General features: G+C 43.4%; 3 protein-coding genes across 6 annotated transcripts in view; 2 read left to right on the top strand and 1 right to left on the bottom strand.

The window, feature by feature from the left end:
• The first annotated feature begins 3,227 nt into the window (after window positions 1-3,227).
• Window positions 3,228-73,440, top strand: sntb2 (syntrophin, beta 2). Of its 4 annotated transcripts, none has more exons than XM_060837890.1 (7): window positions 3,228-3,770; window positions 17,833-18,037; window positions 22,262-22,457; window positions 30,281-30,420; window positions 34,970-35,166; window positions 57,449-57,642; window positions 68,826-73,440. In XM_060837890.1, exons 1-7 carry the CDS (start codon window positions 3,230-3,232, stop codon window positions 68,916-68,918), a joined length of 1,566 nt encoding a protein of 521 aa, XP_060693873.1. In that variant the 5' UTR covers window positions 3,228-3,229; the 3' UTR covers window positions 68,919-73,440. The 4 variants fall into 4 exon arrangements, with proteins under 4 accessions (XP_060693873.1, XP_060693872.1, XP_060693871.1 ...); XM_060837889.1 differs by having other exon boundaries at window positions 30,278-30,420; window positions 57,452-57,642; XM_060837888.1 differs by having other exon boundaries at window positions 30,278-30,420.
• Window positions 73,441-82,884: 9,444 nt separating this feature from the next.
• Window positions 82,885-113,546, top strand: LOC132823840 (vacuolar protein sorting-associated protein 4A). Its single transcript, XM_060837887.1, has 11 exons — window positions 82,885-83,056; window positions 90,489-90,600; window positions 91,409-91,556; window positions 92,179-92,240; window positions 95,294-95,413; window positions 101,568-101,724; window positions 102,748-102,896; window positions 109,119-109,200; window positions 109,287-109,506; window positions 112,489-112,629; window positions 113,109-113,546. The coding sequence occupies exons 1-11, from the start codon at window positions 83,033-83,035 to the stop codon at window positions 113,208-113,210; spliced, it is 1,317 nt and encodes a 438-aa protein (XP_060693870.1). The 5' UTR covers window positions 82,885-83,032; the 3' UTR covers window positions 113,211-113,546.
• A 7,103-nt stretch (window positions 113,547-120,649) lies between these two features.
• Window positions 120,650-121,896, bottom strand: part of pdf (peptide deformylase, mitochondrial) — a 1,892-nt gene continuing 645 nt past the window's right edge. Inside the window, exons 1-2 of the mRNA XM_060837529.1 lie at window positions 121,878-121,896; window positions 120,650-121,015 (exon numbers count right to left, since the gene is read on the bottom strand). The exon at window positions 121,878-121,896 is cut by the window's right edge and continues 645 nt beyond it. Of these exons, the coding sequence (XP_060693512.1) occupies window positions 120,858-121,015; window positions 121,878-121,896 (177 nt within the window). The 3' untranslated portion in view covers window positions 120,650-120,857. The remainder of the gene's footprint in view (window positions 121,016-121,877) is intronic.

Below are 121,896 nucleotides of genomic sequence, written 5' to 3'. Positions count from 1 at the left end.
AAAACATAGAGGGCCCAGCACCAATCCTTGTGACACTCCACTGGTTACAAGCCTCCAGTCTGAAAAACAACCCTCCACCACCACCCTCTGTCTTCTACCTTTGAGCCAGTTCTGTCCCCAAATGGCTAGTTCTCCTGTATTCCATGAGATCTAACCTTGCTAATCAGTCTCCCATGGGGAACCTTGTCGAACGCCTTATTGAAGTCCATATAGATCACATCTACTGCTCTCCCTCATCAATCTTCTTTATTACTTCTTCGAAAAACTCAAGTTTGTGAGACATGATTTCCCACGCACAAAGCCATGTTGACTATCTCGAATCAACAAGGTAAAAATAATGACTGCAGATGCTGGAAACCAGATTCTGGATCAGTGGTGCTGGAAGAGCACAGCAGTTCAGGCAGCATCCAACGAGCAGCGAAATCGACGTTTCGGGTAAAAGCCCTTCAACCCTAACCCTAACCCTATCCCGAATTAGTCCTGTACAAATACATGTACATCCTGTCCCTCAGGATTCCCTCCAACAACTTGTCCACCACCCAGGTCAGGCTCACCGGTCTATAGTTCCCTGGCTTGTCTTTACTGCCCTCCTTAAACAGTGGCACCACATTGCCAACCTCCAGTCTTCCAGCACCTCACATGTGACTATCAATGATACAAACATCTCAGCAAGAAGCCCAGCAATCACTTCTCTAGCTTCCCACAGAGTTCTCGGGTACATCTGATCAGGTCCTGGGGATTTATCCACCTTTCACCGTTTCAAGACATCCAGCACTTCCTCCTCTGTAATCTGGACATTTTGTATTTAGTATCTCCCCCGTTTTCTGTGGCTCCACACAAAGGCCGCCTTGCTGATCTTTGAGGGGTCCTATTCTCTCCCTAGTTACTCTTTTGTCCTTATTATATTTGTAAAACCCCTTTGGATTCTCCTTAATTCTATTTGCCAAAGCTATCTCATGTCCCCGTTTTGCCCTCCTGTTTTCCCTCTTACGTATTCTCCTACTTTCTTTAAACTCTAAGGATTCCCTCGATCTATCCTGTCTATACCTGATATATGCTTCCTTCTTTTTCTGAACCAAACCCTCAATTTCTTTAGTCACCCAGCATTCCCTATACCTACCAGCCTTCCCCTTCACCCTGACAGGAATATACTTTCTCTGGATTCTCGTTATCTCATTTCTGAAGGCTTCCCATTTTCCAGCCATCCCTTTACCTGTGAAGATCTGCCTCCAATCAGCTTTTGAAAGTTCTTGCCTAATACCATCAAAATTGGTCTTTCTCCAATTTAGAATTTCAACTTTTAGATCTGGTCTATCCTTTTCCATCACTATTTAAAACGAATAGAATTATGGTCACTGGCCCCAAAGTTCCCCTCCCCGACACCTCAGTCACCTGCCCTGCCTTATTTTCCAAGAGTAGGTCAAGTTTTGCACCTTCTCTAGTAGGTACATCCACATACTGAATCAGAAAATTGTCTTGTACACTTAAGAAATTCTTCTCCAACTAAATCTTTAACACTATGGCAGTCCCTGTCTATGTTTGGAAAGTTAAAATCCCCTACCCTATTATTCTTACAGATAGCTGAGATCTCCTTACAAGTTTGTTTCTCAATTTCCCTTTGACTATTAGGGGGTCTATAATACAATCCCAGTGAGGTGATCATCCCTTTCTTATTTCTCAGTTCCACCCAAATAACTTCCCTGGACATATTTCTGGGAATATCCTCCCTCCGCACAGCTGCAATGTTATCCCTTATCAAAAATGCTACTCCCCTCCTCTTTTGCCTCCCTTCTATCCTTCCTGTAGCATTTCAAGAATCCATGAATATAAAAGCAGGCATGTCCTTCTGAGGATCTATAAGCCTCCAGTCAGGCCACACGTAGAATATTGGCTGCAGTTTTGGGCCCCATAAGTCAGGAAGGATGTACTGACCCTGGAGTCATGTCACAGAAATGAACCGCTTAACATATGAGGAATATTTGAGGACTCTGGTCTCTACTCCATGGAGTTTAGAAGGTTGAGGGGGGATCTAACTGAAACTTACAGAATACTGAACGGTGTGGACGAGTGGACGTTGGAAAGATGTTTCCATTGGTAGAAGAGACTAATATCTGAAGGACAGCCTTAGAGTAAAGGGATGACCTTTTAGAACTTCTTCAGCCAGAGAGAGGTGAATCTGTGAAATTCACTAGCAAAGAAGGCTGTGGAGGCCTGGTTAGTGAGTATATTTAAGACGGAGGTAGGTTCTTGACTGTAAAGGGGATCAAGGGTTTTAGAAAGAAAGTGGGAAAATAGGGTTGAGAAACTTATCAGCCATGATTGAATGGTGGAGCAGACTTTTTTTTTTAAATTACTTACAGCGTGGAAAAAGGCCTTTCAGCCCAACAAGTCCACACCGACCTGCAACCCCACCCAGATCCATTCCCCTACATTTACCTCTTCACTAAACACTGCGGACAATTTAGCATGGCCAATTCACCTAACCTGCACATTTTTGGATTGTGGACGAAACCGGAGAACCCAGAGGAAACCCACGCAGACACAGGGAGAATATGCAAACTCCACACAGTCAGTGCTGTGCCACCGTGCCGCCCACTTGATGGGCTGAACGGCCTAATCTCTGCTCCCATGTCTTCTGGTCTCAAATGCGTCGAGATTAATTTAGGATATTTGGTTATCATGGACTACTTGGGTCTGTTTCCGTGTTGCACACCTCTGACTCTGTGTTGTCAGACCTGCCAAGTGTGTCTTGCAATTTCTGATTTCCAGCAGCTGCAGTTCTTTGGTTTGTTTCCCTTTGGCTGTGATGTGGAAGTGTGGGTGTTGGACTGGATTAACAAAGTTAAATATCACGCAACAGCAGGTAGCTGACGAAGGAGCAGTGCTCTGAAAGCAACTACTGTATTGGTGCTGCCACATCAACTTACACTATAACTGGGTCTTGTGCGATTTTTGCCATTGTCTACATTGCACTTCTCCCATTGGCTGGCCAGTGCGCTACTCCCATTGGTTGGTCAGTGCACTATTCCTATTGGCTGGCCAGTGCACTACTCCCATTGGCTGCGCCAGTGTGCTTTTCCCATTGGCTGCGCCAGTGCGCCATTCTCATTGGCTGACCAGTGCAGTACTCCCATTGGTTGGCGAGTGTACTACCCCTATTGGCTGGCCAGTGCACTATTCCCATTGGCCGCCCTGTGCCCTGCTCCTATTGGTTAGTGGGCTGGAGGCGATGGCGGCGGGGCTGTCGGTTCGGTCCGGGCCGCTCGAGCTCTTCGTCCGGGACCGCGGGTGGCTCCGGGTGGCGGCCGAGCTGCGAGCTGATGGCTTGAAGCTGACCAGCGAGGACTCGGAGAATGGGGACTGGGACGGTCTGTCCAACGGTTCCCCGCGGCCACGGAGCTCCAGCCCGGGTCCAGTCCACATGAGCCCGGCGGGGCCTGGACCCGGGAGCTCGGGCCGAGGGGCCGCGGATCTAGTACCTCCGGAGATCGGCAGCTGGAAACCGGGCCCGGGCCTGACCGAGCAGGTCCGTACCGTGAGGGTGGTGAAGCAGGAAGCCGGTGGCCTTGGTATCAGCATCAAGGGCGGCCGCGAAAACCGAATGCCCATCCTCATCTCCAAGATTTTCCGGGGCCTCGCGGCCGAGCGCACCGGCGCCTTATTCGTGGGAGATGCCATCCTGACGGTGAACGGAACTGACCTCCGGGCGGCGACACACGACCAGGCCGTACAGGCCCTGAAGAAGGCTGGCAGGGAGGTGACCCTGGAGGGTAAGCGAGGGATTGGGGTGGGGGCTGAGGCTGAGGGTCCGGATCGTCGTGGATGGGGTGAGAAGGGAGTGTATCCCCGGGAAGAGAGTGGTCTGCAGAGTCCTCTTCCACAAGTAGTAAACGGATCACTCGATTATTTAAATCTTAATTTGAAGGCGGTGCTGTCACTATCTGAGTATAGAGGGATGAAGCGTTGACACGTTCCTGAGCTGGGTCTGGGCAGGTTTACATTGTGCAAGTGCTGATGTGAGCTAGGTGGTTCTCCAGTTTAACTTTACACGTAGGACTTGTGAGCATTGTGTATCTACCTGAAGGACAAGTAAAGTCATAGAGCTTAGAAATAGATCCATTGGTCCAACCAGTTCATACTGAGCATAATCAAAACTAAACCAAGAAGTGATTAGAATAACCTAAGGATCCAACAGGGAAAATGTGCAAAGTTTGTGAAGGTTTGTAGCTCAGGTTGAGGTTTAGGGTGTAGGTTTGCTCGCTGAGCTGTAGGTTTGACATCCAGACGTTTCATTACCTGGCTCGGTAACATCATCAGTGGTGACCTCCAAGTGAAGCGAAGCTGTTGTCTCCTGCTTTCTATTTATATGTTTGCTCTGGATGGGGTTCCTGGGGTTTGTGGTGATGTCATTTCCTGTTCGTTTTCTGAGGGGTTGATAGATGGTGTCTAGATCTATGTGTTTGTTTGTGACGTTGTGGTTGGAGTACCAGGCCTCTAGGAATTCTCTGGCATGTCTTTGCTTAGTCTGTCCCAGGATAGATGTGCTGTCCCAATCGAAATGGTGGGGTTTTTTTCAGACCAGAAGGGACTACATAGAGAAAGCCAATGCACTATTCGCAGACACCAACACCTATCAACGGGTGGAGCTAGACCCGACCCCGCAACTAGGAAACAAAATTACATATCTCCGAAGAAAATTACACAATTCCGGACAATTAAACAAGACAGAATTCCAGAAAATGAAACCCAATGGGACCAAAACCCCACGATTTTACAGACTACCAAAAATCCATAAACCAGGAGCCCCCCTCAGACCCATAGTCTTACTACCCGGAACACCAACTTACAGACTGGCCAAAGAATTACATGCAAGACTGAAGTACCTAGTAGAAGAGTCACAGCACGCCATCCACTCCACCCAGGAATTCCTAAAAATCATCAAAAACACCAAAAGATAGGAAAACGAAGCAATGATCTCATTCGACATAACAGCACTGTTCACCTCCATCAACATCGACCTGGCAAAGGAAACACTTATCACACTTTTAGAAGAGACCATCACACACACACACCAACCACCATCAATCACGTTACCAACGAAAACATCATGAAGCTAGTGGACCTGTACCTCACCACCCACTTCACTTTCAACAACATAGTATACAAACAAACCAACGGCACACCCGTGGGATCTCCGCTATCAGGATTCATAGCAGAAGCGGTAATGCAAAGACTAGAACAAACAGCCCCACCAACTATCAAACCAAAAATCTGGGTCCGCTACGTAGATGACACCTTTGTCATCACAAAACGAAACAAGATAGAAGAGACATGTAACATCATCAACAACACCATCGCAGGCATAAAAGTCACCAAGGAAGAAGAAACTGACAATAAACTTGCATTCCTGGACATCACAGTCGAAAGAAAGGACAATGAAGAACTACAAACCTGTGTATACAGAAAACCGACAAACACTGACCAAATACTTAACTACACCAGCAACCATCCCAACACACAAACAAAGCTGTATCAGAACACTATTCCAACGAGACACCACCCACTGCAGCACAGACGAACTTTGGAAAACAGAGGAGAACCACCTACACAACGTATTCGAGAAGAACGGATACTCAAAAAATACAGTGCGCCGATTCCTCATGAACAAACCACGACAAGCAGACCAAACACAGCCAGAAACCCTAACCACCTTATCATACATCAAAGAAGTTTCTGAAATGACAGCCAGACTACTAAGACCCCTCGGAATCCTAGTAGCACACAAACCCACCAACACTCTCAAACAAAAACTAACAAAAAGACCCAGTACAACCCATGGACAAAACCAACATCATCTACAAAATTCCATGCAAGGACTGCCACAAACACTACGTAGGACAAACAGGAAGAAAGTTAGCCACCAGGATACACGAACACCAGCTAGCCACAAAAAGACACTACCCCCTCTCCCTCATAGCCCTACACATGGATGAAAAAAACCATCATTTTGACTGGGACAACACATCTATCCTGGGACAGGCTAAGCAAAGACATGCCAGAGAATTCCTAGAGGCCTGGCACTCCAACCACAATGCCATAAACAAACACACAGATCTAGATGCCATCTATCACCCCCTCAGATAACGAACAGGAAATGACATCACCACAAACCCCAGGAACCCCATCCAAGAGAAAGATATAAATAGAAAGCAGGAGAAAACAGCTTCGCTTCACTTGGAGGTCGTCACTGATGATGTTACCTAGCCAGGTAATGAAACGTCTGGATATCAAACCTACAGCTCAGCGAGCAAACCTACACCCTAAGGGAAAGATGTATTGCATAAAACAATATACAGCAATCAACCAGGAGATGCTAAAGTTTATACTCCATTTGAGCCGCTGCCTGTCTTTTTTCTATCTAAATCTACCAATATAGTTCTTTATGTACAAATTAGGAACAGGATTAGGCTATTCAACTTCTGGAGTCTGCTCTTCCATTCAATAACATCACAGCTGATCCGATGGTAATCGTCAATCTACATTTTCTCCTGCCCCTGGTAACCTATTAACCCATTGAACAGGAATCTATCAATCTCAGCCTTAAACAATTTCAAGGGCTCTACTTTCAAGGCTCCCAAGCACTGAGGATGTCACCTAGACAGGGGACGAAACGACTGCAACACACATGCCCAGCTTGGCGAACAGAACCACAACAACGAGCACCCGAGCTACAAATCTTCTCACAAACTTTGAACTCTACTTCCTCCATCTTTTCCGGATGAGAGGCCAAAGACTCAACGTTCTATCAGCAAAAAAAAATTGTCTGATTTCTATTTTAAATGGGTGATGGTTTTAAACAGTAACCCTTAGTTTTAGATTCATCATTGGACTCTAAACTTTGCATTTCTGATGTTTTCAAATTCAACTTGAGGAAATTTAATTGTACCAAGATAACAGAACAAAGAAAACTTACAGCTCAGGAACAGGCCCTTCGGCCCTCCAAGCCTGAGCTGATCCAACTGTACTGTCTAAACCTGTCAGTCAATTCCGAAGCTTCCGTATCCCTTTGCTCCCCACCTACTCATGCATCTGTCCAGACGCATCTTAAATGAATCTACTGTGCCTGCCTCTATCACCTCTGCTGGCAACGCGTTCCAAACGCCCACACCCTCTGTGTGAAGTACTTGATGCGTATATCCCCCTTAAACTTTCCACCTCTCACCTTGAAAGCATGACCTCTCGTTGTTGAATCCTTCACCCTGAGAAAAAGCTTGTCTCTATCCACCCTCAAAATTTTGTAAACCTCAATCAGATCCCCCCTCCATCTCCTTTTTTCTAATGGAAATAAACCTAACCTACTCAACCTCTCTTCATAGCTAGCACCTTCCATACCAGAAAACATCCTCGTAAACCTTCTCTGTACTCTCTCCAAAGCGTCCACATCCTTTTGGTAATGTGGCGACCAGAACTGTACACAGTATTCTAAATGCAGCCGAACCAATGTCTTGTACAATTTTAACATGACTTGCCCGCTTTTATACTCAATACCCCGTCCGACGAAGGCAAACATACTGTATGCCGCCTTGACCACTCTATCCACCTGTTCAGCAATCTTCAGGGTACAATGGACCTACACTCCCAGATCTTTCTGCCCATCAGTTTTTCCCAAGGCTCTTCCATTCATTGTATAATTTGCTCTATAATTAGACTTGCCTCAATGCATCGCCTCACATTTGTCTGGATTGAAAGCCATCTGCCACTTTTCCGCCCAACTCTCCAGTCTATATATATATATATATCCTCCTGTGTTCTCTGACATTCCCTTATGCTTTCTGCCACTCCACCAATTGTTCTGTCATCTGTAAACTTGCTGATCATATCAACAATGGGCCAAGTGCTGCAAAGTGGAGCTGATGTAGGTTTAGAGATGCTTTTTTTGTCGGTGCAGGCTTGATGGGTCAAAGGGCCTGTTCTTTACTGTATGATTCTGTAATATCAATTTGACAATGTGGGCTGGGAGTTGCAACTTGCAGATAAAACTGTCCGAGCAGTGGGAGGCATTCACTGAGGAAATACCAAAAGTACAGATCAAACTTGTGACTGTGACGAGAATGAGAATGTGTATTAGATATAAGCAGGCAGCGAGAGTGTTAAGTTCTGAGTTTTGTGAAACAAGAGGTTCAGCTGAACACCACTCAGATCAGATAAGAGATTGCAGTTAACAATTGGGTGCTGAAGGCAAGGGTAATGGGTTAACAAGGTGGAAAAGCATTCATTATGTAGAGCCATTTAACAAGATTCAGTGCGTGACATCAGTTTAACCAGGTGAAAAGTATTCATTATTTGAAGTCACTTATTCATTGATACTTATTATTTGTGTGACCATTGCAATTAATACGTATGTTGCGTTATCTGATGCTCCTCCCTGTAAAATTACTGTATAGTTCATTGAGAAACTGCTGTTCCAGAGAGGACCATGAACTCATGTCCCTGTGCACATGAGCGATCATTCTCTCTCCTTCCAAGGGCCCGAATAAAGATGAGAGGTAAAACTATACTGTGTCTCTGAGCGTTTTGCTTTGACTGAGGGGGGGAAATGGGACAACAATATCGGCATAGTCAGTGGGATCCAAACGGATAGTTACAATCGGATGGTGTCAGCGGCCGCCTGGAACATCGGTGTCACACGACGGACGGGCCCACAAGGTAAGGTTTTAAACATTGGTCCCTGTTGGTATTCCTGTGTGCTAGAGACGTTCCCCTCATTCAATTGCTGTCTATTCTACGGAACGGTAATTGGTTCAGTTGAGTGACAGTTTCACAAGTGTGCTGGCAGACAGAGGTTCAAGTCATCTGTACTGCATTGAAGGGAAGGGGGTTAATTGGGGTTCAAGTCCTCTGCGCGGTACTGCAGTTCAAGCCCCCTGGGGTGGGTTTGGTTGAGGTTAGAGTCCTCTGTGTTGCCTTGTGGTGAAGGGGATGTGATTGAAGTTCGAGGCCTCTGTGTGGTACTGGGGTTCGAGTCTACTGGGTAGGCTGATTTGAGGTTCAAGTACTCTCACTGTGCTGATTTTCAAACTTTGTGTGTAAGTGGGCTTCGAGCTCGCTTTATAAGAAGGATTCGGGTTCTCTGTGTTTAAGTGGGATTCAAGCATCAGTGAAGAGTAAAGTAAGAAAGGGTTAAAGTTCCCTAGTGGTGAAATTTGAGGCTCAGAGTCTTTGTTCTGGAAGAGGTGTGTGGTTTGGATTGTGGCTTCATGTGGTCCATTACAAGGGCTTTCTCTTTTTATAAGTGTAATTTCAATGCGAGGATGCAAAAAAAAGAGAAAACACTGAAATTAAGTTCTGCTAATACTTGGTTTAAAAAAGGAAAGTCTCATTGTAAATTGTGCCATGTTGAGAATGTTTGATGTTTAAAAATTTTGGTTTGTTAAGATCCTGATTCAGGAAAATCCCTTTAAGTGTTTTTCCTTGTTTGAATTAGGATCTCCATTCAGTGTGTTTTGTGGGCTATGTAATGGGGCAGATTTTGTTTTTAAATTGAAATTGTATAACATTATGTCCTTTTTTAAAAATTATCAAACATGTAACTTTAAAACAAATTGAGTGCCTTGAGCCCCTGATTTGTTTGAAATTTTACAATGCCTGTTTAACAAAAACAGTTGGGTCAGAAGTCATGGCTTTAGCCAGATGAGAGTATTGGTTTAAAATAACTTTGCTGTCTTTTTAATACAAAGTGTTCACAAAAAGAAGAGTGTATTTTTTTGTTTGATGTTTTGCTGAGATTTTCTAGAGAATATTAGAACTTGAGGCTGAGCTGTTTCAGTTCTGTTAATTATTGTTAAGACTTCATTGCCCCCTCTTCAAGAATGTTGATCTCTACCAAAATTGCCACAGTAATTTTGGCTGTTTTTATTTGGGAAGTTTCATTTGGAGAACGTATTTTAAAATATTCAGCATTTGTTTCCCATAAATATTTAAGATTTAAATCTGAACTGGAACTGCCTCTTCAATTGCTAAAGCACAGGAAACATTTTATTGTTTTCTTGCTATTCCAGACTTTTGAAATACCTTTCCTGACTGCTTTCACATTAGCCAAATATCAATTTATTAAACGAAAATAATTTTTGAATAACCTGAATGAGGCACCGAAGGGTTTGATTTTAGGACCATTGACTGTTGTTTTATAATTGACTGAATTGTTTAGGCAGTGCAATTTAGAAGTTAATGGATTGCATAGAATTTAATAATATCATATATAGTGAACAGAGTAACAGACGTCAAATATTCAAAGAACTACAATTTAATGTAGTTCTATGTGTGACTGTCTTCCTGCTGAGAACTACCCTCGCAAGGAGGGAATATGAGAGGAAATGCAAGGATACTTTCGCAGCTAACAAAGCCTCTTGAGTTTCTCCATTCACAGGTAAAGCACAGCTTTGGACCATTGCCCACTCCTCCACAACCTGATCCAACCGATTCAGTCAGCTCCTCAGTCATGAGCTTGAAAAGTGAAGAAGCTAACGACAATGAAGAGGAGGTCGGTACACTTTATGTCAGTGGCCTTCCTACGGATATTAAACCACGTGAACTTTGCCTTGTCTTTCAATCATTTAAAGGATATGAAGATTCACTTATCAAGCTAACATCACAACAGCCAGTCGGCTTTGTTACATTTAACAACAGAGTGGGAGCAGAAGCAGCAAAGAATGCTGCATTCTCCTTGCCTGCAGTTGTAGCTGCTGCACTGCATGCTCAGATGCACTGGTATTCTTCATCTGAAGCATCTTTGTAAGGTCAGAAATCTCATCAGTTTTGTGAAGCATTTAACTGCCCTTATCCAAGAAATCAGATTTCTCCGTGGAGTGATGCACAAAGACAGACTGGATTTTGTTTTCAGATTGGACTTTACTAAAGGAAATTTTGGAGAACTGGCATGTTTTCACTTGACTTGGAGGGGATGGAATGGTCACTAAGGACTGTGGATTTAAGAACTTTGCTGGTGGAATTTTTTTCCACATGGGAAAACTTCAAATTCTATTTACTGTAACAGACTAGTAATTTTTGTTATCATCATTGTATGCTGTGTCGATAACTTGCTTAAATATTAGTTGTCAGAGTCTTATGAAAGCTGGTAATGCCATTGGTTCTCATGAAATAATAAAAGGTGGGAATGACAATGTGTACTTGGTATAAGCAGGCAGGGAAAGCATTACGTTCTGAGTTTTGTGAAACAAAAGGTTCTGCTGAGCACAACTCAGATCAGATAAGAACTTGCAGTTAACAATTGGGTGCTGAAGGCATGGGTAATGGGTTAACAAGGTGGAAAAGCATTCATTATGTAGAGGCATTTAACAAGATGAGTTTGTTTGTGAGGTCAGTTTAACAAGTCACCCAATTAATGTGTGTTGCCTTATCTCGATGGTCCTCCCTGTAAAATGACTATATAGTTAATTGAGAAACTGGTATTCCAGCGAATACCATGAACTCATTGCCCTGTGCACATGGGCAATTGTTCTCTCGCCCTCCAGGACCTGGAATAAAAATCGAGGTAAAACCATACTGTGTCTCTGAATGTTTTGCTTTTAGGGAGGAATGGGACCATAGTTCCATCCTTCAAAAAAGAAGAAAAAGTTAGGCAAGGAAATTACAGGTTGGCCAGTCTAATCCCAGTGCTGGGAAGCAATTAGAAAGAATTGAGGCACAAAATATATCTGCAGTTCGCAAGAAACAGGTTATTCGGGGATTGGTGACATGGATGTATTAGCAAAAGCTTGTGTTTGACGAATTTGATTTTAATTTTTTGAAGAGGTAGCCTGGAGTGTTGATGAGTGTAATCATTTGGTATGTCTGCATGATCTTAGCTAGCTTTTGATAAGTTCATGGCAGGTGGTCAGGGAAGAGATCATGAGATCTGAAACAAATGGCATATTGGATCTAAAATTGGCTGGCAGGCTGGAATCTGACTATAATGAGAAAGGGATATTTCTGTGACTAGAAGTCTGTTTCTAGTTGATTGCTCAGGGCTTGGTGCTGTGGACCTAGCTGTTTCTGGTGTATGTTAATGATTTAGACATTAGTTTATGGGTGACATGGAAATTAGATTCCCTACAGTATGGAAGCAGGCCCTTCAGCCCAACAAGTCCACACCGACCCTCTGAAGAGTAACCCACCCAGACCCATTCCCCTACCCTATATTTACCCCTGATTATGGGCAATTTAGCATGGCCAATTCACCTAACCTACACATCTTTGGATTGCGGGAGGAAACCGGAGCACCCAGAGGAAACATGGGGAAGGTGCAAGACTAGAGATTAAACTGAATGGTAAGACTGTGGAACATAGTGAAGTTCAGAGGCTTTGTGCATTTCATAGATCCCTGAAGGTAGTGGAGTAGGTAGAAAAGATGATTAAGAAGGCATGGTGATACTTGCCTTTTGTTTTAGCTGAGACACAATACAAGAACAGACAGATTAAAGAGGAATCTCGATTATTCGAATATCAGATTATCCAAAGGAGATCTTGAAACATTGCATCAAAGATGTGTTTCCAACACTGATTGCGTCTTTTGTTTACACTGATTTAAAAGTGATCTCTAATCACTGAAACGCTGCTGAGAACAGTCCTGGATTGATGGGATTCCAGGCACCGTCTCCAAGTGACTGACCTCCCACCCTCTCTCTGTCCCCACACACTTTCCCTGGAGTTCTACCCAGGTGTGTACCCTAACCCCCTCCCCAGTTAATCTCTCCAACAGTACAGGGCAAAGGTGGAATCTGTCAAAAGGTTGCAGTAAAAAGTTGTGTTTTTGTTTGTGGGTGTGCGCTCGCTCTATTTGGAGACTTATTCCCCAAAAGTCAACAGCGGTTTTGTTGTTGGTGTCCAGTCTGGCTGGAGTGGGCGGGGGCAAGGGGTGGGGATTTTGACGGAGTGGGGTCGGGGGGGGAGGGGTGGGGATTTTGACGGAGTGGGGTCGGGGGGGAGGGCTGGGGGTTTTGACGAAGTGGGGTCGGGGGTGGGGGTTGGTGGTGGTGGTCAGGGTTGAGGGTTCCTAGTTAAAGATTTCCCAGCAAGAAATATCATCTTGGCATACATCCCTCAGAATTTTACATAATCTCTCATTTTCCTAAGCTTCAACAGGCACAACCTATCTTCAAACTTGGAAGGGTTCAGAAAGAATTTACAAGGCTGTTGCTAGGGTTGGGGGTTTGAGCCATAGGGAGAGGCTAAATAGGTTGGGGCTATTTTCCCTGGAGCGTCAGAGGTTGAGGAGTGACCATGTAGAAATTTATAAAATCATGAGGGGCATGGATAGAGTGAATGCTCAAAGACTGTTTCCCGGGGTAGGAGAGTCCAAAACTAGAGGGCATAGGTGTAAAGGTGAGAGGGGATATATTTTTTTAAAAAAAGGGACCTAATAGGCAACATTTTCATACAGAGGGTGGTCTTTGTACGGAATGAGCTGCCAAAGGAAGTGGATCAGTCTGATACAATTACAACATTTGACAAGCAAGGGTTGAGAGAGCTACATTCAAAAGCTGGATCTGATAGAAGTATACAAAAATTGAGATGCAGAGTAGGGTGGTCAGGGATAGTCAGGGAGCCAGGGTGATAATGTCAAATACTATGGGGCATACCTTTATGGTGAGAAGGACAAAAGTGTTTTAGTTGGTACCTGCAGTGGGGTTCCAGGGGAGGTGTTAGATGCAGATATGGCTCAGTGGTTAGCACTGCTACCTCACAGCACCAGGGACCCGGGTTTGATTCCAGCCTTGGGCAAACTGTCTGTGTGGAGTTTGCACGTTCTCCCTGTGTCTGCTTGGGTTTCCTCCCACAGTCCAAAGATGTGCAGGTCAGATGAATTGGTCATGTTAAATTGCCCACAGTGTTAGGTGCATTAGTCATAGGTAAACACAGCATAGGGGAATGGGTCTGGGTGAGTTGCTCTTCGTAGGGTCGAGTTGGACTTGTTGGGCCGAAGGGCCTGTTTCTGTACTGTAGGGGATCTAATCTCATGATAGCAAAGTTTACGAGGCATTTTGATAGACATGTGAACCGGCAGGAAGTAAAGGGATATGGGCCATGTGTAGATAGATCTAATTAGTTGAGAATAGCATCATGGTTGATACAGATACTTTGTTACAAAAGGCCTGTTCCTGTGCTGTACTACTGTGTTCTAGACAGGTTGAGAGGGCACAGTTGTCAAGTGATTTGCAAATAAAGTAAATCTGATATTAGAAGAAACAGCACTGACTGGTGGATACACATTTGTTCAAGATCGTGAGATGATTATTTAAATAGAACGGTACATGGGAAATGCAGCAAAATGCCCTTTCGTCATGTTCAATTGTAGAGCTGGTGAAGACATGATGAGCTGAATAACCTCCTCTGAACCATAATGATTCTGAAATCTGAATTGATCAAAGCTGAGTTATATTTTTGAGGGTTGTGAAAAATAGATGGGAGTGTACAATTGAAGCCGAGAGCAATTCGGCAATGATCTTTTTGAGTGGGGATTGCTGTTATTTCTCAGATCTTATGCAGTCCCCCAGATCTTTCATTTGTCAGGCATATTACTATTTTCAGACAATAGTACTGAGACAGAAAATGTCAACATGAAAATAAGGTTAAATATTGGAATGGGATAGGATATGGAAGCAGGATAAATGATTGAAACTATGTGCTCAAGCAAGGATCAATGCTGATTTTATGTGGTTAGGCTTAATAGAAACATTAAAAATAGGAATAAGAAAAGCCTCATTTATAAAGTCATAGAGATGTACAGCATGGAAACGGACCTTTCGGTCCAACCCGTCCATGCCGACCAGATATCCCAGCCCAATCTAGTCCCACCTGCCAGCACCCAGCCCATATCCCTCCAAACCCTTCCTATTCATATATCCATCCAAATGCCTCCTAAATGTTGTAATTGTACCAGCCTTCACCACATCCTCTGGCAGCTCATTCCATACACATACCGCCCTCTGCGAGAAAAAGTTGCCCCTTAGGTATCTTTTATATTTTTCCCTTTTCACCCTAAACCTATGTCCTCTAGTTCTGGACTCCCTGACTCCAGGGAAAAGACCTTGCCTATTTATCCTATCCATGTCCCTCATAATTTTGTAAACCTCTATAAGGTCACCCCTTAGCATCTGACACTCCGGGGAAAATAGCCCCCGCCTGTTCAGCCTCTCCCTGTAGCTCAGATCTTGCAATCCTGGCTACATCCTTGTAAATCTTTTCTGAACCCTTTCAAGTTTCACAACATCTTTCCGATAGGAAGGAGACCAGAATTGCACACAATATTCCAACAGTGGCCTAACCAATGTCCTGTACAGCCACAACATGACCTCCCAACTCCTGTACTCAATACTCTGACCAATAAAGGAAAGCATACCAAACACCGCCTTCAATAGACAATAGGTGCAGGAGTAGGCCATTCAGCCCTTCGAGCCTGCACCACCATTCAATATGATCATGGCTGATCATCCTTAATCAGTATCCTGTTCCTGCCTTATCTCCATAACCCTTGACTCCACAATCCTTGCGAGCTATATCCAACTCTTTCTTAAATGAATCCAGAGACTGGGCCTCCACTGCCCTCTGGGGCAGAGCATTCCACACAGCCACCACTCTCTGGGTGAAGAAGTTTCTCCTCATCTCTGTCCTAAATGGTCTACCCTGTATTTTTAAGCTGTGTTCTCTGGTTTGGCACTCACCCATCAGCGAAAACATGTTTCCTGCCTCCAGAGTGTTCAATCCTTTAATAATCTTATATGTCTCAATCATATCCCCTCTCAGTCTTCTAAACCCAAGGGTATACAAGCCCAGTCGCTCCAGTCTTTCAGTGTAAGGTAATCCTGCCATTCCAGGAATTGACCTCGTGAACCTACGCTGCACTCCCTCAATTGCCAGAATGTCTTTCCTCAAATTTGGAGATCAGAACTGCACACAGTACTCCAGGTATGGTCTCACCAGGGCCTTGTACAGCTGCAGAAGAACCTCTTTGCTTCTATACTCAATCCCTCTTGTTATGAAGGCCAGCATGCTATTAGCCTTCTTCACTACCTGTTGTACCTGCATGCTTGCCTTCATTGACTGGTGTACAAGAACACCCAGATCTCTTTGTACTGCCCCTTTACCTAAATTCACTATCCTATCTACCTGTGTTTCCACTTTCAAGGAGCTATGAACCTGCACTCCAAGGTCTTTTTGTTCAGCAACACTCCCTAGGACCTTACCATTAAGTGTATAAGTCCTGCTAAGATTTGCTTTCCCAAAATGCAGCACTTTATCTGAATTAACTCCATCTGCCACTTCTCAGCCCATTGGCCCATCTGGTCCAGATCCTATTGTAATCTGAGGTAACCCTCTTCGCTGTCCACTACACCTCCAATTTTGGTGTCATCTGCAAACTTACTAACTGTACCTTTTATCCATTTATGTCAACTCAGCTATTCACTGTAATCATGGCTGATCATCCAACTCTGTATCCTCTCCTGTTCCTGCATTGTCCCTATATTTAATCCCTTTAGTTCTGAGAACTGTATCTAGCTATTTCTTAAACTTTCAATGTTTTGGCCTTAACATTTCATGTTGCAGAGGATTTCACAGGCGGACCTCTCTCTGGCTGGAATGTTGCCTCGTTCTCTGTCCCAAAAGACCTATTCTGTACCCTTAGACTCTGAACAGGCTGTGGCTTATTTGTGTTGTAATTTAATCTTTATCACTTTATTTCTAGCGAGGTAGTGTCTGAAAACTGAGCCAGCATCTATCTGCACCTTCTAAGCTCTTGCATCCGACAGAAAAGTATTCTGATTGAAGACTTTTTGTAAATGCATGTTAGACTGTTTCAGCCTGTAATTAATCACTTCCTGTTGAAGTACATTCCTTAAATGCACATGGTCTTAGTCTTATTAATTGCTGTACAGAGCTCTCTATTCTAATTGGTATTTAATTTGCTAGGATAAATTTGAAAGCAAACTGAGCAGATATTTCCTGTGCTGTCACTGTATGCGTAGTTATTGCTGGTTTATTTTTGTGAATCCTGTAACTTTATATAAAGTACCTTGGCTCCATGCAGCTCCCAAAGGCTGGTCAAGTAGCAACCTGATTCACGGTTCAGAGGTGGCAGTCGCCTCTCTTGCTTTTCATCCTGTTTGATCTGCTGATTGCAATTCTTTGACCTTTACCTTGTTTGTTAGTGATTGAACAAAATGGAGATTGTGGGTCAAGACCATAGTAACTTCATTCACTTGGCATTAAATTTTGCCTGATGTTGTAACAGCCCCCCACTTCATACACAGTCCTCCTTTCATTCGTGGGCACCCCTTCCCCAAACATTTGTAGTCTGTTCCTCCACCTCTTTCTGCAAATGTTGCTTTCCAAGACCCAGCAACATGATGCAGCATTGTGCTGCCTTTCTGATGGTGCAGTGCTGCCTTATTTTATTTTCCATTGTTATTGGTGTGTAGCTGGGATTCAGACATCTGCAGAGCACACTTAAACAAAGATGTGAAGTTTTAAACATTGAAGGTTGAAATAGTGCTGGTGATGGAGAATGCTGTCAGAAGTAGAAAAGATTCAGAAATGGACTTTGCGGTTATATCTGTCTCTTGCTACATCCTGTCCTGATCGAACAATGTTGATAACGTCTAATGTAGCATTTTGTTTGCACTGGGAAAATTTTGTGTATAAATATTTGCTATATTAGCTTCTATAGAAATAGCACCTTGTAAATGTTCACTTGCTCTCACTGTTTTAGTCAGCAGAATTGAGAAAAGAATAATTTAAATTATTGCCTGTGCTTGATCTGTGACCTTTCTCTTGCAGTCACTTATATCCAGGAAGTGATGCCATACTTGAAAAAGCCCTCATTGATAGCAGACCTGGCATGGGATAGTTTACCTCCTCATTCTCCATGTCTAGGAGCTGCTGGTTCCAGTTCTCCAAATCACAGTGCCAAAGACAGCAAGATTTTTCCGCTGAAGATGTGCTACATCACAAGGAGTCTGAGCATGCCCAATCCAGAGAGCAGGTTGAATGCTTAATCACAATAAGTGATCAAAAATGTCAGTTTCAATTAGGCTGATGAAATGTATGAGCTAGATTCCATTCTGTTTTTCATATGATGTATCCCACCCCTGGTTCTGTCAGTGCAGCTACATTGTAACTAATAGAAAATGGAACTACAGGATAAATTTGAAAGCAAACTGAGCAGATGGCAATAATATTAATTGTGCAGAAAATGTTATTAAGCATGTTGTAATACCACACTTAAACATTACTCAATTCCATAAGGCTAGCATGGTTTTATGGAAGAAAACTTCTCCTTTTAAGGATAGAAAATATAACAATATAAGCAGTAGGTAGAAACATAAAGTTGCAAAGAGATATAAAATGAACGATCACAATTGTGTAAATGAATTTCAGTTTGGCAAGTGTGAAGTCGTCCACTTTGGATGTTTACTAATGCATTTAAAAGGTAGAAATATTGGTGGCCCAAATGGTCTTTGGGGTCCAGGTACATGCAACATTAAGTACATGAAGATATACAGAAATATTTTAGAAAATGAATGGAATACTGGCATTTTAATCTAGAGAATGGAGTACAAATTGATAGAAGTCATGCTTTAAAGCTCTGTTAAGATCACACTGGGAGTCACTGACTAGTTCTGGCCACTAAGCCTCTGGAGTGAGATGTTGACCTTGGAGAGAGTAGAATTTGTTTACTAAATAATACTTGGATTCTGGATTAAATTACAAGGAAAGTCCATACAAAATAAGTTGCACTCCCTGAAACTTAGATTGAGATGTTTGTTTTTTTTTATCTTTAAATGTTTAAACCAGTGTAGATGGAGAGAAAAAGAGTCTCGAAATAGGGGTGGTATAGGGAGCACATAGCCTAAAAATTGATGTAGGCCTTTCAAGAGAGATTACACACATGAGGATGGTATCTTTATTCTCCAAGTGGCAGTTGATATCAGATCAGATGTTGTTTTTATCTCTGAGATTAATACACTGTGTTTTGTTATAAGTGATGGATTGGGAACGGGTGAAGAGAAAAGGATCTTGTAGACATTTATGACCCTCTGTGTAGACCAACATGTATTCATGAGTTAGAGGTAGGAAGTAAATGTACTGCAGCCATATTTACAGACAACACAAACAAGTGGAGAGGCAAATTGTCAGAGGCATGTAGTTTAGAGATATTAATAGGTTATGTGAATTGGCAAATGGAGTGTAATATGGGAAAATGTCAGGTTTTTAATTTTAGAAGTGAGAACAAAGAACAGAATTATTTAAATGGAGAAAAGCTGCATCACAAAGGGACTTTGGGCTGCTTGTGCATGAAACACAGAAAGCTAGCACTCAAGAAGGCTAATAGAATGTTGGTCCTTATTTCAAGGGGATTGGAATGGAAGAATAGGGAACTCTTATTGCAACTGTATTAGGTGCTAATGCAACCATATCTATAATGCTGTGAGCTGGTTTTTAAAATTTGTTCATGGGCTGAGAGCACTGCTGGCTAGAACAGCATTAATTGCCAAGAGGGCAGTGCTGTGCGTCTGGAGTCACATGTAGGCCAGACCAGGTAAGGATAGCAGTTTCCTTCCCTAAATGACATTAGTGAACCAGGTGGATTTTAAAAAAAAATTAACAATGGATTTATGATCACCATTGGACTCCTAATTCCAGATTTTTAATGAATTCAAATTCCACGACCTGCTATGAGGTGATTTGAACCAGGGTACGCAGAACATGCGTCTCTGGGTTTGTAGTCCAGTGATTAAGGTCATTACCTCCTCTTGGTCCCCTTACTGATGGGGAGATATCATTTCTTTGGAAGCAGTTCAGACAACATTCACTAGGACGATCCCTATTATGAAGGGAATGTCTTATGAGCAAAGGTTAAACAGGTTGGGACTCTGCCCATTAGAATTTAGAAGAATGGGGTGATCTCATCGAAAGGTATAGGATTCTTAAGGAGCTTGACAGGCTGAATGATGAGAGAATGTTTCCCCTCATGAGAGATTCTTGGACCAAAGGGCATAGTCTCAGAATAAAGGGCTGTCAATTTAAGACAGATGAGGAGGATTTCTTCTGGAGTTTGAAAGTCTTTGGAACTCCATGCCACTATGAGCTGGTGTGGCTGAGTGCTTGCAAATATTTAAAACTGAGGTAGATTCTTGATCAGTAAGGGGTTCAGTGTTTATGGGAAAAGGCAGCAAAGTCGATGTGAGGGTTGTCGGTTGAGCCATGATCTTATTAAGTAATGGAGCAGGCCTCAGGAGCTGAAAAGCCTACTCCTGTGCCTATTTCATATGGTCTAATGGACACTCTGACATCTCGGGGAAGTGCAAGAAAACCTATCCTCGTGCACCAGTCGCTGAATGTATGCATGTAGGTGCAGTAGGCAACGAAGAAGGGAAATACTATGTTGGCCTTCATAGTGAGAGAGTTGGGCTACAGTTTCATGAATGTTTTACTCCAAAAGTCAGGTGTGATGGAATACTCCTCACTTGTCTAGATAAATGCAGCTGTAACAACGGTCAAGAAGCTTGACCCCATCCAGGAAAAAGCAGTCTGCTTAATTGGCACCACATTGATAAGCACCATTCTCTCCACCAACAATGCTTAGTACACACTGCTGCTACTATCTACAAGGTCCCCTACAGCATCTTAGACAGAACCCTCCAAACCTGCAACCACTTTCATCTAAAAGGGCACGAGCAGCAAATTCATGGGAACACCACCATCTGAAAGTTTCCCTCCAACCCAGTCACCATCCTGACATGGAAATATATTGCTGCTCCTTCACAGTCTCTGGATCAAAATTCTGGAATTAAGCCCCATAATGGCAAAGTGGGTCTGCCTTCAACATTTAATTTGGCAGCTCACCACCACCTTGTGATAACTAGAGACTGACAATAAATGCTGGCCCAACCAGCGACTTCTACATCCCACGAATGAATATATAAATAATTATGCAGCCTCTTGGTGATTAACACCTCGAGTCTTGTGTGGAGTTTTATTCTCCTTATCTGAGGTAGATTGTTCAGGCTATGAAGAGAGGTTTACCAGGCTGATTTCTAGATGACAGGTCTGAAGAATTGGGGGAGGGGGCAGCAGTTGGGGGAATCTCTTGGAAACCTATAAAAATCTAATGAGGCTAAATAAGGTAAATGCAGGACAGATGTTTCCAATGGCAGGGGAGTCCAGGATTACGAGTCACAGTCTAAAGATATGGGGTATTCTGTTTAGGACTGAAATGAAAAGTTTCTTCACCCAGAGAGGTGTGGGGGAGGTAAGCTGTGGAATTCTCTACCACAGAAAGTGATTGAGACCAAAACATTTAATGCTTTAAACAAGTGGATGTAGATTGTTCCTTGGGTTAAGGGGATTAAAGGGTATGAAGTGAAAGCAGGAATAGGGTATTGTGATGTACTATCAGCCATGATCATATTGAATGGTGGAGCAGACTTGAACGGCCTATACACATTCCCATTTCTTTGGGTCAACCAAAGTTGTTGTGAGTCACTGTGGTCGTCATGGCCACTTTAGTATCAGAAATGCCCAAACTATTTCTTGACTTGTAACAAGTTGAAAGTGTAGGTATGCAAAGTGACCTTTGTATCCCTGTAGATAAGTCAATGAAGGCTATCATGCAGCAGCAAGCTATTGGAAAGTCTATTGGAATATATGCCTTCGTTGCAGGATGATTAGAGTGTAGAAATAGTGAAATCTTTGGTTCTGTGGGAGCTTGATTGCACCTTGAATACTGAGACGTTTTGGTCTCCTTATCTCAGGAATGATATTATCGCCGTAGAGGGAGTACAATTTAAAATTATGGAGAATGCTATTTGGATCCAGATGAGATTTTGTTTTACTATGGGTGTTTGGAATCCTCTATCTCAGAGGGTTGTAGAGGCCCTGTCTTTGAGTACACTTAAGGAAGAGATTGATAGATTTCTAATTACCAGTTCTGTGGAGGATTAAGGGAATGGAGTGAATAAGACATTGAAGTGTTGAGTCAGCCGTGATTGTACAGAGTAGCAGAACTGGCTTGACTGTTTTATGTTTTTGGATTTCCAAAAGACACTTGATAAGACCATGCTCTGACGTACCCAAGCCCCCATTTCACACTGATCCACATTGTGCCATGCATGAATATTTTATTGTTTGAAGTTCTTTTTATTCAAAAAAACAGGCAACTGTGTTCTGGTTCTGACCCTCTGTTTCCTATTTGTCATTCCCACAGGTTATTTGAACTGCACTCCCCTGATGGCAGACATGTAATCATTCTGCGGAGCAAGGATGCTGTTGCTACACATGCTTGGTTCACAGCCATTCACACGACTATCACGGCGCTGATCCCTCAGGCACTGTTGGACCTGAATGGGCTGCTTAACCCAAGTGGCAGGGCCATACAGCATATTGGCTGGCTGGCTGAGCAGGTAGAGAATTCTCAGGTTGCTACTTATTGGCTTCTAAAGTCAAGATGTGTGTTAGGTTGAAGTTGGATAGTGGGCGGCACAGTGGTTAGCACTGCTGCCTCACAGCGCCAGAGACCCGGTTCAATTCCCACCTCAGGCGACTGACTGTGTGGAGTTTGCAGATTCTCCCCATGTCTGCGTGGGTTTCCTCCGGGTGCTCCAGTTTCCTCCCACAGTCCAAAAATGTGCAGGTTAGGTGAATTGGCCATGGTAAATTGCCAGTAGTGTTAGGTGAAGGGGTAAATGTAGGGGAATGGGTCTGGGTGGGTTGTGCTTTGGCGGGTGGGTGTGGACTTGTTGGGCCGAAGGGCCTGTTTCCACACTAAGTCATCTAATCTAATCTAATCTAATATACTGTTTATACAGTACTGCTTGGGAACTCATTATTCCAGTAACCTAGCAACATGACTGGCTGAATACAGTTGTGTTCTACTATATTCTGACACTGGGTTACCTTGTGTTACATTTCAAATTCACATTGATAAAAGTTTGTGAGAAGAGTAGTTTAAGTATGCCGTCTTTATTAATAGGTTCAGTGTCCTGTTGTCTGTTATGTATGTCCAGCAGGTTGGATATTGTTTCTCTGGCTAGGGTTTTGTCAATAGAAGTGAACAGTGCCGTTACATCAAACGAGACCATGGTTTCTTCCTTGTCTATGTGTATATTTCTGATGGTGTCCAAAAATTCTTGTGTTGACTGTATAGAGTGTCTGGATCCGCTAACCAGGTGTTTCAGTTTCTGTTGTAGCTCTTTAGCCAGTTTGTGTGATGGTGTCCCTGGTAGTGATACTATGGGTCTGAGTGGGATGTCTGGTTTGTGTACTTTAGGTAGTCCATAGAATCTGTTGCTTTCCAGTTTCATTCTTTGTAGGTCAGACCTGGTTATCTGTCCGTTTTTTTTGTAGGTTTCTCAGTGTGTTGTTTATCCTATTGGTGAGCTGTGGAGTGGGGTCAAACTCCCTCTTTTGGTAGATGTTGGTATCTGCAAGTAGTTGTTCCGCTTTGTAGATATAGTCTGACTTCTCCAGTATAACAGTCATTCTGCCTTTGTCTGCTGGTAGTATGATTATGGTCTTATCGTTTCTTAGTGATTTTAGTGCTTCTTTCTCCTTAGTGTTGAGGTTGTGTGTTTGTCTTTTCCTTGTTATCACAGGTACGATACTTTGTCTCACTGTTTGTTGTGTCTCTTCTGTCAGTCCATTGTTCCTGAGTGTGCATTCTAGTGCTGCTAGGAAGTCTGCTGTCTTGGTGTCCCTGTAGTTGTAGTTAAGTCCCTTGGCCAGTATTGTTCTTTCCGTGTCTGTGAGCTCTCTGTGGGAAAGGTTTTTAAACCCAGGTTTGTGTTGTGGTGTCCTTTTCGTTGTGTGTTAGTTTGGCCATTTTTTCTTTAAGTGCAGGTTTTTTGCGATGTGTGGTCCTATTCTGTACTATGGTGATAGCCTGTTCTATGGTCTGGGTCCATTCCTGATTGGTAGTTTTTAAAATTGATAAATGCGCCAGTTTGGAAGCAGGCTGTGACTACTGGTAGGGAATCTGAGGTGATACCAGTGTAGAATGGGAACAGGACACTGGCGTTTATCTGCTCTGTCCCTCTGGTGTCTGGCAGTGGAGATAAACCTGCTTCCTTGCTTTTATCCTCACTCCAGGGAATCTGCTTGCCGGAACACTCTCTTTTTTGTTTTGTTTTCCTGTGGGTTGCTAGTGCAGCAGTGGCCCTTGACAACTGGTTATTTATTTTCCTCTAAAGGGCTCTGCATATGTGACTCCAAAGTTTGAAGCGGTCTGATTTAGTTTCAAGATGGTTGTCAGCAGCATTCCCTCTAAGTTGCTCAGTCCCCTGAATTATTGGGAAGCCCCCAATGGGTCAGTCATCACGCCATTGCATGACTTGTACTTCCATAAGTCACTTCTGACCATAGAGCTGGGAGGTTCAGGCAGGAGCAAGAAAGATTTAAAGGGAATGTTGATTATCAGTGAAAGGAATTTGGGAGATTAGGGACTGAAATAAGAAATAGAACGAGAAGGGAGGGAACAGTAAATCCTTTACGGTGTATGCAAGAACAGGAATAGATGTTATGGCTCTGTTTGCCGAGCTGGGAGTTTTTGTTGCAAACATTTCGTCCCCTTTCGAGGTGAAATCCTCAGTGCTTGGGAGCCTCCTGTGAAGCGCTTCTGTGATGTTTCCTCCGGCATTTATATTGGCTTGTCTCTGCTGCTTCCGGTTGTCAGTTGCTGTCCGCTGCAGTGGCCGATATATTGGGTCCAGGTCGATGTATTTGTTGATAGAATTTGTGGATGAGTGCCATGTCTCTAGGAATTCCCTGGCTGTTCTCTGTTTGGCCTGCCCTATAATAATAGTGTTGTCGCAGTCGAATTCATGTTGTTTGTCATCTGTGTGTGTGGCTACTAAGGATAGCTGGTCATGTCATTTCGTGGGTAGTTGGTGTTCGTGGATGCGAGTTGTTAAATGTCTTCCTGTTTCTCCTATGTAGTGTTTTGTGCAGTCCTTGCATGGGATTTTGTACACTACGTTGGTTTTGCTCATGCTGGGTATCGGGTCCTTTGTCCTGGTGAGTTGTTGTCTGAGAGTGGCTATTGGTTTGTGTGCTGTTGTGAGTCCTAGTGGTCGCAGCAGTCTGACTGTCAGTTCGGAAATGCTCTTGATGTGTGGTAGTGTGGCTGGTCCTTTGGGTTGTGGCATGTCCTCGTTCCGTTGTCTTTCCCTTAACCGGAAGTGGCAGAGACAAGCTGCTATAAATGCCGGAGGAAATATCACAGAAGCACTTCACAGGAGGCTCCCAAGCACTGAGGATGTCACCTAGAAAGGGGACGAAACGTTTGCAACAAAAACTCCCAGCTCGGCGAACGGAACCACAACAACGAGCACCCGAGCTACAAATCTTCTCCCAAACTTTGAACAGGAATAGAAGCTGTTGCAAGTGGTACTTTTATTACAGTTAGGTTGAGAATTTTAAAGGAAGTGAGGATCGATATTGTGGGGGCAATAATATTTCAGTCTTCCTGAACTTGTTAGAAGAGTGCCATAAGACTAGAGAATTAATATTGCATCCTTGTTCAAAAATGGTTGTAAACATAATGCCATCAATTGTAGACCAGTTAGTTTAACTTGGATGGCAGGGAAATTTCTAGAATCAATTCTTCAGGTAGAATTAGTAATGACATGGAAAAAGGTAGGTTGCTTAGGAATAGACAGCATAGATTTCTACTGGGGAAATAGTGTTTAAGTTTCTAGAGTACACGGATTTCCAAGACATTTGACACAAGTGGCATGCACACACAAACGGGGGCCTGCACTAGCTCTCTTATCTTTTGTTAATCTCCAGCCTTTTCCCCACATCTCTGCACACTGTTACTGTCCAAAAGAAATGTTCAGTTCCCTTTTGAATGCCTCAGTTGAACCTGCCTCCACCACATGTCCAGGCAGTACATTCAAGACCTGAACTACTTGCTTTGTGAATTGTTTTTCTCACATCACATTGCACATGGCTTTAAATCTCTGCCCCCTAATTTTCCTTTTTAACGAGAGGAAGTAGCTTCTCCCCATACTCTGTCTAATCCACTCGTGATTTTAGAAAGCTGTACCAAGTTTCCTCTCAACCTTCTCTTCAAGGAGAACAGTTCCAACTTTGATCTTCCCTCATGGCTGAAGTTTCTCATTTCTGGAACCATTCTTGTAAATCACTTCTGCACTCTCTCCAATGCAACCACTTCTTTGTATAATGAGGCGTACACAACTGTGCATAATTTTGGGTTACAATTACATCAGTCATGATAAACTGAAGAAAAATGTCAGTTCAGTCATTTTAGCAGGAAACCTGAAGAAGCTATGAGAGAAGATTGGGTATGTTGAGGCAGCAATGATTGTGTGTGGACCTGAGGAAGTTGGACACGATCATTAGTAGAGGAATCACTTACCGGGGGCATAAATTTAAGCTAAGACAGAGAAGACTAAGAAGATAATTGAAAACATTTTTTTTTAAATGAGGGTGGTGGGTGTCTGGAACTCACCACCTGAGAGGGTGGACTGATACTCATAACTTCTGAGCATTATTTGGATACTCATTGCCATCTGAAAATGGGTTAATGTCGTCAGATCTTTAACACGGGCATGATGGGGCAAGTGGCCTCCTTCTGTGCAATAAACATTTGAGTTTACTCTTCAAACTCTCCAATCTGCCAGAACACTTCCAGAATCTACTGTTTTTGTGATCACTTACTTTTAGTACCTAGGGATGTAGATTATGTCAGCTTTCAGTGGCACTAGTTTCTACAACCCTTGTTTATTAATATTCACCCGCTTCCATTCCTTCTTTGCTTCCCTCATTCCACTGGTCTCTGGATTATCAGTCCAGTGTTATTACCCTTGTTGTTATTTCTCCTGAAAAGGTGAGGGGGTATTCGTTGCAGAAGCCGAGAGAGTAAAGCAAGAAAAAATTAAAGAAACAACGATCAACTTGGCCCTGTATCCAATCCATTGGAGTTTAGAAGAATGAAAGATGGACCTCATTAAGAGCATCAAAATTAGGAGCAGGAAAACACGGTTTGGATCCATGAGCCTGCTCTGCCATTCAACTGGGTCAAGCTGATCCAGCATTCCTCATGTCGACTTTCTTGCCTTTTCCCTGTAACCCTTGATTTCCCCTTGATCAAGAACCTGTCTGTCTTAAATATACACAAGGCCGCTGGCCCCACAGTTACTGTGACAAGGAGTTCCAAAGACTGTCAACCCTCAGAAGAAATTCTGCCTCAACTCAGCTTTAAATTGGTGCCCCATTATTCTGAGACTGTGCCCTCTGGGAGAGTCTGGAACCAATGAGAGAAAACATTTACCCTGTCAAGCCCCTTAAGAATTCTCTAACTTGTGACCAGTGGAGAACCACAAGGATTGGTACTGGGCCCTCTACTTTGTCATTTACATAAATGATTTGAATGCCAGCAAACGAGGTACAGTTAGTAAGTTTGCAGATGACACCAAAATTGGAGGTATAGTGGACAGTGAAGAGGGTTACCTCAGATTACAACAGGATCTGGACGAGATGGGCCAATGGGCTGAGAAGTCGCAGATGGAGTTTAATTCAGATAAATGCGAGGTGCTGCATTTTGGGAAAGCAAATCTTATCAGGACTTGTACACCTTAATGGTAAGGTCCTAGGTAGTGTTGCTGAACAAAGAGACCTTGGAGTGCAGGTTCATAGCTCCTTGAAAGTGGAGTCGCAGGTAGATAGGATAATGAAGAGAGCGTTTGGTATGCATTCCTTTATTGGTCAGAGTATTGAGTACAGGATTTGGTAGGTCATGTTGTGGCTGTACAGGACATTGGTTAGGCCACTGTTGGAATATTGTGTGCAATTCTGGTCTCCTTCCTATCGGAAAGATGTTGTGAAACTTGAAAGGATTCAGAGAAGATTTACAAGGATGTTGCCAGGGTTGGAGGATCTGAGCTACAGGGAGAGGCTGAACAGGCTGGGGCTGTTTTCCCTGGAGCGTCGGAGGCTAAGGAGTGACCTTATAAAACTTTTTCGCGCAGAGGGTGGTACGTGTATGGAATGAGCTGCCAGAGGATGTGGTGGAGGCTGGTACAATTGCAACATTTAAGAGGCGTTTGGATGCTTATATGAATAGGAAGGGTTTGTAAGGATATGGGCCGGGTGCTGGCAGGTGGGACTAGATTGGGTTGGGATATCTGGTCAGCATGGACGGGTTGGACCAAAGGGTCTGCTTCCATGCTGTACATCTCTATGACTCGATGACTCTATCACCCTGATTCTTCTTAACTTCGGTGAGTAGGGTCCCACCTGTTTAACCTTTGCTTGTAAAGCAATCCTTCATCCTCATGAACCTTTTGTGGACTACCTCCAATGAAATTTTATCTTTTTCTTAAATAAGAGGATCAACACTGCTTACAGAACTGCAGATATGGTCTCACTCGCACCTTGTGCAGTTGCAATAGGACTTCCTAACTTCTGTACTCCAACCCCTTAAAGTAAGGACCCACATTCTATTAGCCTTCCTGAATACCTGCTGTCCATGTGTGCTAGCTTTGTATTTCATGCACAAGTCCCTCCAAATCAGCTTGTGTCGCAGCTTTCTGCATTTAAATAACATGGTTAAACTTCACATTTTCCTACATTACACTCTATTTGCTAACGTTTTGCTATTTAGCAAGATCTCTGTAAACTTTGTATCCTTTTACAACTTGCTTTTCCACTTAATTTTCTGCTCCGCAAATTTGGCTACAATACATTCACTTTCCTCCTCCAAGTCATTAATATATATTATAAGCAGCTGAGGTCCCAGCACTGATCCCTGTGGAATCCCACTAGTTAAAGTTCACCAACTTGAAAAAGAGCCCCTTATCTCCACTTGCTGCTCCATGCCAATGAGCCGTTCTCTATCCACTCCAATGTAGTTCTTCCAACATCGTGGGTTCTTTTGACTTAATCTTTTGTGAGGGACCTTATTGAATGCCTTCTGGACGTCCAAATGCAACACATCTACTGATTCCCCTCTATCTACCCTGGTTGTGATTTCCTGTCAAATTGCAATAAATTACTCATGCAATTCTGTTTCATAAAGCCATGCTGACTCTGCTTGATTTGAGATGTATATTGGAATGTATAAAATTCTAAGGAGACTGCATATTTTGGATACCTGAAGGATGTTTCCTCTTGTAAGGGAAACTAAATCTGGGCAACACAATTTAGGAGTAAGAGATCTCCCTTTTTAACATAGAAATGGGATTTTTTTTTCCTCTGCAGATTTATTAATCTCTTTTTTTTTCCCCTTGATTCAGCCTCCATTGCTCTCCAACCAGTTGATTTGAGGGAGAGTTTGATGGATTTTTGATGATTGGGAGGAATTTGAGTGTTATGGGAGAGAGCAAACAGAAAGGTAGAATTGAGACAATAGTGGGGTCAACCATGATCTTATTAAATGGTAAAGCAGGCTTGAAGGACAGAATGGTCTACTCATGCTCTTCATTCCTATATCCATACAAATTCTACACTGTCCTACCCTAAATTAATTCTTCATATCAATTTAATTTTATTTCCTAATTTGGCCTGTTGTGTCTGTGCCAACTGGCTACAGGAGCTGCTCCTCTAATACCCCTCTCTATATAATCTTGCAATTTTGTTCTCATAAGATAATTATCCAAAAACCTTTTCTAAAATTAATTGAATCTGCCTCCGCTATGCCCATAGGCAGAACGCTTGAGATACTAACATAAAAAAAGTCTCTTGTTTTTCTTTTGTCAGTCATTTTAAGTTGGTACCCATTTGCTAATTGTGACAGTTTCTTTCTATTCTCAACCCTCCATCAAGTTTCTTTGCAGCCTTCTCTTTAGGCAGAACAACCCCAGCTTCCCCAATCTATCCATGTAATTGAAGATCCCAGCTCTGGAATGTTCTTAAAATATTTTCTGAATCCTTTCTAAACTCTTATAATTCAGTGTGTGTGTTGCCATCAGAAGTGCTGTCATCTTGGCCCTTGATTCCAAGCTCCACCCATTATAGCTGTGCTTATTTCTGTTTAGACCTATGATTGGGTTGAGAACTGATTGGTGTCTGAGGGTTCAGTCTACCAGTGTTATTGTGTTGAGGAGAGCAGTGCCTTGGTACACAAGTGTTAGGTTTCCCAGTGCCTGACAGTTAGAGAGAGCAGCTCCCAGGCAGTGTGTAGTCCTGTTGTTTGGGTGGTGGGTTAGGTTGCAAAGTCAGGATCTCATGCTTATTCAGCAATGGGGTTTTCTTTGTTTTGCAGCAGAAGGTTGAAGGTGGAAGGCAGCACTGGAAGCCGGTGGTGGTCGTCCTTACTGATAAAGACATGCTGCTTTACGACAGCGTCCCATGGAACAGAGACCTGTGGTCATCGCCCACTCAGAGTCACCCACTGCTAGCAACCAGGTCTGAATAGTGCAATAAATGTGACAGGAGGAATATGCTGATAACTAAGCCCCACTACTGCACTAGTCACCCCATTGGTGTAAACGTTAGTTCAGTACCAAAATGGCAAACTGCTTCCCTTACTATTACTATCAAAAATGAACAAAAACCTCCAGCAGAAGCAGATTACTGTAGAAATCACAGCGGGTCAGGCAACATCTATGGAGAGAGAGCAAGCAAACGTTTCCCCTCAGCTCTGATGAAGTGTTCCTTGTGGTCACGTCTCAGTAATTGGCACAGTATCATATCCATGTATCTCTATTTGTACTGTTAGTTCAGTAATTTTATTCGGGCCGCTATGTGCATTCAGATACAACTACATAGGTAGATGAAGGTGGGGGAGAAAGTCATAGGTCAGATAGGAAGATGCCTCATCTTCCGCCTTGGGACTCTGTAGCCACACAGGATTAATCTGCATTTCACCAGTTTCCTCATTTCTCCTACTCCTACCTAATGCCAGACCCGAGCCTCTAACTTAGCGCTGTCTCTTGATCTGTCCATCGTCCTTCCCCATCTATCCGCTCAATCCTCCCCTCTGACTTATCACCTTCTCCCCCACCTTCATCTACCTATTGCATTCTCAGCTCTTTAGAGGATTGGTGTTGATTTGATGGGTTGAACGGCCTCTTTCAAAATTCCTGTGGGAATTTTACGTTTGTTAATATCCAAGGATACATGTTCTATCAAGAGGATAGGCAGGAGTTTATTCCCAGTAACCCCCATCCCATTCAAGTCTCAGCATGCCCCTGGCCTACAAGCCTCATTCCTGATGAAGGGCTTATGCCCGAAACATTAGTTCTCTTGCCCTTTGGATGCTGCCTGACCTGTTGTACTTTTCCAGCACCACACTCTCGACTCCCCTTGATGAAGCCATGTTGACTCAGCACTAATTTACTATGCACTTCCAAGTACACTGCATTATCATACTTCATAATAGAGTCTAAAACCTTACCAACAGCTGAGGTCAGATCATTTCCCATATTCTGCCTCCCTCCCTTGAACAGAGGTATTATGTTAGACATGTTCCAGTCCTCTGGCACCCTCTATAATTCATCTTTCCTGAAAGATCAACATCAAAGCCTTCCCAGACGTTAGTACCTTTCAGCTTCCCTAGCATCATCTCTTCACCTCTTGCTCCCCTGACTCTCTCGGAGTTCTGGTTTGCTACTGGTGTCTTCCACCATGAAGTTTGATGCAGAGTCTCTGTACAATTCCTCTACCATTTCTTTGTGCAGTGTTGCACTTCTCCAGCCTAATTTTTCCGTGATCCAGTTGTGTCTCTCTTACCTTTTTTTATATATCCATAAAACCACTTGCAATCTTCTTTATGTAACAGGGTAGCTTATTCTCATATTTCATCTTCTCCTCTCTTATTGCTATTTTTAGTTGCCCTCTGGTTTTTAAAGCCTTCCCACTAGTATTCAACACATTGTATGCTTTTTCTTTTTTTATATACTGTCCCTGACTTTCTTTGTCAGCCATCGTTACCTTCTTTCCCTTAGCATGATTCAATACTCCTTGGGATGAATTTCTGCTGTGCCTCCTGAATTATCTCCAGAATCTCTTGCTATTGTGGTTCTGATCGCCGAGCTGGGAATTTGTGTTGCAAACGTTTCGTCCCCTGTCTAGGTGACATCCTCAGTGCTTGGGAGCCTCCTGTGAAGCACTTCTGTGATGTTTCCTCCGGCATTTATATTGGCTTGTCTCTGCCGCTTCTGGTTGTCTGTTCCAGCTGTCCGCTGCAGTGGCCGGTATATTGGGTCCAGGTCGATGTGTTTGTTGATAGAATCTGTGGATGAGTGCCATCAACAAACATATCGACCTGGACCCAACATAACGGCCACTGCAGCGGACAGCTGGAACAGACAACCGGAAGCGGCAGAGACAAGCCAATATAAATGCCAGAGGAAACATCACAGAAGCGCTTCACAGGAGGCTGCTAAGCACTGAGGATGTCGCCTAGACAGGGGACGAAACATTTGCAACACAAATTCCCAGCTTGGCGAACAGAACCACAACAACGAGCACCCGGGCTACAAATCTTCTCCCAGACTTTAAATCTCTTGCTATTGCTGCACCACTGTCTTACCTGCTAGGCTCCCCTTCCAATTAACTCTGACCAGCTTCTCCCTCATGTCTTTATTATCTTTACTCAATTGTAATACCATTACATCTGATTTAAGCTTCTCCCTCGCTAACTGAATTCCATCATAATATGGTCACTGCACCCTTTGGGGTTCCTTTACCTTAAGCTTCCCAATTAAGTCTGCAGCTTTAGATGTCACCAAATCCAGAATTGCCTGTTCCCTCTACCACAAGCTTCTTTTAAAAAAAAATCCCGTAGACTGTTGCTAAACAAAGGGATCTTGGACTGCAGGTTCACAGGTCCTTAAAAGTGGAGTTGCAGGTGGATAGAATAGTGAAGAAGGTGTTTGGTATGCCTTCCTTCATTGGTCAGAGTATTGAGTGCAGGCATTGGGAGGTCATGTTCTGGATGTACAGAACATTGGTTAGGCGTAGAATATTGCATGCAATTCTGGTCTCCTTTCTATTGGAAGGATGTTGTGAAACTTGAAAGAGTTGAAAAAATATTTGCAAGGATGTTAGGTTAAAAACAATGATTCCTGATGAAGGGCTTTTGCCCAAAATGTCGATTTTACTGCTCCTCGGATGCTGCCTGAACTGCTGTGCTCTTCCAGCACCGCTAATCCAGAATTTGCAAGGATGTTGCCAGGGTTGGAGGATTTGAACTATAGGGAGGAGGTTGAATAGGCTAGGGCTTTTTTCCCTGGAGCATTGGAGGCTGAGGGGTGATTTTATACAGTAGAGGTTTATAAAATCATGAGGGGCATGGATAGGATAAATAAACACTCTTTTTCCTGGGGTGGGGGAGTCCAGAACTAGAGGGCATAGGTTTAGAGTGAGAGGGGAAAGATATAAAAGAGACCTAAGGGGCAATTTTTTCCACACACAGGGTGATGCATGTGTGGATTGGCTGCCAGAGGAAGTTGTGGAGGCTGGTACAATTGCAACATTTAATAGGCATTTGAATGGGTATATGAATAGGAAGGGTTTGGAGGGATATGGGCCAGGTGCTGCAGGTGGGACTAGATTGGGTTGGGATATCTGGTCAGCATGGACAGGTTGGACTGAAGGGTCTGTTTTCGTAATGTACATCTGAGCCTACTGCTAGGAGGCCTGTGTACAACTCCCATCCGGGTCTTTTCTCTGTTCCAGTTCTTCAAATGTATCCACACTGTCCTACCCTAAATTAATTCTTCATATCAATTTAATTTTATTTCCTAATAGCAAGCAGCCCCACCACTCCTGCCTATCCTCTTGATAGAACATGTATCTTTGGGTATTAAAAAACGTAAAATTCCCACAGAAATTTTGAAAGAGGCCGTTCAACCCATCAAATCTACACCAATCCTCTTATAAGCATCTCGCCTAACCCAGCCCCTACCCTGTACTGTTAACAACACATTCACCATGGCTAACCCATCTATCCAGCATGTCCCTGAACCACAGTCTGGACAATTTCGATGGCCAAACTACCTAATCTGCACATCTTTGGACTGTGGAAGAAAGCATAGCACTCTGCTGAACCGTGTGCAGACACTGGGAGAATGTGCAAACTCCACAAAAACAGTTGCCCAAGACTAGAGTGAAACCCATGTCCTTGGGGTTGTGAGGCAACTGTGCTAGCTTCTTAGCCACTGTGCTGCCCACTAGTTCTAAGCTGTGATCCCCTTGCAGCTGCATCTCTGTGATGCCCACAACAGCACATGCACCAATTTCAATCTATGGTACAAGCTCGTTTACCTTGTTTCTTCTTCCAGTTTTCCTGTGTCACTCGTTTTATGTTGGGCCCACAATCCTGGACTTGAATTTATCCTGTTTAAAAATGATATTCCAAACTAAGAGCCCAAAAAAAAGCAAGTAAAGTGCATCTCTTCCCCTCTGCACTGAATTTCCATGCTGCCTGTAAAGTCCCTGAGCTATACACTTGGGCTGTGTCTGACACTGGATGTTACCACTTCTTCCTCACCATGCAAAGCCTACGACAAGAAATAGCACCTTCCCTTCACTGAACTCCTACTTTCGCTTAACTGTAAAGGTCTATTCTCTGCAGCTTGGATTATTATACTTACATGGCTTGTCTATTTCAGTTTCTGGTCAATGATAACCCTCAGGATGTTGAACGTGAAGGATTCAGTGATGGTAATCCCAATGAATGTTAAGGGCCAGCGATCAGATTTGTGTTTTTTAGTGATGCCCATTGTCTAGCAATTGTATGGCATGAATGTTACTTCATATGTGCCTCTATATGACCAAGGACTATTTCAGGACCTGATTATGGTGCTGAGTGGTTCATATATTGGCGTACATCCCCATTCTTGACCTTATGTTGGAATATGGGTCATCGATGAACAGCTGAAGATGGTTTGGTCTAGGACACTTAACTTTCTGCTATGTTGATGTCCATTTTTCTTCCCCTGTTTCTCAGGTTGGTTCACTCGGGGTCAGCACGAGGATCCCCAAGCATTAGTTCCGATCTATCATTTGTGACAAGAACTGGGTCACGACAAGGCATTGAAATGCATGTTTTCCGTGTGGAGACTCACCGGGATCTGTCAACATGGACACGGATGCTTGTCCAAGGCTGCCATAGTGCTTCGGAGCTGATTAAAGAGGTGACGTTGGGTATGTGTTCTGAGTGGTGATCACCATGTGTTTCATCAGAATGGGAGGTTTGGGTGTGTTCTGGTATCACCATGGCAACAAGGCTAGTGTGTGGGTTTGGAGAGTGGGTCTTTGTGCATGAGTTCTGAACCTCAGGACATTTGATCTCGGCTATAATTATTCAGTGGAGGTTTTACTTTAATGACAGGCAGTGTTATTTTGTATACTGAAAGCTGTGATAAAAGCAGTTTTCAAAATCTCTGAAGCAGGTTCAAATGATCTTACGGGTCACAGAGAATATCATCTGTTGTACTGTACTGTTGATGTTGTATTCATCTCCAGCAGCAACACTGCTTACCATTACCTCCCTTGCATTTCTTCACCACCTTCACAGCTCTGCTGAAACCCTTGTTCATGCCATTGTTATATTGAGACTTGACTATTTCAATGCTTTCCTGATCAGCCTCCCATCTTTTTCATTGTGTCAAGCTTATCTCATTCAAACTGTGTTGCAGCTGCAGTCCTAATTTGCACCAGGTCCTGCTCACCACTGCTTTGTGATTAATGTTGAGAAGTTGCTAAGCCAGGAGCCATTTTTGAAATTCTTGTCCATCATATCAGTAATTCTGGATTTTTGAGCAGACCCCAATTTTAATAGGGCCATTTTTTTTGGTGATGTATGGTCTCTGCTCTGTAATTCCCTCCCTAAACTCGTCTGCCCTTCTATTTCTATTTCTTCTTATGATGTTCATTTGCCATTAAGCCTATTAGCTTTCACTTACTAACCAATGAATTAGTCAAGCCAGTACGTTGCCTCAATGCCACATTTCAAGTTTGACTTGTATCAAATTCCTCCTCTTCCACTTTCATTTCCAGTGCGAAGGGCACATAATCTCCTTTGTCACTATCTGTTCTGTTCAGATGCTTCTACCCTTTTTTGGTTTGTAAATATATTTATTAGCAAATATTTTTTAACTTTACAAACATATGAACTTATTGAAAAGTACAATCAATAACAAATATCAATATAATAAAAAGAAAAAAACCACAAATTACTCTACAACTACTGTCTGCGAACTATTAACCTACCCTATAATACAAAACAAATCCTAACCTGTGCAAAGCAACACCAATAAATAAGTAAATAACGAATAGATCAAAAAAACCATGGAATACAGAACAGTTATGCTCAGCGCAAAGCTCCAAAACAAAAGAATGGGAGCATTTTTTATATATATATAATACTCGTATTAACTCAGGAGACCCCCCCCCCCCCCCCCCCCTCCAGGGCCCAGGGCTTGACTAATCTAACCATCCTGGTTAAACAAATGCCCTAGTTAAGATAACTGACAAATCTATATCCAAATAACTCAAGTAGGGCTGCCATGTCTTATAAAAATGGTCTGTTGTGTGTTACACCATGTTTGTAAAACAAAGAGAGTCTAAGGGAATGTGCTCCATAATTAATGTATGCCGTCCCAGCAAGCCCGGTGGGTTCTCTGACATCCAATTCATCAGAATATTCTTCCGTGCACAGTATGCAAGAATATTAAATAGTTTCTTCCCATGCCTGCCTAAAGATGGTAAATTCAGTAGACCTAAGAGGAGAGATATCGGGTCTACTTTGACATCAGTCCTCAAAGCCCTCCCTATTTCTCCCGCCACAGCGTCCAATAAACACGGAGCCTGTGGCATGTACAGAAGCAATGGGTAAGAGTACCTTCACTGATTTTAATTTGGGGCACACTGAAGATGCCCACTTTTTTTAAACTTAGCCAGACAATCTGATGCCAGATGAGCCCTGTGCAAAACTTTTAACTGCTTAGCGGATGTTCTATTACAGATTGAGGTCTTTCGAGCATTCTCCCATGTTTCAGAAGAGATCTCCACTCCTAGTTCTTGCTCCCAGACCTCACGTCACCAGTTAATATCCCGCCAGGTCCTGCCACCCAGCAGGCGATAAAGGGCACTAACCGAAAGGGTGCTTGTGGAATGTATCAGGCTTATAGGGCTTAGCGAGAAGCGTAGTTAAATCCTTAACTACTCTGGTTTTTTTAAGGTAAGGATTTTCTATGTCTTTACCAGTGACTGGTTAAAAATTTACTTTTTTTTGTGTGTGTGTGCGTGTGTGTGTCTATTAGGAAAAGACTATAGCAGAGAGGTATCAGAAAGTATTTTAACCCAAACCTGTACAAAGTAACAAAGTAATTAACTAAGCAGAGATGGCTGGGCAGGTGATGTGCTGTAGCTGTATGATGTGGGAGCTGGCTGATCCCATTGTGAATGGCAGTGACCACATCTGCAGCAAGTGTTGGATGTTGGAAGAACTCCGGATCAGAGTTGATGATCTGGGATCTGAGCTTCAAACACTGCGGCACATCCGGGAGGGGGAGAGTTACCTGGACGCTTTGTTTCAGGAGGCAGTCACACCTGGGAGATTAAATAATTCACATTCAGTTAGTGATCAGGGACATCAGAGTGTGGCTGTAAGTGAGGCAGGCAGGGGGAACCTGAGTTCAGGAGTGGAGGAGCCTCAGCCCTTGACCTTGTCCAACAGGTATGAGATTCTTGCTCCCTGTACGGATGAGGAAAAGGGCTCTGGACAGGATGAGCCAGCTGACCACAGCACCATGGTGCAGAAGGCCATTCAAGAGGGGGGAGCAAATAGACAAGTAGTGGTTATAGGGATTCAATAATTAGGGGGACAGATAGTATCCTTTGTAAGCCGGATCAGGGGTCTCGCATGTGTGTTGCCTGCCCGGTGCCAGGGTGCGGGACATCTCCGACCGGCTTGAAAGGATATTGGAGCGGGAGGGGGAGGATCCAGTTGTTGTGGTCCACTTTGGTACTAACAACATAGGCAAGACTAGGGTGGAGGACCTGTTTGGGGTTTGCGAAGCACTAGGAAGGAAATTGAAGTACAGGTCCTTAAGGGTCATAATCTCTGGATTACTGCCCGAGCCACGTGCCAATTGGCATAGGGACAAGAAAATTAGGGAAGTAAACACGTGGCTAAGGGATTGGTGTGGGAAAGAGGGATTTCACTTCATGGGGCATTGGCATCAGTTTTGGAACAGGGGGGATCTGTACCGTTGGGACGGTCTCCACCTGAACCGATCAGGTACCAATGTTCTAGCGAAGAGGATAAATAGGGTGGTCAGTAGGACTTTAAACTTCTGAGTTGGGGGGGAAGGGAAAGTGAAAGCAACGGGGAGTACGGAGTTAAATGGAAAGATAAGCAACAGGATAGCATGTGTCCAGGCGGATCTAAACTCGAGGCAGACTGGGAATGCAGCAAAAAGGAAGGATAACTTAGGACATCTTATGCCTTCCAATATCTCTAATGATAAAGTTAGCATTAAGGCACTTTACCTGAATGCTCGTAGCATTCATAACAAAGCAGATGAACTAATGGCACAGATCAGAGCGAATGATTATGATGTGGTAGGCATCAGAGATGTGGTTACGGGGGGTCAGGACTGGTAGTTAAACCTCCAAGCTTTTTCAACTTATCGAAAAGACAGGGAGGTGGGCAGAGGGGGTGGGGTTGTCTTGTTAGTTAAGAACAAAATTAAATCTATGGCACTGAATGACATAGCGTCGGATGATGTGGAGTCTGTGTGGGTGGAATTGAGGAACCACAATGGGAGTTATGTACAGACCTCCTAACAGTGGTCAGGACCAGGGACGCAACATGTACCGGGAAATAGAGAAGGCATGTCAGAAAGGCAAGGTCACAGTGATCATGGGAGACTTCAATATGCAGGCGGACTGGGTAAATAATGTTGCCAGTGGATCCAAAGAAAGGGAATTCATGGAATGCTTACTGGATGGCTTTTTGAAACAGCTTGTCATGGAGCCCACAAGGGAGCAGGCTATTCTGGACTTAGTGCTTTGTAATGAACCAGACTTTTATAAAAGATCTTAGGAAGCAGCGATCATAATATGGTAGAGTTCAGTCTGCAATTTGAAAGAGAGAAGGCAAAATCGAATGTAATGGTGTTACAGTTAAATAAAGGTAATTATGAGGGCGTGAGAGAGGAACTGACAAAAATAGACTGGAAGTAGAGCCTAGCGGGGAAGACAGTAGAGCAAAAATGGCAGGAGTTTTTGGGTATAATTGAGGACACTGTACTGAGGTTCATCCCCAAGGAAAGAAAGATTATCCGGGGAGGGATTAGACAGCCGTGGCTGACAAAGGAAGTCAGGAAATGTATTAAAGAAAAAGAGGGATCCTACAAAGTGGCCAAGAGCAGTGGGAAATCAGAAGATTGGGAAGGCTACAAAAACAAACAGAGGATAACAAAGAGAGAAATAAGGAAGGAGAGGATCAAATATGAAGGTAGGCTAGCCAGTAATATTAGAAATGATAGTAAAAGTTTCTTTCAATACATAAGAAACAAGCGACAGGCAAAAGTAGACATCGGACCACTTCAAACTGATGCAGGAAGCCTAGTGATGGGAGATAAGGAAATAGCTGGAGAACTTAATAAGTACTTTGCGTCAGTTTTCACAGTGGAAGACATGAGTAATATCCCAACAATTAAAGGGAGTCAGGGGGCTGAGTTGAGTATGGTTGCCGTTACAAAAGAGAAAGTGCTAGAAAAGCTAAAAGGTCTTAAAATTGATAAATCTCCTGGCCCCGATGGGATACATCCTAGAGTTCTGAGAGAGGTGGCTGAGGAAATAGCGGAGGCATTGGTTGAGATCTTTCAAGAGTCACTGGAGTCAGGGAGAGTTCCAGATGATTGGAAGATGGCTGTTGTAACTCCCTTGTTAAAGAAAGGATCAAGACAAAAGATGGAAAATTATAGGCCAATTAGCCTAACCTCGGTTGTTGGTAAAATTCTAGAATCCATCATTAAGGATGAGGTTTCTAAATTCTTGGAAGAGCAGAGTCTGATTAGAACAAGTCAACATGGATTTAGTAAGGGGAGATCATGCCTGACAAACCTGTAGGAATTCTTTGAAGAGGTGACAAGTAGGTTAGACCAGGGAAACCCAGTGGATGTAGATTAGATTACTTACAGTGTGGAAACAGGCCCTTCGGCCCAACAAGTCCACACCGACCCGCCGAAGCGCAACCCACCCATACCCCTACATTTTACCCCTTACCTAACACTACGGGCAATTTAGCATGGCCAATTCACCTGACCCGCACATCTTTGGACTGTGGGAGGAAACCGGAGCACCCGGAGGAAACCCACGCAGACACAGGGAGAACGTGCAAACTCCACACAGTCAGTCGCCTGAGGTGGGAATTGAACCCAGGTCCCTGGCACTGTGAGGCAGCAGTGCTAACCACTGTGCCACCGTGCCACCCTGTAGTCTATCTAGACTTCCAAAAGGCCTTTGATAAGGTGCCACACGGGAGGCTGCTGAGCAAGGTGAGGGCCCATGGTGTTCGAGGTGAGCTACTGGTATGGATTGAGGATTGGCTGTCTGACAGAAGGCAGAGAGTTGGGATAAAAGGTTCTTTTTCGGAATGGCAGCCGGTGACAAGCGGTGTCCTTTTATTGCTTTTGTCATTGACTGTACATCTGTTTTCGCTACTGCTGTTGGGGAGGTTTTGAACTAATGTGGCAGGGGACTGGGATCCAGAAGAGAAAACAAGTAGGCAGCGAGGTGGAGACTGGAGACTGTAAGCATCATGAAGATAGCATTAATCAAGGGAAGAGTAGGCAGAGAGCAGGTGAACACAAAAGAACTGGTGGCCTGAAATGCATCTACTTTAATGCAAGGAGTATAGTGTGTAAGGCAGATGAACTCAGGGCTTGGATTGGTGCCTGGGAGTATGACATTATTGCAATCTCAGAGACTTGGTTGAAGGAAGGGCATGATGATTAACAACTAGATGTTTCAAGATATAGACGCTTCACACAGGACGGAGGGAAGTTAAAAGGGGGGGGTTGGAGTTGCATTGCTGGTCAAGGACGATATCACGGCTGTGCTAAAGGAAGACACTATGGAGGTTTTGGGTAGTGAGGCATTATGGGTGGAGCTGAGAAATAAGGATGCAGTTACATTGTTGGGACTGTTTTACAGGCCTCCTAACAATGAGCGTGAGATAGAAGAACAAATAGGTAGGCAGATTATGGAAAGATGTAGAGGCAATAGGGTAGTGATGATGGGAGATTTTAATTTTCCAAACATTGACTGGGATACACTTAGTGTCAGAGGTCTGGATGGGGTAGAATTTGTAAGAAGCATCCAGGAGAGTTTTCTAGAGCAGTATGTCAATAGTCTGACAAGGGAAGGAGCCATATTGGACCTGGTACTGGGGAACAAGCCAAGGCAGGTGGTGGAGATTGCGGTAGGGGATTTCTTTGGGAACAGTGACCACAATTCTGTAAGTTTTAGAATACTTGTAGATAAAAAAGAGTGGTCCTAAGGGAAGAGTACTAATCTGGGCCAAGGCCAATTATATCAAAATTAGGCAGGAGCTCAGAATGTGGATTGGACACAGCTATTTGAAGGGAAGTCCACATCTGAGATGTGGGAGGCTTTCAAAGATAGTGCAGGATAGGCATGTCCCATTGAAGGCAAAGGATAGGAAGGGCAAGATTCATGAACTGTGGATGACGAGAGAAATGTTACGACTAGCCAAGAGGAAAAGGGAAGCGTATGTACGGTCTAGGCAGCTAAGAACAGAACGGGTCCTGGAGGAATATCGGAAGAGTAGGACACGTCTTAAACGAGGAATCAAGTAGGCTAAAAGGGGTAATGAAATAGCTTTAGTAAGGAGAATCCCAAAGCCTTTTATTCTTATAGAAGAAGCAAGCAGGTAACTAGAGAAAGTTACCTGCTTGCTAGATTGGTCCACTAAAGGATAATGATGGAAGGCTTTGTTTCGAACCTGAGAGAATGGGTGAGATTCTGAATGATTACTTTGCATCAATGTTCACTGAGGAGAGGAACATGATGAATGTTGAGATTAGAGATAGAAGTTTGATTTAAAGTGGATCATGTTGACATAAGTAGGGAAGATGTGTTGGGTAGGCTAGAGGTTATTAAGGTGGACAAATCCCCATGACCAGATGGAATCTATCCCAGTTGCTGAGGGAGGTGAGAGAGGGAATAGCTGGGGCCCTGACAGATATCTTTGTGGCATCCTTAAACACAGGTGAGTTGCCAGAGGACTGGAAGGTTGCTCATGTGCCCCTGTACAAGAAGGGTAGTAGGGATATTCCGGGTAACTACACACCAGTGAGCCTGACTTCGGCGGTGGGAATGTTGTTGGAGAGGGTACTGAGGAATAGGATCTATTTATATTTAGAAAAAAGTTTGCTTATCAGTGATAGGCAACATGGCTTTGAGCGGGGGAGATCGTGCCTTACCTAATTAATAGAGTTCTTTGAGGAAGTGACCAAGTTGATAGATGAAGGAAGGGCTGTTGATGTCATATACATGGACTTCAGTGAGGCGTTTGATAAGGTTCCCCATGATAGACTAATGGAGAAAGTGAAGTCACATGGTGTGCAGGGTGTTCTAGCTAGGTGGATAAAGAACTGGTTGAGCAACAGGAGACAGAGTAGTAGGAGTTGAAGGGAGTTTCTCAAAATGGAGAAAGGTGACCAGTGGTGTTCCACAGGGGTCAGTGCTGGGACCACTGTTGTTTGTGATATACATAAATGATCTCAAAGAGGGCACTGTTGGTATGATGAGCAAGTTTGCAGATGACACAAAGATTTGTGGAGTAGCAGAAAGCATAAGGGACTGTCAGAGAATACAGGAGGATATAGATAGACTGGAGAGTTGGGCAGAAAAGTGGCAGATGGATTTCAATCCGACAAATGTGAGGCGATGCATTTCGGCAAGACTAAATCTCGAGCAAATTATACAATGAATGGAAGAGCCTTGGGAAAAGTTGATGGGCAGAGAGATCTGAGAGTGTAGGTCCATTGTATCCTGAAGGTTGCTGCATGGCTGGATAGAGTGGTCATGAAGGCATATAGTATGCTTGCCTTCATTGGACGGGGTATTGTGTAGAAGAGCTGGCAAGTAATGTTAAAATTGTACAAGACATTGGTTCGGCCGTATTTAGAATACTGTGTACAGTTCTGGTCGCCGCATTACCAAAAGGATGTGGATGCTTTGGAGAGGGTGCAGAGAAGGTTTACGTAGAAGATAGAATATTACAGTGCAGTACAGGCCCTTCGGCCCTCGATGTTGCACCGCCCTGTCATGTTAATCTGAAGCCCATCCCACCTACGCTATTCCATGTACGTCCATATGCCTGTCCAATGACGACTTAAAGCACTTAAACTTGGCGAATCTACTACCGATGCAGGCAAAGCATTCCATATCCTTACTACTGTCTGAGTAAATAAACTACCTCTGACATCTGTCTTATACCTATCTCCCCTCACTTTAAAGTTGTGTCCCCTCGTGTTTGCAATCCCCATACTTGGAAAAAGGCTCTCCCTGTCCACCCTATCTAACCCTCTGATTATCTTGAATGTCTCTATTGTCACCTCTCAACCTTCTTCTCTCTAACGAGAACAGCCTCAAGGCCCTCAGCCTTTCCTCGTAAGACACTCCTTCCATACCAGGCAATATCCTAGTAAATCTCCTCTGCACCCTTTCCAAAGCTTCCACATCCCTCTTATAATGTGGTGACTAGAACTGTACACAATACTCTAAGTGTGGCCGTACCAGAGCTTTGTACAGCTGCAGCATAACCACCTGGTTCCGAAACTCAATCCCTGTATTAATAAAGACCAAAACAATGTATGCCTTCTTAACAACCCTGTCAATCTGAGTGGCAACTTTCAGGGAACTGTGTACATGGACACTGAGGTCTCTCTGCTCACCTGCACTCCCAAGAATCCTATCATTAGCCCAGTACTTTGGCCGGAGTAATCGGAATGCAAAGTGAATCACCTCACATTTGTCCACATTAAACTCCATTTGCCACCTCTCAGCCCAGCTCTGCATCCTATCTATGTCTCTCTGCAACCTACTACATCCTTCGTCACTATCCACAACTCCATCGACCTTGATGTCGTCCGCAAATTTACTAACCCACCCTTCTAAGCCCTCATCCAGATCCTTTTTGAAAATGACGAACAGCAGTGGACCCAACACCGACCCTTGCTGTACGCCGCTAGTAACTGGACACCAAGATGAACATGTTCCATCAACTACAACCCTGTTTTCTTTCATCAAGCCAATTACTGATCCAAACTGCTATGTCTCCCACAATCCCATTCCTCCGCATTTTGTACAATAGCCTACTGTGGGGAACCTTATTGAACACCTTGCTGAAATCCAATTACACCTTATCAACCGGTTTACTCTCATCTACCTGTTTGGTCACTTTGTCACGACCTACCGTGCTGACTGTCCCTGATCAGATTTTTCTTTTCTAGATGGTTATAAATCCTATCTCTTATAATCTTTTCCAATACTTTACCAACAACTGAAGTGAGACTCACTGGCCTGTAATTACCAGGGTTGTCTCTACTACCCTTTTTGAACAAGGGATCTACATTTGCTATCCTCCAGTCCTCAGGCACTATTCCTGTAGACAATGATGATTTGAAGATCAATGCCAAAGGCTCGGCAATCTCTTCCCTTGCTTCCCAGAGGATCCTAGGATAGATCCCATCCGGCCCAGGGGACTTATCTATTTTCACGCACTACAGTATTTCTAATACCTCTTCCTTGTGAACCTCAATCTCTTCTTGCTTAGATGCAAGTATCTCTGTATCCTCCTCGCTAACATTTTCATTTTTTATAGTGAACACTGTCGGAAAATATTTACGAGGATGTTACCTGGTATGGAAGGTGCTAGCTATGAAGAGAGGTTGAGTAGGTTAGGGTTGTTTTCATTAGAAAAAAGGAGATTGAGGGGGGAACCTGATTGAGGTTTACAAAATCATGAAGATATAGACAGGGTGGATAGAGAGAAGCTTTTTCCCAGGGTGGAGGATTCAATAACAAGAGGTCACGCTTTGAAGGTGAGAGGTGAAAAGTTTAAGGGGGAATACACGTGACAAGTACTTCACACAGAGGGTGGTGGGTGTCTGGAACGCATTGCCAGCAGAGGTGGTAGAGGCAGGCACGATAGATCCATTTAAGACGCATCTGGACAGATGCGCAATTAGGTGGGGAGCAGAGGGATACAGAAGTGTAGGAGTTGGGCGACAGGTTTAACCAGTAGATTTGGATGGGCTCAGGCTTGAAGGGCCGAATGGCCTATTCCTGGGCTGTAAATTTTCTTTGTTCTGTACTCTTTTAGATCCTTTGACAAGCAGGAATAGTTTCTCACTGTCCACACCCCTTCAGAGTTTGCATATCTCTGACACTTACTCCTCGACCAAAGGAGCAAGTTCTACTTCTGTCAATCTTCATCATTGACATTCCTCATTCTTTGTGAATCTTCCCTATTTTCTCAAATGCTTTCACATCCATTTTAATGTGTAGTGCCCACACCGGGGCACAACCTCCAGCTGAAATTGAATTAGTTTCTTACGTTATTCAACATAACCATCTTGTCCTTTTACTTTATATCCTAACGTAAAGCATTAAGTGCTTTGTCAACCTGTTCTGTCATCTGTAATCACTTCTGCACATAAAACTCGTGTCCCTCTGCTCTGTGCCCTTTATGTTCCCTATCATCAAAATTAAGTATATTGAATTTCTTCTGCTGCCTATCTGCCCATTCCACCAACTTGTCTATGACATTTTAGAAATTCTGCGCACTCTGGTTCAGTTTCCAAGCAATAAGTTTTGTATTACGTGCAAACCTTGAAAATATATCCTGTTTCTCAAGGTTTGAGAATTAATATGTCAGAAAAAGGAAGGGTCTCATGTTCGGCACGGACTGGTTGGACTGAAGGGTCCATTTCCGTGCTGTATGACTCTGACGATAGATCCAGGACAGATATGGAAACATAAAAGATACAAGTAGGTGTAGGCCGTTCAAGCTCTTGAACCTGCTGTGCCGGTCAACATGACCATGGATGACAATAATGTCACGGGGTAAATTTCTCTACTAATTTAAATCTGACCAAGATGTTCACCTCATGCCGTAATCTGTTAAATTTCAAGAGGCAAAGAACTATCCCAGTTGTAACTATTTAAATTAAAAATTAACAATTTTATTCTTTAAGTCCCACAAAGAACATTAAAACAACAGCTATTTACTACTCCTTTCTCTTAAACCTATCTCTTACCTCCAGTTCTACAATACTGCTCTGATAATTTCCTCCTTAAATTTATGGCAAAAATCAATTCAAACCCAGTTATTATCATCAGATGTAGGACATTCGCTGTAGATTCCCCTAGGTTGACTTCAGTGTTCTGCTGCACAAATTTCTTAAAGACAGTTACCTTTTAGAGAGCTATTTGGCTAGCTGTCTGTTTATTGGTGCTCTTTGCAGTTCTCTCCTAACTGTTCAAAATGTCCACTTTTATACTGCAGAACATCAGATAATTTCATTGGTTTGATGTCACCCCAATTAGTAAAATTCAAATTCAATTGGATTTTGGATCTGAGCCATAATTTAAACTGGCCGAATTTGAATTTGTTTTTGTTCCATGGCAATTCAAACAAATGTTACATTTTTAAACTGTTCAACACACTGTGCTTTCAGTCAATCCTTGCTAGCTTCTTCTCTCTTCCTTAAAGGTACAGTACACACCTACACCTTCATAACACCTCTCCTTAAGAAAAAATGAACCATCATAATGAAAAGATGGCTTGAGATTTTTTCGATTTCTTAACCACATTACCATGATATATGACTTTAATCTAAGTTTATATTAACTTCTTCCAACATACATATAACATTGAATAGATACCAATCTCACCAATACCATATCCGTTAAATCTGTGATAGCACATCTGCGATTACATTCTTATGACCCGCAACATGTACGATTTGTAAATTAAAAGTCGGTAACTTAAGACTCCAAGCTTTGTAAGAATGTAAGAGGGTTGTGATCCATATACACAATCCTCTGACACAGTTCATGAATTACATGTGAAAATGTTGTAAGGCCAATACCAAACTCAATAGTTCTTTTTCGATTGTGGAGTATTTCCTCTAGTAGATGTTGAGTTTCTTTGGAAAGTAACCAACTGGCAGTTCGATTCCATCATGATTTTCCTGTAGGAGTACAGCTCCAACTCCGATGTCACTAGCATCAATGGCAACCTTCCATGACCGATTGTTAAGTCCCAAGAACGTCACCTCTGCTTTTGCAAATTCAGTTTTGTTTAAGTTTATTACAGTTTTGCTTCTCGTTGTTCAGAGTTCTGCCAGCTGTATCATCTGATCTTTCCAGGGCTTACTAAAGATCACTACATCGTCAATAGACTGTACAGTTTGTTAGCCCAGCCACAACTCTTCATGAGTCTTTGGAATGTGGTGAGTGCTTTCTTCATTCCATAGGGCATTACTTTGAATTGATATAGCCCATTTGGGGTTACAAATGCAGAACTTTCTTTTGCTGTCTCTGATAAAGGTACCTGTCAGTAACCACGCAGTAAGTCCAATTTGGTGATGTAACTGGCTTGTCCAACTTTCCCTATGCAGTCTTTCAATTTAGGTATTGGATATGAATCTGATTTTGTAATGTTGTTGACCTTCTAATAATCCACACAAAATCAACGAGTCCCGTCTGGTGTGGGAACTAAGACGATCGGCGAACTCCACTTACTCCGGTTTGGTTGGATAATATCCTTGTCGAGCAAGGCCTCCACCTCCTCCTGGATCTGTCTGGATTTGAAAAGATTAAACCGATAGGGGTGCTATTTAATCAGAATAGCATTCCCTATATCTACCTCATATACAATAGCATTAATCCTCCCCATCTGATTCCTACACATGTCCTCATACTACAATAGCAAACCTTTCAAATGTGTTCTTTGCTCCTGAGAAAGATAGCATACTAACCTGTTCCACTCCTCAAGAACTTCTTCATTTTTAACATATTTTTGAGGTATGTCAAAATCCATAACATCTGGGTTTGATTTCTCACTCTGCCGGGCAGCAGCTAAGGCCTGTTTCTCCAGTTCTTCCTCTCTTCTAGTCCTCTGGAGGGGAGCTACACAATCGATTATAACCTGCACGAAAGATGCTTCAAATGCAGGAATTGGCAACAAAGATGCTGGTTTTATTACCACCTGTGACTTACCTACCACTTGGCATGTATGACATGTACAGCAAAAGCTAACCACATTCCGGGCCAATAAAACTATCAGCCTGAATCTTTTGTACACCTAGGTGACCTCCTACATGTGTTACCCGTAACTCTATCTGTCTGTATGCTACCAGCAAGACCATCTGGTTCACTTCGGCCTATTTCTCCTCTGCACTAACCTGTCGTGGTCTCCATCTTTCAGATAATAACTCTCCGGAGTATCCTCTGCCTCCTTTTTGGAGTATGCGTCCTGACATAGATATCTTTTATCGTCTTGTCTTTGCTGTTGCCAGTCCCTTAGGCTTTCAGGACTAAACACTTCTGTCTGACTGTCTGCCTGTTCAGGTTTTTCCTACACATGACATCAAACAGGGTGTCTGCTAACTGAACATCAACTCCTTCATCTTTCTCTTTAGTTTTTGCTTCGTGCTGTACCTTATGATAGTGGGATCTTATTATACAGTCTGGGAAAATACCCAGATATTTTTCTTCTAACTCCTCAGTTTCTTGGTCTTCCTTGAGCTTCTCCGCAACAAAGGGTGTTACTCCCACCTTGGACCCTGCTAAATCATTCCCAAGAACAAACTGAATTCCTGGAACTGACACTCTGTCAATCACTCCCACTGTTACTTGCCCAGTCTTGAGTTAGCACTCATGTATGTGGGAATGTCACATTTCTGTCCATCTATCCCACAAATTACCACACTCTCGGGTAATAGATCAGAAAGATTGCAAATTCGCTCATCTCCTACTATTAGAGACTGATTAGATCCTATATCTCTCCAAATTATAACTACTTGCCCTTTTCCCCCTATTCTTTGAGTAAAATATACCCACAGAGGCAAATTCTTTATGGAGATCAGGCACTAACTGTATACCCTGCCCCTGCCGAGGCTGTGCACTGCCCTGCAGTTCCTCAGCTACTCTTGGGTTTCCTTTACTGCTTTCACTCACGTCATTGGCTGAGCTTCTTTTACCACATCCTTTCCCACAGTGCCTTTCTTTAACAACCAGCCCTGTGACTTTGTGTCCCACTTTACCACAATGGAAACACCTGAGACCTTTCACCTACTTTTCACCCTCTTAGGCTTCTTTTTTAACCTGGGATAACTCTTACCACATTGTTCTCTAATCTTTGTTTTGTAGTCTAGGATCTCCCCTTCTCCCAACTTCTATCCCTCACAGGATGAAATTCTGACAGGAAGCTTGTCTTACGCACCAACATGTACTCATCTGCTAATTCTGCTGCCCTTCTCACTTTCTGAACTTTCTGTTCCTCCACATGAATTCTTATCATCTGTGGAAGTGAGTTTTTAAACTCTTCCAGCAGAATAATCTCTCTTAGAGCCTCAACATCTTACCTATTTTTAAGGCCCACACCCTTCTATCAAAATGACTATGTTTAAGTTTTTCGAACTCAACATATATCTGATCTGGTTCCTCCTTTATGTTTCTGAACCACTGTCTATACGCTTCTGGTAACAATTCACAAGCATTTAAATAGCCTGTTTGACCTCTTCATAATCTCTTGACCCCTCATCTGACAGTGTGGCAAATACCTGATTAGTTCTGCCTACCAGTTTAGTCTGAACTAGCATTACCCATAAATCCTCGGACCACTCCATCTGCCTAGCCAATTTTTCAAATGAAATAAAGAAGGCTTCAACATCTTTCTCATCAAAATGTGGCAGAGTTTTGACATATTTCTACATGTCATTACCTTCTCTTTGAATCTCCATTGTGTAAACTTGATTTTGCTGACTAAGTCACAACTTGTCAAGTTCAAATTCTCTCTCTTTGCTCAGCTAAGAATCTTCTCTCTCTCCACCCCCTCTTTCTGTTTCTCTCTGCTTCTCCTTCCCCTCTCTCTTTGTTTGTTTTCTAACACAATTTTCCTCAACTGTAATTTTAAGTTTTCTAACTCTGTTGCACTTGTCTGTTTCTCTGACACACCTAAGTGTTTGAGAAATACCCTTAAAATATCAGCTTTACTTCTGTCCTTGGTTAAACCCAAGTCTAACCTCTGTGGTAATTCTAGGGGTATGGTCTTTTCTTTCTGAATTTTCTTGGCAAATTTGGGAATCATCTTCAAACGCCAGAACTTCTTGAGCCATTTTAAGAGCCAAATCTCTCTCTTTTAATTTAATAACCACAAGTAACGGAAATTACACAAATTGTCTCACCTATATGAATAGGAAGAGTTTGGAGGGATATGGGCCGGGTGCTGGCAGGTGGGACTAGATTGGGTTGGGATATCTGGTTGGCATGGACGGGTTGGACCGAACGGTCTGTTTCCATGCTGTACACCTCTATGACTCTGAGTCTACATTTTATTTAGAGATCTAGGACACGAACCGGCCAATGTTTAGATTAGAGTGGTGCTGGAAAAGCACAGCAGATCACGCAGCATCCGATTAACCGGCCAGTGTTTAAATCCACTGGGCTTTTCTTGTACCCCAGATCTATTCAAATCTGTCCAGATCTCAGACTGGATCTGTCTAAATCTGTTCAAATCCTGGACGAGAGTCCCCAAACTGTTGAAATCCTGGGCAAGAGCCTCCAAACTGTTACAACATGGCCCCCCCCCCCCCCCCCCCCCCGGAATTTAAACCAGGCACACAGAAAAGCTCACCTCGCATCAATAATCTGTTCTATTTCAAGAGGCAAAGAACCATCCCAGATGTCACTATTGTTAACTTTTCATTTGAATTTTATTCTTTAACCCCCACAGAGAACATTAAAACAACAGCTTTTTACAATTCCTTTCTCTTAAACTTATCTTTTACCTCCCCCTCTACAATACTGGTCCAATAAATTTCCTCTTAAATTTACAGCAGACATCAGTTCAAACCCGGTTATCATCTTCGGATGTTGAACATTCTCTGTCGGTACCTCTAGTTTGACTTCTGTGTTCTGCTAGGAGAAAGTGAGGTCTGCAGATGTTGGAGATCAGAGCTGAAAATGTGTTGCTGGAAAAGCGCAGCAGGTCAGGCAGCATCCAAGGAACAGGAAATTCGACGTTTCGGGCATAAGCCCTTCATCAGTATTCCTGTTCCTTGGATGCTGCCTAACCAGCTGTGCTTTTCCAGCAACACATTTTCAATTCTGTGTTCTGCTACACGGATTTCTTATTGATACCTTTGAGAGAGCTATTCGGCTAGCTGTCTGTTTGTTGGTGCTCTTTGCTGTTCTCCCCCTAACTGTTGAAGTTGTCTAGTTTTATACCTGAAAACAGCAGATCATTTAATTGGTTTGATGTCATACCAAACAGTAAAATTCAATTTCAATTGGATTTTGGTAACTGGGACATTATTAAACTGGCCGAATTTGAATTTGTTTTTGTTCCGTGGCACTGCAATTCCAACAACTTGTTTCAACCAAATGTTACATTTTTTAAATTGTTCAGCACATTCTGTGCTTTCGGTCAGTCCTTGCTAGCTTCCCCTGTCTCTTAAAGGTACAGTACACACCTACGCCTTCATAACAATGGCCATCAAGCTAAATACCCACATCCCACCTTCATCCCCATTTTCCTTGATCCTTTTAGCAAGAAGTGGCTACATCTTCCTCCTTGAAAATGCATAATGTTTTGGCCTCAAACACTTTCTGTGGTAGAGAATTCCACAGGCTTGCCACTCTCTGGGTGAAGAAATTTCCCCTTTTCTCAGTCCTAAATAGTCTACCTTTTATCCTTAAGCTATGACCCCGATTCTGGACTTGTTCACAATCAGGAATATCCTCCTCCATCTAACCTGTCTGTCCTGTTAGAATTTTATAGATTCTGAGATCCCCCCTCAGTCTTCGAAGTTCCAGTGGGTATAATCCGAATTGATTCAATCTCTCCTTTAGATCCTGTTAGTCCTGCATGCGCAGGAATCAATTTGGTATATCTTTGCTGCACTCCCTCCAAAGCCAGAATATCCTTAGTCAGATAAGGAGCCCAAACCTGCGCACAGTATTTCAGATGTGGCCTCACTAATGCTCAGTTTAATAGCAGAAAGACATCCTGGTTCCAGAATTCTAATCCTCTCACGTTTTGCTGCCTTTACTACCAGCTGCACCTGCACATTTACTTGCATTGACTCATGCACAAGGGCACCCAGGTCTCTTGAAACATTTCTCTTCTCAATTTACAGCTGTTTAAATAATGTCTGCCTTTCTAGTTTGGCACCCAAATTAGATAACCTCACATTTATCCACATTGTACTGCATTTGTGCACTCACTGAGCCTACTCAAATCACTCTGCAATATCTCTGCATCCTCCTCACAGCTCACCCTCCCACCCAACTTTGTGTCATCTGCAGATTTTGAGGGATTACACTTAGTTTCCTCATCTAAATCATTAACTTATATTGTGAATAGCTGTCTCCTAATCATTTTCTATTCATTTCAATGCAGTACCCTCAATCCCAAACACTTTAACTTTATATACTATTATGTAGGACTTTGTCAAGCTTTCAGAAAATCCAAAAAGCCATGTACACTGGTTTCCCCTGATCGACTCAACTTGCTAAATCCTTGAAGAATTCTGTTAGATTTGTCAAGTGCGATTCTCCCTTTTGTAAATCCATACTGTGTGTGATTCCACAAGTGTGCTGCTATAAAGTCCTTGGTAATGGACTCTAGCATTTTCTCCACTGTCAATGGTCAGACTCATTGGTCTGTAATTCCATGCTCCTCTTTTTAAATTTGGGTAATTTAAGTTATTTGGATAAGCTAATACCAGGCATCACAAATAATCAGAAACTTGTTCTGACCTGTGTGCTTTATCTGTCTGTTATCAACTGTTCCTCACGCTGTGTATTACTACTTTATAAACCATATAAACTGTCATGAAAATGTCAAGCATTTTCAGTTTACAATTTACAAAATTACATAATTGTTTTAAAATATTAAATGTCATGGTAAACAAATGCACCACAGGAGGCATGCCTTCATCTTATGTAACCATGACGGCAGCTGACAATGAGGCCTGGCTTTTGTCCTGGTGTGGGACTTGCCATTAGCGTGAGCTCTCAAAGTCCTCACTGTAGACGACAAACTAGGCAAACTCATTGCCATGCTACTAGCACTGATCGTAACATGCTAGTCTTCAGCTAATTCAAATCATTTCACGTGATATCAAGAAATGGCTGAAGACCTGGATACTGCAAATACTTTGGGCTCTGACAATTTTTCAGCTTTAGTACTGAAGACATGCTTCAGAACTAGCCTTGCCACTAGCCAGCCTGTTCTAGTAGAGCTACAAAATTGCCAGAGATATCTGGTCCACAGAAAGAACAGATTCCACTCCTTACTGCCCCATCAGTTCACTCTTTATTATTAGTAACGTGATGGAAGGAGTCATTCCTGTTTTGAAAACATTGTCAGTGACCTGCTATTTGCCACTTAGTTTGACTTCTGCCAGGACCACTTTCTCCTGACCTCATTACAGCTGTGGCCAGCCATGGACAAAAAGCTGTATTCCTGAGGTGATGTGAGAATAACTCCCCTTGACATCATGGCAGCATTTAACCCCATGGGGCATCAAGGAACCATAACAAAACTGAGGCCATTTTGAATTGAGGTGAAAGCTCTCCCCTGGATGAAGTTGTTCCTGATACAAAGGAAGATGGTCATGACTGTTTGAGGTTATTCATCTCAGCTTCAAGACATCTCTGCAGGAATTCTTCAGGATCTTGGCTGAACCATTTTCAGCTGCTTCATCAATTACTTTCCCTTCATAAGACCAACAGTAGTGAATTCACAATGTACAGCATCATCCTCAACTCCTCAGATACGAAAGCAGCTTAGGTCCAAATGCAGAAAGACCTGGACAATATTCAAGCTCAGGCTGATCTTTAAATAGCAAGTAATATTCACATCACACAAGACCAGGTAATGAACAACTCCAATAAGAGAGAATCTAACCCTTACTCCTTTATATTCGGAGACATTTCCATTGCTGAATTCTCTGCTAATAACCTCTTGGGAGTTACTGTTAACCGCAAACTGAATTGGAACAGCCATATATACACAGTCACTACAAGAGCAGGTCAGAGGCTAAGGATTCTGCAGTGAGTAACTTGCCTCCTATCTCTCTATTATCTGTCCAAGGCACAAGTCAAATATGTTGAACAACCTCCCAACCCACTTGCCTGGATGATGCAGCTCCAACAACACTCTAAGCTCAACACCATACAGGGCAAAGCAACCCACTTGATTGGCATCCCATATAACACCATCAACATTCATCCCCACTGACTCATGGTGACAACAGTACGTACCGTCAACAAAATGCACTGCAGCAAACCATGTTACTTCTGCCATCTAGAAGGACAAGGGCAGCAGATAGATTGGAGCATAACCACCTGCAAATTCCCATCCAAGCCACACATTGTTCTGACTTGGAATTACATTGCAGTTCCTTCACTTGTCACTGGGTTAAAGTCCTAGATTTTTCTAACCGCACTAGATGTGGATGGGATTTATTCTAGGATTCTCTGGTAAGCCAGGAGATTGCCGAGCCTTTCGCATTGATCTTTATGTCATCATTGTTCTACAGGAATAGCACCAGAAGACTGGAGGATAGCAAATGTGGTTCTCTTGTTCAAGAAGGGGAGTAGAGACGACCTTGGAAATTATGGACCTGTGAGCCTGGTTTTGGTTGTGGGTAAAGTGTTGAAAAGATTATAAGAGGATTTATAATCATCTAGAAAGGAATAAGTTGATTAGGGATATTCAGCACAGTTTTGTGAAGGGTAGGTCGTGCCTCACACACCTTATTGAGTTCTTTGAGAATGTGACCAAACAGGTGGATATGATGTATATGGATTTCAGTAAGGTGTTTCATAAGGTTCCTCACAATAGGCTATTGCACAAGATACGGAGGCATTGGATTGAGGATGATTTAGTGGTTTGGACCGGAAATTAGCCAGCTGAAAGAAGACAGATGGTGGTGGTTGATGGGGGAATGTTCACCGTGAAGTTGAGTTATTAGTGGCATACCGCAAGAGTCTGTTTTGTGTCCTCTGCTGTTTGTCATTTTTATAAACAACTTGGATCGAGAGTGTAGAAGGATAGATTAGTAAATTTGCAGATGACACTAAGGTCAGTGGAGTTGTGGATAGTGCTGAAGGATGTTGTAGGTTACAGAGAGACATAGATAAACTGCAGAGCTGGGCTGACACATGGCAAATGGAGTTCAATGCAGAAAGGTGTGAGGTTATTCACTTTGGAAGGAGTAACAGGAATGCAGAGTACTGGGCGAATGGTCAGATTCTTGGTCGTGTAGATGAGCAGAGAGATGTTGGTGTCCATATACATAGATCCCTGAAAGTTGCTACCCAGCTTGATAGGGCTGTTAAGAAGGTGTACAGTGTGTTAACTTTTATTATTAGAGGGATTGAGTTTTGGAACCATGAAGTACAAGACTCTGGTGCGGCTGCACTTGGAGTATTGTGTGCAGTTCTGGTCACTGCATTATGAGAAGGGTGTAGAAGCTTGGAAAAGGGTTCATAGGAGATTTACTAGGATGTTGCCTGGTATGGAGGGAAAGTCTTGCAAGGAAAAGTTGAGGGACTTGACGCTGTTTTCATTAGAAAGAAGGAGGTTGAGAGGTGACTTAATTGAGATATATCCGATAATCAGGGTAAGGTCGGGTAGACAGTGAGAGCCTTTTTCCTAGGATAGTGATGGCTAGCATGAGGGGGGACATAGCTTAAAATTGAGGGGTGATAGATATAGAACAAGTGTCAGAAGCAGTTTCTTTTCTCAGAGTAGTAGGGGCGTGAAACGCACTGCCAGCAACAGCTGTAGATTTGTCAACTTTATGGACATTTAAATGGTCATTGGATAGGCATATGGACGACAACGGTATAGTGTAGGGTCAATGGGCTTCTGATTGGTTTCACAGGATGGTGCAACATTGAGGGGCGAAGGGCCTGTACTGCATTGTAATGTTCTACATTCTGTATGAATATAGGAGGTACGGTTAGTAAATTTACAGATGATGCCAAAATTGGTGGTGTTGTGCACAGTGAAGAAGATTATATCAGGATACAATAGGACTTTGATCAGACGGGCCAGTGGGTTGAGGAATGGCAGATGGAGTTAAATTACAATAAATGTGAGGTGTTGCATTTCGTTAAGACAAACCCGGGCAACACTTAAACAGTTAATGTTTGGGTCTTGGGGATTATTGCCGAATGAAGAGACTTTGGGATGAAGGTAGATAGGATAGTGAAGAAGGCATTTGGTGTTCTTGCCCTCATTGGTCATAACATTGAGCATAGGGGTTGGGAGGTTATGTTGCAGCTGTACAGGATACTTTTGAGATCACTTTTGGAATAGTGCTCAGTTCTGGTTGCTCTTCTGTAGGAAGGATGTTGTTAAACTTGAGAGTGTGCAGAAAAGATTTACAAGGATATTGCTGGGACTGGAAGGTTTGAGTTATAGGGAGAGGCTGAATAAGCTGGCACTTTTCTGGAGCGTTAGAGACTGAGGAGTGACCTTATAGAGGTTTATAAAATTATGAAGGGCAAGGATAGGGTAAATCGAAGTTTATCCCTGGGGTGGGGGAGTCCAGAACGAGAATGCATATGTTTAGGGTGAGAGGGGAAAGATATAAAAGGGAGTTAACGGTCAATTTTTTCACACAGAGGGTGGTACATGTATGGAATGAGCTGCCAGAGAAAGAACATTGGTACCATCGCAATGTTTAAAATGCCTCTGGATGAGTACATGAAGAGGAAGGATTCCAAGGGATATGGGCCAAATGTTCACAAATGGGACTAGGTCAGATTAGAATGCCTGGTTGACCTGAGCAAGTTGGACCATACTAGAGAGTTTTGAGAAGATTTGTCGTTCAGGTTGAGGTTCTGGATGTAGATCTGCTTGCTGAGCTGGAAGGTTCAGCAAGGTTGGATCATGCTGTATGACTATATAACTCTATTTGAATAGCTGTTCATGTAAGATAATTCCATCCCTTTGTTTTTTTGGTAACTAACTTAAGTTTTACCATCCAGTAAGTTTAATAATTTAGGAGTCAATGTAATTATCCCTGTTTAGCTATTGAATCCACGCAGTCCACCCCAGGAACTGATCAAGATGTCTGATCATTGGCACTGTCAAAAACAAGATCTGCAGTGATCATTTTATATATTTTTTAAGCAGGGTGTACTTGGAATGGACAGGACGTAAAACTGGTCATTCATTATGAAAGTGGTTTTGTGATGTCCCACAACAACTCGGCTGGAGGCTCATCCAGCCCCCTTTTCCAGTATCCATTTGAAAGATTGAAAATGTCGGCTGATGATGGGATCAGGATGCTTTATTTGGACTTTGGGGGGCCAGAAGGAGAGCTGGTGAGTATAGTTTTGTAAAATCTGATTTTTGACTTTAATTCCTCCATATGAGACCGGCGGTTCCATGTTTCATGCTTCGTGCTGCCCTCTCCCCTAGACTTTTTCCAAGTAATTTGAAAGCTAAAATAACTGTTGATCTTTCAAAGGCAGAGATGAAATAAATAAGAAAATTGCAGAGAAATTGAATTGATTTGTATATGCTTTGCCAGCAAGACGCACATTTTCACACAAGTTAATATTGGGGCTAAAAAGAGTCAGGAAAGTGCCAGGTAATGACAGTCTCATGAAGAGACGGTCACTTCTTCACATTCAATGGCATTGCCATCATTGAATACGCCTATCAACATGCTTTGCCACTGAACTGGGACAGCCCTGTGAATATTGTCACTGTGAAGAGCAGGGCAGGAACTGGGAAGTCTGTGGTGAGTAACTCACTTTGTGTGTCTCCAGTGTCTGTCATCCATTTATAAGGCGCAAGAAGCTCCATGCCGTCCAGGATAAAATCTGTTTGTTTGGCATCCCATTCCACCATCTTCCACAGTCATTGTTTCTGACGTAGACATTCAATGCAGCAATATACACCATCTGTAAGATGCACTGCAGCAACCCATCAAGGTTCATTCACAGCACCTTCCAAAAGTTCTTTGAGAACATGACCAAACAAGTAGATGAGAGAAATCCATATGTGGTGTATATGGATTTCAGCAAGGCGTTCGATAAGGTTTGCCACAGTAGGATATTGTACAAAATACAGACGAATGGGATTGTGGGAGGTATAGCAGTTTGGATCAGTAATTGGCTTGCTGAAAGAAGACAGAGGGTGGTGGTTGATGGGAAATGTTCATCCTGGAGTCCAGTTACCAGTGGTGTACCACAAGAGTCGGTGTTGGGTCCACTGCTGTTCGTCATTTTTATAAACGACCTGGATGAGGGCGTAGAAGGGTGGGTTAATAAATTTGCAGATGACACTAAGGTCGGTGGAGTTGTGGATAGTGATGAAGGATGTTGTAGGTTACAGAGAGATGTAGATAAGCTGCAGAGCTGGGCTGAGAAGTGGCAAATGGAGTTTAATGCGGACAAGTGTGAGGTGATTCACTTTGGCCGGAGTAACCGGAATGCCAAGTACTGGGCTAATGGTAAGATTCTTGGTAGTGCAAATGTGCAGAGAGATCTCGGTGTCCATGTATACAGATCCTTGAAAGTTGCCACCTAGATTGACAGGGTTGTTAAGACGGCATACAGTGTTTTAGCTTTTATTAATAGAGAGATTGAGTTCTGGAACATGAGGTTATGCTCTGGTGCAGCCACACTTGGAGTATTGTGTACAGTTCTGGCCACTGCATTATAAGAAGGATGTGGAAGCTTTGGAAAGGGTGCAGAGGAGATTTACTAGGATGTTGCCTGATATAAAGGGAATGTCTTATGAGGAAAGGCTGAGGGACTGGAGGCTGTTTTCGTTAGAGAGAAGAAGGTTGAGAGGTGACTTAATAGAGACATAAGATAATCAGAGGATTAGGTGGGGTGAACAGGGAGAGCCTTTTTCCAAGTATGGTGACGGCGAGCACGGGGGGGCATAGCTTTAAATTGAGGGGTGATAGGTGTCAGAGGTAGTCTCTTTACTCAGAGTAATAAGGGTATGGAATGCTTTGCCTGCAACGGTAGTAGATTCACCACCTTTAAGTACATTTAAGTTGTCATTGGACAAGCATATAGAGACAATCGACAATAGGTGCAGGAGTAGGCCATTCTGCCCTTCGAGCCTGCACCACCGTTCAACATGATCATGGCTGATCATCCTTAATCAGTATCCTGTCCCTGCCTTATCTCCATAACCCTTGATTCCACTATCTTTGAGAGCTCTATCCAACTCTTTCTTAAATGAATCCAGAGACTGGGCCTCCACTGCCCTCTGGGGCAGAGCATTCCACACAGCCACCACTCTCTGGGTGAAGAAGTTTCTCCTCATCTCTGTCCTAAATGGTCTACCCCGTATTTTTAAGCTGTGTCCTCTGGTTCGGCACTCACCCATCAGCGGAAACATGTTTCCTGTCTCCAGACTGTCCAATCCTTTAATGATCTTATGTCTCAATCATATCCCCTCTCAGTCTTCTAAACTCAAGGGTATACAAGCCCAGTTGCTCCAGTCTTTCAGCCATTTCAGGAATTGACCTTGTGAACCCACGCTGCACTCCCTCAATTGCCAGAATGTCTTTCCTCAAATTTGGAGACCAGAACTGCACACAGTACTCCAGGTGTGGTCTCACCAGGGCCCTGTACAGCTGCAGAAGAACCTCTTTGCTTCTATACTCAATCCCTCTTGTTATAAAGGCCAGAGTGCTATTAGCCTTCTTCACTACCTGCTGTACCTGCATGCTTACCTTCATTGACTGGTGTACAAGAATACCTAGATCTCGTTGTACTGCCCTTTTACCTAACTTGACTCCATTTAGGTAGTAATCTGCCTTTCTGTTCTTGCCACCAAAGTGGATAACCATACATTTATCCACATTAAACTGCATCTGCTATGCATCTGACCACCCACCTAACTTTCCAGGTCGCCCTGTAATCTCCTAATATCCTCCTCACATTTCACCCTGTCACCAAGTTTAGTATCATCAGCAAATTTGCTAATGTTATTGCTGATACCATCTTCTATATCATTAATATATATTGTAAAAAGCTGCGGTCCCAGTACTGATCCCTGCGGTACCCCACTGGTCACTGCCTGCCATTCCGAAATGGAGCCGTTTATCACTACTCTTTGTTTCCTATCAGCCAACCCATTTTCAGTCCAAGTTAGTACTTTGGCCCCAATACCATGCGCCCTAATTTTGCTCACTAACCTCCTATGTGGGACTTTATCAAAAGCTTTCTGAAAGTCCAGGTACACTACATCTACTGGATCTCCCTCGTCCATCTTCAGAGTTACATCCTCAAAAAATTCCAGAAAATCAGTCAAGCATGATTTCCCCTTCATAAATCCATGCTGACTCTGACCTATCCTGTTACTACTATCCAGATGTGTCTTAATTTCATTCTTTATAATAGACTCCAGCATCTTTCCACCACTGAGGTCAGACTGACTGGTCTATAATTTCCTGCTTTCTCTCTCCCACCTTTCTTAAAAAGTAGTATAATATTAGCCACCCTCCAATCCACAGGAACTGATCCCGAATCTATCGAACTCTAGAAAATAATCACCAACGTTTCCACAATTTCTTGAGCCACCTCCTTCAGTACCCTGGGATGTAGACCATCAGGCCCCGGATGTACATGGAATAGTGTAGCTTAGATGGGCTTCAGATTGGTATATCAGGTCGGCACAATATCGAGGGCCGAATGGCCTGTACTGCGCTGTTATGTTCTATGTTCAAAGAACAAGGGCAACAGATACATGAGGAAAGCAACACCTGCAAGTTTTGCTCAAGCCATTCACCATCCTGACTTGGAAATATACTGGTGTTCTTTAACTGTCACTGGGTCAAAATCCTGCAATTATCTCCCCTCAAAGGCATTGTGTCTGTACCTGCACCTCAAGCACAGCATTGGTTCAAGAACACAGATGACCAGCATTTTCCTTCACTGCATTCAAGGGAGAGCAGTAACTGCTGCCCTAGCCAGGAAAGGACATATCCTATGGGTGAGTTTTTTCCAAAAGGAAAGGTCATTTATGGAAAACTTTTATTGGCCAAAATCTCTGATTAGCAGGACCCTGATGCCTGCTGTGTGCAGATTCTTGGAGCAGCTGATTGAAGCCATGCAGCTTTGTGGCAGTAATATGGCAGATTTGTGCTGCAAAACTTGAAACACTCTTCATAAAGCTGTTCCAGGACAGCTACAACCCTGGCATCTACCTAACAATATGGCAAGTTGCCCTGGTTTGTCCTGTGAGGCAAAGCCATGGCAAATCCAAACCAAACAATTACTGTCCTATCAGTCAAGTCTTGGAAGAGGGTCAAGCCATCAAACCTAGCAGTAAATTAACTACTGAGGATCAGTTTGGTTTCTGCCAGGGCCACTCTGCTCTTGCAGCCTTGATTCAAACAAAAGAGCTGAATTTCAGAGGTGAGGTGAGACATCAAGGCTGAATTTGTCTGACTGTGGCATCGATCAGCCTGAGCAAATCTGAAGCCAGTGAAGTTGGGGTAAGCTTTCTTTAGGTTGGATCTTGCCTGCACAAAGGAAATGGTTGTTGTGCTGGAGGCCATTCATCTCAAATTCAATACATCTCTGCAGGCATTTCTCAGGGATGTCCTAGGCCCAACTATCTTAGCTGCTTCATCAGTGACTTTCCCTCTGTCATCAGGTCAGAGGTTGGGATGGTCACTGATTGCATAATGTTCACTATTTGTGAGTCTTCAGATATTGAACAGTTAATATCCAAATGCAGTGAGACCTGAACAATAGTCAGCTTTGGGCTGACAAATGGCAAGTAACATTCATTCCCCAAGTGCAGCAGTGACCATCTTCAGTAAGAAGCAATCTAATCCTAACATTCAAGGGCTTTCCCAAAACCGAATCTCCTTGTATTAACATTCTACAAGTCACAGTTGATCAGAAACAGGACTGTCTGTATAAACACAATGGGTACTCGAGCAGGTCAGAGGCCTGGAATCCTGGAGACACAGTGATTTACTCACCATAAAATTCCCAGTTTCTGCCCTGCTCTTCAGTGACAATATTCACAGGGCTGTCCCAGTTCAGTGGCAAAGCATGTTGATAGGTGTATTCAATGATGGCAATGCTATTGAATGTGAAGAAGTGACAGTCTCTTCATGAGATTGTTATTATCTGGCACTTTCCTGACTCTCTTTAGCCCCAGTATTAACTTGTGTGAAAATGTGCGTCTTGCTGGTAAAGCACATACAAAACAATTCAATTTCTCTGCAATTTTCTGGACTCTGCAAAACCTTTCCGTCAACCATAAAAAAAGTCAGGAAAGTGTTGGAATACTTCCCACTTCCCTGGATGGGTTCTGCTCAGTGTTCTCAAGCTTGACACCATTCAAGACAAAGCAGCCTATTTGATTAATATCACATCCACACACATTTACTCCCTCCACCAACGTCATGCAGTGGCAATAGTGTTCCATCTACAGCATTAGAAACGAACAGCAGCTGTTAGCTATTCAATATTACTGCATTCACCCAGAACCCCTTGATTCATTTTAAAATCTAAAAGTGTATTAATCTCTTTTTCAAATACTCTATGACCTGGCCTTCACAATCTTCCATGGGAAAGAATTCCAAACGTTGACCACCCTTTGAGTGAAGAAGTTTTTCCTCATTTCCGTGCTGAATGCCCTCTGTATCCTGAGACTGTGATCCTTGACTATGGACTCCCCAACCAGAGAAAATATCCTCCTTGCATCTAACCTGTTCAGACTAGTTCGAAGTTTGTTTCAATCCGACTCCCTCTCATTTTTCTAAACTCTAATACAAGCCCTGTTGAACCAATCTCTCCTCACGGGACAGTCGTGACACCCACAATGTCAGCCTCCACTGGACTCCTTCTATGACAAAATATCCTTTCTTAGGTAGAGACTACAAAACACTGCTCTAGGTGTGGTCTGACCAAGGCCCTGCATAACTGCAGAAAGACATCCCTTCCTCTGAACTCTCATCCTCTTGCAAAGAACAACAATATACCATTTGCCTTCCTATTACTTGCTGCACCTGACTGTATTTAATTTCATTGACTAGTGACCAACGGCATCCAGATGTAATGGTGCATTTACATTTCCCAGTATATCGCCAATTAAATAAGCTGCCGTTTTGTTTTTCACATCAATGTGTATACATTTAATCACATTGTATTGCATCTGCCATGTGTTTGTCCACATACAAGATGTGCTGTAGAAAGTTCACTAAGGCTTCCGAGCACCAACCAATCCTGCAATCGCTACCATCTTGAAGCTCAAAGAACGCAGACAGATGGGAACACCAGTGTCTGCAAGATTCTCTCCAAGCCAAACACTATCCTGACTTGAAAATATATTGCTATTCCTTCCAAAAGTTGGAAATTTTCCCTAACAGCATTGGGGATATCCTATACAAGTAGAACTGCAATGGTTCTAAAGGGTAGCTCCCCACCACCTTCTCAAGATTGAGTAAGGATGGGCAAGTAATGCTGGCATGAGCCAGTGACTCATGCACTAAAGATGGGAACTCTCGTGAAAGGTCAGTGGGTGTACGATATGGCCTAACCGGCTTGGAGGAACAATTGCCAATATAAACGGCCAGTGAAATTTGCCAGCTTGTGCACAGTTCTGAGGAGTTTCTGAAAATCTGTAGAGTTCAGTATGAGGGTTGATATTATCTTGGGTACAGTGATGAATTCTTATAAGGAACACTTGCTCATTGAGCTCAAGCAAACAGGTCATTATTAAATCATTATCATTGGAACAGATAAGTGGTGGAGCACTTTAGAGACTAAATGCAAATTGGCACCATGAACATAAGGTGGAATGTAAGGTGTGGTTTATCATGGAAAGAAAGATTGACCCACATGTCCCTCAGGCAACCGTAAAAGATCCAACTTCTCCTAGTGTATCTGTGCCATTACATCAGCAATCCCTGTGCTAATCGTTGTCATACTCTGGGTAAAGATGTTCCTCTGAATTCTTGAATGGATTGATTTATGTTTAATTTATGTTGATTGGGTGACACAGTAGTTCAAATTGCTACCAAATAGCACCAGATGACCCAGGATTGATTCCAACTTTGGGTTGCTATCTGTGTTGTGTTTTCAAATTCTCCCCGTGTCAGCATGGATTTCCTCCCACAGTCCAAAGACGTGCAGGTTCGGTGGATTAGCTATGGACATGATGGGATTATGGATATAGAGAGTGGGGGTGGGTCTGGGTTGGTGCTCTTTGGAGGGTTGATGGAGTGTCAATGGGCTAAATGGCCTCTTTCTGCACTGAAGGGATTCTGTGGCTTGCTGGTTCAGATCTGCTTCACATATGGAAGCTTGTTGTCTGTATTGACCTTACCAAGCTTTCTCATTGTTTTAAAGACTTGGATGTAGGTTTGCTTGCTGAGCTGGAAGGTTTGTTTTCAGATATTTCATCACCATACTAGGTAATATCTTCAGTGAGCCTCAGGATGAAGCACTGGCGGTGTAGCCCGCTTTCTATTTGTGTGTTTGGGCTTCCTTGGGTTGGTGATGTCATTTCCATCATTTTTATGGACATCTGCGGGAAGTGCACCCAACTTCAGCTCCTCAAAAAACAAGTTAGGGAACTGGAGCTGGATGAACTGCAGATCAGCAAGGAGGCTGAGGGAGAAATTGAGAGGATGTACAGGGAGGTGGTCACTCCTCAGACACGGGCTAAATAGATAGAGTAGGGATCCCTGTGGACGTCCCCCTCAGCAATAAGTATACTATTTTGGATACTGTTGGTGGGGATGGCCTACCAGGGGAAAGCCACAGTTGTCAGGTCTCTGGCACTGAGGCTCAGAAGTGAAGGAGGGAGAATAGAAAAGCGCTAGTGGTAGGGGACTCAATAGTTAGACAGATTGACAGGAGATTTGTGGTCAGGAACGGAATTCCCAGAAGGTATGTTGCCTCCCCCGTACCAGGATCCGGGATGTCGCCGATCGGGTTTACAGGATTCTGAAGGGGCAGAATGAGCAGCCAGAAATTGTGGTACATTTTGGCACCAATGATATAACTAGGAAAGGGATTGAGGATCTGAAAAGTGACTATAGAGAGCTAGGTTGGAAGCTGAAGAACAGGACGAGTAGAGTAGTGATCTCGGGTTTGCTACCAGTGCCACGAGATGGTGAGGTGAGGAACAGTCAGCGGGTGCAGCTTAACATGTGGCTGTGAGGCTGGTGCAGGAGGAAGGGTTTCAGATACATAGTCCATTGGGATACCTTCTGGGGAAGGTGGGACCCATACATGAAGGACGGGTTGCACCTGAACTGGAGGGGACCAAATGTCCTGGGTGGGAGATTTGCTCATGTGGTTCGGGAGGGTTTAAACTAGTTTGGCAGGAGTGTGGGAATCAGAGCTACATATCTGAGAGGGGGGTAGTTGTAGATGGGGCAGTGACAGATTCACTACATCCTATCAGGAAGACTTTCTGCGTGATGAAACAAAGGGATCAGTTAAAGTGTGTCTGTTTTAGTGCAAGGAATGTCAGAAATAAGAGTGATGAGCTTAGAGCATGGGTCAGTCCTTGGGACTTTGTCGTGGACAGAGGCAGGAAGGGTTGCTAAATGTTCCAGGGTTTAGAACGTTTAAAAAGGACAGGGAGGGTGGAAAAAGAGGAGGGGATGCAGCATTGTTAATCAGGGAGTGCATCACAGCTACAGAAACTAAGGTTGTTCAGGAAGGTTTGTCTACTGAGTCAGGATGGGTGGAAGTTAGGAACAGCAAGGGAATAGCCATCGCATTAGGGGTTTTCAACAGACCCCCTAATAGCAGTATGGAGATTGAAGAAGTCATAGGTGGTCATATTCTGGAAAAATGCAGATGTAGCAGGGTTGTTGTTTTGGGTGATTTCAACTTTCCCAATATCGACTGGAACCTCCTAAGTGCAGATGGTTCGGATGGAGCTGTTTTTGTCAGGTGTGTTCAGGAGGGTTTCCTTACTCAGTGTGTAGACAGACCAACAAGGGGAGAGGCCATTTTGGATTTGGTGCTCTGCAATGAGCCAGGACAGGTGTCAGATCTCACGGTGGGAGAACACTTTGGTGACAGTGACCACAACTGCCTCACATTTACCGTAGCCTTGGAGAGGGAAAGGAGCAGTTACCAAGGGAATATAGTTCCCTTTTCCCCAATTAAATATGACGCTATCAGACAGGAGTTGGGAAATACAGACTGGGAGCAATTGTTCCACAGAAAGGGCACAACAGACATGTGGAGACTATTTAAGGAGCAGTTGTTGCGAGTGATGCACAGACTTGTTCCTCTGTGACAGGCAAGAAGGGATAAGATTAAGGAGCCTTGGATTACGTGAACAGAGGAGCTTCTCATCAAAAGGAAGAAGGCAGCTTACATAAGGTGGAGGAAGCAAGGATCTAGCACAGCTTTAGAGGATTACAGGCTTGCTAGAAAGGAGCTCAGTAATGGACCGAGGAGAGCCAAGAGGGCACACAAAAAAGGTTTGGCAAGACTGATTAGGGAGAACCCAAAGGCATTTTACTCATATGTGAGGATTAAAAGAATGATCAGGGAGAAGGTAGGGCCAGTCGGGGATAGCGTGGGGAACTTGGGCATGGAGTCAGAGCAGATGGGGGAAGCCCTAAATGAGTTTTTTGTTTCTCTTTTCACTGAGAAAGGGGACCTTGTTATGAATGAGAACTTTGAGGAGCTGGGATACAGACTTGAACAGATCCAGATTGAGGAAGTTGATGTGCTGAAAATTTTGGCAAACATTAAGATTGATAAGTCCCTAGGGCCAGACCAGATTTATCCTAGGTTGCTCTGGGAAGCGAGAAAGGAGGTTGCTAAGCTGCTGGCGAAGATCTTTGCCTCCTCACTCTCCACGGGAGTAGTACCAGAGGATTGGCGGGCGGCGAATGTTGCTCTTTTCAAGAAGGGGAATAGGGAAATCCCTGGCAATTACAGACCAGTCAGTCTCACGTCTGTGGTCAGCAAGGTTTTGGAAAGATTTGAGGATAGGATTTATGACTAATTGGAAAAGCATAGCGTGATTAAAGGCAGTCGGCATGACTTTGTGAGGGGCAGGTCATGTCTCAGGAATCTTATTGAGTTCTTTGAGGAGGTGACAAGACCGGCCTGACGACGGTCGAGCAGTGGATATGGTGTATATGGACTTCAGCAAAGCATATTTGGTAGGGTTCCCCAAGGTAGGCTCATTCATAAAGTCAGGATTTATGGGATACAGGAAGATTTGGCTATCTGGATTCAGAATTGGCTGGCTGACAGAAGGCAGAGAGTGGTTTTAGATGGAAAGTATTCTGCCTGGAGGTTAGTGATGAGTGGGGTCCTGCAGGGCTCTGTTCTTAGGCCTCTGCTCTTTATAGGTTTTATAAATGACTTGGATGAGGGGGTTGAGGGGTGGGTTAGTAAATTTGCAGATGACACAAAGGTTGGAGGTGTCGTCGATAGTATAGAGGGCTACTGCAGGCTGCATAACGACATAGACAGGATGCAGAGCTGGGCTGAGAAATGGCAGATGGAGTTCAACCTGGATAAATGCTAAGTGATGTATTTTGGAAGGTCTAACTCGAATGCTGAATTTAGGATTAAAGACCGGATTCTTGGCAGTGTGGAGGAGCAGAGGGATCTGGGTGTGCAAGTACATAGATCCCTCAAAGTTGCCACCCAAGTGGATAGGGTTGTTATGAAAGCATATGGTGTTTTGGCTTTCATTAACAGGGGGATCGAGTTTAAGAGTCCTGAGGTTTTGCTGCAGCTCTTCAAGTCCCTGATAAGACCACACTTGGAATATTGTGTCCAGTTCTCATCACTATTGTAGGAAACATATGGAGGCTTTGGAGAGGGTGCAAAGAAGGTTTACCAAGATGCTGCCTGGACTGGAGAGCTTGTCTGACCAAGCTCGGACTTCTCTCTCTGGAGAGAAGGAGGAAGAGAAGTGACCTGATTGAGATATCCAAAGTAATGAGAGGCATGGATAGAGTCAATAGCCAGAGACATTTCCCCAGGGCAGGAGTGACTGGCACAAGGGGTCGTAGTTTTAAGATATTAGGAGGAAGGTTCTTTACGCAGAGAGTTGTGAATGCATGGAATGTGTTGCCAGCGGTGGTGGTGGAAGCAGAGTCATTAGGGACATTTAAGCGACTGCTGGACATGCACATGGGCAGCAGCGAGTTGAGAGGTGTGTAGATTAGGTTATTTTATTTTAGATTAGGACTAATCCTCGACACAGCATCGTGGGCCGAAGGTCCTGTTGTGTACATTTCTACGTTCTATGCAAAGTGAGAAAGGTGGAAGGAGGCTTAGATGCAGCATAAATGCCAGTATGGAATGATTGGGCTGAAATAGCTTGTACATGTTACACAGTTTTGTAATTGTATTGATCATTCTCCACCCTACTTTTCTTGCTTTCTTGTAGATTTCAGTCTTTGCTGTTTTTTGAAGATAGCTGCAAAAGTGTTGCTGGTCAAAGCACAGCAGGTTAGGCAGCATCTCAGGAATTTTTACTCGTTTTTTGAAGATATCCCACAATTTTCTATCTTTTCCAGCATCTGGATTTGCATTCGTGTCCGAAGCCTGCTGTCTTTGTTATACATTCATTTCTCTCAGCCAAAGTGACCCGGATGGGACTGCTAGTGTGAAGAATGAAGTGCCAGAAAAAATCTTTGGATTCATGCATTCATCAAAACCAAAGACCATTGCTGCATCTTGGAAAATGTAACCTGCAAAAGCAAAAAGATCAGGCCTGGTGGGAGGCCAGAGCTCTCGTTAGAATGGGAAGAATCTAATGTATGTTATTCAGCGTCACATTGTGGAGCAGAGATCTCCCAATATTGCTGTTTGTTGCCAAATGTGCCTTTTTATTATTCTGGAACTTCACAATTTTTTGATTGTTTTTATGTGAAGATAACAGTTTTAACTTTGGAGCATATAGTTTTGTAATTTGATTTAAAAGATCTTGGTAACAAATGATGCTAGCTGGTTCTGGTGTTATTCCTGTAATTGGTGTAATATCTTCCAATTCTGGGGCAGCATCCCCCCCACTTTTGCAGTTGGAACAGGAGGAATAAAATGAGCACAGTATTGTCACTTAAACCAGCAAACTAGGTAAGTGACCTGAAACTGTTCCTTTAATTATGTTATTCTAAAACTTTGTGCTAAAGTACTGTACATATCTATGCTTGCAGCAGGCCAGTGCCACTGGGAGGGAAGGTCTTTTGGATAATTCTTAAACTTTGATTCTTTAGCTTAGTTTCAGCATGCTGCAAATGTTGTTTAGCAGCTTCAGGACCCAGTTGTTATGAAATCTAGATGTAATGTGAACTGGTTGGTCAGCTGACTGAGAGGACATAAACATCCAAATGAACTTTGTTTTTATCTACACATTGAGTAAAACAGTGAAATTACTCAGGCAGCCTTGAGCCTCCATGTGGTCCTCAGTGTTTCCTTACATTTCCATCCATAGAACTGTGAAGGGCTTATGCTCGAAACGTCGAATTCTCTATTCCTGAGATGCTGCCTAACCTGCTGTGCTTTGACCAGCAACACATTTGCAGCTGTGATCTCCAGCATCTGCAGACCTCATTTTTTACTCTCTGTACTGCCACACTGTAGAAGGCATGGTCTCATCAGTCCGCTGCCCAATTTTGGCCATTGAAAATGAATATCATGGGAGAGACATGAAACCAGTTGTGCAGGCTGTTCTGCCCACTGGGTTGGACGAGAAAGCCTTACACCCATTTTAAAAAAAAAAAGACCCACATCTGCAACACTATTAATATCTTCTACAAACTTCCCCTCCTTTTCTGACTACAATCTCTGCCTGTGACAAGCTCTTTGCCATGGTGTGGATGGCCAGTAGCTGCTTTTCCACAATACCAAATATTGATGGGTCAAAGATGTAAATAGTATCTATGATATAATGGTAACCCTCCCCACCTAGTGGGCGGCACGGTGGCTCAGTGGTTAGCACTGCTGCCTCACAGTGCCAGAGACCTGAGTTCAATTCCAGCCTCAGGCAACTGTCTGTGTGGAGTTAGCACATTCTCCCCTTGTCTGCATGGGTTTCTTCTGGGTGCTCTGGTTTCCTCCCACACTGCAAAGATGTGCAGATTAGGTGAATTGGCCATGCTAAATTGCCCATAGTGTTAGGTGCATTAGTCAGGGATACATATAGGGTAGGGGAATGGGTCTGGGTGGGTTACTCTTCAGAAGGTTGGTGTGGACTTGTTGGGCCAAAGGGCCTGTTTCCATACCGAAGGGAATCTAATCATTCTTCCTGTGTCTGCTCCAATTTTCTCCCACAGTCCAACAACGTGCATGTTGGGTGAATTGGCCATGCTAAATTGCCCATAGTGTTCACAGGTGTGCAGGCTCATGGATAAGCCATGGGAAATGTGGAGTTACAGGGATAAAGTAGCAGGGTGGATCTGGCTGCGATGCTCTTCAGAGGTCGATGTGGACCTGATTGTCCGAATGGCCAGTTTTCACACTGTAGAGATTCTATTCTATGAATGTGAAATAGTTCTGTGCTTGAGGCTGTCTGTAAGCGAGGACTGTTTATAATTGAGGGACATTGAATCTGTGTACAATGTCTTGGCCCAGTGGAAGAAGAGCCTGGTGCTGTGTCACTGAATGTATTGGAATGAAACTTTTGAATCCTGCTGTATGCTTTCAGATATATTTGTGCTTTTTATAAATAGCACTGCAGAATCAAGATTAAATGGACTGAATGGTTGAGTTCTGTAATCTAAAGGTTCTATTTCTAAAGGAAGAATTTTGAATCCAATCTTGAGCTCATATTACTCAGTTTTTTTTAACTGAAACTAAATGGCAAGTTATGCTGACTACTGGAGACTTAAGGGTTGTACATTCTGTACATAATGCTGGATCCTAAGAAATTGCATCCATACTTGGTTTTCTGACCATTTTTTAAGCCATTTTGTAGAATATGCAAGTCTGCAGGTTTAGCAATTCAGCTACAATTCAAGTTCTTAAATCCTGACTGTGCACCATAAGACATAGAAGCAGAAATTAGGCCAATCAGTCCAGCAAGTCTGCTCTGCCATTCAACCATGGCTGATAGGTTTCTCCACCTCAATTTCCTGCTTTCTCCCGGTATCCTTTGATCCCTTTGGCAATCAAGAACTTATCTATCTATCTATCTTTTTTTAAATATGTTCAATGACCTGGCCTCCCCAGCCTTTTGTGACAATGAATTCCACAGATTCAACACTTTCTAGCTGAAGAAGTTTCTCCTTATCCATTCTAAAGGGTCTTCCCTTTACTCTAAGGCTGTGCCCTCAGGTCCTCTTCTCTCCTGTCAATGGAAGGATCTTCCCAATGTCCACTCTGTCCAGGCCATTCCGTATTCAGTTAGTTTCAATCAGATTCCCGTTCCCCTTTCCCTTCCCAATCCATCTAAACAGTATTCAGTATCGTCTGAGTCCTCAAACGTTCCTTATATGTTAAGCAACTCAATTACCATCCAGTATTACAGTAAAGGCCATGGGAGCCTGAAGACAGGTTGGGTGTTCTCTTTGGACAATGGGATAGAACCCAAGGATGGGTAGGGAGAGGGTGGGAGAGTACATATCTATGGAATTGCTTGAGGATCTTTTAACAAAGTCATTTGATTCTGTAAGAAAGACCAGTTTTGCCATTTTACTTGCAAAATTGAACTTGAAGAATATTTACCCTGACTGATCTCTCCATATTTTTGGATTCAGTGGACTGGGAGTATGAATGAGTCACATTCAAGTTGCATACTTTCTCTTGCATGTTACGCTATGTCCAATGCACATGAGTAGTTTTTAAAGTCTAGTTTACATACTTAATGGGGAAAATCTATTTTAGATTTGCTGCTTGATTGCACTAAGCGTTTACCCTGATTTTTGTTCATTTTAAATTTGCAGTATTCTTAGTAGAATTGGAAGAAAACATAGGGTCTGATCTTTCATTGAAAAAATAAGCCTAATATTGAATGTAAATTCCAACCTGTTCCCAGGTAGAAGCCTCCAGATCGCATCCTCAATCTAGCACCTTCCAGTACAAGGGCTGATTTGTATCATGGTTAACACTACAAAAACACTGCACTTTACACATCTCCTGATCTGCAACTCATGCTCAAACTGTTCATTACTGTCATTGAACAATTTGATTTCTTCTTGTCCAATCACCTGTTGCTTAGGTAACTAAACTAAAAGCTCAGTGGCAAAACTAAGTAGCTGAAAATGTGTTACTGGAAAAGCGTAGCAGGTCAGGCAGCATCCAAGGAGCAGGAGAATCGACGTTTCGGGTATGAGCCCTTCTTCAGGAATGATCTGCGCTTTCCCAGCAACACATTTTCAGCTCTGATCTCCAGCATCTGCAGTCCTCACTTTCTCCTGGCAAAACTAAGTAGATCTGGCAACTTCTATGAAGAAAGAAACAGTTAACAAAAATTCTGAAGAGTCATTTTGGACTCAACGTTAACTGTTTTCCTGCAGAAGCTGCCAGGGTTGTTTTTCCTACTATTTTCTTCTTTCTCATCAATATTTGCAGCATCTGCAATATTTTGCTTTTATTACTCAGGTAACTAACCCAGCCTCACTTGTACTGTTTGCTGTAGAAATTGAGCTCAAGCCAATAGATTTGCAAAATAGCAATTTTCAGTTGAGAGCGTAAACTACTACTTTGAAATGTGTTCATTGTAAATGAATATATCAGCAAGCGTACATTGCTGAATGGATAAAGACAACCAGATCCCTGTGCGCTGGCAAAGTAATAACTGTCCCAATTTGCAGCTAAACAGCACCTATAAGGGAGCCAAAGCATTTCAAAAACATGTCTGGTTAGAGAGCTCGAAATTGAACAGTAGCCCTGGGAAAAGGTTGCTTTGTCCTAACACTGTGTTTAGTCAGGTCTGTTTGATTAAAAGCCTTCATATTTAATAGAGACGTAATCAACTCCTGAGCATTGAGGTACATTCTCTTAATTGCCAGTTAAGTTCTATTTTTGTAATTGATTGCTAGCAATTCCCTTTAATCATTGAAATACCAAAGTAAATGGGTGTGAAACTCCACTGGGGCAAGCTCTCCTTGGGCATTCACCTACTTGTATTATAGACAAAGGATTGTATCTATACTGGATCTGCAGTGGCAATTCTGTGTACATGTGTAAGAATAAAATGATTCATTTTACTTTGTGCTGTATTCGTGATTTTTACAAATTTTGGGTATGATGAGAGTCTCAGTAGATGGGGAAAGGAATGGTAAGACTTTGCCCATTACTTTTCATGGGAAGTTGGCGTCACTGGCAAGACCAGAAATGTCTCTTCATAACTGACCTTAAGGTAGCAGTGTGATGCTGCCTTGAACCACTCTGGTCAGCATGGTGTAAGTGCATCCCAATGTGTTGTCGAGAGTTCCATGATTTTAACTTGCAACAATGATGAATTTCATTATAATTCCCTGTCAGGTTGGTGTGTGGTTTGGAGGAGTTCCTGCAGTTGATGGTGTTCCCATGCATCTGTTGCTTTTGTCCTTTACCTGCTAGGGGTTGTAGTTTTGAAGGTATTGTAGAAGGAGCCTTGCTGTGCTCTTCTGTGTTACGCAGTTGCAGCCACTGTGCACCAGCAGGGGTGAATTTTGAATGTGGTGGATATAATGCCAATCGAAGAGGCTGTTTTGGTGCAAAGGACACTGAGCCTCTTGAGTGTTATTCAAGCTGGAGATGCACTCATCCAAGTAAGTGGAAAGTAACTTTAATTTTCCAAATGTTTATAATCTTGTAGGTGTTGGAGTAGCTTTGGGGAGTCAGAAGATGAGTTATTTGCCACAAAATTGACTGTCTCTGACCTCATGTAGTGTAATGTGTCATGGCTGAATGAATCAATTTTTGCTAATTGATAGTCCCATGGATATGGATTGATGGAACAGTCAGTGATTGAGAAGCCATGAAAAAAAATCTTGGATGAGCACTAGAAATGTCACAATATTCAGGGCATTGGATCAAGTACAAGAAAGGGAGATTAGTGAAGGTAGTTTAACACAACAGTTTAGGATGAATGCCCCTTCGCCACACCCCCCAAAATTTCAGATGAATGGTCTCTTCTGTACTATATGTCTCTATTAAATGTCAAAATGAAGTGATCAGCTGTTTGTAATTCACATTGAAAGGGCAAAGAGCGTTCTGTTTCAGAGGGGATGAGTAATAAGTATGTAACAGTGATTCCATTTGGGAGGAATGCAAGTTTGATGGAGCCAAAGTGAGGGGGATCTGTTGAGTTAGACAAGGCATTACACCTATTCAATAGACAATAGGTGCAGGAGTAGACCATTCTGCCTTTCGAGCCTGCACCACCATTCAATATGATCATGGCTGATCATTCTCAATCAGTTTCTGTGCAGAGGAGATGACCTGGGGGGTGCAGTGAGAGAGGGACTCACTGAAATCCTTGTAGAGGGAGGAAGAAGGGCTGATGAAGGGCTTATGCTTGAAACATCGAATTCTCTATTCCTGAGATGCTGCCTGGCCTGCTGTGCTTTGACCAGCAACACATTTTCAGCTGTGATCTCCAGCATCTGCAGACCTCATTTTTTACTCGAAGATTTTAACCTACTGCGAATCCTCTTACAAGGATGCCTTCCTTGAAGAAGCTCTCTTCCTCCCTCTACAAGGATTTCAGTGAGTCCCTCTCTCACTGCACCCCCCCAGGTCATCTCCTCTGCACAGAAACTCTTCAGCCACGTTCTCAAATTCCTGATGAAGGGCTTATGCTTGAAACGTCGAATTCTCTATTCCTGAGATGCTGCCTGGCTTGCTGTGCTTTGACCAGCAACACATTTGCAGCATCCTTAATCAGTATCCTGTTCCTGCCTTATCTCCATAACCCTTGATTCCACAATCCTAGAGAGCTCTCTCCAACTCTTTCTTAAATGAATCCAGAGACTGGGCCTCCAGTGCCCTCTGGGCCAGAGCATTTCACACAGCCACCACTCTCTGGGTGAAGAAGTTTCTCCTCATCTCTGTCCTAAATGGTCTACCTGCCTTATTTAACAGGTAGGAGTAGGCCATTCAGTTATTGTTCTACATCATAATCTCAGTACTATAATCCTCTCCTTTTCTCTGGTTGTCACCTTGCTGTGGTGAAGAGACTTGAGTATTCTGTCATCGTGAATTCTCATGGTAGCCCCAACCATGATAAGGTCAGAGGGAGGGACCAGCCAGTTGCATTGGTGGATGGAGGCTGTAACAGTGACCGATCCCCAGTCATCAAAGTTTCTTTGCACTGGAACTGGATCCACTTTCTATCAAGGAGAGTGTGCCATAGCACTCCCACATTTAAAGATGTCCCAGATATGGTGTCTACTTAGAGAAAAACAACCCATGATCAGTGACTTGGAATTTTCTAGTTGAACAATTGTACTCACTAGCAAGTGATTGCCACCGATGACAGCTGTCTCCCTATACCTCTGACACCTTTGCCTCAAGAAATCTACTCCATTTTAAAACCTATTCAGTGATTTGCTCTCCACAGCCTTCTGTGGTAGAGAATTCCATAGGTTCACCACTCTGTGATGAAATTTCTTCTCATATCTCTCCTAAGTAGCTTACCCTAAAGTTTGAGACAGCAGCCCTTGTTATTGACTCTTCCCTGGCCAGGGAAACAGTATACCTGCATTCAGTTAGTCTAGGATAGGGCATATCCAGAGATAGCGATTAAGGTGTTTGGGGCATTGTTTCTAAGATGTGATTCCATGAGGATGACTAGGGAATCGAATCTAATAGGGGCAGCTCAGTGGTTAGCACTGCTACCTCACAGTGCCAGAGACCAGGGTTCAATTCCTGCCTCAGGCAACTGTCTGTGTGGAGTTTGCGCATTCTCCCCATGTGTGCGTGGATTTCCTCCGGGTGCTCCCGTTTCCTCCCACAGTCCAAAAATGTGCAGGTCAGGTGAATTGGCCATGCTAAATTGCCCACAGTGTTAGGTGCATTAGTCAGAGGGAAATGGGTCTGGGTGGGTTACTCTTTGGAGGGTCGGTGTGGACTTGTTGGGCCGAAGGGCCTGTTTCCACACTGTAGGGAATCTAATCTAATCGTGTTAGGATGAACACTTAGTATCATAATATTGAAGACGATGCACTTAGTGTGGGAAAGATACTAGTGTACTTTTGGTGGTATAGACCTGATGGGCTGTTGGCCCTGTTCTGTACTGTATAATTCTGTGATGTTGCTTGACTAGTCAGTGAGACAACTCTCCCAGTTTTGGCTCTTGCTCCCAGATGTTAGGAAAATAATTGAATGATTAGTAAACGCAAACCTGTCAACGTGTTTCCACTGTCTAAGTCAGCGCAGGTGCTCTATTTAGATTTTGTAGCAATTTGATAGTGTCTTTCTAGACCATTTTGGAGGCCAGTTGTAAGTCAAGTACCTAGTTGTGGGTCTGGATGCATGTGGGCTTGGCAGTGGTTAACCGGATGGTTTCACTGAAACAAGATTTTGAAGGGATTGACAGGGTAAGTACTGGCAGGATATTTTCTGTCATGAGGGATTTAGAATTAGCTGCAGTTTAAAATTGAGAAATATAACATTTAAGATGCAGATGATGAGAAATTTACTCAGCCATTAGTCTTTGGAATTCTCTTCCCAGAAAGCAGTGGAAGATGTATCATAAGTCTAACACAGCCTTGAATAGATTATTTTATTGATGAGGCATTCAAGGCTTATGTGGGATGGACAGAGAGTCTAGAACTAGAGGGTTTAGGGTGAGAGGGGAAAGATATAAAAGAAACCTAAAGGACAACTTTTTCACGCAGAGAGTGGTAAATGTCTGGAATGAACTGCCAGAGGAAGTGGTGGAGGCTGGTACAATTGCAACATTTAAAAGGCATCTGGATGGGTATATGAATAGGAAGGGTTTGGAGGGATATGGGCCAGGTGCTGGCAGATGGACCTAGATTGGGTTGGGATATCTGGTCGGCATGGATGAATTGGACCGAAGGGTCTGTTTCCATGCTGTACATCTCTATGACTCTATGACAGGTGAGGTTAAGACCTAACCAGATCAGCCATGATCTTGAATGGTACAGGAGATTCAATGGGCCAAATAACATACTCCTAAATCTTAGGATCTTGTGACCAACTCTTGCACATTATGATCTTGTATAAAGTTATAACTGATTCTTTATGATGTACAATATAATGAGGGACTTGGATGCCGTGGACAAGGAAGACCTACTTCCCTTACTGAAGAGGTGAAATACCAAGGGCAGACAATATAAAAATTGTGGGTGGTAAATAGTGAGGATAGCCATAGATTACAAGAGAATATAGACAGGCTGGACAGATGGGTTGAATAGTGGCTGATGGAAGTCAATTGGGATAAATGTCAAGTAATGCACTGGAGCAGGACAAACAAGGCAAGAGAAGACATAATCAACTGTAGAATGCTGGGAAGTACCTAGCACTAGTCTCTGCAGTATCCCAATAAGCACTTCCTGCCAATTGGAAAAAGACCCATTTATTCCTAGTCTTTGTTTTCTATCTGCTAATCAGTTTTCTGTCCCTCTCAGAAGACACCCAATCACATGAGCTTTAATTTTACACATTGATCCCTTACGTGGGATCTTGTCAAAAGCCTTCTGGAATGGTGGACAGTGTGGAAGAATGTTGCAGGTTGCAGGGAGACTTGGATAAACTGTAGAACCGGGCTGAGAGGAGGCAAATGGAGTTCAATGCAGATAAATGTGAGGTGATTCACTTTGGGAAGAATAACAGGAAAGCAGAATACTGGGTCAATGGAAATATTCTTGGTAGTGTGGATGTGCAGAGGGATCTTGGTGTCCATGTACATAAGATCCCTAAAAGTTGACACCCAGATTGCTAGTGCTGTCAAGAAGGCATACAGTGTGTTAGGTTTTATTGATAGAGGGATTGAGTTCCGGAGCCGCAATATCATGCTGCAACTACACAAAACGCTGGTGCGGCCTCATTTGGAGTGTTGTGTGCAGTTCTGGTCGCCCCATTACAGGAAGGATGTGGGAGCATTGGAAAAGGTGCAGAGGAGATTTACCAGGATGTTGCCTGATCTGGAGGGAAGGTCTTTTGAAGAAAGGCTGAGAGACTTGGGTCTGTTCTCATTGGAGAGAAGAAGGCTAAGAGGGGATTTGATGGAGACTTACAAGATGATCAGAGGATTAGATAGGGTAGACAGTGTCTTTTGCAGGCTAAGATAAAAGGTAGGGAGGAGGGACTTGGGGAAGGGGCATTGGAAATGCGATAAGCGGAAGGAGGTTAAGCTGAGGGTGATAGGCCGGAGTGAGGATGGGGACAGAGAGGTCAGAAAGAAGATTGCAGGTCAGGAAGGTGGTGCTGAGTTCGAGGGTTGGGACTGAGACACGGTGGGGGGGGAGGGGAAATGAGGAAACTGGAGAAATCTCTGAGTTCATCCCTTGTGGTTGGAGGGTTCCTAGGTGGAAGATGAGACGCTTTTCCTACCAGCACCTGGCCCATATTCATTCAAATCCTTCCTGTTCATACACCCATGCCTTTTAAATGTTGCAACTGTACTAGCCTCCACCACTTCCTCTGGCAGCTCATTCCACACACGGACCACACTCTGTGTGGAAAAAGTTGCCCCTTAGGTCTCTTTTATATCTTTCCCTCTCACCCTAAACCTATGCCCTCTAGTTCTGGACTCCCCAACCCCAGGGAAAAAACTTTGTCTATTTATCCTACCCATGCCCCTCATGATTTTATAAACCTCTATAAAGTCACCCCTCAGCCTCCAACGCTCCAAGGAAAACAGCCCCAGCCTGTTCAGTCTCTCCCTATCCTTCCAACCCTGCCAACATCCTTGTAAATTGTTTCTGAATCCTTTCAAGTTTTGCAACATCTTTCCAATAGGAAGGAGACCAGAATTGTAGAGGGGAAGGTAAAAGATAGGTTTAGATAAATGAGTTGTAAACAGTTATTAATTAATTAGACTTCTAACAAAAATTAAAGTTGTTAATTTTTACTTTAAATAGTGACTTTTGGGATAGTTCTTTGCCTCTCGAATTTTAACGGATTACAGCACAGGTTAAATTTCTTTTCTGTGTTGCAGGTTAAAATTAGTTGGGGACGTTTAGCTCATATCGTAAAAATTTGGGGGATTTTGTCTGAGATTTGAATAGATTTGTGGGTATAAAAAAAAATCCTATAAACAGCAGCACGGTGGCACAGTGGTTAGCACTGCTGTCTCTCAGCGCCAGAGACCTGGGTTCAATTCCCACCTCAGGCAACTGTCTGTGTGGACTTTGCACATTCTCCCTGTGTCTGTGTGGGTTTCTTCCGGGTGCTCCGGTTTCCTCCCACAGTCCAAAAATGTGCAGGTCAGGTGAATTGGCCATGCTAAATTGCCTGTAGTATTTGGTGTGTTAGTTAGAGGGAAATGGGTCTGGGTGGATTGCTCTTTGGAGGGTCGTGTGGACTTGTTGGGCCGAAGGGCCTGTTTCCACACTCTAAGTAACCTAATCTAATCTAAACACTTTCAGGTTAGTGTCCTCGATCTTTAAATGAAACGTAGGTGAGACAATTTGTTTAATTTTGGTGACTTGTGGTTGGTTAAAATAAAGGTGAGAGAAATGGCACTTACAATTGCTAAAGTCGCTCTGGGATTTGAAGATGATTCTCAAATTTGCCAAGAATGTTTAGAAGAAAAAGGCCATCATTTCAGAATTAGCAAAGAAGTTAGATTTGAATTTAACCAAGGACAAAAGTAAAGCTGAAATTGTAAGGGAATTACTCAAACACTGAAGTGTGTCAGGAAAACATACAAGTGCAGTAGAGGTAGAAAAACTTAAATAACAATAAGAGGAAAATGGAGTTAGAAGAGAGAGAGAAAGCTTTTAGGTGAGCAAAGAGAGAGAATTTGAACTTGAGACATTGTGACTTAGTCAGCAACTAGCAGAAAGTGAGGACTGTAGATGCTGGAGATCAGAGCTGAAAATGTGTTGCTGGAAAAGCGCAGCAGGTCAGGCAGCATCCAAGGAGCAGGAGAATCGAAGTTTCAGGCATGAGCTCTTCACTTAGTCAGCAACGTCAAGTTAACAGGATGGAGATTAAAAGAGAAGGTAGTGGTATATACAAATATGTCAAAATTCTGCCACATTTTAATAAGAAAGATGTTCAAGCCGCCTTTATTTCATTTGAAAAACTGATTGGCAGAGTTGGTGAGGTATTTGCCGCACTGTCAGTTGAGGGGTCAAGAGCTTATGAAGAGTTTAAGCAGAAGACTGGTTAGCAAGGTTAGATCTCGTGGAATATAGGGAGAGCTAGCCAATTGGATACAGAACTGGCTCAAAGGTAGAAGACAGAGGGTGGTGGTGGTGGTTGTTTTTCAGACTGGAGGCCTGTGACCAGTGGAGTACCACAAGGATCGTTACTGGGTCCTCTACTTTTTGTCATTTATATATGATTTGGATATGAGCTTAAGAGGTACAGTTAGTAAGTTTGCAGATGACACCAAAATTGGAAAAGTGTAGTGGATAGTGAGTGAAAGCCGATGAGAAATATTCATTTAGCACCTCTCTGATCTCCACAGGGTTCACACACAACTTCCCACTTCTGTCTTTGACAGGCCCTATTCCCACCCTAGTCACCCTTTTATTCCTCACATACCTATGTTCTACCTGTTAAAGACTGCTCACGTCCTCTCTTTGCTCCCCTTAACTCTCTCTTTAAATCCTGCCCCGGGCACCTCAGCACCACACTTACCGCAAAACAATGGAGAACCTCGTGATGCTATACTTCTCCAGTTTCCACCCGAAACATGTTAAATCGGAGGAGGAGGAAAACGACGGGCACTTGGAAGTACTCAGGGATGCCCTCATAAGAACGGGGTACGATGCTCAACTCATTGACCACCAGTTCCAACGTGCCACAGCGAGGAACCGTAATGACCTCGGGAGACAAACACGTGCTGCACCCACCAGGGTACCCTTCGTTGTCCAGTACTTCCCAGGAACCGAAAAACTACACCACGTTCTTTGTGGCCTGCAACATATTATCAATGAGGATGAGCACCTCGCCAAGGCCTTCCCCACACCTCCACTGCTCGCCTTTAAACAACCACCAAACCTCAAATCGATCATTGTTCGTAGCAAACTGCCTGGCTTTCAGGACAACTCCATACAACCCTGTCACGGTAGACGCTGCAAGACTTGTCAGAATGTTGACACGAATATCACCATTTCATGGTGGGACACCTCCCACCATGTATGTGGCACATACTCCTGCAACTCAACCAACGTTTATTTCATACGCTGCAGGTAAGGATGCCCAGAGGCATGGTACATTGGCGTGATCAAACAGAGGCTATGGCAACGGATGAATGGACACTGCAGAACAATCAACAAACAGGATTGTTCTCCCCCAGTCAGAGAACATTTCAGCAGTCTGGGACATTTAATCTCGAATCTTCGGGTGACCATCCTCCAAGGCGGACTTCAGGATAGGCAACAAGGAAAAGTGGCCGAGCAGAGGCTGATAGCCAAGTTCAGTACCCATTGGGAGGGCCTCAACTGGGACCTTGGATTCATGTCACATTACAGGTGACCACCATTGCACTATACACACACACTCAGACTCTCTCTCTCTCAAACGCTCAAACATACATTCCCACATACACCCTCTCACAGACTTAAACCCATTTACGCTCACATATCCACACATTGCCCCCACACACACACACACATATACATACTTGCCCTCCAACATGTACACGTACACATATATGTTTGTGGAGGTTGCATATTCTCTCCCTGTCCGTGTGGGTTTCCTCCCATAGTCCATATTGGCCATGCTAAATTTCCCATAGTGTTAGGTGCATTAGTGGGAGGGAAATGGAGCTGGATGAGTTGTCCTACGGAGGGTCGATGTGGACTGTTTGGGCCAAAGGGCCTGTTTCCACACTGTAGGGAATCTAATCGTTTAAAAAATGTTTTGTGATTTACATATAAAGGGACTGAAACATGGTCATTCTTAAAGATGAGAGATAAACAATCCAGGAATTTTTCAGTATATAATTTCAGTTACATCATACTATAAACTTTTGCTATAAATTCTGTGTCTTACAATCTTATTCTCCACTACCACCTGCTGAAGGAGCAGTGCTCCGAAAGCTAGTGCTTCTAAATAAATCTATTGAGTAAAAAATGAGGTCTGCAGATGCTGGAGATCACAGCTGCAAATGTGTTGCTGGTCAAAGCACAGCAGGTTAGGCAGCATCTCAGGAATAGAGAATTCGACGTTTCGAGCACAAGCCCTTCATCAGGACTATAACCTGGTGCTGTGTGAGGCCAACAAAAATGCACCCCAAGGCACAAGAAACATACGCAGGTGCGGCGCCAGACCGGGAGGGGCGCTGTTTGTGGAGCGGGTGCGGTGCAGACGCCAAGCCGGGAGGGACGCTGTTTGTGGTGCAGACGCCAAGCCGGGAGGGGCGCTGTTTGTGGAGCGGATGCGGTGCAGACGCCAAGCCGGGAGGGGCGCTGTTTGTGGTGCAGACGCCAGTTCGGGAGGGAGTCTCTTGTCAATTTCGACGATCTGTTCTTGCGCTGGTAGTTGTGTAAATGACGTCACGGGGTGCGCGGCCGCCATTTTGCCGAATCGAACCCGGGGGAAGAGCCGGGCCCGAGGCCCCAGCCGCAGGCCCAGGCCATCGAGGTGTCCAACCGCGGGCTCAGCACTCAGCCTGCTCCATCCCCGCAGTCTGAGCGATCGGCAATGTGCGATGTCAGCTCCCAATACCCTCCAGGTAAGGTTTATTTGTATTTATTTTGGGAGGGTTGTGTTGCTAGGCCCTGGGCTGGGCCGGGGGTAGGGAGGGGGCTCGGTTAGTGGTGTTTTCCCGCAGGGTGAGGGGGTCAGGGCAGGCCCGCGCCGCAGTCTGGCTGCTGCCGTTTGATTTGGGGAAGTGGCTGGGAGTCGGTGCCTTTGTTGTCGTTAGATTAGATTCCCTACAATGTGGAAACAGGCCCTTCGGCCCAACAAGTCCATACTGACCCTCTGAAGAGTGACCCACCCAGACCCATTCCCCTACATCTCCCCCTGACTAATACAACTGACACTACGGGCAATTTCTCATGGCCGGTTCACCGGGCCTGAGCCCGGAGGACCCCCCCGCAGACACCTCCCCCGAGGCTGGGATGGAGCCCGGCTCCCCGCTCCCGGGCTCCCCGGCTCCCCGCTCCCCCGCTCCCCGCTCCCCCGGCTCCCCGCTCCCCCGGCTCCCCGCTCCCGGGGTCCCCGCTCCCGGGCTCCCCGGCTCCCCGCTCCCCCGCTCCCCGCTCCCCCGGCTCCCCGCTCCCGGGGTCCCCGGCTCCCCGCTCCCGGGGTCCCCGGCTCCCCGGTCCCGGGGTCCCCGGCTCCCCGCTCCCCCGCTCCCCCGCTCCCCGGCTCCCCGGCTCCCCGGCTCCCCGCTCCCCCGCTTCCCGGGTCCCCCGGCTCTCCCCGCTCCCCGCTCCCGGCTCCCCCGGCTCCCCGCTCCCCCGCTTCCCGGCTCCCCGCTTCCCGGCTCCCCGCTCCCCGGCTCCCCGCTCCCGGCTCCCCCGGCTCCCCGCTCCCCCGCTTCCCGGCTCCCCGCTCCCCGGCTCCCCGCTCCCCCGCTTCCCGGGTCCCCGCTCCCCCGCTTCCCGGGTCCCCGCTCCCGGCTCCCCCGGCTCCGCGCCGCCCCACAACTGGTTAATCTTTTAAAGTCAGTTTTTCAGGTAGTGGTTTGCTCCAAGCGGGTAATGAGCTCCGAGGCAGCAATCCCCAGCCCACCTTGTTATGTAATTTTTCCCAGAGGTGCAGTGGGCGGCACGGTGTAGGGGTCTGGGGTGGGTTGTGCTTCGGCGGGTCGGCGTGGACTTGTTGGGCCGAAGGGCCTGTTTCCACGCTGTAAGTAATCTCATCTAATGCCGTGGTAATTTTAAAGCCCAGATGTTGAGGTGCCGCATTTCCGTGTTTTTATATTCCCACTGCATAAAACTGTTCTCTCATTCCTCTTCAATCCTTTTACTCTCACCTTTTGAATATGCCCTCTAGTTTTGAGCCCCCCTACCTTAGGGAAAAGACCGTTATTATTGACTGAGAGAGATTTGATGAGGATCTAAACAATGGCTGTAGTTTTCCCAACATTTAATTGATGAGAATTTCATATCATCCAGAACTGAATGTTGAACATGGTGCGTTAGTGAACAGGCCAACAGAGATGTGGTTCCCATTTATCTCTCCACCCTGGAGACTTCCTGTCACTATTCCTGATGAAGGGCTTTTGCCCGAACTGTCGATTTTCCTGCTCCTTGGATGCTGCCTGACCTGCTGTGCTTTTCCAGCACCACTCTGATCTAAACTTATGTGGTTTGTTAGTGTACATGTTGAACCTGATGTTACTGAATGTGTACAAGAAATGAAAGGTGATTCATGGCATGCTTTAAGCTCTAGCACACTTGGTTATGTAAGTCAAGGGACAACATTCCACATCAGGTGTGGGAGAAGAGGGTGGTGGAGCAATGTTGTTTTTCAGACTGAAGGCCTGTGACCATAGGTGTACCACAAGGATTGGTGCTGGGTCCACTACTTTTTGTCATTCATATACGATGTGACCATAAGAGGTATAATTAGTAAGTTTGCAGATGACATCAAATTGGAGGTGTAGAGGACAGTGAAGAAGGTTACCTCAGAATACAATGGGATCTTGATCAGATGGGCCAGTGGGTTGTAGAATGGCAGATGGAGTTTAATTTAGATAAATGTGAAGTGCTGCATTTTGAAAAGCCAAATCAGGGTAGGACTTATATGCTTAATAGTAAGGACTTGGGGAGTGTTGCTGAACAAAGAGACCTTGGAGTGCAGATTCGTAGTTCCTTGAAAGTGGAGTCGCAGGTAGATAGGATAACGAAGAAGACATTTGATATGCTTACCTTTATTGGTCAGTGCATTGAGTATTGGGGTTGGTCCATATTGTGACTGTACAGACATTGGTTCAGCCATTTTTGGAGTATTACCTACAATTCTGGTCTAGGCAAAAATGAGGACTGCTGGAGATCAGATTCTAGATTAGAGTGGTGCTGGAAAAGTACAGGTCAGGCAGCATCCGAGGAGCAGCATAATCGACGTTTCGGGCAAAAGCTGTTCATTAGGAATGAGGCCAATTCTGGTCTGCCTCCTATCGGAAGGATGTTGTGGAACTTGAAAGGTGATCTCTGGCTACTGAGCTTCTGGTTAGTTTCTGTATCTTATCAAAACCGTTTGTTATTTCAAATGCTTTCTGCTTCTGAGGACAGCAGTCTCCACTTTTTCAGTCTTTTCCACCTAATTCAAGTTCATCCCAAGTAACGTAATGGTATGTGTCCTCTGCACTATCTCCAAAGCCTTCTCATCCTTTCTAAAGTGTGATATCTGACAATAGTTAATAAATGTTTTACATCCAATATCCAGAACAACCAGCCCTCTTGATTGGCACCAATCCCATCATGTTCAACATTACTCCCTCCTCCATTAATGCAGAATGGCATCTACAAGATAGAGTGCAGAAACTCACCAAAAGTTCTTAAAGCATTTTCCTAACCTGTGACCTCTACCAGCTTGAAATGCAAGGGCAGCAGATTTATGGAATACCACCACTGCAAGGACCCTTTCAAACCACTCACTATCCTGACTTGGAAATATATTGCCAGGCGGCTAAATGTTGGAATATCAACATAATAGAAAAGAAGGGGAAGCATACAGGAGGTGTTGACATACTAGTCAGAAATATTGTGGCCACAATTATAGTAGGAAATGAACAACACTAGCAGAAAGTGAGGACTGCGGATGCGTGAGTTTGGAGTCAAGAATGTGGTGCTGGAAAAGCACAGCAGGTCAGGCAGCATAAGTTGAGCAGGAAATTCGACGTTTCGGGCATAAGCCCTTCATCGGGAATGCTGGCACACTCTCCTCATTCCTGATGAAGGGCTTATGCCCGAAACGTCGAATTTCCTATTCCTTGGATGCTGCCTAACCTGCTGTGCTTTAACCAGCAACACATTTCAGGTGTGATCTCCAGCATCTACAGACCTCATTTTTTACCCGAAAAAATAACATCTATGGTCAACTTTAACCATCTCCAAAATGGAGGATGAGGTAGCAAAATAGATTGAGTGTGTGAATTTTTTTTAATGTTTGCAGACTTTCCCATCCAGTATGTATGTAATTCTTGATTGGAATCTTGGTATGATCCCAGCTGATAGTAACATTGGACAAAAGGTCGGCATGATGGCACAATGGTTAGCGCTGCTGCCTCACAGCGCCAGAGACCCAGGTTTAATTCCTGCCTCAGGCAACTTTCTGTGTGGAGTTAGCACATTCTCCCCGTGTCTGCGTGGGTTTTCTCCGGATGCTCCAGTTTCCTCCCACAGTCCAAAAATGTGCAGATTAGGTGAATTGGCCGTGCTAACTTGCCCGCAGTGTTGGGGCAGGGGTAAATGTAGAGGAATGGGTCTGAGTGGGTTGCTGTTGGGAGGGTCGGTGTGGACTTGTTGAGCCGAAGGGCCTGTTTCCCCACTGTAAGTAATCTAATCTAATCTGTAAGTAATCTAATCTAAAAGGGGTGACAGAGTGAATCCTGTCTTGACAGATCATATGTTTAATATTTGTAGCGGTTATTGTGGTGCTCAGTCACTGAAATATTCACACAAAGCTGTAGACATTCTTTAACAAAAAAAATGTATAATACACAAAAGAAGGAAAGCAGCAAGCTTTAAATAAAAGTTCCAAAAAAAATGTAAGCCGTACGACAGAATTTTAATTCCTTTCCCAGCAACATCCTTTATAAAAATTAAAATCCCAGCAATGTATCACATCTTTAATCGCTTCTTCTGCAACTCTCATTTAATTTTTCTTAACTGACTCTGCCCAGTTTTTCTTTTGGAACTGTTGAGTCTGTTTTATAATTTCTTTCCAGTTCAGAGCTGTAGAGTCCATCTGCCACTCTTTAGCCCATTGCCCCAAATCATCACGATAGCCGTATAATCTTAGATAACCTTCACTGTCTGCTATGCCATCAACCTTGGTGTTATCTGCCAACTTACTAACCATGCTTTTTAGATTCTCTTCTAAGTAATTAAATAACAAACAAAAGTGGACCCAGCACTGATTCCTGTGGAACACCATTGGTCACTGACCTTCCGCCCAAAAAAAAACAACTGTCCACCATTACTGTTTCCTGCAACTAAGCCAATTTTATATCCAATTGGCAAGCTCGCCCTAAATGCCATGTGATCTAACTACAAATTAGTCTTCCATGTGGCATCATGTCAAAGGTTTTACGAAAGTCCAAGTAAACAAAGTCTACTGTTCCACCCTCATCAATTTTTTTGGCTAGTTCCTCAATCTTAATCAAATTTGTGTGGCGCGATTTCCCTCACAAAGCCATGCTGGTCTGTCTCCTTTCAGTTCTGATAAATTTTTTCTCAGTACTGACAACTTGAAAAATTCCAAACCAAGCTCTTGCAGCTTGGAGACTTCGCAAACTAAAGTCTATCTGCCAGGATGACTACACTCAACTGAAAACATCTCATCTGAACTAAAGTCAACGCTAAACTCGTAGCTGATGGTTTATTCATCCTGCCAGTAAAGTTGTCATAGTTCCAGAGGGGGCTGCATTCACACTAGAGAGAGAGAGATGATTGTTGGTAGTTTAACCTGAGGGGCACCACCTCAAGTGAGAAGTTGGATCTTCAGGGTAACCTCAGCTGGTACAGGAAGTGAGCCTGTGCTGTTGGCATAATTCTGCTTTACAAACCAGTTATCCAACCAACTGAGCTAACCAGCGCCCACATCCTGCTAGACAGTTGAGTGAATTGCATGCTTTTTGAAAATGATTTTTCTGACGTCACTCCTCCAAATTATTTCTGACCATTCATCTTAAAAAGAAAACCTTCATCTGCATCTATTTTTGAAATTCATATTGCGAAGTGTCAATACATTGTATGTTGCTCACAGAAATTTGTGCATTTCTGGATGTTCCACTGTAGAAAGAACTTTAAAATTGTACTCTGATGGGATGGATATAATAGTTTCTGGGGATTTAAACTGACAGCCTTTGCAGATGAAACTTAGTTGAACATATATGTTGTGAATGTGAAAGTAGAAATCTAGCAAGGGATGTGGTAAATGGGGAAAGCCAACTGTTGGAGATCAGTATATGTGCTGTGCTGTGTGTTCAAAGAGATAAGACAGAATATTTTCTTAATGCTAAAATAAGAGGAACATGGAGCATTTAATAACAGGAATATTTGTGTGTCTAAAATATTAAGAGGATTTAACTGTTTGTTAATGATGGCTCACGGGCTATCATTACCGATCAGTAATCAGAGTTTGCTAAGTAAAACGTGGTGTTAAAGTCCTTCCAGTATCTCCTCTTTTACATTGTTTATTCTGATGGTTTGGCTTCAGTGCCACTCACCTGAACCATGCTGCAAGATCCTCTCATGGAATATTTAAGTCTGCCATCAAACATAAACTTTACCACACTACACGGATTAATATTGGTGTAGTGTAGTGAAAGTACAGTGTTGGTATAGTACAGTGTTGTGATTTTCTCAGTATTGAAAATATTGGATTTGCCATTTCTTTCATGCAGGCTCCTCTTATCAAAATATTTTGAGCATTTGGATGAGATTAGGAGAATTTGACAAGATGAAGCATAAAACTGCTTTTCCATATAATGCTTGGTTTGGAATGTAGGGGTAGGCAAGTCCTAGGTCTTTATTGAAAATATGGCGTTACTCTCTTTCATACCTTTGTTAGATCGGACTGTCCTTGTTTCCCTTCCAATATCTTGACCTCATTCAAATTCTGCCTTCACAAACAGCAAGTCCCATTCCCCATCACTGTTGTTCCTTCCGACAAGTCATGTCTTGATTTTGAAGTTCTTGGCCTTGTTTTTAGTTGACCGCATGGTCTCACTCCCTCCTTACTTCTATATACTCCTCCAACTCTACAACCCTCTGAGATTACGTGTGCACTTCTAACTCTGTCCTCTTATTCCCGCTTCACAACTAGTGGTTGTGCCTTCAGTTGTTTAACTGCACAAGCCTGAAATTTACTTCCTGGATCCTTCCACCTCATTTTCCTCTTTTCGCTCATTAAAACCTCTGACCAAATAATTAACCATTTGACCTAATGTTGTCATGTGTGGCTCAGTGTCATGTCCATTTTATAATGCACCTGTGAAGCCTCTTCTGACATTTTCGTTCAGTAGATGTTCTTTATATAAACTTGAATTTTTTGGTTGTTGCTGCCTACCAATACCAGTACATTGGTGCAAAACCATATGACATGTTTTGCAGTTGTATAAGACTTTGGTGCGGCCGCATCTGGAGTATTGTGTGCAGTTTTGGTCACCTTACTATAGGAAGGATGTGGAGGCACTGGAATGGGTGCAGAGGAGGTTTACCAGGATGTTGCCTGGTATGGTAGGAAGATCATATGAGGAAAGGCTGAGGCACTTGGGGCTGTTTTCATTGGAGAGAAGAAGGTTTAGGGGTGACTTGATAGAGGTGTACAAGATGATTAGGGGTTTAGATAGTGTTAACCAAGAGAACCTTTTTCCACGTATGGGGTCAGATATTACGAGGGGGCATAGCTTTAAATTAAGGGGTGGTAGGTATAGGACAGATGTTCGGAGTAGATTCTTTACTCAGCGAGTCATGAGTTCATGGAATGCCCTGCCAGTAACAGTGGTGGACTCTCCCTCTTTATGGGCATTTAAACGGGCATTGGATAGGCATATGAGGATAGTGGGCTAGTGTAGGTTAGGTGGGCTTGGATTGGCGCAACATCGAGGGCCAAAGGGCCTGTACTGCGCTGTATTTTTCTATGTTCTGTATTCAGATCAGTTAGGCTGCTGCAAAATTCTGTGTTGCATGGTGCAAAATCATTCAAAAAATGGAAGTTCGCATAGCAGCTGATAAACCAACATGGTAGGAAAGTGAGAATGGGAGAAAGTGAGAACAGCAGATGCTGGAGATCAGAGTTGAGTGTGTGGTGCTGGAAAACCACAGCAGGTCAGATAGCATCCGAGGAGTAGGAGAATTGGCATTTCAGGCATAAGCCCTTCGCCGAGAATGAGTGAGAATGGTGTGGTTAGTGATGATGATTTGATATTTCTTCCTTTTGAGAGTGAACTATGCATTAATATAACTTATTTTTAACTGTTTCAGAAAGCAATTGACCTTGTAACTAAAGCCACAGAAGAAGACAAGGCAAAGAACTATGAAGAGGCATTGAGGCTGTATCAGCATGCAGTGGAATACTTCCTGCATGCTATTAAATGTGAGAGTTCTCCATGGACATTAGTGAACCAGTTGGATTACCAGCTTTTTATTTCCAATTTTTTTTTTCTAACTGAATTCAAATTCACAATTGACCATTGTGGGATTTGAACTTGCATTCTCTGGATATATTTCAGGAAATGTGAGCAGAGCTGGCATGGCCAGCATTTGTATCCAACCCCAAATATTTTTTGGGAATATCGTGTGCTGCCGCCTTGAACTGCAGTTCATCTGGTGTAGGTACACCCAAGGTGTTGGTAGGAACGGAGTTCCAAATTTGGCCCAGTTTAGACAAGTTATAAGACAAGCTCATCACAAGCTTTGAGTCTAATACTTGGCCTGTTTTGAATTAGAGGACCTCAGATTGGGCATTGGAGACTCAGTATTGGACTTCAGTACTCTTGGATCAAAGGGAGCCAAGTTCAGAACTACTCCTGAACACGACTGAGTGACCCCTGGGCCAGAGAGAGGGAAAATCAGTTAGTGCTTCTGATCACTGTTCAGATTCCTTAATTAGAGGGGAAATCAGTTGGTGTTCCTGCTCCTGATCATCATTGAATGTCCCCTGCTGCTGACCACCATTGACTGATTTCTGAGTATGTACAAGATTGGTTAGATTGGTGAAATGTCAGCAAGTGCTCAGGTACAGGGTGTCAATGGGTAGTGGAACTATACCCTCATGTTGTCACCAGTACAGGCAGGAAACATTCTGTGCTGACTGGTAATCAGGTCTCCCCTTCTGGGATGTTGGAGGCAGTTCCCCACCTTAGGGTTACTGTAGTCAAGATATTCCACTGTTTTTATTGCAGATGAGGCTCATGGAGAGAAGGCAAAGGAGAGTATTCGAGCGAAGTGTGTTCAGTACCTGGACCGTGCAGAAAAACTGAAGGAATATTTAAAAAACAAAGACAAACGCGGCAAGAAGCCAGTGAAAGAAACACAACAAAATGACAAGGGGTATGGATGAGGGCTCCTGATTTGGGAGAAAAACTGGAATTGTGGATATATTCATGGCTAATGGAGAATCGGCACATGCATTACTGGGATTGGGATGTTGGCAGGCAATTACTTTCATGGGTCGGGTGCTGGAGAGGAATGGGTAGGCAAGAACAATATGGTGTTGTGAGATAGATGTATATTATTGGGATGAATAAGGAGTGGAGAGAGAGTTACTGCAAGTTAGAAGTGAATTAGCTGGTACTAAAATTGGAAGTCCAGGTGAATGTTTTGCATGAGGGTGTGGGATTAATGGAAGAAGTTAAAAGGGAATGAAAATCTAAGTGTCTGTGACGGACAATAAGGTTTGTTTTCATGGGCTGGCTTTCATTGTGTGATAGGTGGTGGGATGAAATTGAAGACATGATACTTTTAAACCTTTTCAATCTTATGCTGTACCTCTTTGCTGTTTGCTGATTCTTTAATATTATCTTAATTACCTTTTCATATTTAGCAGTTTCCTGTTTTTCTCTTTAGTTGAGCCTGCTATACATGGACATTTTCTTTCCCCAACCCTAGCCATTTTCCTGCATTACTGCTGTCTGATGTTGCTGCAATTCTCATGTTTTGATTCCTCTCCCAGGAGTGACAGTGATAGTGAAGAAGAAAATCCAGAGAAGAAGAAACTGCAGGAGCAGCTGATGGGTGAGTGAAACACATTCTCATGTCGCCAGACACCTGCCTGTTAGTCTACTAGATCTGCATGTCAGGGATTTTAACACATGGATGAGAGTTTTGGAGGCACTGCTTTACTCGAAACCAGTGTGGATCAGTTAGCAATGAAATTAGAGTCAAATAGCATTTGGTATAAAATTGGCAGCAGAATTCCAGATGACTTAATGAATGGGAAGACCAATCAGTGAGCACTTTGCATAGTCACGTTGGGAAAATATAGATGAGACTTTCAGCAGCAGATAAGTTGAGGCAGGTTCCAGATGGGTGATATTTTGGTGATGATGGTCTTGGTTGTAGAGAAAATATGTAACCAGAAGCTCAAGGTCAAATAGGGTGTAATGGATGTGAGTAGTAAATTCAGAAATAAGGGAATGCAATTTGTGGCAGAGATTGAAGAAAATGGCTCATCCAGAACTGGATGCTGGCCAAGCAGCATGAAAATCTGAGGTAGTAAAGGGGTCAGTCTCAAAGTTGCAAGCATTCATATGAGACTTGACATGTTTCTTGTTGCTTTTAGTGTGTTGATGAAGAGGACCATGGGGTCTAGGATAGCAATGTATTTGGTGCCTCTGCCAAATTTGAAGGCAGAGGAGTACTGTCATCCTGATTAGTACCGGGAGTACTAGCCCACCATTGTCCCAGCGACAGGTGATGTCATTTTAATTGTGTGCAGAAACACAACAGTCTTTAGAGTAGGTGCAAATCAGACTGAAGTTTCAAATCCAGCCTTGAAGTGCGTATTGAGGAGGAATTACAAGCATGTACAAATTTGTTTGATTTAAGATCCAAACTTACAGCAGCAACCTGTCATTCTTCCTCCAACCTGAGATGTCTGAAAATCAAACTGTCAGTCAAATCAGATTAATAGTGGTACAGAGCCTTTCTACAACCCCACCCATCTACTTAATTGTATTTAAAAAATGCATTTGTATGTTGGAGAGGCAGTGACATAGTGATAACGTCATTGAAGTAACAATCTGGAGGCCCAGGCTAATCTCCTGGCAACTTGCTTGGTCTGACCTACATGTGACTCCAGACCCCAATCTAGCAAGCCACTCATATCAAGAGCAGATAGGGATGTTGCTCCTTGCCCGTCATGCCCACATTATAAAATAAATGAAATAAAAAAGCACTTTTCATGGCAAAGAATGTCCTATTTTAGAACAAGAGTTGCTTTTGAATTGGAATCATTGTTGTAATTTTAAAGCAGTAGCCAATTTGCAGGTGACAAACTCGCACAAACATTTGTGTGATCATCATATCCATTGTGGGCGGCACGGTGGCACAGTGGTTAGCACTGCTGTCTCACAGCGCCTGAGACCTGAGTTCAATTCCCGACTCAAGCGACTGACTGTGTGGAGTTTGCACGTTCTCCCCGTGTCTGCGTGGGTTTCCTCCGGGTGCTCTGGTTTCCTCCCACAGTCCAAAGATGTGCAGGTCAGGTGAATTGGCCATGCTAAATTGTCCGTAGTGTTAGGTAAGGGGTAAATGTAGGGGTATGGGGTGGTTGCGCTTCGGCGGGTCGGTGTGGACTTGTTGGGCCGAAGGGCCTGTTTCCACACTGTAAGTAATCTAATCTCAAAATTTGTGGTCTTGAATGAGCGATACATTTTGGCCAGGCGATGGCGGTAATGCACCTGCTCTTTGAAACAGTGCCAAGAGGCCAGATAAATCCTTTACCTATCCCAAACAAAGCACACTTGATACCATAGAACTCCATCAGTACTACACTGAATTGTTAGCCCTGATTATTGATTGTAATATTTTTATACATCATTTCATGTTGTCTGTGTCCTAAGGGACAAAGCCTATTTTGCTGGTATATCAGGCAGGACTTGCAGTCTGAAGATAATATTCAATACCATCTATTAGATGCGGTTTTTAAATTAAGACTTTATTTTGGTGGCAGCTGCTAATGACAATCTTCATAGAGCAAGTCATAGCACAGTATAGGCTGTTAATTAAAATAAAATATAAAATAATTTAAAAATTGCACAATTATGAATATTGAAATGAACATGTAATGCAAGATTCAGTCTCCCTAATTTACAGAGTAAAATATTGACTGCCCTGTCCTTTTTGAATTAAAAACCATAATTCATAGATTCAGATTGAGTTCATTAAATTTTCAATCATTTCATACTACTCAAGTTTTCTGAAGGAGATGTTTGGCTTGTCTTCTAGTCTTTTTGTTTTGTGCTTCTCTTGTGAAATGGTTTATTTTCTGCTTAAAACCTTAATCTGATTGTGGCAAGGCACATTGGCAATGGCAGGTGGGTTCATAGTTTTCCAGCAATGTTCAGGCAGTGTTTCTCTTTTCACTGATGGATTACTTGAAGACCAGAACACTTAGGAGCAGAAGTAAATCATTCAGCCCATTGAGTCTGCTCTGCAATTCAGTGCAAACACATCTGATCTAATAATCCTCAATTCCACTTCTCTGCCTTCTCCCCATGATTCTTCTCTGCTTTACTGGTTAAACATTTATCTAATTTGAATGTTTGATTTGCCATTCTTTGAGCAAAGAATTCTGCCTTACCTCTGTCTTCATTGTGTAAGATTATTGTCCTAAACTCATGTAGAAAGGGAAACAAAGGGTGTAAGTTTGCTTGCTGAGCTGGAAGCTATGTTTTCAGATGTTTTGCCACCATACTGTTTAACGCCATCAGAGAGTCTCCGTTGAAGCACTGGTGTTATGACCTGGCATTGAGGTTTCCACGATGCGATGGCGTAATTTCCCATTCTTTTTCTTGGGGTGGTAAATCGGGTATAAGTCGATGCGTTTCTTGGTAAAGTTTTGGTTGGAATGCCATGCTTCAAGGAATTCTTGTGCGTGTCTCTGGCTCCTCTTAGGATGAATGTGTTGTCCCAGTCGAAGTGGTGTCCTTATTATCACTTTTGGGATTTCATGAATGTTTTGTTTTTTGCTATCAATGTCTTCATTTTTTCAAAAAGACTTTGAAGCTTTCTGTAGATGTGTTTGGAACTTTGTTGTCAGCAGTCACACTCTTGTTCCATTATAGGTGCTATTGTGATGGAGAAGCCCAATGTGCGATGGAATGATGTGGCTGGTTTGGAGGTGGCAAAGGAGGCCTTGAAGGAAGCTGTGATTTTACCCATCAAGTTCCCTCATCTATTCACAGGTATGTTTTTATATTTCACAGCTTTTCTTGTAAGAGATTTATTTCTAACAAGGCGATAGCCTTGTGGTTTTATCATGAGATTATTAATCCAAGATCCCAGGTAATGTTCTATCGACCTGGATTAAAATCTTGCCATGACAAATGGTGAATTTGAATTCGGTATAAATCTAGACTTAAGTAACTAATGATTATGAAACCATTGTTTCATGATTCCCTAATATCCTTTATGGAAGCACATCTGTCAACCTTACCTGGTCTGGCTTACATGTGACTCCAGACCCACAGCAATGTAGGTAGCTCTTAACATATGAGCCCTCTGTGCATTTATAGATGGGCAATCAGTGCTGGCCTAGCTAGCTCCTAGAAACGCTAACTCCAATTTCTCTCTACAGATGCTGCCAGACCTGCTGAGCTTTTCCAGCAATTTCTGTTTTTGTTTCTGATTTACAGTATCTGCAGTTCTTTTGATTTCTAATGAGGAACATTTGTTGGTTAGTAAGCACTGGGATTTGTAGAGCTACGTTTAGGATCAACAGCAAAAAGTTAAAGATATGGGGTTCAAGGATGACTGAGGCATCTAAAGAGGATCCATAAGGATATGAGATTAAGGGTGACTGAGTTGAAGGTCTGTAAGAAAAGCAACATATTGTAGATGGAATCTGATATAAAATGGGAAATATTAGAAATAATTAGGTTTGGCAATCTGTGCAGAAAACTGTTAAATGTCCTAAGAGGTATTATTGTGAGAGGAGAAATAGGGGGATCAATGCATGATTTGAGGCATGGTACAGGACGAAGGGCTTCAGATTCTTGAGACATTGGGGCCAGTTTTGGGATAGGAAGAGCCCATTGCAAAGGGTTGCATGTCAATAGGACTAGAACCAGTGTGCTTATGGGAAGCTTAGCTCACATGTCTTAAACTAAACTGGCAGGGAGTGGATCAGAGTATATAGAGGTCATAAAGAATAATAAGGTGCATAAAGGAGATGAGTTTTTTTTTGGATAATGTCAAATAAACATTTGATAAGGTTCCATGTATTAGGCTGTTGGAGAAAATGCAGAGGCATGAGATTGAGGGTGATTTCGCAGTAAGAAGGCAGCGAGTGGTGGTTGATGGAAGATATTCAGCCTGGAGTCCAGTTACTCATGGTGTGCCACAAGGATCTGTTTTGGGACCACTGCTGTTTGTCATTTTTATAAATGACTTGGATGCTGGCATAGGTGGATGGGTTAGTAAATTTGTAGATGACACTAAAGTCGGTGGAGTTGTGGACAGTGTGGAAGAATGTTGCAGGGGGACTTGGATAAACTGCAGAATTGGGCTGAGAGGTGGCAAATGGAGTTCAATGCAGATAAATGTGAGATTATTCACTTTGGGAAGAATAACAGGAAGACAGAATACTGGGTCAATGGAAAGATTGTTGAAAGTGTGGATGTGCAGAGAGATCTTGGAGTCCATGTACATAGATCCCTAAAAATTGCCACCCAGGTGGATAGTGCTGTTAAGAAGGCAAACGGTGTGTTAGGTTTTATTGGTAGAGGGATTGAGTTCGAGAACCGTAATGTCATGCTGCAACTATACAAAACGCTAGTGTTGCTGCATTTGGAATATTGTGTACAGTTCTGGTCGCTCCATTACAGGAAGGACGTGGAAGCATTGGAAAAGGTGCAGAGGACATTTACCAGAATGTTGCCTGGTCTGGAGGGAAGGTCTTTTGAGGAAAGGCTGAGAGACTTGGGTCTGTTCTCATTGGAGAGAAGAAGGCGAAGATGGGATTTGATAGAGACATAAAAGATAATCAGAGGATTAGATAGGGTTAGATAATGAAAGTCTTTTTCCTGGGATGATGCTGTCAGCTTGTATGAGGTGGCATAGCTACAAATTGAGGGGTGATAGATTTAAGATGTAAGAGGCAGGTTCTTTACTCAGAGTGTGTTACAGATCTGGAATGCTGATGTAGTTAACTCAGCCACATGGGCGAGATTTAAACAATCTTTGGATGGGCACTTGGATGATGATGGGATAGTGGAGGGGGGTAGGCTTAGATAGTTCACAGGTCGGCAAAACATCAAGGGCTGAAGGGCCTGGTCTGTGCAGTATTTTACTATGTTCTAAAGGACTGCTATATTAATTAGGGACAGACTACGGAGGGTTATGAGAAATATGAGCACAGATGAAATGTCCTATCATAGTTGCGCAGAACAATGGTTTGGCTTGGATAGGAGTATTGTATCCAGTTCTGGGCACCAGTTTAGGAAGGCTGTAAGATATTAGAGAGGGTGCAGGAAAGACACAAGAATGTTTCCTGGGTTGAGGAATTTCGGTTAGGTAGATTAGTCTGGAGAAGTTGCAACTGTTTTTCTTGAAGAAGCTATGGTTGAGAGGCGATTTGATCCAAGTGTTCAAAATCGTGAAGGGTCTGGATGGAGTTGATGAGAAAAAGCTGATCCCACAGTGAAAGCATTTTGAACGAGAGGACCTGGATTTAAGGTAATTACTAAAAACAACAATGGTGATGTGAAGAAAACATTTTTCACAAACCTTGTGCTTCAATGAGGAATGCAGTGGAGGCAAGTTTAATTGACAAGTTCAAACGGGAATTGGTTTATTGTCTTTAAACTAACCATTCTGTGAGCAAGGCAGACTTATAGCAAAAGAAATCCAGCATATTTCTTAAAAGACATTCAAAATTGACCCCAAAGGTTCCTAACCATCTTTTTGAATAATCAGTCCTAGTCCTTATGAATAATTGATTTCAGACATCAGGTTTATAGCTGAAACAAAAGGCTTAACAATTTATTAAGAATACAGTATCTTTAGCAGGCAAAATTAAAGGACAAAGTAATCTAATTAGTGTCTATAATTTAAACCCAATAATTCTTGTTATCAGCCCTGTTGTCTCAAAAGACAGACACCGAACATAGTTAAGAGATTTTAAAAACTACAAACTTGGCCAAATTACTAATAAAAACACAACTTTCTGGAAAAACTCAGCAGGTCTGGCAGCATTTGTGAAGAAAAATTAAGGTTAACATTTTGGCTCCAATGACTCTTCCCCAGAATTAACAAATTACTTGTGTTTTTTTTTAATAATGCATTGTTCTATAAGTGCATACCGTTGATTTTCTGAAGGTCACAATCAGGTGCACCTTTTAAGGTCACTATGAGGAAGTTTCAGTAATCTGTATGACTTAGTTTCTATTCTCTGAACTTTCGATTGCTGATAGAACATAGAAAAATACAGCGCAGTACAGGCCCTTCGGCCCTAGATGTTGCGCCGACCCTAGCCCACTATCCTCCATATGCCTATCCAATGCCCATTTAAATGCCCATAAAGAGGGAGAGTCCACCACTGCTACTGGCAGGGCATTCCATGAACTCACGACTCGCTGAGTAAAGAATCTACCCCTAACATCTGTCCTATACCTACCATCCCTTAATTTAAAGCTATGCCCCCTCGTAATAGCTGACTCCATACGTGGAAAAAGGTTCTCATGGTCAACCCTATCTAAACCCCTAACCATCTTGTACACCTCTATCAAGTCACACCTAAACCTTCTTTTCTCCAATGAAAACAGCCCCAAGTGCCTCAGCCTTTCCTCATACGATCTTCATACCATACCAGGCAACATCCTGGTAAACCACCTCTGCAGCCATTCCAGTGCCTCCACATCCTTCCTATAGTATGGTGACCAAAACTGCACACAATACTCCAGATGCGGCCGCATCAGAGTTTTATACAACTGCATCATGACCTCAGGACTCCGGAACTCAATTCCTTTACCAATAAAAGCCAGTACGCCATATGTCGTCTTCACAACTCTATTTACCACGGTGGCAACTTTCAGAGATCTGTGTACATGGACACCCAGATCCCTCTGCTCATCCGCACTACCAAGTATCCGATCATTAGCCCAGTACCCCATCTTCTTATTACTCTTACCAAAGTGAATCACTTCACACTACCTTTCTGCCCAGCTCTGCAGCTTATCTATATCCCACTGTAACTTGCCACACCCTTCCTCACTGTCAACAACTCCACCGACTTTGGTATCATCGGCAAACTTGCTCACCCAACCTTCTAGCCCCTCTTCCAGGTCATTTATAAAAATGACAAACAGCAATGGTCCCAAAACAGATCCTTGTGGAACACCACTGGTAACTGCACTCCAAGATGAACCTTTACCATCAACTACTACCCTCTGTCTTCTTCCAGCCAGCCAATTCCTAATCCAAACCTCCAACTCACCCTCAATGCCATACCTCTGTATTTTTTGCAGTAGCCTACTATGGGGAACCTCATCAAATGCCTTACTAAAATCCATATACACCACATCTACCGCTTTACCCTCGTCCATCTCCTTAGTCACCTTCTCAAAGAATTCAATAAGGTTTGTGAGGCACGACCTGCCCTTCACAAAACCATGCTGGCTATCCTTGATCACATTATTCCTATCCAGATGTTCATAAATCCTATCCCTTACAATTCTCTCTAAGACTTTGCCCACAACAGAAGTGAGACTCACCGGCCTATAGTTACTAGGGTTATCCCTACTCCCCTTCTTGAACAAGGGTATCACATTTGCTATCCTCCAGTCTTCTGGCACTATTCCTGTAGACAACGAAGACATAAAAATCGAGGCCAATGGCTCTGCAATCTCTTTCCTTGCTTCCCAGAGAATCCTAGGATAAATGCCATCAGGCCCAGGGGACTTATCTATTTTCACCCTTTCCAGAATTTCCAACACCTCTTCCCTACATACCTCAAAGTCATCCGTTCTAATTAATTGTGACTCAATATTCACATCAGCAACAATGTCCTGTTCCTGAGTGAATGCTGACGAAAAGTATTCATTCAGTGTCTCCCCAATTTCTTCAGCCTCCACACGCAACTTCCCACTACTATCCTTGACTGGACCTATTCCTACCCTACTCATTCTTTTGTTCCTGACATATCTATAGAAAGCCTTTGGGTTTTCCCTAATCCTACCAACCAAGGACTTTTCATGTTCCCTCCTTGCTGCTCTTAGCTCTCTCTTTAGTTGCTTCCTGGCTACCTTATAACTCTCAACCGCCCCAATTGAACCTTCACGCCTCATCTTTACAAAGGCCGCCCTCTTCCCTTTAACAAGGGATTCCAATTCCTTATGAAACCACAGCTCCCTCACATGATCCTTTCCTCCCTGCCTGACAGGTACATACTTATCAAGGACACTCAATTGTTGCTCCTTGAACAAGCTCCACATATCGATTGCGCCCTTCCCTTGAAGCCTACTTTTCCAAGCCACGCATCCTAAGTCATGCCTCACCGCATCATAATTTCCCTACCCCCAGCTATAACTCTTGCCCTGCAGTGCACACGTATCCCCCTCCATCACTAAAGTAAAAGTCACCGAATTGTGGTCACTGTCCCCAAAGTGCTCACCTACCTCCAATTCTAACACCTGGCCTGGTTCGTTACCCAGAACCAAATCCAGTATGGCCTCACCTCTTGTTGGCCTGTCTATATATTGTGTCAGGAAACCCTCCTGCACACATTGGACAAACACCGACCCATCTAACGTACTCGAGCTATAGCTTTCCCAGTCAATATCTGGAAAGTTAAAGTCCCCCATAACAACCACCCTATTACTTTCACTGTTCTCCTGAATCATCCTGATATCAGGAGGTTAGGTGAGGAGTTACCAAATCTTCAGCCAAACACCACCTTTCAGAAACCTCCAGTTCAAAACCTCTGCTTCTTTCCTTTGGCACCAGTTCCCAGGTTCTGACCTTGTTCATGGCCAAACATCTGCTATCTGATTAAACGTACGGATTTCTCCAGTTTCACTCTGGTTGTGGAATACTTTGATCAAAAACCAATCTGCGTTTAACTTCCAGGTTGAGTCTCACAAACCAATTGTTTGCTTAAACGGATGACTGCTGACAGTCCCATGGTCACCTTTTAGTTCTCAGATCACAGTTCACAATTCCAAACCAAAACTGATAAAAGGAATGAAACAAAGTACTGAAAAGTCCAACATACTGAAAAAACAATAGTTGAATGGGTTGCATAATATGTTTCTGTCCCTGAAACTTGTAGAATCTGTGTTTAATCTTGTCACAGTTGCTATCATTGGTCCAATTCATATTCTGTTCTTCTCATTTTTATAGGTAAACGAACTCCTTGGCGTGGGATCTTGCTTTTTGGCCCACCTGGTACAGGAAAGTCCTACCTGGCCAAAGCTGTAGCAACAGAGGCAAATAATTCCACATTCTTCTCTGTGTCTTCATCTGACCTGATGTCCAAGTGGTTAGGAGAGAGTGAGAAGTAAGTAACACCACAAATATTTGAGTTTTGTGACTGTCTGAGTAGAGACAGTGGCATCTCTATGCTAAGTTTTAACAATAATTGAGCTTACAGAAGATTCCATTTCCCATCTCTGACTGTGCAATGTGGGGATACCTGGAAGATCCGTGAGATTAGTGCCTATTGAAGTGACAAAAGCCAACCAGCTGGACCCCATATCTGTCTCTGCTTGAGAATCTGAAACGGAGACAGCTAAGAATCGATGCCAAAACTAAATGTGGAGTGAACAATGCAGGCACATGAAAATTAAAATAGTGGAGTAAGTGTAGAAGTAAGGTGCTAATGGAAGATTAATATTTGAAGTGAGAAACTGTGACTGTTGTAATTTGTGGAAGTTTCTAAAATATAAGGTCATTCATAAATGTGATGAACTGTGAATGTTAACTTCCAGAATGTGGACTAGAGGACAAGTGGAAATCAATGAAAAGTGAACTTGGACAAGGTGTTAGGTAAAAATGCTTTTACTAAGCTTGAGATATATTTAGGATAATCTACCAAATTGAAAATAGAAGTTAAAGATCTCAGGATATTAAAATGAGTTATTTGTTTCTATTGGTTCCTGCAGCATCTTTGGTTAGTTGCACTTCTTCTAGGTATGAGATTCTCAATGAGGTTGAGCTCTGCATTTAACAGAAAAAGTATCAAACTCTTGCAACCTGCTCACTCCCCATCTCTGCTTCTGCCATAAAGTCTGGATCACCATCTCTTCAATCTCAGCAAATGCTGGACAATCTCAGTTATCTGGACACTCATCCTCCACCAAAATTGGAAGAACGTTTAGCAGCAATTACTTCCTAGAGGTAGCAGCACAGTAAAGGATGTCACATTTTACAAGGAGTCTATAAAGTGGGTCAGCTTATGAGAAACAAAGAAGTGAATGGATACTGAGAGGAACTGCCAGTCTGACGTCTTTGTTAATTTTCTTTGAGGCTACTAAGAAGTATGCAAGTCTCCTTGGGTGGTAATGTTTCCTTTCTCCCTCAGACTTGTGAAAAATCTGTTCGAGTTGGCTCGACAGCACAAACCCTCCATCATATTTATCGATGAAGTTGATTCCCTCTGTGGATCCAGAAATGAGAATGAGAGTGAAGCTGCCAGGCGCATCAAAACAGAATTTCTAGTCCAAATGCAAGGTAAGAAAGAGAGCCTTTATCTCTAGGAATTGTGGTCACTCTAGTTTACTTTGAGGTAGACTGCTGCACATTACAAACAGCATTTTGTTATTTATTTTTACTTGAATATTTGGGTGAAAGTCAGGTCCCCATTACACTGCTCACAGTGGTCAACGTCCTTGGGCTTTAAGCACAAGACAGGTATGTGTAGAGAGGGCCAATATCATCAGAGCAATTCATTTATTTTGCCTTTTTGAGCATGTTAGCCATTTTCTTCAAGGGAGATCTCATGGTGGTAGCATAAATTATGAAATTTTAATCAACTAAACTAAGAAAATTTCAATTTGTACCAGAATGAGTAACTAGATATGTGAACTTGGCAAAATTTGAGTGGGAATGTAAATTAAGAACATTTTTCAATGTGAGTTGTGATGAAGAATGTACAGCTTGAATGCACGACAGAAGCAAGTTCTCCAGTAATTTTGAAAGGGAGGTTGGAGATATGACATCTGCTTGGCAATGTAGTAATCTGCAGAAAGTTGCTTAAATTAAACCTGGCCAATTATCACTCATTAGTCTATTCTCAATTGTCAACTCTGGTGGGATGTGATGGCCTTATGGCATTGCTGCCAGAATAGTAATCCAGTGACCCAGAGACTGCTCTGTCTTATAATTTGTATTTGAATCTCATGATTAATTTGTATATTTATTAACCTGTAAGGCAACAAGAGACAATGTAGTGCAGTTATTCTGGTAAAGTTTACGGGTTACAAATATTACCTGTTACTGCAGGACAGTAACCTTATGAGCATACTATGACTCTTGCTTTCCATCTCAGCTTAAGGTGCAGGTCTACAATAGGTCTCTGATCTCTCTCCAGTGTTTTGAGAGTCTTCCACTTCCAATTGAACTGCAGATAATTTGACTTTTAAACCTGATGTGCTGTTTATTAACTCTAAGTCACAGCCAACAGCATAATCAATTACATTGTGATTGGTTTAGACTAGGCAGGGATTTTCTTTTATTTTCTAATCAATCTGTTTGACATTGCTATTTCACATCTCTGGAGCAGGTGGGGCTTGACCCTGGGCCTGTTGGTCCAGATGTATAGACAGTACCAGTGTACCACAAGAGCCCTGCTGGGTGGGGTTTAATTTTTATTTAACCTATTTTCTTGATTAACCAGTTCAGAGACGTTATTACACATCATTGGAGAAGGTGGGACTGGAACCTGAGTCTCTTGGTGTAGAGCAGAGTCATTCCCACTGAACCACAAACATACCTCCTCGGCAGAGTTTATTTCTAGTTAGTTTAAAGGCTGCATGTCATTGCCTGTTAAGGGTGTTGGACATTGATGTCACCTCTAACTGATTCCTGACTGGTTCCTTACGTTTTCAACTGTCCACAGATCCTACCATTTTTAAGTTTTATTATTGTCATTTTATGACTTTTACTAAAGTTAGAGGATAGTTTGAATTTTTTTTTACTACTTTGTCAATGAAACAGAGGATGCATATGCAGTCAGGGACCAAAAATTGAGAGTCTTTAGATTATGCCTCAATGCTTGCCTAACTGGTGAAATTTCCATTAAATCAGTCATTTACTTATCACTAGCCTTTTGCTTTTCAGCATGATCAGTTAACCGAAGTTTGTTTTTGTTTGTTGTGTTTGAATGTTTGGAAAAAAATCACGTTTTCCTTTATACTTTAATGGTGAAGCTAATTCAGAAGATCAGAAAGTACTAATGTAAAGTAAGGGATGTTAAAACAAATGAAATAGTGAAATGTTCTTCATTATATGGTGTTGAGTGAAAGTCCAAAACATCAGGTACTTACAAACTTTACAAAGTTAACTCCTTAACAAAGTTATGTGTAGTCATTTATAAGTCTCATTGCTGAAACAAATTAAAATTATATAGAAACACATCTGACCATGATTTCTTGATGGAAGTTAACTATTTGGGCGAATATTAACACAGCCTTCTTTGGTCTTTAAGATTGCATGTTCTCAATCGTGGGGTGCTTTGTTTTGCCAGAAAGAACATAGAGAGGCATTAAAGGATACAATTGTGAAGAGGATACAAAAGAATGGGGCATTGAGTGAAAATGTGCATTAATCATTAAAGATAGTGGGCAGGTTGTGAATGCGTTTTGGAAAACATACATTCCAGATTGTATTAAAGGAGCATTTCAAGGAAGTTACTTTAGATTTGTATAAGGCATTGAAACTGGAGTAGCTACCAGTTCCAGCTACCACACTTGAAGAAGAATTTGAAGGCTTTTGAGTGAATGTAAGAAAGGTTTGTAGGAATGGTTCCAGGGATGAGGAGCTTGATTTCCATAGAATTCCTAGTGTGGGAACAGGCCATTCGTTCCAACAAATCCACAACAACTCTCCAAAGAGTATCCAATTTACACTTACCCTATCCTATCCTATACCATTCCTGCAACCCTGCCCCTCCCATCACTGATCCATTAAGCCTACATGTTTTTGGACAGTATGGGTAAATTAGCATTGACCAATCCATTTAACTTGCACATCTTGGGACTGTGGGAGGAAACCCACACAGAAACGGGGAGAATGTGCAAACTTCACACAGTCGCCCAAGGCTAGAATTGAACCTGGTTCCCTGATGCTGTGAGGCGGCAGTGCTAACCACTGAGCCACCATGATATTTTGGAGAAGTTGGGAATGGTTTCGTTGAGAAAAATTTGACAGATATTCAAAATCATAGGAACAGGAATCAGCCATTCAGTCCATCAAGTCTGCTCTATCATTCATCCAGCTGATCAAACTTTTCAATGCCCTTCACATCCCACAGCCCTCTTATACCATTGATAATCAAAAACTCCATCAATCAAAATATAAAACATAATCAAAGAATGGTCTTCCACAGGCCTCGGAGGCAGAGAATTCCGAAGTTTCACAACTTCCAAAAGAAAGTCCTAAATAACATTTTCTTTATTTTTACATCGTTCCCCCAGTACAAGACTCTGTAACCAGGTGTAGCATCTTGCCTTCATCTATGCTTTAACAATTTTGTAAGTTTCCATTAAATAACCTCATTCTTTGAAATTCTACAGATTACAGGCTCAGTTTGCCTGATCTTTCTTTGTGGGGCTGTCTCACCACCTCGGAACAATTCTGGTGAACCTTCAATACACTCCCTCTTAATGAATGCTGTAATATTTGTGAGCTTACTGTCTGGAGGAATAATTCCAGAATTTATAAAATATTTGAAGGTAATGCATTAACTGTCTCTATAGTCAATTCCTTTGGCACTTGGATGTAAACACAGTAGATAGGAAGAGATACTCACCAATTTCAGAGGGATTGAGAATGCAACAGCAAAGTCCTAAGGTAATTGTTGAAAGAAGTAATGAAGATGTAAGAAACTTTGTCACACATCAAGAGGTGCATCTGCACATCTGCAATTTGCTACCGGAGTCTGGTAAATTGAGCAATTTACAAGGCTATTAGATTAACATCAGACCAGGAAGAATGTGCAGTCTTTATGGGAGGAGGCATTAAATAACTCATTTGGAGAGCTGGTGCGGACATAAGTGGTAACATGGTCTTGTACTGTGGTGTAACAATTCTGAGATCCCTTGAATCAGGTGGCTTTAAAAAGAAACCCCACAGATCTTGTGGCTTCCATCTCTGCAGTAAGATTCTGTCATGTTTTGTCCAACTGAATATTTGTTCCATAGTTTGTACTTCAGGTTATGCTGATTTGTACCCAGACTTGAGTGTGACATGTATTTGTCTCATTCACATGCAGTTACACTCGCTCAATACTAGTTAAAGAAGCATCTGAGCTCATGGTTGGCATGAATTAAAATAAATGTATTGGTTAAAAAGTAATTAAGCATTTCCCACTTGGTGCTGCTTTAGGAACTAGGTTAAATTCTTGTTGTTCAGAGATTTTTATAATCCCTCCGGTCTCTGCCAGTTGCATACAAAGGGCTCAGCTGAAATTAATGCTGAGGAGATAAGTCTTGTCAAAATGTCAGCTGAAAAACTAGTGAAAGGACCACTGGAATAAAGATTGTCAGCTAGTGGCTGGGAAGTACACCAGTATAAAGAGAGAAGAACAATAGATAAACAGTCAATGGTAGAAGTGATTGGGTGATAATTCCTGAAAGAACGATGTGTGTTAGTCACAGCTACTGCTCTGTTTGTGGCAAGAGGCTCTTTTGTCCAGAAATATCAGTTTATTTTGAGTGGCTGAGTCAGTGTCAATTTTGAGAAAGTGAGGACTGCAGGTGCTGGAGATTAAAGTCGAAGAATGTGGTGCTGGAAGGGAAAGCTGATCAGGCAGCATCTGAGGAACATAAGCCCTTCATCAGGAATGAGGCTTGTGAGTCAAGCGAACTCCTTCTCTTGGCCCCCTTAGCCCACAAGCCTCATTCCTGATGAAGGGCTCGTGCCCAAAATGTCGATTCTCCTGTTCCTTGAATGTTGTGTGACCAGCTGTGCTTTTCCAGCAGCACACAGAAAAGGAAGTGTGCAGACTAAAAGCTAACTTGAAAATGTATCGGGGTTTACTTTGGCAGGAAGAACAAAAATGTAGAGCATTATCTAAATAGTGAACAACTATTGAAAATGAAGAATGCAGAAGAGTCTGGACATTCTAGTGCAAGAGGTGCTGTTCTGTTACAGCACGTAATCAAGAAGGATTACAGAATTCAGTTCTTTATTATTGAAGAAATTATGGAGTCGTACAGCATGGAAACAGACCCTTCAGGCCAACTAATCCAAGTTGACCAGGTTTCCAAAACTGAACGAGGCCCATGTCTCTCTAAATCCATGTTCCCATCCAAATGTCTTTTAAATGTCATAATTGTATTTGCCTGTACCACTTGCTTTGGCAGCTAGTTTCATATACACATCACCTTCTGCGTTAAAAAGTTGCCCATCTCATCTGTTTTAAAATTTTCCCTCTCATCTTAAGCCTATGCCCTCTAGTTTTGGACTCCCCTACCCTGGGGAAAGGATTGTGGCTATTCACCATATCTATGCCCTCATAATTTTATAAACCTCTAAAAGGCCCTCCCACAGCCTCCTAAGCTGCAGATTTTTTAAAAATCCCAGCCCATCCAACCTCTCTATAATTCAAATCTTCCAGTTTCAGGAACATCCTCGTAAATCTTTTTCGTACCATTTCTACTTTAATAACATCCTTTCTGTAGCAGGATGACCAGAATGGTACACACTACTCCAGATGTGGTCTGACCAATGTCTTGTACAGCTGTAATGTGAAGTCTCAATTCTTGTACGAAATTCTCTGACTGATGAAGGCAAGCATTGAACATCTAAGTAAGCATGTTAAGCTTCATTCATACAGGGCATTAGTGAGACCATATCTCAAACACTGCAGTTTTGATGGTCTTTTGTAAGGAAGGATATACCTGCGTTTAGAGGAGCTCCTGGTGCAGTTTACTAGATTGGTATCTGGAAAGAGCAGATTTGCTTACAAAGAAAGCTTGAATAAGCTTCAGTGGTTAGCACAGCTGCCTCACGGCGCCAGGGACCCAGGTTTGATTCCAGCCTTGGGTGACTGTGTGGAGTCTGCACATTCTCCCTGTGTCTGCGTGGGTTTCCTCCCGGTGCTCCGATTTCCTCCCACAGTCCAAAGATGTACAGGTCAGGTGACTTGGCCATGCTTAACTGCCTATAGTGTTAGGTGCTTTAGTCAGAGGGAAATGCGTTTGGGTGGGTTTCTGTTCAAGGGGTCGGTGTGGACTTGTTGTGTTGAAGGGCCTATTTCCACACTGTAGGGAATGTAACCTAATTTAACCTAAGGCTAAGGTGTTTTCTCCAGAGATTAAAAGAGCAAGGGATTATTTTATTGAAGTTTTTTTAGATTCTGAATGATCTTTAATGAGGTGGATGTGGAAAGGATGCAAGAGTGGGCCCAGAACTAGGAGCCATTGTATTAAAATTAGTAGTTGCCCTTTTCAGACATAAAAGACAGGAAATTGTTCCTTTTGGACTGTCTGTTTCAGCAGGTGCTGGTGGCAGGATTGTTGAGATTGTTTAAGACAGAGGTAGATCGATCCCCATGCCTGTAAGAATCGAAGGGTGACTAGCCTGGGAATGTGGTATTTGGAACACAAATGGTGAGAAAGCTTGAGGTGTACTTCTCCTATTTCATACGTTGTATGCTAATTACTATGTATTTGGGGTTCCAGACGTTCGCTCTGTGTCTAATTCGAAAATAACTTGTTTCTCCATCTTCAGGTGTTGGGAATAGTAGTGATGGAATCTTGGTTTTGGGAGCAACAAACATCCCATGGGTGCTGGATTCTGCCATTAGGAGGAGGTCAGATTTTAGATTGTGCTACATTATACACATTGTAGTTTCTTTGTGTGAAATAATTTAAAAGTTCCCTTATTGTCTGTGTTAAGATTTGAGAAACGGATTTACATCCCATTGCCAGAGGAGCCAGCAAGAGTCCACATGTTTAAATTACACTTGGGCACAACTCCTCATTGCCTGACTGAGACAGACTTCAGGGAACTTGGCAGGAAAACCGAGGGATATTCTGGTGCAGATATCTGTATAATTGTTCGTGATGCATTAATGCAACCGGTCCGGAAAGTGCAATCAGCAACCCATTTTAAAAAGGTATGTGATCAGTGTTATACTGGTAATTACAACCTCCATCACAGGTTAAACATTTGTTCTTGCCACACAAATCTTAAGCGTGGGATGCTGGTGCTGTGGCCTTGATCAGAGTGTGATATCTGTTTCCCAATAAACCCAGGTTTAAGCAATATCAAAAAATTAAACTAAACGGAGAGACCTTATGTCGATAAGGGTTATCATATGAACAAATGAATCATAAAAAGCCAAAGGATTCTGGATTTATATCTTGATGTGGGGAATACAAACATGTGGAAGCAACACAGGTTTGTCCTGGAACATAGTTACCTATAGTTGGCGTATTGTTTGCAGTTCTTGACATGAAGAATATAAAAACATTGAAAATCCAGGTAAATTCAGTGGAGCAACACTAAGCACACCTGTTACATTCTTGAGAGGCTTAAGTCAGGCTTATCAAGGTCTTTGTCATAGAGATTATCATGAAGTAGGTACTGAGGGGATAGTGAGAGGCCACAACTTAAACCATCAAAATTATTTTTATAAAACGTAGAAGTACAAAGTTTAAAATAGAATTCTTAACCACGAACTTAGTAAAACAAAATCTGTAGGGGTTGAAATGGCTGGTAGGCAGAAAGGTGGGACGCTTGTGATTAAGGGATGACAGTAATCATAGGGGATTTTAATCTACAAATTGGAGAAACAAGATTGGCAACAGAAGGTTGAATAAAGAGTTTATAAAATGCTATTGGGAGCACATTTTGGAACTGACAATAAAGCACATTGTATTCAATTTGACATTAAGTAATGTGAAAGAATAATTAATGATCTGAGTTAGAGTACCCCGAGGTAGCACAACCACATTGTTATGTTCAGTTTGAAAGGGTGAAGATTGGGTCAAAGTCTACTACAGGTGAGCCCCATATCCGTGAGTCTGATCACCGTGGTTTCACTTACCTGCCGGAACATATAATCGGGATCGTTCCAGGACCAGGAACTGCTGGGAAGATATGTTTCCCATTGAAATCACTCCTATCGGTTTCTGGCTTCCGCAGTAGGTCCTGGAACGTAATCCCTACGGGTACAGGGGCACTACTGTATTTTAAATTTAAATAACAGCAACATGAAAGCTGAGCTAGCTGAAGGGTACAAGGCATATATACTAGCTGAATGTCTAAAACATGGTTAGTAAGCTTGCAGATGAGGTATCATAGATACCAAGGAAGGTTATCAAAAATTAGAGGGTCTTTGATCAGGTCGGGAAGTGGGCTGAGGATTGGCAACTGAAATTCAATACGGGTAAGTGTGAGGTGTGGCACTTTGGAAAGTCAAACCAAGGTAGGACTTGCACAGTTAATGGTGAGGTTCTGAGGGGTGTTGTTGAACAAAGGGACCTAGGAGTACATGCAGGCCTTCATCGATTGGAGCATTGAGTTTTGGAGTCACATGATCGGTCAGAATATGCAAAATGCTAAAGGATGAAAAAAAAGGTTAAGGAATGAGGGAAAGCTAACTAGGAATGTACAGAGAGGAACGGTTTTTGTAAGTATTTAAGAAGGATGGAATGAATTAAGTGATGATTCTTTTGAGGGAATTAACAAGTATGTTAAACAGTGGAGAGTCAGTTGGCATGATCTATGTAGATTTCCATAAAATCTTTGACAAACTGCTGCACAGGAAGTTGCTAAATAAGACAAGAGCCCATGGTGTTAGGGGCGAAGTACTGGCATGGATAGAAGATTGCCTTACTAGCAGAAGGCAGAGAATGAGGATAAAGGAGTTTTTTTCAGGATGGCAGCCAGTGATTTGCAGAGTTCTGCTCCACACAAACTGTGATGTTGTGTTAGACAAACAGGATCTTGAAGCTCTTCACCAGAGAGGTGTGAAAATCACAGACCTACTAGAGGGTGGCAAGTGGGGAACCTGGGTTGTGGATGGAGGGGTTAGTTTGCATTGGGGAGTGGAAGTTGAGGGGGGCTGGGAAATGGAAGAGAGTCTGGAGTGGATTGGGGGCAAGCTGGGGTCAGATGAGGGGGCTGTTCTGATTTTTAATCTTGAAGGAATCTCAAGGACACATTCCCTTGGCTCTCAGCTGAGGCAGTTGTTAATTTAGCAACAGGCCGATCAAATCTTATCATTGGACTGGTAATCCAGGGACCCAGGAGATGCGCAGAGCAGCACACTGGTTAGCATTGCTGCCCTCACGGCGTCAGGAAGCCGGATTCAATTCTCCCCTCAGGCAACTGTTTGTGTGGAGTTTGCAAATTCTGTGTCTGTGTAGGTTTCTTCCAGGTGCTCTGGTTTCCTCCTACATGGCTATGTGGATGAGCCATTGGAAGTGCAGTGTAATAGGAATAGGGTGGGCCTAGGTAGGATGCTCTTTGGAAGGTTAGTGTGGACTCTATGGACTAAATGGCTTGCTTATAACTGTATGGTTTCAGAGTTTTGCCAGGGTCATTGTTGGGACCACAGCTATTCACACAACAGTTTCAATCTTGCTCTGGCAACATCTCAAGAAATGGTTTTAAAAATTATTTTTTATTTCCTTTTTCCCTGCTTGAAATGTGATTTCAATGGTTGATTGTGTCAATCTTGCTTGATTCTTACTGGCTAATATTATTTATTATAAACAACAATCACTTTGTTTCTCAGGATAAGGAGTTAATCATTCAGGACTGAGATAAGAAATTTCTTCACTCTGCATTTGTGAATCTTTTTAAATTGTGCATCACTGAGGAAATCAATGAGTAAGGTGACAGGTTGAAAGTGAGTTGATGTAGAGGTTCAGCTATGAGGTTACTGAATGGTTAACCAGGCTTGGGGTAAAGAAGGCTTATGATCTTATTCCTGTCCCAATGCCCCACATAAAGCAGACGAAGTATGCTTGAGATAATTGCCGATTGTGGAAACAGCATTGCTCAAACTGGATAATTTCAAGAGGATTCAGGTATTTTGCTGTCAATTTTACAGGACAATATAGCATTAACTGTTTGATATCTTCCTCAGATTCGAGGTCCATCCAGGACAAATCCAAATGTCATAGTGGATGACCTTTTAACACCATGTTCCCCTGGAGACCCAGCTGCCATTGAGATGACATGGGTGGATGTTCCCAGTGATAAGCTACTGGAGCCTGTGGTTTGCATGGTAAATTCTGCTTGTTTTTGTGTTGCCTTCTCATATCAGAGTGCTGGTAATACAGGTGGTGAGGATGTTTGGTCAGATGAACTTTCTATGTTTCCGTCAGTTGAAGTTTTATTTATCTTAGCAGCAAAATAATATTTTGTTTAGAACAGTGCTTGTGAAAGCCTGCCTGTCACGGTGGTGTAACTACATTGTACATATGCAAATCCTGTACCTGTGTGCGTGTACACTCTGGTTTGGTGCTTTTTGAATGGGTTGGCGAATGATTTTGCTACTCTGTGGCTCAGCTTGGGAACAGATATATGAGCAGCAGCTCATCTCTTGCCTTGGGTTGTGATCCAGAATAATAAAAGCAAAGAATACTCTTAGTGTACAAGTCATGTATAGGTCAGGGTTAAGTTATGCATGCACCACCTGTTATCCATTTTGCTTGCTCTCTCTTTTTTGGCTTCTAACTCCTGAACTTCATTCTTTCTTTTCAGTCTGACATGCTTCGCTCACTGGCAACCACTCGACCTACTGTCAATGCTGAGGATCTTAACAAAGTGAAAAAATTTACAGAAGACTTTGGGCAGGAAGGCTGAGCCTTCTATTAAACTCCTTGCTCTTCCAGTTGATCCTTATTTCTGAAATAACAAGGAATTGTACAGTCTGAAGCTGAAAGACAAACTTAACACACCTCCCAGATGCTGCCATATCATTTGCCTATTTTAAGAAAAGCTGATTTTTGTTTTGCTGAAGACTTTGTGCCGTTATTAGTAACCAGGTTTCAAGCAGAAATATCCCAGCATGAACTTTGCACTCCTACAGAGCTCAGGAAACAGACATGTGGCCTGACCTCTTCCCCAATTCTGTAAAAGTTTGAGATTTTCTTTATTCACTGATTGACAGCCTTAAATAAAACATCGATCTCTCTCTGATACCTGTTCAAACTAAGATTCTGCACATCATTTTTCTGGGCAGGTTTGTTTCTCATCAGGGAGTGTCACTAACTGAAGATTTCGAAGGCTGCTGTCATTAGACAGTCTATGGGAATGAAGAGGAAGAGAATGTATTTAGTCAACAGTTAGACTGTTAATTATGAATGAATTATGTTGAAACCGATCTCGAGAATAGCATATTTCAGATTGAGTTTTGTCAAGATAAAGACACAATAATTCCAGAGGACCATAGACTACTCTCTCCTTAGTTGACTGATCTCAGGTGAGGAGTGAAGCTGAGAAGGTCTTCATGGTAACGGTAAGTGCAATGCAGAATGATCAACGCTGCACTGGACAAGCAATGCTCTGTCAGAGTCTGAACAACTAGTAACGCAAATACTTCTGTAACTGTTGGAAGGTTGGGCGTGGAGCAGAATTCCATGTTGATGCTGTGGTATCATGTTGGAATATTGCAAAGTTGTTAAGTTTTAAAAATTATCGAGACCTCTGGGGTTATTTTATTCATTTTTGGGCATGTATTTGAAGGATGGTTAAAATCAACTAGGTGAAAGTGAGGACTGCAGATGCTGGAGATTAGAGTCTAGAGTGTTTATCGAGTTTTCAGAAGATTTGTAGCTCTGTTGAAGTTCTGGATACAAGTTTGCTCTCTGAGCTGGAAGGTTCATTTTCAGACGTTTTGTCACCATGCCAGGTAACATCTTCATGAGCCTCCAGGTAAAGCACTGCTGATGATTGTTGCTTTCCATTTCTGTCTGTTTCTTTGGGTTGGTGATGTCATTTCCTGTTCTTTTTCTCAGGAATGGTAAATCGGGCCCAAGTCAATGTGTTTGTTAATAAAGTTCCAATTCGAATGGCATGCTTTCTAGGAATTCTCATACCTGTCTCTGTTTGGCTTGTCCTAGGATGGATGTGTTGTTCCAGTTGTAGGGATACTAGTGAGAGAGGGTCATGTCGTTTTGTGGCTAGTTGATATTCATGTATCCTGTATACGTAAACATCCATTCTAGGACAAGCCAAACAGAGACACGCATGAGAATTCCTAGAAAACATGTCATTCCAATTGGAACTCTCTCAACAAACGCATTGATTTGGACCCGATTTACCACCCCCTGAGAAAAAGAACAGGAGATTACATCACCAACCCAAACATTTAAATAGAAAGCAGGAATCATCAGCATTGCTTCACCTGGAGGCTCACTGAAAATGTTACCTGGTATGGTGACGAAACGTCTGAAAATGAATGTTCCAGCTCGGTGAGCAAACCTACATCTAGAATGTAGTGCTGGAAAGTCGCAGCAGGTGAGGCAGCATCCTAGGAGCAGGAGAAATGACGTTTCAGGCACAAACCCATCATAAGGAATTCCTAATGAAGGGTTTATGCCTGAAACGTTGATTCTCCTGCTCCTCGGATGCTGTCTAACCTGCTGTGCTTTTCCAGCACCACATTCTCGACATGTATCTTAAGGATGTCAAGGTTACAGAGAAAATAAACTACAACAGTGTCTAGGTTAACAGAATTAACCCCAAAACCCATGTTTCCTTCTCTTTGGTCATTTACACTCATACCTCTTGCGTTAAATTTTTAATTTTAGTTATTCTGCTAAAGGTACTTTCAGTACAAGCTGTGAGCCCATCATATGGTAGTATAAAACTGGACATCATTGACTAACTGTGTACCACACAATAAACAGCAACAAATGTATAACCTCACTGCCAGCTGTTCATATTCTACTCTAATCATCACTTTCAAAGAAAAAGCAGCAGCCATGAATTGAGGAAGAGAACAGGAGGAAAAAATAATTAAAGCCAACTTATTTAAGGTGTAAACTGTGATCTTGAATTATGGATTCTATATTCTAAATACAAAGGTACCACAGGCAAGTCAGGTTTGACAATTCCTTTTATTACCCTGATCAGTTAGACCAAGGAATGCATTAGGTGCAGAATTCAAATGTTTGCGAAGTTTCTTGCAAAGAACTTGGTAGGAAGATTCTGCAACTTAATACAACATGAAGTGAAATTACATAAGTAGAAGATTGGTTGATGAAAAATTTAAGTTGGACAGTTCATCCCAAAGGTCAGTGCTGGATTCTGCTTTTTCTCTGAATATAGATGATTTGGATTCTGGTAGTGTATACGGCTGGTAATGTACAACTACACATTAATTGGTCTAGTGAGCAATTAGATAGTCAGGAGAGTGGAATGGAGAGATGATAGGACATGGGAGCAGAAATTAGGCCATTCAGCCCATCGAGTCTGCTCCGCCATTCAATTGTGGCTGATAAGTTTCTCAACTACATTCTCCCTCTTTTACCCCATAATCCTTGATAATCGGTCTCAAATGTTAAAATTCACACAACACCAGGTTATAGTTTAGCACATTTATTTGGAAGCACTAGCTTTTGGAGCGCCACTGCTTCATCAGGTGGTTGTGGAGGACTTTTAACTTTGTCCACCCCAGTCCAACACTGGCACCTCAAAGTCCAACTTAAATATACTCCGTGACATTGCCTTCACAGCCTTCTGTTGCAGTGAATTCCATAGATTCATCACTCTGGCTGAAGTTGTTTCTCCTTATCTCCATTCTAAAGGGTCTAGCCTTTACTCCAAGGCTGTACCCTCAGGTCCTAGTTTCTCCTACTAATAGAAACATCTTCCCAACATTCACCCTGTCCAGGAGGAGTAAGTGAGGACCGCAGATGCTGGAGATCAGAGTCGAGAGTGTGGTGCTGGAAAAGCACAGCAGGTCAGGCAGCATCCAAGGAGCAGGAGAGTCGACATTTCGTTCCTGATAAAGAGCTAATGCCCAAAACGTCGGTCCCCCTGTTCCTTGGATGCTGCCTGACCTGCTGTGCTTCTCCAGCACCACACTCTTGACTCCACTCTTTCCAGAACATTCGGTATTCTGTATGTTTCAATTAAATTCCTGCTAAATCTTCATCCTGCTAAACTGAGTCAGGTTTGGACCCAGAGTCCTCAAACGTTCCTCATATGTTAAGCTTTTCATTGCTGGGGCCATTCTTGTGAACCTCCTCTGAACACACTCTAAGGCCAGTACATCCATCCTGAAATGTAGAACCCAAAACTGTGCACAATACCCCACATGTGGCTTGACCAGAGCTTCAAAACTAACTGCTAATTCAACCTGTATGTTTACTTTGAGAGAATCCTGGACTAAACTCCCAACTCTCTTTGCACTTTAGACTTCTGAATTTTCTCCCTATTTAGAAAATTGTCCATGCCTCTATTCTTCTTAACAAAGAGCATGACCTCTCACTTTCATGCGTTGTACTTCATCTGCCACTACTTTGTCCCCTCTCCTAAACTGTCCAAATCCTTCTGCAGCCTCCCTGCCTCCTCAAAGCTACCTGTCCGTCTACCTGTCTTTGTATCTCATCTACAACTAGCTAGTTGCAATAGAACAAAGAAAATTTACAGCCCAGGAACAGACCCTCCAAGCCTGAGCTGATCCAAATCTAGTGTCTAATCTTGTCGCCCAATTCCTAAGCATCTGTATCCCTCTGCTCCCCACTTCCTCATGCATCTGTCCAGACATAACTTAAATGAATCTACTGTACCTGCCTCTACCACCTCTGCTGGCAACACGTTCCAGACACCCACCACCCTCTGTGTGAAGTACTTGTTGCGTGTATCCCCCTTAAACTTTTCACCTCTCACCTTGAAAGTGTGACCTCTCGTTATTGAATCCTTCACCCTGAAAAAGCTTATCTCTATCTACCCTGTCCATACCCTTCATGGTTTTGTAAACCTCAAACTGTCCCTCCTCAATCTCCCTTTTCCTAACAAAAACAAACCGAACCTACTCAACCTCTCTTCATAGCTAGCACCTTCCATACCAGGCAACATCCTCGTACTCCCTCCAAAGCGTCCACATCCTCTTGGTAATGTGGCGACCAAAACTATACAGTATTCTAAATGCGGCCGAACCAATGTCTTGTACAATTTTAACATGACCTGCCAGCTCTTATACTCAACACATCGTCCAATGAAGGCAAGTATACCATATGCCTCCTTGACCACTCTATCCACCATGTGCAGCAACCTTCAGGGTACAATGGAACTGCACTTCCAGATCTCTTTGCCCATCAACTTTTCCCAAAGCTCTTCTGTTCACTGTTATTTATTCTAGAATTAGTCTTGCCTAAATGCATCACCTTACATTTGTCTGGATTGAACTCCATCTGCCACTTCTCCATAAACTCTCCGATCTATCTATATTCTTCTGTGTTCTTTGACAGTCTCTTATGCTTTCTGCTACTCCACCAATCTTCGTGTCATCCGCAAACTTGTTGATTGTACCAACAGAGCCCTCTCAGATCATTTATGTTTATCACAAACAATCATGGCCTTGGCACTGATGCCTGTGGAACACCACTTTCTCCATTTCAAGAAACTCCCTTCAACTACTTTTGTCTCCTGTTGCTCAACCAGTTTTTTTATCCACTTAGCTAGAACACCCTGCACATGATGTGACTTCACTTTTATAAGTTTACCATGGGCAACTTTATCAAACACCTTACTAAAGTCCATGTATATAACACCAACAGCCATTTCCTCAAAGAACTCTATTAAGTTGGTATGGCACAATCACCCCCGCACAAAACCATGTTGCCTATCACTGATGAGCCCATTCTTTTCTAAATATAAATAGATCCTATCACTCATACCTTCTCCAGCAACTTTCCCACCATCGATGTCAGACTCATTGGTCTGTAGTTACCCGGAATATCCCTACTACCCTTCTTGTACAGGGGGACAACATGAGCAACCTTCCAGTCCTCCAGCACCTCATCTGTGTTTAAGGATGCCACAAAGATATCTGTCAGGGCCCCAGTTATTTCCTCTCGACTCCCTCCGCAACTTAGGATAGATCCCATCCGGTCATGAGGATTTGTCGACCTTAACCTCTAGCCTACCCATCACATCTTCCCTACTTATATCAACGTGATCCAGACTAATCAAACTTCTATCTCTAATCTCAACATTCATGTTCCTCTCCTCTGAACACTGATGCAAAGTAATCATTCAGAATCTCATCCATTCCCTCAGGTTCGACACACAGCCTTCCTTCATTATCCTTTAGTGGACCAATCGTTTCTCGAGTTACCTGCTTGCTTCTTATATAAGAATAAAATGCTTTGGGATTCTCCTAAATTCTGTTCGCTAAAGCTATTTCATGACCCCTTTTAGTCCAATGTATGGAGTAATACGCTTGGGAGAAAACAAGTGTAACTTAAATTTAAATGTAGAGTTCAGAAATTTTGTGCAGAGTTGAGGGTGGTAGTACTTGACAGCACAAGTGGTTTAATTATAGGTTCATGCAGTACAGAAGAAGCCCTTTGGCCCATCGAGGCTGTACCACCAAAGCTACACTAAATCTACACTAGTCCTACTTTCCAGTGCTGGGCCCACAGCCTTGAATGTTTAGTGAAATATTTGAGAACTAGTTAAGGCAGCTGAAACAATTGGATGCAGAGCTACAGCAAAACAATGGGATGGTGAGATTATACTATTTCTCTAGTAAAGTGTATGTACAGGTTCAATACAGTTCAGGTTCATTTGTGGTCTTGGCCAGTAATTTAAAGGACTAGACATACAAGGTGTGAATGGCAAGAGGCAGATAGCATATATGTTCATTTCTCAGATAGCATATATGTTCATTTCTCAGTTTTGTGAATTATATATTAAGCATGACTGACTGCAGCAACTCGGAACCAGAGTATTCCAGAGGCTCTGCTGCAAATGTGTTGCTGGTCAAAGCACAGCAGGCCAGGCAGCATCTCAGGAATAGAGAATTCGACGTTTCGAGCATAAGCCCTTCATCAGGAATAAGAGAGAGAGAGCCAAGCAGGCTAAGATAAAAGGTAGGGAGGAGGGACTAGGGGGAGGGGCGATGGAGGTGGGATAGGTGGAAGGAGGTCAAGGTGAGGGTGATAGGCTGGAGTGGGGTGGGGGCGGAGAGGTCAGGAAGAGGATTGCAGGTTAGGAGGGCGGTGCTGAGTTGAGGGAACCAACTGAGACAAGGTGGGGGGAGGGGAAATGAGGAAACTGGAGAAATCTGAATTCATACCTTGTGGTTGGAGGGTTCCCAGGCGGAAGATGAGGCGCTCCTCCTCCAGCCGTCGTGTAGTTGTGTTCTGCCGGTGGAGGAGTCCAAGGACCTGCATGTCCTCGGTGGAGTGGGAGGGAGAGTTAAAGTGTTGAGCCACGGGGTGATTAGGTTGGTTGGTTCGGGCGGCCCGGAGGTGTTCTCTGAAGCGTTCCGCAAGTAAGCGGCCTGTCTCACCAATATAGAGGAGGCCACATCGGGTGCAGCGGATGCAATAGATGATGTGTGTGGAGGTACAGGTGAACTTGTGGCGGATATGGAAGGATCCCTTGGGGCCTTGGAGGGAAGTGAGTGTGGAGGTGTGGGCGCAAGTTTTACATTTCCTGGGGTTGCAGGGGAAGGTGCCGGGGGTGGAGGTTGGGTTGGTGGGGGGTGTGGATCTGACGAGGGAGTCACGAAGGGAGTGGTCCTTGCGGAACGCTGATAGGGGAGGGGAGGGAAATATATCCTTGGTGGTGGGGTCCGTTTGGAGGTGGCGGAAATGGCGGCGGATGATACGTTGTATGCGGAGGTTGGTGGGGTGGTAGGTGAGAACCAGTGGGGTTCTGTCTTGGTGGCGGTTGGAGGAGCGGGGCTCAAGGGCGGAGGAGCGGGAAGTGGAGGAGATGCGGTGGAAGGCATCGTCGATCACGTCTGGGGGGAATCTGCGGTCCTTGAAGAAAGAGGCCATCTGGGCTGTGCGGTGTTGGAATTGGTCCTCCTGGGAGCAGATGCGGTGGAGACGAAGGAATTGGGAATATGGGATGGCGTTTTTACAGGGGGCAGAGGCTCACTGTTTCACCACCCACCCTTAAAGTTAATCCTCTGGGTATCAGGTGCAGTACCAATTTAAATTCAAACACCGTTGAAGAGTCTGCAATTTGCCAAGAAAGGACAGTAATCCCAGATGTATCTATGCATCCCGTTTCCCCTTCCCCCAATCTTGAATAAAATAAGTTGTGGTTGCTCATAGTCAAGATTTAAATTGCATTCTGATTTTAATTTATCAGTTTTACAAAGTTGCTGATTCCTAAGGCTGCATTTTAAATTTTACCCAGTATCATGGGTGAATGTTTACCAATCAATGTTGCTCAAACACAGGGGCTTTTTGATTGTTGTCCACTGATCAACGATGAGCTTGTTGGGGATGTCACCAGTGCCTTTGTGACACATCATCTACTTCAGTCATTTTCTTCCATCCAGTGCAGGTTCTCAAAGGTTGCACTGTCCATTTTGTCGATGTAGAGCTGCCCATTTAAATGGTCCATTTCATGCTGTAGGATCCGTGCTGTCCAACCTGAAGTCTGCCAACAAACAGTCTTCCCATGTTCATTCAGTCCTGGGGACACACAAGTGACAAACAGCATTGAGGGTGGGGAGATGCTGAAGGAGGAGAACAGCCTTCCTTCCTCCCAGGGGTCACAGCACTGACCCTCCCTCCCCTGAACCCAGAGGTCACAGCAATGACCCCCCCCCTCCCCTAAACCCCACGGGTCACAGCAATGACCCTCCCTCCCCTAAACCCCACGGGTCACAGCACTGACCTTCCCTCCCCTAAACCCCACGGGTCACAGCAATGACCCTCCCTCCCCTAAACCCCACGGGTCACAGCACTGACCCTCCCTCCCCTGAACCCACGGGTCACAGCAATGACTCCCCCCTCCCCTAAACCCCACGGGTCACAGCAATGACCCCCCTCCCCTAAACCCCACGGGTCACAGCACTGACCCTCCCTCCCCTGAACCCAGGGGGTCACAGCAATGACCCCCCTCCCCTAAACCCCACGGGTCACAGCAATGACTCCCCCCTCCCCTGAACCCAGGGGGTCACAGCAATGACCCCCCTCCCCTAAACCCCACGGGTCACGGCTCTGACCCCCCACCCCCCGGGGTCACGGCACTGACCCCCCACCCCCGGGGTCACGGCTCTGACCCCCCACCCCCCGGGGTCACGGCACTGACCCCCCACCCCCCAGGGTCACGGCTCTGACCCCCACCCCCCAGGGTCACGGCACTGACCCCCCACCCCCGGGGTCACGGCTCTGACCCCCCACTCCCCGGGGTCACGGCTCTGACCCCCACTCCCCGGGGTCACGGCACTGACCCCCCACCCCCCAGGGTCACGGCTCTGACCCCCCACCCCCGGGGTCACGGCTCTGACCCCTCACTCCCCCGGGGTCACGGCTCTGACCCCCCTCCCACCTGTGACCTCCACCGCCCG

This window comes from Hemiscyllium ocellatum, chromosome 17 (assembly GCF_020745735.1).
Source record: "Hemiscyllium ocellatum isolate sHemOce1 chromosome 17, sHemOce1.pat.X.cur, whole genome shotgun sequence".
NCBI classification, from domain to species: domain Eukaryota; kingdom Metazoa; phylum Chordata; class Chondrichthyes; order Orectolobiformes; family Hemiscylliidae; genus Hemiscyllium; species Hemiscyllium ocellatum.
This window is presented reverse-complemented; position numbering and strand designations above follow the sequence as displayed.

Excerpts from the sequence above, each read along its gene's own strand:
- sntb2 (XM_060837888.1), top strand. The coding sequence starts at position 3,230 with ATGGCGGCGGGGCTGTCGGTTCGGTCCGGGCCGCTCGAGCTCTTCGTC. Across the intron at positions 3,771-17,832 it reads CAGGGAGGTGACCCTGGAGG|TCACTTATATCCAGGAAGTG; the intron begins GTAAGCGAGGGA and ends TTTCTCTTGCAG. Across the intron at positions 18,038-22,261 it reads ATGCCCAATCCAGAGAGCAG|GTTATTTGAACTGCACTCCC; the intron begins GTTGAATGCTTA and ends TCATTCCCACAG.
- LOC132823840 (XM_060837887.1), top strand. The coding sequence starts at position 83,033 with ATGTCAGCTCCCAATACCCTCCAG. Across the intron at positions 92,241-95,293 it reads ACTGCAGGAGCAGCTGATGG|GTGCTATTGTGATGGAGAAG; the intron begins GTGAGTGAAACA and ends GTTCCATTATAG. Across the intron at positions 109,507-112,488 it reads CAGCAACCCATTTTAAAAAG|ATTCGAGGTCCATCCAGGAC; the intron begins GTATGTGATCAG and ends TATCTTCCTCAG.